The sequence below is a fragment of the Aythya ferina genome (assembly GCF_964211825.1).
Source record: "Aythya ferina genome assembly, chromosome: Z".
In the NCBI taxonomy this organism is placed as follows: Eukaryota; Metazoa; Chordata; class Aves; order Anseriformes; family Anatidae; genus Aythya; species Aythya ferina.
In genome coordinates, this window is record NC_140299.1 from 27,863,858 (window position 1) to 27,985,753 (window position 121,896).

Genomic DNA, 121,896 nt, shown 5'->3' on the forward strand with positions numbered 1-121,896 from the left:
TATTTTCTGAGTTCCTTAATTGGGTGATGTGGGAGTCATTGCAGTGGGAGCTTCTCACAGTTACTCTGGCAGCTTGGTTTGCTCAGCTACAGCAGGCCCTGAGATTTCTAAGGCCTACCCCTGGTTGCTTAAAGCAAGCTTAGATCGAACAATTATGCCAATTCCCAACACCTTCCTTCCTTCCTTCCTTCCTTCCTTCCTTCCTTCCTTCCTTCCTTCCTTCCTTCCTTCCTTCCTTCCTTCCTTCCTTCCTTCCTTCCTTCCTTCCTTCCTTCCTTCCTTCCTTCCTTCCTTCCTTCCTTCCTTCCTTCCTTCCTTCCTTCCTTCCTTCCCTCCCTCCCTCCCTCCCTCCCTCCCTCCTTCCTTCCTTCCTTCCTTCCTTCCTTCCTTCCTTCCTTCCCTCCCTCCCTCCCTCCCTCCCTCCCTCCCTCCTTCCTTCCTTCCTTCCTTCCTTCCTTCCTTCCTTCCTTCCTTCCTTCCTTCCTTCCTTCCTTCCTTCCTTCCTTCCTTCCTTCCTTCCTTCCTTCCTTCCAGAGATGCTTATTTAGCTACCTTCCAGCAGTGATGTTTCTATATGTATGTGATTAAACTGGACTTATAGTTCCCCTTGACTTCTTTGGTTGTCTGGCTTCAGGGCTAAAATCTGTAAGACCCAAAATTAATTTACGGTGTTTTTATTGCCTGAAATCTCATCAGTAAAGGAGTCCGAATAAGACTCCAGAACTGCTGGATATGTCAGCTCTGTTAAATAAACAGCATATGGCTGGAGAGCAAGTATATCTCAAGATTGCAATTTGAGCAGAGGTATCTCAGTGAAGATCTACGTTACCTCAGAATACTGTACAAGCCAAAAAAGAAGTTTACATACTGGGAAGGCATCAGTGACATCAGGGGGTATTGCTCCAAAATTCTTCAGCCTAATTGGAGGTGGTAAATTCTGTCCCTTGATTTAAGTGAAGCAATTCCCATAAGTAAGTGTGGGAACAACAGAAAAACAGAATCTTTGCACATCTACAATAAATGACCATGAGAGTACAAGGTAGTAAGTTTCAGTTTCATCAGCTTAATCTATCATAATCTATCACCATTTGCATGGATTTATTTTAAACACTTGATTTGTGAGCTGGTATTTTAAGCAGTGATGGCAGAATCATTTGATAAGGCTACTGCTGCCCTTCAATGGGAGTTACTAATATAACACTGGAATATAATTATTTTTCTTCATTATTAGAAACAGATTATTGGGGGGGGGGGAGGGAAGGGGGAGAAAAGGAGAGGGATGAAGAAGGTACTACAAAACAGAACAAAACTGTAGTGAAAAGTCTGCTGCCAAAAAGTAAAAAACCAGTAGAGCTTGAAAACATTCCTCCCCAAGCATTCCTCCATGCAGCGCTTGACAAAACAAACCACGCAGTTAGAAATACTGAACTTCCCTCTGTAAAGACCTTATATGGCAAATGATAACAGAAGGGTGGTTTTGGTAGTACCAATGAAGAAAAACTTTGGAAACTTAAAGCATTTTGGGTACTTGCTGAAGTATTGCAGCACTTTTCAATAGTGTTACAAAGCAGAATCTATTCTTTTGGGTGTAGGCTTTTGTTTATTTTCTACAATAGAAGATTTATTACATTCATTTATTGTACTGGTCACTTTCTGAGGCTCTCAGGATTACAGCAGAAAACCCAAAGCCTTCTCAGCTTTTTCTTGGCAAACACAGAGGAATGGGAAACATGAGCAGATGAGGCACAAACGGATTTCTCAGAGCATGTGTGTAGAAGAATATATGGCCACAGAGTCTGACAAGTAACACACACATAAAAACACTCAGTGTTACCAAGCTCATACTTTGGAGGGCATATTTGCCCAAAGGCTTACTGTATAAGCCAGTTATACTCATTTATTAAGGGGACAGGGGTAAATATTTAAACAATAGCCTCAGTAGTGTTAATTGTAGAAAAATATGGGACATATTAGGACATCCATTGAAGGTAAACACCCCACATGATGTTGAAATGAGGTTCACTAAATTGTCACAGTTGTTGAGTTTTCAGAGACTCCAGAAGTACAAATTGCTGTTGCTGGCAGCAGAGAACATCCCCTTGAGAAGAAGCAACATCTTGAACCTGGATGAAGAGGAACCACATCGTGACTGCACAAAGGTCACCCAAAACCTAGAAGAGGTAAGAGCAGACCTTACAGACATAACCCTGTCAACTCCAGATTTGACTCAGAGAAGGGGAGCTGCTTCACAGCTCAGGTTTTTAGAAGTGATGTTACTTATATGAAACATCAGGTATCACCCAACAACTGCGTAACTCTATCACGTATAATCATCAGGGAAAATTGAAAGAATGAAACAGGGCCTGAACCGTGCTGTATCTAAAATTTGTGTAGAAACCAGTCTGACGTGGCCAGATGTCTCACCAGTCACTTCAATGCACAGAAGACAGAGGCCAAACCAGATAGCATTAATGCCAGCTGAGGTACTATTTGGGAGAAATCTGGAGATTCTGAATACTTATGTTGTGGCAAAGACCAGCTTGTTGGAACGGGATAAAAGGTTAACTCGATGCGGTGGAGCTCCAGAAGAAGATAAAACCCTCCCAACACCAAGTTCAGCTACAGCAACCAGTGCTGTCAGAAGGGCAAATACACCTCTGTGAACCAGCAGATTACATGCAGGTGAAAGTACATGAAAGGAAAAGCCAGGTAAGCCCTAGATGGGAAAGCCTCTTTTTTGGTATTAACTTCCTTTTTCTGCAGTACATGTGAAAGGGAAAAACACTTGAATACATCACTCTCACATGACATTTGCCAGAACTGAAGACATGAAGGATCTGTTAAAAATTGGATTGGGAAAAAAAAACAAAAAAAAAAAAACAAAAAAAAAAAAAAAAAAACAAGCATGTTTCAAGGTAAGTGAAATAGACCCAGCATTAATTGTAATACTGTTAAGACTGTATCTACTATTAGAAATGCTATTGATCATTCTTAATTTTTGCTGAGAATTAAAGCAAAGGGAGAGATAAATGCTACTTGTTTATGAAAACAGACAAAAACAAACACAAAAAGAAGCAAAAAAAAATAACAAAGAAAAAATATTTTTCTGTAATCGAGAGCTGGCAAAGCACCATCTAAAATGCTGTTTGGAAATGGGAAATTCGATTCAAAACTGCTTGTAAATCAAGCAATTTTTACAAAACACCACAGCTATATTATCTTTAAGAAATATTCAAACAAGGCCACTGTAATGTTACATTTAGCAATACATTTAACTCTGTTCATTTTAAGAACAGAATTACAACAATGAAAGGGTGAAACTCTCCCTCTCATTTCCCTAATGGAAGAAGGGTCTCATGATGAGGACTAACCTTTAGTAACAACTTTGCAAATCTTCTCTTGGGTCCTGTTTCTTCCTTGGTCATAGAACCTTGTGAGTCATTTTTGCCTGTCCTGGATGAATATATCGGTCCATCCATGGTAATAATGTTCTGCCCCACACTCCACTCTTCACAGGTTTTAAACAGCTTGGCTCCAGGGGCATAGGGATGTTCAAACCTCTGTCCTTTTCAAGGATGGAATTTTTGTTTTCTCTTTCTTCCAGAGTGTCTTCTTGATGCTGAGATACAAGCCTGCTTTGTCCTCACAGCTTCACTTGTGCTGCAAACACTGTGCACTGTCTGGAGGGGAGCACGGTGCACAATGGCAGAGGTGCAAAAAGCCAGATGAGGACTACAGAGGGTCAGCTGAATGGAAACAAATCCCAGGAAACTTCTTAAGAGCTTACAGTGATACAAAACATACGTGATACAAAAGTGGTGCCCAGAGGCAAGCTCTGGCACAAGAGCAAGGCACTCCCCGATAGACATGGGTATGGGCCCTAGCACAAAAACATCAGTGGGATGAAGCAGAAAGCACACTGCACACTTATCCCAAGGCACAAGCACCCAGCTGTGAGTTTTGCTGCAGCTCTTTGGTGACCATTGCTATGGGTGGGAGTGCAACAAGGACAGCAAAAAAAATGCACCCAGGGATATTCTAAACAGCATATTGTTTAAGCAGGTTCCTGTCTATTTGCTTTCCTGATATTCAGCCAGGAAAACCTGAGCTTAAGCAAACTTTTGTAGGCAGCATTTTTCAAACTACTTGTTCATTTGATTATGGAATAAAAATTGGATTTCCATGGAAATGATGTCAGAGCAGACGAAAAGAGGACGTCATTGAGCAGCATACAGGATGCCAAAACTGACAAGTAAATATTAATAATAATAATAAATAATAATAATAAAAAGATCCCATGAGAGATGTCTGCATCTATTTTAGGGTCTTAAATGAGATTAAAACATGAATCAAATGAAGTGTGTGATCAGAATCTTCCACCCTGGGCCCCACTCCTGCTGTTTAAAAGCAGGCAATGGCAAGCAAAAAGCAAGTCCTACCACAAAGAGTTTTTTCTTGTCCCAAGCCTTCCCTGCCAGAGGATGACAGTTGCCTGAGCTCACAGACCCTCACCTGCCAAAGGCCATGTGGCTGCATAGATCTTTGGTGGTAAGGCTCTCCATTTCATTTTTATTAGTCCCAAGAAAATCCCCCTTCATGGTAAAAGATCTGCATATTTCTTCTCTTATTCCCAGTGATGCTGGAGATAAGGCACTACTTACACACACAGAGGTCACTTCAGCACTTAATAAAATGGTTTAGAAAAGTTAGTTTGCCCAGCCAGCAAACAGAAGCCTGACCACATGACACAGAGGTAGGAATGAGCTTGTTCAAACACCTATTGCACTAAGAAACTTTGCAATCAAGAGTTTACAAATCAAGCCTTTAGTGAAGCATGCAAGGTTCACTAGAAGCTGCACAAGAAGGACAAGGATTGGGCATCCCTGAGGTGGGGGAAGGCAGTCCTGTGGTTCATCTGTGGAGTCACTCTGGCCCCAAATGAGACCCAAATGACTGTCACCATTTTCAAGGTTCAGCTTCAAACAGAGCTAATCTTAGTGCAGAGCTTTCTATGAGAGGCAAAGCTGATATTACAAGAGCTGCTGTATCAAGAAAATCAAGATACCTGCAGAGGACAGAAGTAAGGAAACTAGAAATGTTTCCATCTGAGCATATATTACATACAAGTACAGCAAAACACTGCACGCCATAAGTTCTGATACCTCGCACTGGTGGTTAATGCACCTGCTCACGTATTCTTTTAAATCCAGCAAGTCAGTGCCTGTAGAGTGGCTCTCGCTTGTCAGAGACATAGGATGGTGGCAGCTGGTTCTTCTCCTTTCTTTTTAAATATTTTATAATGTTGTGCTAGGTGAACTTCTATCAGCTTCTGCATGCACACAGCTATTGCATGGCAATATTTATAAAAATAAGTGTATATGGTACTGAAATCATCCCAGTTTGAGGTCACCTTGCCCTAGCTCTGAAACCAAGTTTTCATATAAGCAGTAACTTCACTTCTGCAAGCCAGTAACTTACTCAGAAAACCAGCTAATGTCCCCTGCCACAGCCCCTCTGTCCCAATGAAGCCACTGGTGTGTACTCTCAGGGCAGCTTATTAGTGGCAGCAGTGCCTCAAGTCTTCTTGCTCTGCCTGCCAGGCACACCACTTTACCCTGTTTTTGCTCTTGCAAAATGCATCACTAGGTATGTGCCCAGAAAAAGCAAAAAACCTGAGTCAATTTGCATGGAGAATTGCCCCAGGGAAAGAGCAATGTACTGACAAATGTTAATCTTGAGGGTAACGTGCAACTTAGCCTTCATCACTGCTGTATCATGAACCTGTTGTAGAACCAAGCCCTCCTCAGGCCAAGGTCCTTGGGAGGCAGGATACCCTCACCCAGCACGCTGCAGAGATAAAATTCACGGCTTCTGGAGTATGAGAGCCTGTGTGTAATTCTGTCTTATATCCACAGGTGTCAGTGAAAGACCAATACTTCTGAGATGTCTGCAGAAAAAAAATAAGAGAAATGAGTGGAGTTACAGATTAACACAGATAATTCCAAGGTCATAGGCCCATTGCTGAGAAAACATGCAAGATAAGAAGGATTTCAAAAGGCACAGCTCCCTGACAACTCAGGGAAGGCCATTCCTGAAATGTGCAGGGCTGCACACACCAGCAGAGCAGTTCCTTACCACACCAGCTCTGGTGCCACAAAACCCTGTCTGATTTCTCTTTATTCCTCAGGCAAGACACCTCCAGTTTTCCCATCCCGCAGCTCCTTTCAGGCATTAACACAGTGTGTTTTCTCTTCCCTCCACTGGGCCTTGCAGGGAACTAGCCTCCTCCAAGTTCACCTTACCCATCCGTGATGGGTAACTCCTGCCTCACTTGTGCTTTTCCACATCAACCCCACCAAGCTTGTAGCTAGTAACTACAACAACCTCGGGAATGGGCAGGAGGTACTGCTGTCTGCTGCCAGTACCAAAGTGAGCTCTCTGTAGCAATGTGCTATGGCCTGGCATGATTCACCCCAGAGCTATGTGGAAGAAACCTATGGGGCATGCCCAGGGGCAGCTGGTGGTGAGGTAGGTGTGTGGGCTCCCGGGGAAGACCCTGCTCATGTGGACTTATGTACAGCAGGAGAGGGTGTGACCCATGATGAAATATGGTAAGTTTCCAAAGAAAAGTAACGTTTGTGAAATGGCTCCATTTTCCATCAAATGTAAGCAAGGGAAGAATTACACCATGCCAACTGCAGTATGTTTTGAAAACTTTACATCCAACTGCTCAGAACTACTTAGGGAGCCTCTGGAAAAGCCACCAGAGACTCAGCTGACATTACAGTCTGCACTAGTCTGTGCTATTTACTGGTAGTGAAGCTTTGCCATGTTTTGCAATTTACTCGTTACAACTATTTTGCTGGTTAGAACACCTAACTTCATTGAAATCTATACTAATCGGTTTAGTTTACCCAGTGATAAAGGTTTCTTCCGTTTCTGAAACTGGCATAAGCTACAATTATTCTGTGCTGTTCCACTGAGTTGATTTGGTTTGGGGTGATTTTTTTTTTTTTTTTTGAGGGAAAATGTTGTCAAATCTAGCCATACTCCATCAACCTTGCAGACTGGTCCTATCACACGGGAAGAGGTATTTGGTGCTCAGATTTGCATTAAAGACAACGAAACACAATCCCTGTAGCATACATGTGAAGGGGGGAAGACTCATCACCAAAGCCATCTTACTTCCATTCTGTGTCCCAGGCAAACTTTCAGAGGACCTTGAGTGGGTATGCAGTGTGTGACCATGCGTAGGCAGTGGTAGCTCCCATCTGCTTAAGGTTGTTCTTGAGCCAGCCCTGGATTTGTGGGATTTCAGGAAGCTGGTTTAATTTCAAAGGTGTTATTGCTGGAAATTTTACAGCTCCTTTTCTGGTGTGATTGGTTCAGGCACCATTAGGTAAGTATGAGAAAACCCCACACAAAAGTACAGATATTGGAGAAGCACAAAGCCTACTGCTTATGGGTTGTGAAGAGGAGGTAAGGTATGAGAGTATGGGAGGCTGAACACTAGGGAGCTCTCCAGCCTGGAAATTACAGTCACTCTTGCCTGTGTGGCAAATGGCCCTTGTAGTTGCTGGTGCTTGCTGATATTTGGGAAACTCAGTTCCAGCTAAATAATAAGTATTTAAGGAGTTATAATTAGATTTGTTTTACCTCTAGCAAATTTCCTGCATAATGAATCTTGAAGAGAAAACAAGCCTAAGTCATGCAGGAACAGGTAAGTACTGTGCAGCTTCACTCATGGAAAGAGTGAGTGTTGAATTTTCATGTTTTACTTTGAGAGGTTTGCTAAAGGGCTTATGGACTCTGCACTTAATCAGACAAGGTTTCTGATGAAGCGAGGACTGAGTTAGGATTCATGGATTGCCTGTGTTTAGGATAAACAAATAGTAGAGAATCTGTCAGCTACTGCTGGCTCTTGCAATCTGTGAACATATGCCAAGCCCTTAGCAGGGAAAAGTCACCTCTGTGCATGCAAACAAACATGCATGCCAGGAGACATATAAGCAAACTACATTATTTTGCAACAATAGGGTGTGATTTATTTTGCATCCGTGTTTTGGAAAATTACACATGCATGTACCTGAATGAGCTGCACACACTCTCTCACCCAGCATCCACTCTCCATGTATGTGTCATGATATTTGGACTTGAAAGGGTTCCTAGCGCAACCACTGCTAACAGTGCTGCTATTTACAAATCCACCACCAACAAGCTCTGGCAGCTCTCCCAGATGCTTTGGCTGCTGACACGACTGGCAGATGGTGTGCCGAGCTTGCTGATGCCCACCCTCTCCACACCCAGCAGTTGGTGGGCAAGGGGAGCCCCACCATGACCACCTGCCCACTCTGTCTGACACCTACCTTGGGTGTCAGACAGAGGTACCCCAAGGTCACAACTGTACCTTTGGGTACAGTTTGTGATTCATTGGCACATGGGCTGGTTCTTCTCCATTGTGTGTTCCTGTTTGGAAAATAGTGTTTTCTGACTCAGTAGTTCACTGTTGGGTCCATGCCCAGCCAGCAAGAATAACTGACACCACCCGACTCACAAGTTTCTCCAAAACCCCAAGTGAAAACTACCTGCTAATAACATCTCCCTCATGTGTCAGACTCAGCCTGTGAGAAGTGGGTAGGATACAAGCTGGTGATGTTCAGCTGTAGGATCAGCCCCAAAGCTCTGCAGGCAAACAAACACATCCAGCACATGATCTTTACGATATCTCTGCTGTAAGGGTGCAAGTGGAGACTATATTCTACACAGACCTTGAGGGTACACTCTAGGGACATTTACAAGAAGGTCATTATAAATGGCTTGACCCAATGCCTGCTGAGCTGACAAGAGTCTCTCCTTGTGCTTCAGAGATTTTAAAATCAGCATCCTCACACACATCCTAAGCAACCCTGATACAAAGACTCACACACTTGTAATGCACCGCTAACATCTGCCTCATTTCATATGAAGGAATTTTGCCAACAGAGATCCACAGACAGGATCCTTGCTAGCTAAAATATACATGAAGTCAACCAGAGGGGAGAAAAAAATAAAAATTTTTTCTTTGAACCCAAAAGCTTGTTCAGAGACACATTTTATAACAGTCATTTATCAATCACATACAAATAAAGACATTTCTCAGACAACTATGCACAACTTACGTGACCCAAACATCATCTGTCTAATTATTGTGAACTGATGGGAAAGCAAAATAGAGTCCTTTTGTAACCTGGCTTTATTCTTTTGCATATTACATAAACAGCATATGGAATTTCTCTTAATTCTTCTGTTTTTCAAGCTTTTTTCTTTCTTAGTTTCAAAACCAAAGCTAAGGCCAACCTTTGCCTGACTTCATCTTCCTTCCTACCTATCTATGTCCTGTAACTCAAACATGCATTCTCCCTTTCAGCTAATGAGCACAAATGTATCAATATGTGTGTGCAAAAGCTGCATTGCATCTACCAATAATCCATTATCAAAGATTCATTGATTATCAAGGTTAAAATCTTCCTCATAGAGAGCAGAAGAGAATTACAATTTAGCTAGACTGCATATTAGGACTATTGCTTATAACTCTGTTTGTGAAGGTGTTAGCCTCCATTATGTGTTGCACATAGCTAATGTCTTTCATCCTGTATTTAGACAGACATTTCTCTGGTTCAAGAACATTTTCTTTACCTCATGTTTATGCAGTGCCTCACGGCATTCACATGAGGCCAGAGTTGTTACATTGGAAACTGCATGGAGTGAAAAGAGGCTAGCACTGTATGGAAATATGGATTGAGAAAACACAATTTCAGGTTAGTGGGAAAAGTGATTGAAAAATTGCAAGGTAACATATTGTCAAGAACATTGCTTTCAAGTTGCTATTGAAAAGGTGATGATTAGGAAAGAGAGATGAAACTCTTGAAATGGGCATACACTTCTATAAATGACATTAAACAATTTAATTCTCAATTTATTTTGCTCACTGCAGAAGATAAAATACTCTCATGATTATGTTTTTCCAAAGCAATGGCTCTAGGCACACTAAAACAGCCCTTTTTTTTTTTTTCCCTTTGCCTCAACTTGAAACATTTAGATTAATTTCCATCCACCATGTTAAAAAAAATAATCTTAATTAAAACAAGAAATGTGAGGTGGGTGAGGAGGAAGCTTGGTTTAGAAGGCCATATCCTGCATACAGATGAGTAAATAGGCTGCAGCAGATGTGGTTTGCCTTTATCGCTGCAAGATGACTAACTCTCTTCAGATAAATATGCACACATAACACAACAGAGCCTTAACACTAAAGTTGTCATGAGCAGCTCAAGATGTTTTGAGTTACATGAAAGGAAATAGATCTCACAGTGACATCAGAAGTTGCACAGTCCAAAGATTGGATTTGTCATTGCACAGTTGTGAGGGAAAAAATAAAAAAATAAAAAATAAATAAATAAAAAATCATTAAAGTTGCATTACAAGAAAAGAGACAAAAAATAAAAATTTCTCTTCTATTCCATCCTTACCCCAGCTGCCACCCAAGGAAAAAGACTTAAACAGCAACAAACGTTCTTTGAACGAGTATGTTTGTGCTGTACATAGTACTGTGTGAGTGATAGAGCACTAGACTAGGTTGCCCAGAGAGGCTATTCTTCTCCTTGAAGAACTTCAAAACCCATGTGGGCATGGTCTTGGTCCACCTGCTCTGGGTGTCCTGGCTTGGCAGGGGGTTGTAACAGATGGCCTCCAGAGGTCCCTTCCAGCCTCAGCCAATCTGTGATTCTGTGGTTCTGTTTTTTTCAGAGATAAAAATAGAATAGGGTATATCGAAATTAAAATCAAGGTGTGAAGAAGAAGACACATTGGACAGGGGAACCCATGCTATTTATGTACTGCAGTGACCCCATCTCTATTTCTCATGATACATAGCCAGATTGGAGGATGTCAGAGAGACAACCATCTCCCTTTGGCACCACAGAGTTGAGACACAAGGAAGCAACACGCTTGTCAGTGTCATGAAAAGCTGGATAGTCCCTGGTTCTGGTCTGTGCTCACAGATTTACTCTTTACTTGTATCTGGCTGTTTTACTGTGAGATTCAGGCAGGTTGCATGTGGAGCCTCCCTCCAGGCCCTTTGAACCAGTGGACAGAAGGAGGCAGAAATACAGTGATCTCTATGAAAGGTCATGGTTGTCTAAAAAGGCAGAAGAAACTCATAGAAAAGAGGGAGGGAAGAGAATAAAGGCAGAAATGTACGACCAGAAGGAAGGGGGAGGAAGGTAAGAGACAAAAGGCAGTGATATGGGTCTGGAAACAGCAAAGCAGATAAGGAAAAAGGTACCTACTTTCTAAAAGTAGTAACACTTGCACCTAGCTCACTAAATATGTAGCAAACAATCCCAATGCATAGCAAAAGCTATATTTTTAGAAGACTTTCACAGCATTTAATAAAGCAAACTCCAACTGGCTTGCAGTCTTTGGCTGGCACCTTCCAGCATGAGCTGGGATATCTGAGCTGCCTGCAGCGTGGTCTGAATTAGATGGAAGAGGGCATTTGGGTTCAGACTGCAGGTCATTTCCTGCTCTGGATGCTTGGCAGGCTTATCTTGCTTGCTCTGCAGTCTTATTACTCATGAGAAGTGCGGCCAAACCCCAGGTAATGCACTGGTAGCAAGGTTTGTTTTACTCATAGCTAGTAGCAGACTTACAGAAGTGAGTCATGATAATCATCAACATTTTAAAAACGGGGTGCCACTGGCAGAATGCAATATTGTATTAATGGTGAAAAGGCAGTCCTCTGTGTTCTTCCCTTCTCACCAATTCATCTCATCTGCTCATGTCTGTGGCTTCTGGGATCTGCACCCACACCTGTGCTTGAATACTTTGATCCAAGGAGCAGCTTTAGAAAGAGAGGCAACTAGAGACTTGTCACTGTGCTAACTGGTACGGCACTTTGAATCATGGTACGTGTTCAAGATAAGAAATATCTATGGACATCTCTTCCTTCAGTCAGACCTTACACTATTTTCCTTCTAAGTAAAAAAACACATGAACAAGCTTCCATTGTGAAGTGACTTGGAGGATCCAAACCCAGTCCCTATTAGGCAGATTTCAGAAGTTCATCACCAACTGATAATCATCTCAAGTCTGTAGCACAGCCTTCAAAGCTCTGTTATGTCAGCAAGTGGATTGTTATGATCGTGTGAGCACCATCTCCTAAACTAGTGCTTCATGGCTGCCCATTTTACTCAGGCAGTACAGTGATTTGATTTCAGTTCACTTTTCAGTTTTAAAAATAATTCTACCAAAACACAGTATTAGGAACTTCCTGTTTTGAAAATTATGGGGACAGAGGTAAGAGCAAAAATGTAGATGGGTCATGACTCTGTATTTCTTTAATTGCAGAGAAAAGACACCAAGTCAAAAGACTGAAGGTGGAAATATTGAAGTACAACTGGGAAATAAGTTGTATGTTCTTATCAATAGAACAAATAATTATCATGTTTCTTAAAGAAAAGTAAATCAATCATCACTTCAGTTTTCTAAAATTAGGGTAGAATATATGTTTGAGATACATAGTATAGCTTCATCTTTTTCTGTTAGAATCTTAGAATCATAGAGTGGTTTGGGTTGGAAAGGACCTTAAAATCATCTAGCTCCTAACCCCCGCCATAAGCAGGGATGTTACTCAGTAAAACTGCACCAAAGAATAACTGAAGCTAGAAGGTGCCTCCTTGGATCATGTCCCCCATGTCCCCTGCTCAGAGCAGCATCAGCTAGAGCAGTTTGTATAAGACTGTGTCCAGCTGGGTTTTTAACATCTCCACTTATGGAGAATTCACAATATGCTTGGGCAACCTATGTCAGTGACCTCATCTACTCGGTCTTCCTGATCGGAAGGTCTATAGCAGATACCCACAACATCACTGATATTTGTCTGTCTGCTCATTTTGACTTAGAAGCTCTCAACTAGCTCCTCACCACTCCCAAGGCTCTATGCATCCCTGCTCCTAACACACATAAAGGGCAGATCCTTCTCCTCACCTTCCCAGCCTGCCCTTCTGAATGGGTGTCTATCTATCTATTGCAGTTCTCTGACCATATTAGCCACTCCCCGACACCTCTGTTAACCCAGTAAAGTCAGACCCATGTAACTCATACAGATTCCTAATTAATTCCTCCTTCATTCCCTATGCTACATGCATTGGTGTAGAGACACTTCAGAAGGGCACCCAAGTGTGATGACTCCCAGGAAAGGTCATGGGAGTGCTGCCCATAAGGCTGTTCCCTAGGTACTTCCTTCTGTACATGTTTATGCTTGAGGTGATTGTAACGTCCTTTCTGTTTAAATTCTACAGCTTTTTGAATATAGACTATATTGGATTAAATAGATGTTTTCTGGCTTGTTTGGGCTACTTCCAGTTTGTATTTCTATCACATTGATATGCATTTTTGTGTAGTTCATGATGACAATGATCTCCACAACCACATTTTCCAGTTTTATTTTACAAGGGAGCATGAGACATTAAAAAACAAAACAAAACAAAACAAAAACAAAAACAAACAAACAAACAAACAAACAAAAACCAGCTGTTTGGTATGTGCTACAACTTCCTTGAGTTCAGCTCATTCCTCTGAAGAGATCACTAAAAATCTACAAACCACTTGCATCCATCACTGTGGTGCGTGCCTCTGTGAGGAGCTGCACTCGTGCTGGTGCTATTGTGGCTGTGGGTAGCATGGATCAGTGGTGGTGGGAACTTACTTACGCCTGTGTTGCTGCTGAAAAGCTGTTTGTGAAACCAGACCATCACATGTGGCAGCAGAGATGCTTTGCTCTGCCTTTCTAGCTGTTTTTCAGCTGGCTCAGCTTAGCTAGTTAATGTCCTCTATGCATGAATAGGTGTGCTGGCATGCTGGAGAATAGTGGGGTGGGAGGGCAGCAGTGTGCTGCCAGAGGGATGGGAAAGCTGCAACCACTCAGGTTGCTTCTGCAGACACAGACATATGCTGCAATAAGAGTGTACTGCCAAAAAAAAAAAAAAAAAAAAAAAAAAAAAAACCTTCCCAAGTGCTGGCAGAAGTGCAGATTTTTAGTTTTTGTATCCTGTAAGACATTTCACAAATGCTTATGTATCATCAACCCCCACATATGTATACACATTTACATCATAAAAATCTCTGTGTTCAAACATGTTTTTTCATCCTTTGTGCCTCATAGAAGAGGATTTTTTGTACTACTTGCAATGTGAATAACTCATTAAATTGATCAGTATTGTATCACTTTCACTCAGAAGCCTGAAATAGCTCTGAATGGAAAGCTTTCATTTTCAGCTATTTTTTTACTAGAGCTGGGATATTTGTACTGTGGCCATTGTACTGAAATCCGATTAGCATACAATTCTCTAACTTCTTCACATCCTTCACATTCCCAGAAAAAAAAAAAAAAAAAAGAAAAAAGAAAAAAAAAAAAAAAAAAAAAAAAAAAACAGAAACGTAATTTCAAAAACCTCCAAAGTTTATCATTTGTTTGTGAGTATGAAATCTAGGGTATTAGGTGCAGACTTAGTGCTGAGGCTGTGATACATTTTTGACTGCAATGACCAGTAAAGTCTTTTGAAGGGTTTGAGCATTTTTCCTTTTCTCTCTTCTTTACTGCTCATTGTTTTATTCATGTACTTTGCAGAAACTGGAATGCAGCCAGTTTGTTACAGATAGTGCTATATTATTACTCTTCTCACTGTTTCACAAATTATATGGTTTTTTCTTCAGAAAGGAGGGAGGCAGGAGGAGTCTTTCTGGCACACTTTGATTCTAATATTCTTTTTTTTTTTTTCTCCTCCATTTGTGTGGGAAGGACACATGATCCTCAACCTCACAGGCCTTGTGAATCTCACAGTACCTCACTCTGTGGGGAGAAGCATCATATATTACTCTGACTGTACACAAACCAGAACCATTGCAATGCCTATACAAATGTACGCATATCGTGTATAAAATAATTGTTGACAAAAACAGCTGTTAATAGTGGTCTTAAAAAAAATAAAAATGAAAAAGAGAAAATACCATCAATAGAGAGTGGCACTCAGCAAGCATCACAAAGTTGGAAAGTTGGAATAATATAGGCAGCTATCAAACAATCACCCTTCCCCTAGCTTTTTCTGATACGACATAAACCCCAACTACTACTATTTGAGTCATGCATAGCTAAACTTATTCAACATCTTTGACATGTGTTATAAAGGAGGGAACCAAACTGAACACTATTTTTGACAGACTTGAAATTTTATTATTTTCAAAGAGCAATGCATCAGTGATAAAGGAAGAAGTTGATTTTGCAAAGAGAATTGGGTAATAGGGAGGAAAACTTCAGAGATCTGAAAAAAAAAAAAAAAAAAGAAAAAAAGAAAACAAAAGTGGGGGAAAAAAAAGAGAAGCAAGCAAGAATGAGAGGTAGAGAGTAGCAATTATGTCTAAGAAATAATTAAACAAACAAACAAACAAACAAACAAAAACCTTACACATCATTACGCACTGTTTCTCCTGTGGGTTTATATTCAACACATATCCAGCAGCCAAAAAGTAAAGTTCAGCCTTTTTTTCTGCCTCATCTGCACAGATCTAGCTGTTTCTTCATTTGAATCCAGGAGCTGAGCAGCTGAACTACATAAGGGGAAAAAAAGAGAAAAAAGTAGTTCACATTGTGGCCATTTGAACACGATTGCTGCAGCAAATGGGAGGGAGAGGTAGAGGATCTGAGAAGTACACAGGCGGTGATTGTGACCCAGGAGGTACAAATATAATTTCCTGAGGGAGGATTATGAAGTTTATGCTGGCTGAAGAGACATACTATTATCCTGGAAGCCAAGTTCCTTCTGCACAATATTTAAGAGGAGCCAAGGAGTAAACATGCAGGATTTCAATTCCGCTTCTCATCCAAGGTTGTATCATTAACAACTCTGAAGGATACCCAAACCTACAAGTTCGAGGTGCTGAGTTGCAGAACCACAGAATAGTTAGGGCTTGGAATGAGGAACCTCTGGAGGCCATCTGGTCCAAACCCCAGGCCAAGCACAGACACACAGAGCAGGTTGCCCAGGACCATGTCGAGGCAGCTTTTGAAGAATGTGAATGAATGGATTGGGATATGATAGTAAAGGTAACATGTCAGGTGTCAAGGACAACCTACTTAAACGACCTAGGACAGGTCAGATGGATAAAAACTGTTATCAGTTCTGGAGAAGGGTGCTAGCTGGAATTGTCATCTGGGGAGAGGGAACTGGGGACAGAGCTCCCAAGTTAGCTGGGAAAAGGAAGCATTATCTGGGAAGCTCATGGGAAGAGTTATGCAAGTATACAGCTACAGGCCTGTATTTTTCTCAGCAAAAGAGAATGAAAATTCTGACACAATGAGTTGGAAACCAGGTTCACCTTAAACTTTTCAGGTAAAATTCTTCTAATAAAGCTTCTCATCTTCCTGCTTTGGAGGAAACTTGCTGAGAAGGAAAGAGGAAAATGGACATTATTTTTCTCAAAGACAACACTTGTTTTATTTAGAGTACATTATATGAGTTTACAAGACAGTAAACTGTAGTTTGGGTTCATCTATTAATACCAATGAGTGAACTTCCTAATTATTTACACAAACTGTCTTGGGAATACTGGACATGGAAACTAGTCACTGCGGATGAGCATTCCCTCCCTTTTAAGATACTTTAATGACTGTTACTTTTTTTTTCCCGCTTCTGATTGTGAAATTAATATGGGATTTCCCTCGTCTAAGCCTACCCATTTCCAGACTAATTTCTTCCTGTCTATTTTTGTGTATTTTTTTCTTGTGTTTCCATCACTTATAGCTTTATTTGTCCTTTATTCCCCCTTAGTTCTCACTTGATGATGATTAATAGACAGCAATGATGTTGCCTCTCAGCCTTCATTTTGGCAAGTACAATATGTCCAGCACTTCCATTTGCTTCCTGTGCAATGGGCTCTTGAGTCTCCTATTTGTTTAGAAATGCATCTGTGCACCTACTCCAGGCTCAAAGGATACATGACTGGGATAATGTAAGATATAAATGGTATTATAGTTGAGGCCATTATTGCCTTTAAGTACACATGTTAATGCTTTTCTGCCCCTGCAGGAGAGATCTTTCCTGATGCCTCCTACAGTCCTATCTTGTTTGTATTGTGGCTGTACCACCATTCTATGACTATCTTCACCAGTACCCCAGGTTTATTCCCTCCCCTCTGGTGAAGCCATATATATTCTCTTTGAATTGTTTATCTTGTCCTGTATAGAGCTGTTACTTCCTTGAGACAACACATTCAGAAAACTTGAGACAACACATTCAGTACAACACATTCCTTGCCTCTTCTGCTCCCCACTAAAAGCACTTTTTGATACTGTCTGTATTTACTCTTTAGTTCCTTTTAAATCATAAGGTCAAGGTGGAGTCATTGTTGTCTCATCCAGGCATTGCTTTTGATAGAGATTTATTTTCCCATAAAAGCTCCTTTTCCTTAACTCACTCTTTCTTCCCCATTTTCTGTTGCTACTTCTTTCTGTGATTGTGTTCTCAATCAAAAGTAGTGGCTCTCTAACCTTGTTCTTGAGCATCATTGTATCATCCACAAGATCAACACCTTGAAAAAATTCTCCCCTCTTCCTGCCTTCCCCCAAATAAATAAATAAATGAATAAATAAATTGTGTAACACGTTATGGTCTCACTGCTACTGGTTCTACTTTCATCATCACAAAGAGCTCTGATCCTACCCAGGTTTTCTAGTAGTAGGCTCATCAGCTATACTGTTTAAAATCTACAGGAATTTTATCTCCAAAAGAACAATGGTGGAAGAGGAAAGCAGAGGGCTGCTGGACCACAAGCACAGTTGCTACCTGTCTAGAAAGTCATCAAGGTCAAAGAAATAGCAACTGGAGTTAGTGATCCATTTCAACCCTATGACATACCTGCACCTCCATGCTGTTGCATAACAGGTTGTATCTTAGATATGCGTAGATCAGTCTGTACCATCTCCCTTTCCAGAGACAGTATTCACTTGTTATCTAGCTTCTCTCCCACAAGTGATGGAAGAGTTCAGCCAATGCTTACAAAACAGCCCCACCTCTTTCCTGCAGACAATGGTGACCATTTTAACTGACCCCTTTGCATCATACATTATACATGGTGCAAAGTGCTCATTAATCTTCTCTAAGTTAGCATCTGTGGTCTACAAAGGAGGTAGAGTTTGCATGTGAATTCAGTGGCACTGGAGATGTTACTGCATCCTACATATGTGAGAGCATCAAATTATGATAAGTGATGCCAGTATAACATTCTGTATCAGCCTGCAAAGAGAAGGGCAATCCTTCCTGCAGGCATGGGGTTAGCTGGCTTTTGCAGTTGGAGCATCATCCAACATGTGCATCCATCATGTGCATCTGCTTGTGGTGCATTTCAGATCCTGCAGTCAGCTAAGACATTTCTCCTTCAAAATTCAAGAGTATACCAGAACTTGTATTCCATTTTCTCATATAGGAGCCATCACTGTTTATTTTTTTTTATTATTTTATTATTTTTTTTTTTTTCCTTAAGCTCCCCTTCTTTTCATGCTTTCTGAAAAGAACATAGAGCAAACTCTTGCTCTGACTTTTGATAGCATTGATTTCACTAATTGCAAATGTCAGTACACAGATTATCCATTGTGGATTATATGTGAATTCACAGATTATCCTATGAATTATCCATTAACCTGCTCTCAGTCCTTCCTGACAACTCTCTGAGGTAGCAGTCTTGCTTTCACCTGTACCTCCTTCCATTGAAATGGCTTGGATCAAAAGGTTGAGGTTCCCCCACAGCCAGGAAATCTGTATGCATATTTCTCTTCAGCTAGCTTCATGTGGTTTGGAATTTTTCAGTATACTATTCTAGACCACAGATAGAGATAAAGAGCTATTAACAATACCACTTCTTGTTCTTCTTTTGTAGGTGTCTCATCACAAGTCATTCCATTGTGGCTAATATTCTTCATAACCTCTTCAACTAATCAAACCTCCTTCATCTCCAAGCTTGTGGATCTGCAACAATTTTATATTTTCTTGTGATTTTTCACATCTTACATTTGCTTTGTCAAATCAAGGATGCACCAAGTGTTGAAAATCTGCTCCTTCATAAATGACAGACAGTCATTCCTTCCTCAAACTCCTAAGAATCCAATCGATTCAATACAGAGATATCCAATACAGAACCATTTCAAACAAAAGTACACATCAAAACATGGACTGTAGTTATGAAAACAAACATAGATAATTGTCATTTCTGAGACCATGTTCACTCTTGAAAATGATTACTACAAATGTTTTGAAGGTTTTGTACCTAGGACCATTTGCTGTTTTTCTGAAACTCAGAATATTTTCATCATTTCTAGGGCAAGTTAAGATTACTTAAAATTCTAAAAAGTCACAGTTATAACAATTAATTTCTAATGACCTGTTTCTTTCTGACATTAAATTGTAGAGCTTAGCCAATCTGTTTGAATGACGTCAAATGAGGAGGATTTCAGGAGGTTCATGCTAATCACATTGTAATATTTAACCTCATTTGAAAGCAAATAGGAACTCTTGCTTTAATATTAAACTTTCCAGCATAGACAAACAGCTGGTTGTAAGCTCTTTGTGCTTTGTTAGAACAAGAGGTCTCAGCTGTTCCTCTAAAGTTCACTTTTAAATTGCTTTTGATAAAACTGATGAAGTCTTACAGCCAAGCCTGAAGACCTGACTTTGCTCCTGCTGCCAATGACTAGTAAGCATCTGTGGGAACACAATGTGCTTCCCTGTCTTCCTCAGCATAAAATTAAAGATTTAGAAAAAGGTAAATTACACAAGTGAACAGAGTAATCCTCACTTTTACTGAAGGAGTGCAACACCTTTCACACAGACTATGTCATACATCATATGTCTGAGCCTTGTTTTGAAGGACTTGTGTCAAGGCATATGTCTTGCTTTAATTCCTTGCTCAAAATCATATTTAAATCTCAATTTAAAGCAAGGAAGCTTAACCTTAAGAAAGCTGTTTTCTGTGTGAATAAAATTATGTAGTAGGAGTGGAATTTTTTATTTTATTTTTTTTAAATTGAATATAGGCTTTGAAAGGAAAAATAATGCTTTCACTTTTTCTCCCCTAGAACATTTTATCTCTGTGTTGTTTTGAAGTGTCATGAAACAATAATCAGCTAATTATATGTGATAGTACTGCTTTCTTTTCTTACCTGTTGATTACCTATCAATACCTGATTAGAGGTCAGCCATATCTTGTGTATGTAATGATGAATCCTTGAGACAAACCTGTCAGTTGGCATACCATCTCTGGTTTCACCACATGAAGAAGAGGAAGCTTCTCTCCCATGCCATGGATCTTTGTTAAGCAGAGCTGTAAAAGAGTTTCCTACTAAAAAGACATGCAAGTGCTGCCCCCAGGACGCCATGATGTAGCAGAGTTGGTAAAGATCAAAATGGAAATGGTCGCTCTACAAACCCTTTGACTCACACCACACGTTCAGTCACCATTTTACCTGTGGCTGTAGCCCTGAGTTTGGTGAGGTCTTGGTGTTTTATAAGCTTTCCTTTTTAGTGTGCATGTGACAATTTTTAACCCTTAATTCTACAGAAAGAGACATGATATCTCTGGCTTGATAATAGTGTGTATGCTGTTCACAGCTTTCCCAGGCTCTTGGGTATCATGGAAGATGTGATATTTTAAAGACGTGAACATTGGGCAAACACAGCATGCCTGTATTTCCACTGGTACATTCTTTCTTTGTAATTTTTCCTGACAGAAGAACATAAACCTACATATTATCTTTATATATATACTTCTGTATGTATGTGTATATATATATGTATGTATATATTTATTACTTTAACATACTATATATGTATATGGAAGTCGAGTTTTGTGGTTTTTTTTTGGCAGCAATAAATGGAAAAAGAAACCACCACATAGGCTGAGAAGTCCTCTTCTCTTCTCTTCTCTTCTCTTCTCTTCTCTTCTCTTCTCTTCTCTTCTCTTCTCTTCTCTTCTCTTCTCTTCTCTTCTCTTCTCTTCTCTTCTCTTCTCTTCTCTTCTCTTCTCTTCTCTTCTCTTCTCTTCTCTTCTCTTCTCTTCTCTTCTTCTCTTCTCTTCTCTTCTCTTCTCTTCTCTTCTCTTCTCTTCTCTTCTCTTCTCTTCTCTTCTCTTCTCTTCTCTTCTCTTCTCTTCTCTTCTCTTCTCTTCTCTTCTCTTCTCTTCTCTTCTCTTCTCTTCTCTTCTCTTCTCTTCTCTTCTCTTCTCTTCTCTTCTCTTCTTTTTTTTTTAAAGAAATTTTGCTAAATTTATTAACAGTGAGTTAAGGCAGAGATACTTTCACATTATTTAGGAAACTATCTCCTCTTGTGTGTGATCTTCCTGACTAAGCACCCCAAAACAACACTGTAAACTATTAAAATGTTATCACAACTATGTATTGCTTGAAATTTTTGCACCAATTCTTCCACAGGATTTGGAGTCTGGTAAGTAGGTAAGTAATCTCAATTTTCATTCTTTCGGTAAATAATCAAAACAGAATTTCTGACCGTAAAATTTGGGAAGAATATCTGGAAAATCTAAATACATGAGTTACAAGAAAATAACAACAACAAAAAAAATGGAGTATAAGTTAAAACTCAAGATTTCTCGGTGTCTTAAAACTTTGTGTCTAACTTCTGCTTATTAGTCACCCTATTGTTCTGCCCCATTCTGGTGTAGGCTATTTTCAACAGTTTTAGGAAATTTCTCAGTAAAAATCCTGCACTTGCTACTCTCAATCAAATCATTTCATGCCTGCTTCTTTAGATTTTTTGTAGAATAAATTTAACTCAATTACTTCAGTTCAGTCATATGTTCATGATTAACATCTCGATCTCATAAGGCTACAATATCTTCAAAGAAAAAAAGTAGCCCTGATTGGGTTCACAATTCTAGGTTTGCACAGATATCATCAAATTCACAGGCTAGGAACAGGTCTGTGAAATCTGATTTTGACGTTCGAATTGCCTCTGCTCTCATTCACTCTTAAACTTTCATATGTTCTCAAAGCCATTGTAATTAGTTGCAGGTATGATTTGGAAAGGAGACAGCATCTGCAGAGGTTGAAGTCATTTCCCATGCCCTAAAATGTAAATTTTAATCAAAACTAGAACTGATAAATAAAGGTCTATTGGCAAAATTGCACTGAATTACTGATAAGGATGTGCAATGTTCCTTGAGTCATTCCTTACCAATACATCATGTCAGCCAAGGTTAATAGAAGGGGAAGAATAAAACTGGTTTGAATTCTGAGCTTTCACTTCATAAAAAATAACACATTTAAGACTAGAACAAAACTGATAGTTTTGAAGTTTCTGGTAAAATATCACTTTTTACTAGCAGCACTATATGTGACTTGTAATGTGATATTATCTTTGTGCAGAATAGTCAGAGTTGTTAGTGTCACTGATAATCATCAGCCTTGGGCAAAGGGGGAGTTGAGCAGCTTTCTCCTGCTCATCTCTAGAAAGACCTTAGGGTGTCTTCCAAACCAGGCCATTCTATGATTCTATGATTCCACGATTCTAAGATAATGAGCTTAGTGAAGCACATGCTAAACATATGACTATAGTTCTCAACTCTCCACCCAAATCAAGATAAATGCTACACAATGGGAGGGAACAGAAAAGGCTAGGATATAAAGGAAAAGAGGAAAGTGTAGAAACTGTTAGTGTTAGGAAAAGAGAATTAGAAAAAAAGAAGAATGGGGGTTAGAAAGAATAAATTTGAGACCTAGAAGACACAGCCAATGCTCTGTGCTCTTTATCCTCCACCAAGACAGAGATACCTTCTTGGTAAGCTTTGTGCCTTCACTTTTTGGTAAGGAGTACCCAGGACAGCATTTTTCTAGTGTTATTATCATATATCAGCACTATTGTAGTAATGTATTTATTTATCAACAGTAATTTTCAATCTGCTATATCTGTTGCCTTATTAAATACTCACAACTTTGCAAAACTGTCTTAGCAAAAGTCGTTAGCAGGGCTCTGAAAAAGGTAGATGTTTGACTCTGATAAGCCATTTATCATGAAGTATTTTTATCATACAGTATCATTTCATATACAACTGCTTCTGCTGTATTCTACATATTTCAATTAAAATTTCCATATAAGTTTTCCTTTTAAAAATTTCTGTTATAAAGAATGTCCATTTAAGAATATTAATAACAATTATGTTCGTGTTACACAAGTTTTATTAAAATCTGTATGATTTCATAACTTTCTTTTTGAGTAGCACAATTCTAGCAACTGGTTTATGTGAAAACTGCCTTACAGGTTTCAACAGGATACAGGATAAGCATTGACCTTTCAAGTGAAATACTGATTGCAAAACAGACACAGTGGTCAAACCGCCCAGTGGAACATCCATTAAGTTCATTCTCAGTTGGACTTCCTAAGAAATGCTTTTTCTGTGTGTGGACTGCTACCTTTTGACCTTGGTCTTCAGCCAGTTCTACTGTGCAACCTTTATGCTGTGTTAGTTATTCCCTTTTCCCACCTGACCCTCATTAACAGCAACTTTCTTCCTGTTTTGTAAGACAAAAAGGAAATCTGTTCATCCAGCCTGATGCAGCCTAAGGTACTCATTGCCAATAAAACAGCCTAGCTGCAAAACAGTAGGGGAATAGAAAAAGACCAAGAACAACATAGAAGAAAATTTCAAGTGACAGAAAATTAGAAAATATAACAGAACACTGACTATTAAACTTATATGCATAAATTCCAGCCTCTCATCCTCTCTTCCTTCTTCCTTATATGCCTGCTATGTAAGATGCAGTACTTTGGAGTACAGTGTTATGTTCAGGGACAAGATAGCCACAGCTTGCAGACACTGAGTTGACTGATCCCTTGCAGAAACCTCCGAACTTCTACAGCTTGCAAAAATATGAAGACCTGTAAATGTGGAACAACTGGCGGATCTGCAGATTCCCCTGGCCAAGAGCTCCTTTACTACTCCTCCTTTCACTGCTGCTCCAAGTTTATCAAGCAAAGCAGTTCTTCCCCTCTGTGCAATGTGCATAGATTAGCCCCTGCCTTTGGTTCTTTTGGCAGCTATAGAGATTATTTTAACCTTTGTAACTTCTTCATTAGACATCTTTCAGAATATTTCTTCTTGACTCTAGTATAGAAAGGGCATATATCTGAACTCTTAACAGGCTTCATATAGAGCCAGAGTATTACTTCTTGACCAGCTTTTTCTATAGCAATTAACCTAGCTTATGTCCACACAGATAAGATGCTATCGTGCTCAAGTTATAAAATTAAAACATACAGATTAAAAAAAAAAAAAAAAAAAAAAAAAAAGCAAGAAGTAAGGGCTGTTTTCATCAACAGTTATTTCAGTGTGTACTATGTGGAAGATGAAAGAAAGTGTTACAGAAGATATGAATTGCAGTAATTACATAAGCTTTGGATAGCAATCATGAATAGCTAAGTGTTTCTACATGTGGATAGTCTGCAAGATCTGAAATTTCAAAAAACAACAAAAGTAAGGATGATGATTTTGCAAAGTGTGTTTAACACATTGGGAGAAAGTAAAAATTATACTCGAAAAATACCATTGTAAATTCATCTGGATCTGCTAGCCTGTGGGGGAAAACAAATTGAAGGAAGAACATCCATTAGTATTTGGAACAAGGAAGTACGAAGTAAAGGCGGTCCGGGAAATGGCCCTGAGCATGGTTTGGCCCCTCCTGGGCGAGGCGACCTCTGCTTTCATCTGTCACAACTGCTGGAATGCCTTTGGGAGAATTGAGTCTGTACAACCAGTGGCTGAAAAAGAAAGATACAAATGAAGAGCTCTAAAGATGGAGAGCCTAGTTTTTGTCTCCATTACGATGCTGAGCCTTAAGGATGAAGCATTACCTCAATAGTTTCACTAGTGAAGCACAGCAAAGCACCATGACACATATCTATTATGTTTTGAAGGTGTTTAATTGCCTAAATAAGATGTTTAATTAATTAAAGTGTTTAATTAAACAACTGGATTATATAATTAACCTTGCAACAACAAATGGCTCAGTTTCTTTTATAGATGAAAGGTGTCTAGAATCCTAAGCTCCAATTTTATTGAAAATTATGCTCTCATGAGAGAAAATAACTAAAATGAAGATTGAAATGATACAAATTCTTGATTGTTCAGCCTTTTATATACCCTTTCAAAATAGAGGCCACGTCTCTGGAAATTTTTTTAAGGTGGTTTATTAGCTGGGACAGATAACAACACTGATGCAATAGCTTCTATCTTACTGCTTGATATAAAGTACTGCATCCTGAACATGATGTTCATTTCGTGAAGTTTTTACCACATTGCAGTGGAACTTTCTTGTCCTTCCCCACACAGTGTGAACCAACTTTCACAGCCACGAGAGAGTACCTGTGTGATAACTGTGGCTGTGGTGGTGGGCACTGACAGCTCTGCAAGGGAGGCACAGTCTTCTGAAAGCAACTGGAGCAGGGATAAGCTTTCACCTTACAAATCCTAGCCAGATGTGTCTGCAGAAAGACATCAAGTCAGTAGTTCTTGAGTCTTACGTGATGGCAACTCCTGCCTGGGCACATGGCTGAATGTGAAAGGTGCACACATCTGTGCAAGTTATCTAGGCACCACCTCCCAGCTGAGCATGCAGCTGCAAGCAATGCATGCTTGCGTAACCCACCCTTTCCTCCTGGTGTACCAGTTCGAGGAGATGCTCAGACCTGTAGTAGAAACACAGAGCATACAGGTGCTCAGTTAGCTTCTCCATCCCTATGTGCTGTCAGTTTGACAAACCACAGCAACTCCATGACATCCTTCAGTGTCGCCTTGTCTTGATAAGACCAAGGCAGCAAGCAAGGTGATAGCTTCTCTTTGTGTAGCTCCGCAGACAGAACAGAGTGCAGCAGGTGTTGTCTCGGAATGTCCATTTCCCTCTCATGTCAAAGTCTGGATAAATATGGCATGAGTATGTCCAGATATGGATCTGTCACACAACCTCTCTATCATAGAATTAAAGAATGGCTTGGGCTGGAAGGGTCCTTAAAGATAATTTAGTTCCTATCCCCCTGCCATAGGCAGGGACACCTTCCACTAGGCCAGGTTGCTCAGGACCTTGTCCAACATGGTCTTGGGCACCCCCAAGGATGGGGCATCCACAGCTTCTCTGGCAACTTGTTCCAGTGCCTCACCACCTTCTGAGTGAATAATTTCCTCCTAACATCTGATCTAAATCTCCCCTCTTTTAGTTTAAAACCATTCTCCTTTAATATCTTAAGGAGCAAAAAGTTACTGTCTATCTTTTTTATAAGCCCCTTTTAAGTACTGAAAAGCTGCAATGAGGTCACCCCTGAGCCTTCTCTTCTTTAGGCTAGACAGTCCCAACTTTCTCAGCCTTTTTTCACAGGAGAGGTGCTCCAACTTCTGATCATCTTTGTGGCCCTCCTCTGGACCCACTCTAACACCCCACAACCTTCTTGTACTGGGGACCCCAGACCTGGGTGCAGCACTGCAGGTGGGGCCTCACAAGGGCAGAGCAGAGGGGTGCAATTCCCTCCCTCAACCTGCTGGCCACCCCTCCTTTAGTGCAACCCAGGATGCAGCTGGCCTTCTGGGCTGCAAGCACACACTGCTGGCTCATGTCGAGCTTTTCATCCACCAGAACACCCAGGTGCTTCTCCGCAGGGCAGCTCTCAGTGAGTTCTTCTCCCCATCTGTGCTCATGGCTGGGATTGACCCGACCACGGTGCAGCACCTTGCACTTGGCCTTGTTAAACCTCATTAGGTTCACATGGGCCCAGTTATGCAGCTCATCCAGCTACCTTTAGATAGCATCCCTTCCTTCTGTTTTACCAACTGCTCCACTCAGCTTGGTGTCGTCTGTAAACTTGCTGAGGGTGTACATGATCCTATGGTCTATATTGTTGATGAAAATATTAAACAGTAACCGTCCCAGGACAGAACCCTGAGGGACACCACTTGTCACCAGCTTCCACCTCAACAGTCATTGACTGCTACTCTTTGGGTGTGAACCCCCAAGCCAATTCCTTATCCAGCTAATGGCCCACCCATCAAATCCATATCTCCCCAATTTGGAGATCAGGACGTCATTAAAGACCTTGCAGAAGTCCAGGTAGATGACATTGGTTGGTCTTACCTTGACACCTGAAGCAGTCACTCCATCATAGAAGGTTACCAGATTGGTCAGGCACTGTTTACCCACAGTGAAGCCATGCTGGCTGTCTTGGATCACCCCCTTGTCCTGCATGTGCCTTAACATTGCCTCCAGGAGGATTCATTCCATGCCCTTGCCAGGCACAGAGGCAAGGCTCACTGGTCTTTAGTTCTCTGGCTCCTCCTTTCTACACTTTACACTTTTTAAAAATGGGAGTGATATTTCCCTTTTTCCAGTGTTCTCCATGTCTGTCATTACCAGTTCACACTTCTAATCTGTCAGAGGGGGGACACTCTCCTTGGTCCTTCTTTTCTGAGCATTGTACCTATAGAAACCCTTCTTGTTATTCATTGCATCCCTTGCCAAGCTCAGTTCCATCTGTGTATGCCCATCCTAGCTTTGAAAAAACTTTAAGATCAGGCTTGTGAGTTTATCTCCAAGGGCTGCTGGAACACAGCTTCCAGAAACTGTGCCGGCTCACAGCATGGATGGTGAGGGGCTGGGGAGCCTCCCCACAGTGGTGCAGGCAGATGAACAGAGAGTATGTGGAAAATGGAATTACTATTATTATTATTATTACAGAATAGCTCAGCAAGGGCTAGCACACAGTGCAGAACCCCTTAGATGAATGCACAGGCACAGCTCCCCTGTGTATCTATCAGTGTTCTGCTAAAATGCTGCCCCAACACGATGAAGGGCCTTGCTGTGAGCTGTAGGGTGGATCTCTGTCCTTACTGTGTTCCCAGGAACGTGGGATAAGATAGGAAAAGGATAGGATAAGATAATGGATGAGAAAAGATGCAGACTCTACATCCACAGGCGGGGATTTTAGCCATAGCAGGTGCGGATCACTAAGGGCAGGTGGAGGCTGGAGCAAGCTGCCAGTTTTGAAGCAGGATCAGAGCTCCTGACCAGCACGGTGACACAGCCTTGGATCCGGGACAACTGGGTGAGGACAAGTGCATTCCTGGAGAGGCAACAGGATCTTAGTTTGACCTTTCAGGGACATGCCAAGCATGCAGCACTGAGAACCAGGTTGCTATTGCTATACAAAATCTGCTAACCACTTCCCCAGCTGAAAGGAATTACTAGAAACCTGCAGCAGTGGCACTGAATGAAGCACAAGCTTCAGAGAGGGAGCTTTACTGAGCAGTTATCATTTCTATCCATCCATGAGCAGGCAAGACAATTAATTTCCCAAAATACCAGAAGTTTTCTTGCAAGATAACCGAAGCCAGAGAGATAAGCAGACAAACAATATCTGATTCCTGAATTGCATTAAATTAAAATATAAGAAGGAAAGATTTAACATTGTACAGATAGAGATCAGAGGCTCAAGATACCTAGGTGGAACTGTACAACAGTTTTGTGCATTCAAGGCACTCTGGAGATTTGGTGCATTTGAGCACGTCTGTGAATTGCTACTGCATAAGCTGATCCTGAGATATTAGTCTGTGATGTCCTCACACCAGAGATTCGAAAGAGCATTATCAGCCTAATAAATCACTGGAGAAATAATTTCCTTGTCAGCATAATTAAACAGAGAAAACACAGTACATGAAACTATGTGTGGCCATGAGTTTCAGGAAACTATGTGCAAAAATGAGTTTTGAACACCCAGATCATAAAAAAAAAATCAACTGGCAATAGAAAATATATCCAGAAGGACTTGTGAGAAGGCACTGGAGAGTGGGAAGCACTTGGCTCGCTTCACCTGGTTTATCACATCAGCCCCAGGATCGTTGGCACTTGCTCATGCCCTTATTGGCTTTGGAGGAGGCACTGCTCTTTTCCAGAGCTGTGCAGGTGGCTGCAGCACGCTGTCCAGGGTATGGGATTATTTCAGCTTTGGCACAGCTGTGCTCTGAAAGGAAGGCTGCCCCAAGTGACTTTTCACTTTTGTTGTGATTTAAGAGTGGTCCACCCCAGAAAAATCCTGTCCAGTGATGACTTTTTTACAGGGTTCGTTCTTTGTGTTGACCTTTTGATAGACCCTCAAGCTAGAAAGTCTTCACAGACCTTCTGAAAACTAAAGAAACACTGATGGTAGTTGGAGCTCTAATTAATTGCAACTTATCAGAATGCATGGCAGCTTTGCACCAGCTGCTGTTCCTTGTGGTTTGTTGTAAATGACATTTGGACAAAGCTAGGGTAGAAAATTGCAGTGCTAGTAGAGTAGACATGAAATGCCACATGAGATACCGTAGAGCTTTTATGAGAGGTAATGTGAGGCTTCGTGCCATGGTGAGACAAAGATGACCGGGTATTTCCAGAACTCCTGGATGGACAGAAATATCCTCAGAGGCCAGTCTCCTCCTGGCCAGTAGAAGAAAGGGATCTTGAGTGCCCCCCTGGAAGAGCCTGTGAAGAGCTCCCCCACCAGACCTGCAGGAATCTCACCAGCAGCAGGAGCTGGAGCCCTTCTTGTCTTGACAAAATTCTTGTAATTAGCTTTCATTACCCATACATAACCTGTTGCATGGTTTATCATGCAGCAGGTCTTGCATTAAACTCAGTAATACCATAAAGATTTTAGTCTGAGACTATTTTTTTGGACCAGTCCTCTGCTCTGCTTTGCTCACTGACTGCAATAGAGATTTTACTACACAGCTGGGCGTGGTCAGATTAATCTCTCCACCGAGGAAAATATTTATAATTGATAATTGATAATGTTACAAATAAGGTAGCATTAATAGACGAGTGAGGTTCTGATTATGGAGTTTGTTATTTCCTGTCAAAAATTAGTAAGTATACTCTCCAGGGGAGAATCCATGGATTCGGCTAATTCCAAAAACTAATTTTTGTATTGGAGGTAGCAGTACTTAGACCTAAAATCTGTGTTGGCATTTCTGACATATATATATATATATACACACACACACATATACACATATATACATATACATGTATATGTATATATATATATCAGTAAGCATCTCTATGAATTTTAGATGTTTAATTATACTCAGAAAATAAGTCTAGGTGTTTCTGTACAGGTTTAAGAACGGAACATTTTGAAAATCAGTTAGAAAGTCAATAAAAATTGATGGAAGAAAGAAGACAAGCCAATGAAAAGGAATGATCTTATGATTTAAATTACAAACAAAGTATGAGATTTTCTGTATGCCTATGTCATTTTTTTACATTATACAGTCTGTTTTTTCTATTTTCATTTTATATGATAAATTCATTGATGATATCAGGTTGCAAACTAGAAATCTATCCTTTTTTCAAAGGACTGCTAAAAATATCAAGGCAGTTGAATAACCTGTCAAAGACAAAAAAAAAAAAAAAAAAAGATCAAATTCCACTGGGATATGAAAATGCATGATTATGAAAGAAGTATGTTTTCCCTTCAAACTTTTAAGGTGAAGTTATGAGCAGAGTTTTGTGTTGCTTTCTTCTTCATTAGGACAGATGGATACGGAGGTTGTCCTTCATAAGCCAGCAAAGTGTATAAACCACTGCAAATTGTAGCATGTAATGAACGCAGCAGTCCAGTAAGCGCTCCAGAGATAACAGTGGCAAAGAAGTGGTGCTGGAAGTTTCTGTTTCTTTCCTGTTAGTAGGTTTCAGATAACAAATTAATCTCAAAAGAGATTATGAGTATCTTAAAGAGTTAATGAGTATCTTAAAATTGTCTGCTTCTTGTAATTGTCCAAAGGCCAATTGATCCTGAAGTGTATAAAACACTGATGCGTGAAGATGAGAAGCAGAGCTGAGACAGCCAGCAAACAAACAACACACGGGAGCTCAGTGCTGTGTCTGTGGGCAAAGATGAAGTTCGTTTTTTGCTTCATTCGTGTTTCTGTGCTTTTGCTCAGTTTCTCCATCATTTGTCTGGGAGTCCTTTGCATTTACACCAGTTCCTCTGTGTGCAGATGCGGGAACAACAAGCTGGTTGTTTATTTCCTGCTAGCTGTGGGGCTCTTGCTCCTCGTGGCTGGTGTTTTCTGGAGCACAGTCCATGAAGCCATGAAATACAGGGGCCTCAGCAGCATCTTCATGAGAAATCCCAGCCTTAGAGACCTCCGTGTCAGCACCATAGACAGGTATGTGTTACATGTGTTACAATACAAAGTTTTCATCCAAAATAATAATAATTAAAAAAATCCATTGAGGGCAATTTTACTTTGCTTTTTTTTTTTTTTTTTTTTTTTTTTTTAACAGACATCGATCTGTATAATACACACCAGTGCATAATGTAAGGCTTATTTTTGAAAACAGGACAGGTTGCCCAGCATGGTGCAAATCCGTTCATGGGGAGAGCAGGTGCAACTGCATTGACATCTGTGGAGAGCCTGCGGGAGCATCTCTAGTTTCACCCCACGAGACAGCTCAGGATGTGCTGCTGCAGGCTGTGTTCTCACAGTGCTTGTTCCAGCCACATTGCTCCATGGTGTGTGCAACAAGCTCCCCATATGGCCCCAGCTAATGTTTTCTTGCATAACTGTCCCTGCTATTTCTGAGCAGAGTCTGGTGCTCTGAGAGAGAGAGTTTCTTAAACTGGTTGGTGTGAGGCCTGACAAAGTTTTTAACAGGGTCACTGCATACACATTACTTTCCCCAGACTGTTGTGGAAACCACATCAGAAACAGTGGCAATGGGTGCTCTGAAAGCACTCAGGGTACAACATTTGGCACATTTTGGTGAGATAAGCAGGAACACACAATGCATACTTTAAAAGTGTGGAAAACAATGATTATTGTAATAATAAATAAGTTACTAATTTAACCTACTCCAGACAGTGACCTCTTTTTTTTTTTTTTTTTCTATTTTTTTTTTCCAAATCAAGCTTTTCTCTGGCACTTGCTGAAATACTTACGTGTGTAAGAGTCTGTATGCCAGGGGTGGGAACTCGCATGGTGAAGGTTCTTCTTTCTCTAAATTTTGTGCTTTAATAAAAGATTTTGGAGAAGGACATAGGTAATGACCCCAGCTCTTTTGTGCTTACATATTGCACTGATCCAGCCCTGCTTAGGTTTCTACTTACAGCTTAAGCTTCAGCTAAACTCTGGAAATATGGCAGACCTCACCAAGCTCCCTGAGACAAATCGTGTTTCACCTCAGTGTACTTCATGTTGGCTTGCTGTGTTTTCAGGCCGGACTTCTACCCCCCGTCCTATGAGGACAGCACAGATCCTGCAAAGCAGACCTTCCCGTTGCCAGCAGCCCCCACTCCTAAGGAGCAAGAAGTCATCAACATCCCCCCGCCGCTGTACAGCGAGTGCAGTGCAGCATCCTCCAGTGAAAATATCGAGGGAGAGCAGCCCCCACCCTATGAATTGGCTGCTGGCCAGGACTCGAGCCCAGGGAGGGAGCCAAATCCTGGTGCACCAACACAAGAATGTGTTTGCTGACAGCGTGGAAGCTGCCAAGGGACCTTGGAGAGAGCGGGGGAAACCTGGACAGAGCTATGTGTTGGTGCTGCCTGACACCATACCACAAAGCTGCCCCGGAAAAGCGCTGACCATCCATCCTGGTGTTTGGGTGAATTTGGAGGGGTTTCAAAGCAGCAGGAGGGTCTCTGTCCTGCAGGGGTTTGCTGAGTGAGGAGGTGCCTCCTGTCATGGTCATGGTGCTCATTCAGCTGGGAACAGACACCAGAGCATGATGCCCTGTGTGGCCACTCGGCCTGCCTGCAGGACTCAGAGCTGCCACAGCGCTTATAAGAGCAAACAAGCTGTCCACAGCATTCAGAAAACCAGGCAATAAGGTGCACATGAGAGTTGTGTTCACTGTTACTGCACAGCCTGAGGGAAGCCTCTGCTGGGGGCTGCTGCTCCCCTGGTGCATCAAGGAGAGACCCCATCCCTCCCCCTAGGCATGAGGGTTTGCAGCTCTGATGATCTGTGCCTTAAAATGCTGCGTGAAATTGCAGATTCTTTGGGAAGAAATGTAACAGTAAATGGGTCTGAGAGCCAGAGTTTGTCCCTGTAAAGGTCAGTTGGAAATCATCTGTCGGTTTCATAACAGTGCCGTTTTAATAACAGTGCCGTTTTAAAGCTTGATACCAAAGTAGTTCTACCCAAAAGGCACAATGGGCTTTGCTGATGAATCTCTGATGTCTGATATTTTCAGCCTGATACAGAACTATGCATGCAAGACTACTAAACTTACAAAATCAAATGATATACTGTGTTGCTCCATTGAGAATCATACTCAACAGGAAAATAAATAAATACATAAATAAATAAATAAAGATCCCACTGCTTACTATTTTTTTTAAATGGCTAGAAATGAAAAGCCCAACTAGCTATTGCCATTTTCATAAAAAGTCCTAATGTTTTTCTGCCTCTCAAACAACAGAGGTAGTCTTGAGATAGAAACTGTTGCACTGTATCTTAGAAAAGTCAACCTCACAGGTAATACAAGTCATTTCCTATGCTGCTAGGTGGGTGCTAGTGATGGAGCTTTGTGCTGCTATCAATCTTAAAATGTCTTCTGCCTCACAAGGAGTTTTGGCTGAAAGTCCTCATCTGTGTTTTTATAACATTAGCTGACTTGCAAAATGTATTAACTCCTGAGCTTTTGTCTGGAATTTTTAACATTTGCAGTAATTGAGTATTTTTGTAGCATATGTCTTTGAAGCTACTTGTTTTATTTCTAGGTAATAATAGCAGGTATTTTACTACTGAATTCATGAATAAATTTTGTATTTAAAACTAACAATGTCATATATTTGCCTATAAGATACAAGGTGTTCATGGTTCAAGAAAACCACACAGTAGGAAACCTTAGTACACATCCTAACTGCTACAGGGACAACACTCATTACGCCCACAGCTCCTCAAATGGAATGGACAGTTGTGGCAGGAAAATCTGTTCAGGCTCATTCCTCCGAGCTGTCTCTAAACACAGTTGCTTCCACTGCTGCTTACTCAAGAGCTGAGAGAGCTAGAAAGAGGGTCCTGTATCCTGTTTCTGATAAAAGTGGCCTTGTGGTTAGAAAAAGAGTACCGGATAGAGGACAGGCTTGGACTCATCCTTCCTCTGCTACATGGTTCCTTCCTTCCGCAAAATCACAGACAAAAGCTTGCATCCAGTCCGCTGTAGTCTGTAATGCCAGATACAAGAAAAATGTTACAGAGGTTCACCCATTTGGACCTTCAACAGTGACTATAACCAGAGCCTTGTTTTTGGTTGCAAAAGCAGCAAATCAGAAGAGCTTCCAGATGCCCGGATGCCACAAGATAAGAAGTTTAACATTATGTTTGCATTTATATTAGAAATGCAAACCATGTTGGTGGTGGTGATAATGGCTAAGTCCAGAGAAGTGAGGAATTTTTTCTTCCAAAGAACTTCATCTCTTATGGGAAGGGCCTGTAAACCTCCACTTGATGTAAGGAGAAAGGAAATCAGGACAAAATGATGTGGAGAAACTGCAGGGAGAGGAAAATCCATGCAAGGCACGTGGAGGAAAAGGAATGTGTTAAAACAAACAGATATTTTTAAATAGTCTCTGAGATAGATAAAAGCAGACAAAAAATTCTATCATTATGTAGAGACTTTGCAAAGTTACTGAGAAGCTGCACAGCACAGTAAAAGCTAGAACACTGCATGTTATTTCCAAAACATCTGGAGTGAGGGTGTCATGTGTCAAGTGACCTTGATAAAGTCAGTCCAACATTCAGTTTACATCCTATAAAAACTCAGACACTAAAAGGAAGTGCACAAGAGGTGGAAGCAGGGACAGGTAACCACATGGAATAAGAAATGCTGTCTGATCATGGGATGTATGTACTGTGCTGAAAAAGTTGGGCCATGCCTTTACAAGGCCAGTCTTTGTTATCTTTCGGAAGGTTGTGGTGGCTGGGAGAGCTTCCTGAGGACTGGAAGAGATCAAAGGTCACTCCTGCCTTCAGAAATGGACAGGCTGGAGAACTGGCCTGACAGAAACCTCAAGAACTTCCGTGAAGGGAAATTCAAAGTCCTGCCTTTAGCGAAGAATGATCCCTGGCACCAGTACATGCTGGGGCCAGTGGACTGCAATGCAGCTTTACAGACCTGTGGGTCATGATGGACAAGTTGACCACTCATCAGTAATTCACCCTCATAGCAAGGATGACCAATGGCACTCTGAGCAGCATTAGGAAAAGCATCACCAGCAGGTCAAGGTTAGTGACCTTTCCTCTCTGCTCAGCACTGATGAGACACATCCTGGAGTGCTAGATCCAGATGGGCTCCTCAGTGCAATGGAAACATGGACGTACTGGAGTATATCCGGCAAAAAGGCCACAAATATCATTAAGAGATTGGAGCATTTGTCTTATGAAGAGAGACTGAGTGAGCTGGGAGTGTTCAGCCTGGAGAAAGTTTAGGGGGATCTTGTCGATATTTATAAGTACCTGATGGGAGACGAAGAAAATGGAGCTCTTCTCAGTGATGCCTGGTGACAGCATGAAGCAATAGTCACAAATTAAAACACACAGAACTCCATCACAACAGTCAAGAAAGTTTCTGTTTGCCTGTTTTACTGTGGCAGTGGTCAAACACTTGAACAGGTTGCCAAGAGAGGTTGTGGAGTCTCCTCCTTTGGAGACAGTCAACACTGGACTGGACACAGCTCTGGGCAACCTGCTCCTCCTGGCCCTGTGCTGAGCCAAGGGGTGGAGTGGGTGATCCTAGTTCTGATGGACTTGATAGTCCCTACCAACCTCAATGATTCTGTGAGTCTAATGAGCACTGCTGCCATCCAGGTTGTCTCTGAACACCACGTGCTTTTCATCCTGCCACTAACTTTTACATTGCTCCCAAGGGAAAATGCAACAACCATTCAGCCGTGCTAGGTAGTAAATCTGCTTGTATTTTATGACTTAGCTCATACCACATGATGCTGAAGAGCAGATGCTAGTAGTATGTACAGCAAACAGCTACGACCGTGCTCATCCCTTGAAACTGCTCGAAACAATCTGTTGCTTCCAGTCACATGTGCACTACACTCTCCTATTGTTTTCAGTAATTCATTCTTAGCTATTGTGATTTGTAAACTGTTAAAGTTATGTCAGCCACCATTTTATACTGTTCCAAGGTTGGCTTTATTTCCCCCCCCTGTAGACTATTTATCATAGATCATGACAGTAATTACTACAATACACTGTCAATAAATGGATGAGATTACAGACAATTTTCTTTAATATTGTATATTATTATATAATTCTTAAATTATGCTCCCTTGTATCTATTTCCTTTCTCTCTCTTTCCATCCCTCAAGCCCATTGTTGTGCTATTAACATTTTTCATCATCTCTCTGTTTTCAGTGGAATCCAGCAATCTGTGCTTTCTTAGTCCTCTCCTTCTACCTGCTGCCTCTTTATTCATGGGACCCACCCAAGCCCCATCTTGGTTAGCCCTCTACTAATATACCTTGAAATAGTTTTTCTCACTGATGTCTGTGAACTCCTCCCTCTCTATTGTGTTGCCAGTATATCTTCCTATCAATGGATACAGAAAAAATCTTGTTTTTGAAGACTGAATTACTGTACGTCAGTGCTAACACAATCACAGTCAAACAACATGGGAACCTTGCAATTTCCAGACCTGATAAAACTGCTAATTCAATAATAGCAACAGAGGGGTCTAGGTCTCCATCAAAAACCTCAGACACTGTGATAAGGCAGATATTATTAATAATAGTTTTCTTTCTACTAGATTTATACATGTATACGGTTTTAGGAGCCTTGCATCTTTGTATAAACACATGTATGTTGCTCCTTTTCCTCATAACAACATCCAACCATTCATCTCTTACATGAATAAGTAAAAGACCTGAGCAAACACAGCACACTTTGAGATAATGGCTACAGTCCTTCCCCAGAGACATTAAAGATATACACTGTACTTCAGCCTTACAAAGTTTTATGCATCTTCTTGCCCAGAAAAGCAATTTGTTACATTTTATCAACATTGCCAATCATCATTAAAAAGGGGCGGTGAGTGGATTTGGGGTTAGGCTGGTTTTGCTCAACAGTTATTCCAAGTCACACACAGTCTTTTTCTCCATTTCAGTACTGAGGCAAAACTGTTTCAGAACAAAGTCAGTACTGAACTTTTGAAACATACCCTTTGTTCACAAAGGCAGCCTTCACAAAAGCAGACTGCCATCTACTGCAGCTAGTGCTCCAGTAACTTTCTGATAAAAGCATAAGTATGATCAGACCACCATGTGATCAAAAATGATTACATTTTCAGAGAACATGTAAGAGATTTTAGAAGTTCTTGGACTGTCCCTGTCAGAACATCCATCCACACAGCACAGTAATTTGAATTTAAGTGTCATAATCTTGAGTATGTCTATGCTTGACCACCTGTAATACACTACAGTTAGGAACTCACTAGCCCACACCTAGAGGATTTTGATTTATAGGAAAACTGAAAGAATAGTTAAACAATTCTTCTCTAAAGATGACGATTCTTACATTCAAAAGATGTCCAAAGTATGTGAGAATGCCATGGTCTTCTCCAAAAAAAGGTCTGTAGAAAAAGAACTGAAGCCTTACAATTTCTTTTGGCTTATTGGAACACTTAATAGTAAGGTGAGATGCTTTGTGAAAACATGAGTGCCTCATCTGTTTAGAGTCAATTAAGTAGATAGCATATTTGTATTAAAGACAGTTTTATTAGGATGCTTGAAAGTGCAGTGTGTCTTGTTAACAATTGCATATTAAGACAGAAATACAGCATACCTCTTTATTGTGTACTCAGTGTCATAGAAATTTTTTGACAGAAGTGTTGAAAGAAATCAAAACAATTTCATTTGCTGCAATGTCATATAAATTGCACTAAAATTTGACAACCACAATGAATTGAAACACACTGCAAAGAGGCAAGTTGCACAAAGCCACCTTGACAAATGATACAAGTGACCACACTGTTCCCAAGGAAGCAAAGCTTTCAAACAAGTCACATGCATAAAGTGTTTGTGTTCTTATTCAGAGCACAGTACTGTAGCTAGAACTGCCATATCACTTCACAAGCAGAAAAATGCTGATGTCTGTATCCCCAGTGTCCTTCTCAGATTTATGCCAGGTCATCTCTTCTCTCTTTGTGCTCCCCAACATTTTATTTCATAATCCACTGGAACACAGAATCTAACAAAAGCTGAGTCCAGCTGGTGTATCAAACAAGTTATTTCTATTTAATTCATTAGTGTTTGTTTTCATTTCCTCTTCACTACACAATTGACTTACCACTTTGTGGTAAGTAGAATGTCACTGCTCCAAAGACTTAAAAAACTTCCGTAATAACTTCTTCATGAAAAACTGCTGAACTTTCAATGTTTATCTTTCAAAAACAGTAAGCACCAATATCATCTGCTGACATGAGGAATACTGCAAAAGACAGCCAAAATTCCACACCCAACATATTGCTGGAAGGACACAATCAGCTTCCATAGCACAACTGCCTCCCTCTGGAGGTAAAAGAAGAGTCTCAAAATTCAGGAGGATGTAAAGGCACAGGTCACATTGATATGCTTTAAAAGAAGGGTAAAAAAATATATAGGATGACCCTTTCTTTAGGAGCATGTGCAAGTGTGTACACAGCACTGCTGCCAGCGTGTATTTGTGAGCAATGGGAGAGACTGGTGAGGAGAAGTGGTGTCAGGTTAGTAAACACACCCTTTGCAAAGTTTAATATAAAGCTCTTAAGCCCCAGACTTGCTTTGTATGTCTCCATAAAGCAACCATAAGATGACAAGGTTCACAAACAATATTCACCAAACATGTCTGTGCTTTGCAACCTCTCCTCCTGTCTCCTTAACTGAAATTCCCCCAACCTTTACAATAGCATTCAAAAATAAGCAGTTTGTCTTTTCTGTAACATTGCTGGCAACATTTGAGAGTTAAGGCCTTTTCTGTGGTTATATTGCTATCTGAAATAAAGATATTGCAGGTAAAACAAAGAAGTCAATACACGACTGTCTTTGGAGATCGATGCAACTGAATATGCTCAATATCATATTGATTTTTTCTTCCCACCTCCCTCTATCCCCACAAAAAGTTTTAAAATCATACAAGGCACAAACAGCTAAAATGTTTCAGCAAGGTCCCGTCTCTTCCTTGCTGTTCCTCCTTTGGCCCTGGTTTAACAATCCTCTGTGGCTTCAGGTGATGACAGTGGGTCCCTTTCGCCCTGTCCTCTCATGAATCTGAGATATTTTCAGTGCGATTGCTATAAGAGGACTCAGCACAGCCTGAAGAGGAAGAAATGCAATGGATTACATAGAGAAGAAATATCAAGAGACAACTTGTATTTATGCATTCCCCTCTTTACTGTAACATTATATAATAGTAAATTATTAAGTGCAATTATAACAAAAAACCTTATGCATTTACTCTGTGTTGTACTTGATACACCACAATATCATGTCATTTAGTGAAGTGTTACACTGTAAATACCTAAGAGGCGCATAAAAGAGAAACCAGTATATATACCAAAATGGCAATGTCTCAGTGTGACAGGAATCTTGGAGCTCTTCTGAAATCTGCTGTACAAAACAGTTTAGAAATAACATATGTTGAATTATTTCTGTTCTGACGAGTGATGTATTAAACAGGATAAAAGCCACAGAAGCAGCATGAACTCTCAAGTTTCAGGCTACTGACCTTACTAAATGGCTTTATGTATGAAACTGCCCATATGAGTAAGTGCAGATAACAGCTGTGATAGTACAATATGAAAACCAAGTAAAATACAATTTTTCAAATGACAACTGAATCTTCTCTCAGTTAATTATATGGTATGGAAAGTTAAAGAGCTGAGTTTTGGCAGAGCTGAGTTTTGTACAAAAACATATTTTAAGAGAATAATACATTTTATTGCTGAACTAGGATTTTAATTTTCTGACCCTCAAAAATCATTTTTCCCCTGTCTCAAATAAACTACGTTCAGGTTTAAAAATCAAATCAAATCTGTGGCTCTGAAGAGCTTAACAGATATCTTTTTGCAAGCTTAATATAATTAATTCTTTAAATCAGTTTTTCACCTAACAATTTCTGATAGTATGATTTGCTTTATTGATGCAAATGATCAGATGGTTAAATAGTAGTGGGGAGACAAACTAAGTGTGCAGGCAGAGTCATGATACAACACCAACCATGCCATTATCAAGAGAGTTGATGATCAAACTTATTTGTGTACAAGTGTGAGTGGTCTGACGTTATTATTCAACAACCTCCACATTTGTAGATATCTATCAACTGAAAAATTATTAAACAGTATACAAGCCCATTAAACTCAAACTTGCTTAGATAGTTTAACACATGGAGCATGAATTTGCCTCGTGGACAAATCATGCAGAAATAAATAGTAAAATGTGCCAACGTATAGGGTCTGGATCATGTTATTCCTTCTTTCTTGCACCATGAATTAAGGAAAACTGAAAGAATGAAGCATCTGAACACTCTGGCACTCTCCTGAGAACCTTCTTCCATATCTATACTAAAAAGCATGGGAAAATTTAACAAAAAAACCTACTGAACTAGCTTTACTTGACTCTCATGTCTCAATCAACTAATTCACTCTGAAGAAACAAGAAGAAAAACAAAGCTCTACCCAGTGCTTTGAACAAAAAAAAAAAAAAAAATCAAATCAGTTTATGTGACACCCATTTACATAAACATTTTAGCTGCTGTTGTTTTGCCAAGTGGTTCCAATTACCATTAAAATATTCTGTTTCTTATATCACACTTGTCAAAAGAGAAAAGCCTATTTTAGTTTTGTCCTCTCATACTTAATTTAGCTACACTTTCTTCATCCTGCAGATGTTAAAAAAGTGCATTCTTTTTGGAATACCAAAAGCAGAGCAGAACAAGGAAGAAGAGCTGTATATGCCTTTTAAAAACTCCTTATCTCTGCAATGACCAGTTTACATTTCAGTTGCAAAATATAAATCTCAGACAGCAGTCATTTATAGTTAATATTAACCTATAAAGACTTCTTAAAGGTACTATCTTAAAGAGATCTTGATTTTAAAATACTTTCCAAATGCTCATTTTACTTGAGAAGTTCTAAAACCTTTCTGTTATCAGGTCAACTTGCAATTGCAATCACTCTCTAACTTTAGAACATATTTATTCTTTATAAACTATTTGTAAGGTATAAAATGTCATCCTCATGTCATCCTCTATGTAATATTTAAGAAGAGAACTGCAAATTAGCAGAACTAGTGACTTTAATCAGAAAAAAAATAAAAAAAAAAAATAAAAAAATTTTTGTTTTGTAAGAACAAATAGAAGTTATACCTCTTAAAAAAAGTAACTAGGATAATTAAGGATAATTATTCATATGAGAAAATGCTTCAAACATGCAGCTATCTAACGTAAGGCAAAACATTATTCAAAGCATTTTGCATGGGAATAGGCAGCAGCAGGACTGTGTGAGGTGTGTTATTCCTGCTTGGCTGATGCAGTATTTTAGCTCTCTGTGACCTTGTAAAAAAATTCTGTTCAACTACCTTTCTCGTAGTCAAACTAGATAAGATTTGTCCCATGATGCAGCTAGTTTATTAAAAGCTCAGGCAGGGCTGAAGTGTACCTGATTGCATGCTAAAAGGTCAGCAGGTGCCTGGACTTTGGCTTCAGACAAAAAAATTTCTCAGTGTGGTCAAGCATCAAGAAACACCTTGTTAAAACCTTTGTAGCACATGTTACAACTTGCCAACTTTCATCAAAAAATCATGCAGTTCTGATGCCAAATTCATAATCTGTTCAGACTTTGCCTGGAAAGCTCACAAGTCTTTTCTCTCAAGTCTCTTGCTTAGTCTGTGCTGAATTTCAGTCTTGCTAGGGAAAACCACATATAGATGAGTTTTACATAGTCTAGGCATGGACATTTTCCGTAAGGTCTTAAAATCACATTTGTCAATCCACTACAAGTCTCAAAAACAAGTTGCCTGAGCAGTTGTATCAGTTAAAAGAATTCTGCAGAACCTATCTGTGAAAAATAAAGCAGAAAACGCTCAGAGAATGGTAATAATCTCAGCAGGACCCAAAGCATTTTAATGAACACAAGTAACTACAACTCTCTTTGATGGTTCTCAAATTTTTGCCATGTCTTCTCTTCCTGCATTGATCTGCATTTTGCACACAGCATCATGTCTATCAGCATTATTTTGGGCTCTCTCAGCTTTAAACGTACCCAAGCAAATAAGCAAGGTGTAATAATAAAAACATGGGGTAGAGTTATTTGTTTACATATTGGCATTTGTAAAACATGAAGCACTATCCCATTTGTTCCTTATATTCTGGGACCACAGAGAGAGATAATGGAAAGCCACTTGAATTAGCCACTCATTAAAAGAATGCCCTGCTGGAGGCAAAGATCCAGCATCAATCAGCTAATCCTTGTGTGACTATTACATGGTATACATGTATAAGCATTTAGGCACCTGAATTACTAATAACCAAAAGGACACTCTGGACAGTAATTATTTCAAAACAAATGCTCATGCCTTGCTACAGATTTCTAAGCAGAACTGGCACAAAAAGAATTCACTTTCCTGGAACAATTTTTAATGCCTCAAAATTAAAGAGATTTAAACAAGTCAGTACAGTATGAAGTCATCAAAGAAGGGCTATAGTTTAACATTTGGAGCTCTGCCAAGATAGCAGATGTGCCAAGTGTTTTCCATCTTTGCATTCTCCCTTTCTAAAAACTGCTGTCAAATCCAAAATTCTACCTCTTCAGCTGCTTGTCTATCAGATTTGATATCAATTAAAGTAGTTTTCTAATTCCTCAAGGTAGCATTCAGAAAAACATGCTTGCAGATTGTTTTGAAGTCACCAAAAGCTGTTCTTGCTAGGTGTTGCTGTTATTGTTTTATAAATTATGGTAAACCTTGACGCTTCATAGGAATCCTTTTTACTCATAACACTTAAATTCATTCTAAGTCCTTCTCATCATTTACACATTATACAGAAGACAGCTCAGAGATCAGGGTAACTGAAATAGCTCTAAGTCCAAGAACAAGGACACAGAGGAATTATGAAATAACTCCTTCCTTTTTTACCTGTCCCTGCTCCCATGTCATTTCCCTTGTTTCATGTGACTGCTTACAGCTGCTGTTACCCCTTTTCAACCTGGGGCAGCAAAATCAGTCTTACTTGAACTTAGGGAAGAGAAAAAGAAAGGCAGAAGAGAGTGGGGAATCCCCCAAACATGTTTTGATGGCCTTACTTGCCAGAAGGATCTTTTCCTTTGGCTGTAATGTATTTTGAAAATCAAACCAATATGCTTACAAAGCAACACTTAAGTGACGGAAGAGACATATGGAATGGACTAAAACAGCTGCAAAGTGAGCTCAGCATTAGCAAGCACTCAGCACTAACCACATTGCCTGGCACCATATTGTATATCCTGCATATGGGGTAAATACACAGCTCATCTCAGAATGCCTGCCTGGTGGACAGATAGCTGTTGGGTCTTGTATTGCAAAAAAAGCAGAATTATTTGGAAAAGTTTATGCTACAGCCACCATTCTTAGAAGATCTAAGCAATGTGGATAACCTGGTTAATCATGGAACAGGCTGACTGGGTCTCTAACATCCACAGCACTGGTCGTGGTCATCTCATTACAATGAAGCTACATGTGATATGGGAAAAGGGAACTGCCATCTCTAACTAACTACTTCTACTGACTACTAACTACTGCTTGCTAACTCAAATAAAGCAACAGAAAGGGCCAAGAGGCCAGCTGTTCTGCCCCGGGCAGTAGAGGAGGGCATGCATGAGGCATGAAAAAGACAGGAGGAAAACGTATCCTGAGTGGTGCTTGGAAATATGTATGTTTGCAACAGATCGGTTCTTTTCTAGCATATCCAAAGAGCTCAGATTGAAGCTTAGGTTTAATGAACTCATTTCCTTGATTCAGGAAATATTTTATTATTACTATCACATGATTTATTTTTCCAAGATAACATGAAAACAAACTACCCCTTCTAGTTCCAACTTAGAGTGAATGTTGTTCACTCTAAAGCTTCAGGCAGAACTTGACGTTAAATTATTTGAATAGCATACACAAAGAATTTTGATCAAACTGATAGAAATCTCCACTTCCCACATTCCTTCAAAGAAAATCTATGAACAGTAAAAGCAAAACTTTATATGAACTCTTTGACCCATACTGTACATTTAATAGCCAACCAGAGGCATGTTAAAAGACCCAATGCTTCAAAAATAAATGAAGAGGCAATAACTCTCTAGTAAACTGCACTTGTGCAAAGGCGTTGTTAAGAACATTTTGATAGAACCATATAGAAACTTTTCAATTTATCTCTGTTAAATAATATTGAGCAAAAGGGCTTCCACGTTATTGATTCCAGTTCCATGCTCTGAGACAAACTTAGGTTTCTGAGTGATAAACAATCCCTTTATACAATCACCACATATATATAATCATACATAATCCCAATTTTTTTATATAGGTCCTTACAAAGGTCCACCTGAAAATGAGTTTCTGTTTTCCTCTCCTATTTGCTATTCAAAAATTTTTTCAGAAATTCAGTCTTTGATGGTGAAGAAACTTTTTATGTCAATGACTTTTTTAGTTGGCATGTCTTTTTGGACAAAGCACAATGAAACAACTCTTGCTCCAAAATCACTGTGTGGTTGCTGTTAATCTACTGATTCTTTAGGTAACTTGCACCTAATTCAACAGACTCTGGCTATAGTAATTGTAGCATTTGTGATTCACTGTATCCCAGTTAAGGAGTACTTCATATGGACTGAATGGATGTATGACAACACCTATTTATTTCTATTGCAATTCAAGTAATGAATAATAACATACTGTAAACAAAGCTGGTTAGTTAATACATAGAACAATCCAAATTATTCACTACACTCCTTCCGAGACGTTTAGCCTGCAACAACAGCAAAATCATGTTGTTGGAGAGAACACTGTTTTCACGAATAAAACAACTGAAAGCAATTCTGCATAATGAGTCATTTCATTTTTGGTCTTTGTATATGAATCTTCCTGTTTGGATTTTATCCAAGTTCAATAATGTATCCAGGTGGCTAGAAAAAGGACAAGTAGATATTAACCATCTGTTGGGATCCATAAATCGGGAACAACTAGTTGATCTGTAAAGCAAAGCTATAAATGAATTTAAAGGTCAAAAACCTCATATTTTAATTCTTTGTGCCCATTCATCTATTCATCTCTAGATTTTTCATCTGTGTTTGATTTAGCATAGCTATTAACTCTATTAAATTTTTACAAAGAACTATTCCAATGCATAAAGGTCCAAGACTTTACATAAAGAAGTTTGTTGTGTATTATAAAGCAATAAAACTCCAGAAATTGTTAGTTGAATGCCTATTTGACTGATGACAGCCCACGAAATCATCTTTTTTAAGAATATGTTCCAAGGTAGCTAGAAAGCAGCCTTCTAATGTACAGTGATGTAGTGCATCACCAGTGATAAGAAGCAGCAACAGACTGTTATTCCATTTTAAGGTGAGCATTCACATTTTAGAAAAGTGTTGGGCATTGTTTTAAATACTTGGTTTTAGCCCACATAGAACCAGATGCCATCATAATTATAAACTGTGATTTTAAAATGCTGACAGCAAATTGCTTTTAATGTACTTTTGCACAGAACTTGATAGTCATTTACCATTAATCACTCCTGATTTTTATTCCTGTTGATACTGGCTTGTAGGAGGAACTGAACTAGTCATGGAAATGGAGTAACCATTCCTTAATTCCCAGGTGATCATAAAGCTGCTCCTGCCAATTTCCTTGAACTGATCATAGAGCAGGCAGTGACCACAGCTATTCACACTTACCCATGACTTTGGACTTCTAATCACTAGCATGTTTTACTACTTTCCTTTGGACTTTTATGTTGTTGATCAAGCAGTTGGCTATGCTTTATTTGTTCCAAGGTGGAAAGTATTAACCAATTAATTGTATGAAGATGCTACTAAAATAACATTTGGGTGACCCTTACATTCATTAATAGCTACTGTTTGGCCCACACATGAATTGGAACAAAAGGCCCTTATGAGCCTTGCTTCTCTCTAGTTACAAGAATGCTCTTACAGAAGCTCTGAGGGTGGAAAGTAAACACTTACAGGCCATGAGACCTGAAAATCAGCTCTTAGTCTGAGAGTCGTGGAGACATAGATAGAATTGAAGCACAATGAGGTATGAAGAAAGCCTCACTTGAGCACAAGTCATTAAAGTGGCCCCATGGTGCAAAAATTGTGCCAAACAAAAGTCACAACTTCAAGCATCCTAAACAGTACTTCAGAGTATGTCAGGTTTTGAAACCAAACACATTCTGGCACTCTCCAATTAGTTGAATCTTGATGATATCAAGTTGAATCTTGAATCTTGATGATATCATGATGATAAGATTCTTGATATCATCAAGATTCAAGATTCAACTTGATATCATCAAGATACAATACACTTTTTTCAAATTGTATTCCGGACAAGTGTTGCTCATACAGCACCCTTGCTTCTTATGCAGCAATGGCTGCTCCACAAGCAAATGATAGGTACTGCAAATGAGGGAAAAAGAGTCACAGTGGAATGAGAACAAAGACATTCAAGCAATGCTATGACTGGTTAGCTATATACCATGTATATACAAGGTTATGCTAAAACATCACAAGCATTTCTATTTACTGCTGATTCTACACCTAGAACTGAATATTCTAGTCTGTCCAAATTGCAAATTTGTCTACCCAAGAAATCAGATGAAATGTGAGGTAACTAGGTCTGCCCCTTGCCTTCATTCAGAAGATATGAACAAACACACCAAGAAAAGCATATAAAACTTTTTCATGCACAATCTTCTAACATTTCGCACACAGAATCATTATACTTGGCTGAATAAGTAAGGCTACTGAGCTGTCCTAAAAGTTTAACAAGCTTGTTGATTTTATGGCATAAATCATATCCTACTTTCACAATAAGAACTGAGAAAAAGTTCACAGAAGAGGTTTCTTTTTTTTTTTTTTTTTGAGAAGTTTTCCCAAATTCCCATTATTTGACTTTTAAAATTACAAAGAAAAATAAATTCAATTGTAATGGTGCAGATGTACTAAATATGGGTGATTTCATTCACATTTAGAGAAACAATTTATACTAAACATGGGAATGTTTTCAATCACACCCTGTGGATAGCCACCTTGCTTATGAAGGGCATTTCTTACAGAATCACAGAATTTCTAGGTTGGAAGAGACCTCAAGATCATCGAGTCCAACCTCTGACCTAACGCTAGCAGTCCCCACTAAACCATATCCCTAAGCTCTACATCTAAATGTCTTTTGAAGACTTCCAGGGATGGTGACTCCACCACTTCCCTGGGCAGCCTGTTCCAATGCCTCACAACCCTTTCAGTAAAGAAGTTCTTCCTAACATCTAACCTAAAACTCCCCTGGTGCAACTTAAGCCCATTCCCCCTCGTCCTGTCACCAGGCACGTGGGAGAACAGACCAACCCCCACCTCGCTACAGCCTCCCTTGAGGTACCTTTGGAGAGTGATAAGGTCGCCCCTGAGCCTCCTCTTCTCCAGGCTGAACAAGCCCAGCTCCCTCAGCCGCTCCTCGTAGGACTTGTTCTCCAGGCCCCTCACCAGCTTCGTCGCCCTTCTCTGCACCCGCTCAAGCACCTCGATGTCCTTCTTGTAGCGAGGGGCCCAAAACTGAACACAGTACTCGAGGTGCGGCCTCACCAGAGCCGAGTACAGGGGGACGATCACCTCCCTAGCCCTGCTGGTCACACTGTTTCTGATACAAGCCAGGATGCTGTTGGCCTTCTTGGCTACCTGAGCACACTGCTGGCTCATATTCAGCCGACTATCCACCATCACTCCCAGGTCCTTCTCTGCCTGGCAGCTCTCCAACCATTCCTCTCCCAGCCTGTAGCTCTGCTTGGGGTTATTGCGCCCCAGGTGCAGGACCCGGCACTTGGCCTTGTTGAACTTCATGCAGTTGACCTCAGCCCATCGGTGCAGCCTATCCAGATCCTCCTGCAGAGCCTTCCTACCCTCAAGCAGATCGACACACGCACCTAGTTGATTTGTGAAAATCAACTTACAAAAAACAAGAAAAGATTTCTGCTTGAGCTTGCCGGATTTTTGAACAATAATTTTAAGATCAGATATACATGGTAAATTAACACTCAAACATCAGAACCACACAAGGGCAAAACTCATCGATTTCACAGAGGTTTGGTTTTAGTTCAGAGAACCATGTAACTTCTCCATCACCTGGCCAGCAGAGCTGGTCCTAAACACAGTTACTGTGGGCAGATCCCAGAACAGTAAGGCAAACCTGACATTGACTAAAAACCTTGAATTGTCACAAAGCTTGATTTGTTGCCAGATTTCTACCGCATTCTTTAATTTTAAAAATCCCCTCGCTCTTTAATCAGTACAGTGTAATTATAACTAAAAACAATTAAAATAATTAATTGAGAAATACTGCTGATACAGAAAACATTTTTATTTCTTCCCAGCTGATTCAGAATCAAGACTGAGCTTATGTTTGTATTCAACATGTTTAGATTCAGGTGGAAGAAACTCAGACTTGAAAGAAGAGGCCATAAAATGGCACTGTTATTTGAGACAATTAGTTGAAATGCATATGTGTTGCATAGCATGAAACAGATTGTCACATACCCAAAGAACTGCAAACTGTCCTAAAATGAGTTATAGTTTTAATGGGTTATAGTTTTAATGCATGGGTTTTTTATTTTAAGAGAAGTGAGATGATACTCTCCCTGGAACATGAAAATAAAGGTGAGATTCATCTCTCCATAAAATATAGCATCTGTTTTGAGTTACCTCCTTCCACCCCCTCCTAGTGGCAGTGGAGATAAAACCACTTAAAGGGAGCAATTTGTCTCAGTCTAACACAGGGGGCTATGTAAGGTTAGATACTGAAGGATATGTAGAACTGTCTTCTAGAGATGCTTTCACTCACTGGGGACAGAGTACTAAAGACTAAATTAGATGAATACAGTTAACTGAGATTAATCCTACTCTAACAATACAGTATAACAATTTCACAGGAAAGCCTGCTTTTCTTTTGACACTGTCAGTTACTAAAATGTGTTAAATTATTGATCTAAAAAAAGCAAATGTCAAGCTGAAGAGAAACTACTAATTCATACTAAATTATTTGTTGGATATAAAGATTTGTGTATCTTAATTATTGGGCAATAAAAATGCCTAGTTCTTGTAAAAACATATTAAATACTTTTATGTTGCTCTACATCCCACAGCAGGTTTCACCAATTCAAGTTTTGTCAAGTCAGTAGTAAGTGTCCATGTTTGAACATCAGTTTTAGTGGGATCTGAGTACCCTCAGAACAGTTTCACTATACAGACTCACTCTAAGGATAACATATCAGTGAACACTGAATAAGACTTTCACAGATACTTTCTCTTACAGAAAAATACCAGCACTTGGAAGTTGTACTTTTGTTTTTATCTGTAATAGCAACTGAAACTTGGGGGGGGGGGGACAGGTTAGCAACCTGATGTTACAATCCTATTTTTGAAAATTTTGATTAATTTGCTTGTTTGCTGTAGTCAAATGAAAACTGAATAGTATCCCAGGAGTTATGATTATCCAAAGAAGTAGAATCAACTGGAATTTTCAACAGGCAAAAAGGTGATCGAGTGCACCCTCGGTAAGTTTGAAGACAACACCAAGTTAGATGCATGTGTTGATCTGCTTAAGGGTAGGAAGGCTCTGCAGGAGGATCTGGATAGGCTGAACCAATGGGCTGAGGCCAACTGTATGAAGTTCAACAAAGCCAAGTGCCGGGTCCTGCACCTGAGGCACAACAACCCCACACAATGCTGTAGGCTGGGCAAAGAGTCGCTGGAAAGCTGCCTGGCAGAAAGAAACCCAGGGGTATTTGTTGATAGTCAGCTGAACATGAGCCAGCAGTGTGCTCAGGTGGCCAAGAAGGCCAACAGCATCCTGGCTTGTATCAGAAATAGTGTGTCCAGCAGGACTAGAGAAGTGATTGTCCCTCTGTACTTGGCTCTGGTGAGGTCTCACCTTGAGCACTGTGCTCAGTGTTGGGCCCCTCACTACAAGAAGGACATCGAGGTGCTGGAGTATGTCTAAAGAAGAGCAACAAGGCTGGTGAGGGGTCTAGAGAACAGGTCTTATGAGGAGCAGCTGAGGAGCTGAGAGAGCTGGGATTGTTTAGCCTGAAGAAAAAGAGGCTCGGGAGAGACCTTATCATGCTCTACAGTTACCTGAAAGGAGGCTATAGCGAGGTGGGGATCAGTCTCTTCTCCCAAGCACCAAATGATAAGACAAGACGAAATGACCTTAGGTTGCACCAGGGGAGGTTTATGTTGGATATTAGGAAATATTTCTTCACTGAAAGTGTTGTGAAGTATTGGAACAGGCTGCCCACAAAAGTAGTTGAGTCCTTGAGGTCTTCAAAAAACATGTGGATGTACTTGATGACCTTTGGAGGTCCCTTCCAACCTCAACTGTTCTGTGATTCTGTAATAATTCCTTTTAATTTTATGACAAGATGAGATGTAGAGCTTAATGACATGGTTTAATGATGGACTTGGCAGTGCAAGGATAAAGGTTGGACTAGATCATCTTAGATGTCTTTTCGAAACTTAATGATTCTACAGTTCTATGATTCTATATAGCAAATATATTCTATATATTTGCGATTCTATATGCCTGTGGGATACAACCTATGACCCTGAAGTTCATAATGTCCCACTGCTGGCGGCAATGTAACCAGAGGGAAAGGAAAGAGGAGTAGTGGGAACTGTGCTATATACAATAGGAAACTAGATGAAGAATTCATTGCATTAATCAATCTGAAATGACCATCTGTCCCTGCGTTTTGCACATGGCAAGAGATAAGAAGGATGTCTACAAGACTTATTTCTTAAGGCTGTCCGAATGTTAAAACACCTACCTGTCTTCACTGTGCAGTAAAGTTCCTGCAGCAAGTTTCAAGATAATGCCATTTCTTCCCCTGGAATTACCTACACTAGTGAATATCACTATCACAATTACACTAGTGAATATCTTGGATAAACAGACAGAAATATAACAATCAGAAAATCTCTGGCACATGTATATAAAAAGACGTACAGCCTTTTTTCTGTTTCTAGGAGTAACAGACACTTTTGATGTTTTGAAAAAAAGAAGACCAGACTCTAAAATCCCTGAGGACCCTGATAAGGCTTACTGGTCCTGACCGTCTCCCCTGAGGACTTCCCCTGTACCCTTTCCATGGGCACACAAGGCCCATTTCAGCTCACTCCAGTGGTGCTAGTTCCTGCCTGAGCAACTCCATGGATGTGCGCAGCTCCAGACCCATCTCTGGATCTGCAAAATTTCTGGGGAAACTGAAGCACTTTTACAAGTCTGATAGACAATTGTTTAATAACATAAAAATAAACTCACTAAATTTATGGTAGGAATTTGATGAAGAAACAATGTGAAACATTCCCCTAGGGTTCAAAATTATTTCACAACACTTATCATAGAATCATGGAATGGCTTGGGTTGGAAGGAACCTTACAGATCATCTAACTCCAACTTCACTGCCATAAGCAGGGATACACTTCTGTTTGGTGAAATTTGCATTTGCATTCTACTCATGAATACAAAACTACATATACAAAAATACAGGGGGTTTATTTATTACAAACGAAATGCTTATCCATTCTTCCATTGAACATCCTTAGCCCTCTCTTGTTTTATTTCACAACATGTGTTTGAGATGGAAAAACCTTAGAGGTGGATATATAATTTATATTATTAATTGGTTTATCTGTCTTCTGAATTGTACTGTAACTTATTCTCAACCTTCTGTCTTCCTAGGAAAGTGTCTGGTTATGATGTAAGATAATTCTTGGACAGCTGAAAGTCTTTCCCTTACAAGGAATCCCTACACTGTTTAGACTCAGGCATCCATGCTTCCTAAGTTTACTCTCATCACAAAGAATCGCTGGTATACCCTAAGTAAGTGATCACCAGACAACCTGCCTGAAAATTAATTACATTTTTACAATATAGTTTAAAAACTCAGAAAACAACATTTACAAAATCTGAGTGAAAAAAATAAAAAATCTCTTGAAGGACTACAACTTATTCTGCAGCTCTTATCACTCAGACATCTCAGCCCTTGACATTCCTGTTGTGTTAGATATTACATAAACATGTACTAAAACTGCTAGTCCTGCCTCGGAATGTTGTCACACACTTAGGAAAATTATCCACAAGCACAAAAAACAGAGGTTGGAGTGTTGAGTGTTCCTTGTGATTCAGGATGAAAATCTGTGGTGATTGCTATAGTTGGGAAGCGTGTTACATATACACTCACTTCAAATGAATTAAATATATATTTAAAAAAAAAAAAAAAAACATTCCATTAATGCAATGTGTAAAGTTTCTTCTTCCCCATTCCAGCAGTTATGAGCAGAGGGGGACTGTCCTCTCCAGAAGCCTGTCAGAAGGTCATCAGTTTGCTCTGACAGCACCCATGATAAAACTAACCTTCAGCCCGTACTGCAAAGAAGTATCCCTAATGTCCCAATGGATTCAGAGAGCTGCACCTAGGGTAGAATTGGGCATAGATTAATTACCCATATGGCAGGGCTGAAAGAAGACTATGGAAGAGTCAAGCTGGGGGTGACAGAAGGAGATGGAAGCATCGCAAACAAGACAGATACTGTCAGGAGGTTGCAAGGCTGGCTGCTCCCTCAGTGCCAGGGACTGCAACATAGGCTGGCAGGGCAGGGCTAAGGTCCACATTACCCAAGTCAGGCAAGCATGACAGACACAGAAATTGTACCAAGGTTCAACTAACAGTCCAGATCAACAGACAAGCTCATGGCAATGAGACAGGTCCAAGGTCAAACTGGGAATTCAATCCACAAGTCAGGTCCAGTGATTGCCAACAGGACCACAGCAACAAGTTCTAGTTCAAGCCAGGAGGCACTTGGATAGAAGCTTTTCTTGGACAGAAAATCTGTAAATGCTGGATTAACGCTTCTTTATCTGGAAGATGGACCTCACACCAGAGGAGCTACACAGGAAGCAAGGCACATCCAGTTCTACAGGCTGAGGTGATGCATGAAATTGTTTGGAATTGTATGAAAACAAGTAGTTGTCAAGGAAAAAGCTGAGATGCAGAACACATGCCCTCTCCTCTCCAAGAGCCCTGAAACTGCACTCGAGGTACCTGAAGCTTCACTACTATTCCCACCAGCATAAAATGGCTGCATCTAAACCAGTATCCTGTCTGAGAGTGGCACACTGGATACTTAGAGAAAGAGTACAGGAACAGAACGAGTATAAAGCAACCCTTCCACAGCACATATTCAAGTATCTAACAATCACTTGCTAGGAACCGACTTGGCAGTTACATCTGCAGCTCTGCTTCATGTCCCAGTAAATCAGTCTTATTCATCGTCCCAACCTGCTTATTCTTTTTCTTGACCATTTCCAGATGTGAGCAGCCTATCACTGGTTGCAATGCAACTAAGTAGGCCTGCAAAACCTTCCAGAGTAAAAAGGACACCCTCTGTGCTTCTTCCACAGGCCATGAATGAGTGTCTAGTCATGCTAGCACAAGTGACAGTATATAGTAAAAGCCAGGACTAATCCAGGACTCCTTATGAGTCTAGTAAATTCCATAGATGTGAAAAGATAGCGTTAAAAAAACTTGAACAAAGCCAACATACCCTTCAAAGTTAAGGCAATATTTGGTGCTTTAGATGTCACTGTCTTTCTGGCATTCCACTTACACCACTAACATCTGCATTTTATACAAAAAATGGGCTTTCTCTGGGTGTGATATTTTCTAGTGTTGTCTGAACTGATTGACTGAATGCATGAATATTCACATAGTACTTCTTTCCTTTTTACCCTTTGGCTCTCTGCTTCAATGTTCCTCACTGAATTGATGATTTCCAAATTACCTTCTTTGCAAATTATCCTATTTTCAAAATATCCTTTTACACTTTCAATCCACATCATTCTAACTAATGTAAATTCTTCAGCCTCTTATTGTATCCCTGATATTTCCTTTCCAAGATCAAGAAGCAGCTTTCCCTAACCAAGCACAGATCTAGTGATGCTTCCTGAGCACTTTTAGCAGTTTTGGCACGGCGCTCAGGTATTCTACATTTAGCACTTCACAAAACAATACTGATAGTGTATTTCAGGCTAAGAGCATCTGCTGAAATCTGACTTCCAGACAATTACAAATGGCTGATTTTTACAGGTCTTAATACAATGTTATTACATTACCTGTGGTTCCTTATTGTGTTGGCTAGGATCCTTCTCATAACTCTCTGCATAGATCCGGAGAGTAGCTCTCACATGGCTAGAAGCACTCATTCTGAAGATAAGCCTGGAAGCATCTGAAAAAATAATCCGCAGGCCCTATGGGAGAATAATAAGTGGCATATATGTAAGTTGGCAATACCTTTTACAGATGTACTGTGTTTACTTGGCAAGGTTTCAGTAGCAGGGGACTTCTGTGAGAAGAGTCCAGAACATGTTCCATGTTAGATAAGGGTCGGTTTCATCCAGCTCCAAAGGGACCCAGTGCTGGCCAGAACTGAGCCAGTAAGTGATGTTTATGCCTCTGTGAGAGCAGATTTAAGAAAGGGGAAAAAACAAAAAACACTGGGCATTAGCAGCTGGGAGAGAGGAGTGAGAAGCTGCCCTGCAGCCCCCCAGGTGAGTGCAGCAGGAGGGCAGGAGGTGCTCCAGGCAGGCAGCAGCACTTCCCCTGTGGCCTGTGCAGGGAGAGGCCCCTGGTGGAGCAGGCTGTCCCCCTGCAGCCCATGGGTCCCACATGGAGCAGATCTCCACGCTGCAGCCCCCCAATGGGTGGAGGAGCCCCCAGTGGAGCAGGTGGATGTTACTGTGAAGGAGTGACAGAGACAAAGCATTAGGGACACAGCCACCATTCCCCATCCTCCTGTGCCACTTGTCAGGAGGAGGTAGAGAGTGTGGATGGGGGGAAGGTGTTTGAAGTTTGTTTTGTTTCTCACTTCTCCAGCTTGTTTATAATAGGCAGTACATTTCCCTAATCTCCCTGTGCTGAATCTGTTTTGCCCGTGACAAAAAGATTGTTGAGCAATCTCCTCTTGAGCCCTTGTATTGTATTTTCTCCCCCTTTCCCTTTGGGAACAGGAAGTGAGAGAGTGGCTTTGGACAACTCATTTATTACCTTCTTCCCTTCTCAAGACCAGAAATGATCTTGTCTTTTCCCTCCCACTCGTAACAAGGGCTTTTTTTACTGTTGTTTTTAATTTCTTTCAATGATTTGTTCTTGTTCTGTTTGTTAGAGCAAAAAATCAATGGCCTGAGAAATATTTATGAGATCAGCAAAGTGTTAGAAGCAACTACAGAAGCAAAAAAACGTTGTTGGTAGTGAGAACAAAAGACAGCATCAGTTCTCTTATAGACCACACATATAGATTTGATTACAAAGATTTCAACAAGTATGTGAAACAATTCAGGAACTTAATCTATGGAGTTAATTTCAATATACTAATTAACACACAATAAATGCATGTAGAATAAAAATGATTTATTATTATTAAACTGGAATTTGCTTTTTGCCTCCATCTTCATCTCTTTTTCTTTACTCCTTCCTGCTTTCATACTGTATGTATGAACACATTCTTCCACAGACTACAGTCAATGTACCCAGTTCCACAGTCAACAGATTTTCTGTACAGGGAGGCCATAAAGTAAGCAAGAAGGTCAGACAGATAAACTTGCTCCCATTAAAACTAAAGGACTAAATTGAACAGTTAAATAGTTGCAGTGTTTAATACTCTACTAATTCTGCACTAACACACATCCTAGTTCCCTTTCTGTAAATAGCACTCCTAGGCCAAATGCCACCCCTGTTCTACTACTGAACTTTATTTCCCATTTTAGTCCTGCTGTTGAAAAATGCCTAGTGCATAAATTGAGATCCTTGCTAATTTTAATGGGCAGCAAACTATTCAAAAATGAGAGAAGAGAATTAAGGGAGAAGTATTTTATTCTTCCATTTTTATCAGCAGCTTGAGAAGACTCTGTTATTGACACAGTGCTTCAGCATTCTGGAATACAGGTGGAAAACCTTTGTTTTCTCAGGTAGACGTCAAAATATCTTCAGCCCTGAGTAAAGAACTGTCTGGATGATACTATCCATTAACACTAGGAAATACGAAAATATCACACATGGATAAAGGGTTGGATCAGATGGCCTAAGAAATATTATCCATCTCTAACTTTGGTGATAACATGAACCTCTATTTCACTGGTATGAGAGTAATACAAATTAATTTTAACATGCACCAACACTTTGAATGGTAATCAAACATAGGACCAGCATCTCAAAGTATGTAACATTAACGTCAAACAGGTTTAAGAAGGAAGGGAGTATAACATGCACAAAATGAAACCATAACTATCATGAGCATGAGCATGAGCTTGTCTTCCTATTCAATTACAAAGTGGACATTCTGTATGTTCCTGGTAGGCCAAACCACCCCCGCAACGACATGACTAGCAGCACCAACTTGAACACTCTTCTGCATACTCCCTGTTTATCTGTCAATAATAACAATAACACATTGCTACTTCTCCTAGAATATTAGATTCTGAAATCTCATCACTCACTAACTTAAGGTCTTTTGGAACAAAAAAGCCTTATAAACACTCCCCATAACTCTGCCTTCAACTTTATGATGCCAAAATATTCCACCAAACTACAGCATCTGTAGCCACTTTGATGGTTTTATGGTACATGGGATTTTTGTGTAACATACACACACACACAACCAGCATTCAGACAGTTCACTGTACTATTTCTGAGCTTGTTATTTTCTCCATTTCACATTTCTCAGGGACACATGACCAACGGTATTGATTTTTACACAAGAGTGATGACAGCTGATATTTGTCTATAAGACTACAAGTCCTGCCATACAACTTACAATAGTCTGGCAAAAGGGAACTATAGAAACACAGAGGCTGTACTCATTAAAAACAATAATCTCCTAAGTGCCAGGCAGAAATTGTATGGTAGGGAAAAAAAGAAAGAGTAGCACACTGACAAGTACACAGGAGAGAAACTTGCACTTTTAATAAGACAGGGCACACTATTTGTCACAAACATATTTTCTTGTGGGAACTGATAAGTCGTTTTTCCAGGAGAAAGCATATGAGAATGTTCTGTACAGCTCCCACACTGGACATCTGCAGATATTTATGCTAGGCAAATTAGGCCTGCTAATGGATATTAATGAGTTGTGTGGAAACTCTGAAAATTCTGTTCCATGGTTAACTCACTGGCTTGGGAGGTAGTATGACAGACAGAGCTTCACAGGGATTTCTCCCTTCTGCATTATAATCTGGTTAAGCTGCAAATTTACTAGGATCTGTGAAGCACCCAGAAAACTAAACTTAATGCATATTGTACTATGCAAATTTGGTTTCTAGCAGTTTTGTTGTGTGCTTTTTTTTTTTTTTTTTCCAGTTAACATTTTCATATTTAAATGAGTAGGAATTAACCAGCATAGTAAGTTAGGATGAACAAGGCTACGTAGCCAACTTAAAGCAAAATGGCTTAGGATTTTGAAAACCATTATTAAAGTATAGCAGCAGAGTATGCAATACCAGTAGAAAATATAGCCTATCAGTAATATATTAAACAGAGACACGTACATAAATTAAGTACATGTAAAATAGCTACATCTTTCTTCATAATACTGTGGTTATCATAATTTCTATTCATCCCTCTATGGACCCTTGAGTGTCTCCAAGGCATAGCAGACCACTGTTCTGACAGGAAATACCTTATTGCTTGTACAGGATTGAAACAATCGTTCTGAATAGAAAAGAATTTTTGCCTTATCTCTGGAGTTATATGAAAAAACTTTCTTCCAGCTTGTCCAATGCCTTTTTCCTGACTCTTGCTTAAACTAAAAAAAAAAAAGAAACAAAACCAAAAAGCCACCAGACCATATGCAGAGCCTCTTGAATCTTAAATCTAAAAAAAGGAGCAAGAAAACGTTAAAATTTAAATAATAAAGCTCAGGAGTTTTATTCTGTGAATCTCAGAATATGATAGGTCTTACAATGGTCAATTTCTGGTCCTTCTAATTCAAATTCCATAGACAAATGCAAATGGTCCTGTTTCTAGATTGCAGGATCCTCAGGAGCATCACTGTTATGTGCTAATGTTTGTGCAAAAGCTAGCACAATAAGACTTCAGAAATGAAAACAGTCTTCAAGAACAGCAGAATGTTTAATTTTATACCTTATTGCACTGTGATAAACAATATTCATGGGTTTCAATAGTCAGAATAAATTAGAACGTACAGTCTGGGTGTATTGTTATCTGCCTGTTTTGTTGTTGCTGTGTTTGTTTTCTGTTGCTGTGTCTGTTCTTGCTGTTTATTAACACTGATTTGTTAGTATGAGGCCAGCTTCTCATTCATGAGAAGTTGCTTAGTTACTCTGAATGTAAATGTCTATCCACATACTGCTTTGGAACAAAACTTTGAACGGGTTCCTGAAAACATAGCTTGAAAATCTACATGAAACTCATAACAGTCATAATGAGGCATCTGTATTTACACAAGAGAAAGCTACCTGAGGGAAATGGCAGCAGGAACTGTTGTTTCATTTGTCCAGGTTAGTGGCCTTTCTTATTTTATTGTGCTTGGAGAATCCCACTGAGGCTGCAGATACACAGAGATAGGAATGTAACCTTGTATGAAGACAATCTGGTTGAACTGTACTCTCAATAACTGAGTGCTTTTGCCTATGAAAACATATGCTTTCTGGTTTTATGGACTCAGAGTCCATCTAAAAACAGTCCAAGTCATGCTTCTCTATTTGTGTTACATTGTGATTTGATTAGCAATTATGTTCCAATTTAGGACAGGGCTTTGGATGCAAAGTAAGGGAAAGAAAAATACACTAAACATTTACTAGCTATTTTTTAAAAGGACAAGGGCCATAAGCCTGCTGTGCCTGTAATTTTCCAGTGGACTTGGATATGACAATATCCTCGTGTATTGTTTCAACAGCAAAAAGCACAAAGAGAATAGCTCACTGGCAGGTGGGCTGCTTATATTATCTGGATGCAATGATAAATGGAAACTATAAATATGCTGAGCAGAATGGCATGACAATAGTTTTAATGGCTCGTAATATCATTTGTAAGGGTCTGGTCAGGTCAAGTAATTTACAAACCACAGAAACTGGGACAATAAAAATAAACAGCATAAAATCAGAACACATTTAAATATGAACCATAGTTCATATTCAAGATGTTTTAATAAACATTTAACAAGTACATCGTTAGTTTTGAGTACATCATGAAACACTGAAGGCTCAGTTTGAGTTGCAAAACTTGATAGCCAAGGAATCTTACTGACACAGACTACAGTCAGCCGAGAAGGACCAAAGAAGCAGTCTTTTTGGCTAGAGAAGTCAAACATGCCCACATATGGTACAATCTACTTAAGTCTTCTGCATGCTGTTGGCCACAAGAGAATAATGTGCCTTAATAATGCAAATACTGTACACCACTGAAAGCAAGAAAATTTGACCTTTTTTTTCTTTTTTTAAGGTGTAGATTTCAGATAGAAAATAGGAAAAGCAAAGACTCTCTTTCTACAGGACACTTTCCATTGTTCAGGAAAGGGAACCCTCACTATACTTGCATTGCTGTCAACAGGGACTCCATACCTTCCCACATTCCCAGTGACACTACAGCTGGCCTCCATCTATGCACAGCAAGGGCAAGCTAAACCAGAGGTATATTATCTTATCCTGTCTGAGCTAATCTTAAGTAGGAAATGTGGTGTCTATCAGAGCAAAGAAATCACCATCCAATAAATAAATGGTGAGGCTTGTCACCTGAATGTTAGAAACAACATTTTAAGAGACATGTTGAAAGCTCCAAAACATTGCTACTCCATCACTACAGCCATACCTGTCTTTTGGTCACAGTGCCATCCACAGGATCTATGTACTCAAAGCTGTCTGTTCTTTCCACACTGTAGATATTGTTGCCCACAGCAAACTGCTGATGGCTGAATGATTTGTCAGTGATCAAAGCTTCGAGGTCTCTCATTATGAAATACGCTGTTCTGGGCTCCAATGCTTCATAATCAAACCTTTCATATATATAAGAAAAGTAGAAGTAAAAAGTAAGTCCTGAACAGCTTAGGGAAAAATAAATAAATAAATAAATAAGCTCACTATGTGCACAGTTAGCAATTTACTGCTTACTTCAAAAATTAGAGGTGGACCGTTGAAGTACTTCATTGCAAATCGAACTAGCACATACATGCAGTTCTGTGCAACCTGCCCATGATGTGCGAGTACCACAGTTCTACACTGGCCACTTAGCTCTGAGGCAAGAGAAACCCCATTTAGAAAATGCATGGTTTCTAAAGTAATACAGAAAACATAATCAATACACTGACAGCTTTCTGAAATTAAGAACACAATCAGCCCAGTGCTCAAAAGAAACTGAAATAGATGAATTTTTGCTAAAATTTTTGAGGAACAGCTGTGGGCAGAAGATGTTACAGATATGTTAGCTCCTCTGGATTAAGTATATTCTGGGAAAAAAAAAAAAAAAAAAAAAAAAAAAAAAAAAAAAAAAAAAAGAGAGACAGAGACAGAGACTAAGATAAGGTATGTATCATGGAAACACCAGTTAGAATTCACCTTTCCCAGACCTTAATAAAAATGAGTAAACATCTAGATCTTTGGAAGAGTTCTTCTGACTTAAAAGTAGACATAGTCCAAGTTCTCACAAAAACATTTTCATGTGGAAGCACAGACAGAAACAAATACATGAGTAACTTGTGCTGAGATTTTGATTTTTTTCAATACCATGTAGCTTACTACTCCCATGGATTCCACGTGTAAGTGATTTGAATATTTCTGCATTTGATGTCAGAAAAATCAATTATCCATACACTGTAAGTGACATAAACACACTGCTCCTTCAGTAAGTAAGTAAATTCTCAACATAAAAAAACTGCGTGCAGAACAATGGCAATCTGTAGCAGATTTTCATTGTGCAGACATAGCAAACACCCACCTGCAGTAGTAGTGCCGGCCAAATTTTGCCCAATGATCCCTGACAATCTCCTCGACACTTTGCTTTCGAGCTGCTAGGATTGACAGCCAGACTAGCACTGCCCATAATCCATCTTTCTCTCGCAGGTGATCAGACCCTAAGGAGAGATATGTAAAGCACATTATTTGCTATTCCTGCATATCAGAAAACAAGGTAAGGAGGCTGGGCTCATTCAACTTGTACGTCACCTAACAGTAATCTGTAAGGTAGTAATCTCCACAACTATGGTAGCTCCTAGACAGACAAGCAGAACTAATGTTTAAAATGTGATTCATTTACATATGACAAAGTCTGTACTTCTACGGTTAAATAAAAAAGATACTCAAGTACTTGGATAAAAGTAGTAGTAGCAGTAAAACATTTTTAATCATTGCTCCCGCTCACAGCCATGCAGGGTATTTTCACACCTCTGGTACCCTTTCCTAGAACTGGGCCAGATATGCAACCTCTTGGCCATGAAGCAGAATGTTCTGAGTTATACCAGTCAAGTTCAACTGCATCTCCTTATTTGCACAGACGTTCATCCATCAAGCTGTGGAGAAAGAATTTTCCCATTTCATAAAAAAATGAAGATTTCCAGAATGTTCATGACCAAAAAAAAAAAAAAAAAAGAAAAAAAAAAAAAAAACTATGATGAGCATGATAAGTCTGGCGAAAAAAGTAGAAAATAACACTTCACTTTTCCCCTTTCTGCATTTCTCTATACTTCTCAGTGATAAAACTGTTTGAATGTTCATATCTAAGTCCTTTCCTAGCTTTTTATTTATGAAGACAGAAATTGATACAACAGTGGGGACTGAGAACTATTTTGGACTACCCCCAAAGGATTTAGCACATACTCTGAGATGCAGGAGGCACAAGTTCAAGTCTACTGTCTGAATTCAAACAAGCATGGACTTGCATTTCCCATGTCCAAAACCAAAATGCCAACTTGGAGTAATGGCCTGCTCTGCAATAGACATGTAACATATATCATACCTTGACTAGAAACATTTCTATGAAGCTAAACTCTGCCTGTTAAAACAAGAATGCATAAAGTTTCAATAATCAGCATTTTCTAACAAAGGAGTATTTCATAGGAAAGGTCTTGGCCACTTCAGCTAGTGCCCTCTACTTTTGGATAATTTACAGCAAAATTTTGAGGCAATCTGTACTTAATTCAGATGATAAAAATTCATAACAAAGCATGGATTACTGATAATTAATATAAAGCAAGATCTCATACACCTGACGCTCAGTAGATATGGAAGATTACTACTTAAGCTAATAAACTCAAAAAACTTGATAGGTTAAATCTGTGGCCATTATTCTAGCACAATAATACTAGATTTGGCTGAAGTTTGTTAGCTGTACTGTTACCATTTTTTATCTAGTCACAAAATACAGAAACCCTAGGTACAAAATAAATACATTAAATCACAAGTTTTGTTTCCTCCATCAATTACTATCAAATCAGTGGCAACCAGCTGGACTATCCATGCTCCTTGAAATTACTTAGCAAGAATAATCCACAGAGAAATCTAAACATAATTAGCTTCAAAACCTGCTGCCTGACATATCCTCCTTCATCAAACACAAAAACCTTGTTGTGCAGAATAGCCTGAAAGTTCTGTACACTCATTTGTTAAAATGGCTGTGTATTCCTACTGGCAGCAAACGTGGATCCCATAATATAAATCGATACACTGAAGCTATTAATCCTGTGAAAAGTCAACAGAAAATTAAAGACATATAAGGAAAACAGTAAGACCTGCCTGGAGCCACCATGGTTCCTGGGTTCCACTCTTGACAGTCACTGCTGCTGTCTTCAACTTGCAGTCCCTCTTCTTGAGAGACAGCAGCAGTCAGGCTAACAGATGCTATTCTTACAAATTTGCTAAGAGCCCATCATTCTGGGCTTGCCACAACTCTGTCTGCCGCTTAGGCTCCTTTGCTTTCATTCACCCCTGGGGTGTAGACCCTCAGCCCCCTGAATCTAACACACAACAACAACAACAACAACAACAACAAAGACCACAAAGTTAACTACATGTAAATGACTATTTCAGCACAATACTAGAGCTGTATAAAATTATTGAAGAGTTTTTAAGGAAAAATATGTTTCTAGAAAGCATAACAAAAAAGCCATATGAAGATAATGCTTGTGTCTGTGAGTTTGGTAACATAGAAAACAGGGACACTGAATAGCACAGATGGATTTAAAAACTGAGACAGGCAGTAATATTCCTTCATGTTTGCAAAGTAGCTGTCATGATACTGAGAATATGTCTTTTCTCCTCTTTTTATCTGCCTTGGTCTGCAGCCTGTGAGCTCTCTGCAACAAGAACAGTCTCCTAATACAATGCCTAGAGCAATCGGATGGTCCTCGAGCAGCTGCTATAAAAACAGCAAGAGCTTACTGTGTTCCCTGGTTCAGAGCCTCCGGGCGCTATCAAAGTATGGAGTGCCGACTAATCAGAAGAAAAAGGGCAGGGTTATTTATGAGCTCTCAGAGCTTTGCAAATAGCTTCAGATAAAAAAGGAAAACAAATGTCCCTCCACAGGAAATCAGCCCTTCAGATAATCAGGTCCTCAGCTCTTCTACTCCCTTGTTATGATAACACACTAGGTCAGCTGAAGGATGCCTTCCACAGAAACTCCAACATTAAGACCTACAGATAATAAAGTCATCTTTGCTCATATGAAAAGCAGATGGCATGGTCGTGATCATTTTTACTTTAGCCAAGAGTCTGTTCCAGATAATGCTGCCAGTGCAGGTTTCTGCCAGTACCACCAAAAGGGAGATCTGGAAGAGACCTGTCACTTCCCTCCAGTGTCTGCATTCCTTGTCATGTCACCAGCTGTTGGGTCACCACAGGGACTGGGGGCTCCCTGGGGACCAGAAGCAGCTTGTCAGGGCCAATGTCTGGGCAGGACAGGAGCATAGGGAGCTGGAGACCAGCCCTACTGTGGTGTTGCTGGGGCAGGGGCTGATACGGGGTCCTAGGTGTTGGGCAGGGCCGGGGAGCCCTGAGAGGCTGGGCATGGCCCTAGCAGTCGTGAGCATGCCCCACCATGGCTGCTCCTTTCCTTCTTAACCTTCCTGGCTCTTCTTTTAGTCATTCATCCTTAACACTGGAAAAGTCAATTTTGCCTAAAAAATTATCTCTACTGCTGCTATTACCAGTAACTTAAATTGCTTACGTATCTCCACAGATACTAACAACAAGTGGAGACACAGAATTAAACTAAACACCTGGACTATTAGTTCTAATATAAGCAATCATTTATTCTCTGATTGTATAACACTCTGCAGACTACAAGTCATCAAATCATGCAGTGAAAAATAAATTATTCAGTCAGCAAAATGGTCAATATATCAAGACTTCTGTGCAAACGTCTGAAATAAACACCAAAGAAGAGATGCATTTTGATTTAACAAACGGTTTGAGCATGTTTCATTGAACCAAAATGGTCCAGTGAAACATGGAGAGAAGAATTTTTGGAAAGGTCTGTGTCATGCTCCAAGCCTTGTTCTGGCATGACTTAAGCTTATAAATCTCTATGAAGAAGGATGAGTGTACACATGTATCAGATCCATTTAGCAGCTTTGGCATGTGCTGTGTCCCTGTGTGTCCTTCAGAACAACAGACAGACTGATATTTCTCTGGAAAGAGAAAGCGTTGAAAAAAAAGCAACCCAGAGGCAAAAGTCTTGATGGAGAAACCTGGAAACCACACAACAATTCCAGAATTAAAAATCACTGATTAAAAATGCTAGCCTAATGTGGATATAGCAACAATAATCCTGTGTGTCCATGAAACGTCTCAGTTCATTGTTCTTACTAGAAGGAAAATTGGCAACTGGGATTTCTCAGAACTTCTTTATTCCACCTCTTTTATTATACCAGTATATCCATCAGTTGAGCTACTATTTGCACCTATGTGTGAATGTATTGCCTTTATTTCTTTTAGCAGATTAAAATTCACTGCCACAACTCAGACAACTCTGGTTTTCACCTGCTGCACCTTTGTTTGTACATGTCTTTGCTTTTTTCCCTCTTTTATTTCTACCTCTCCACTTACATGTTAGAAAGATTAGGCAGGAAGCTAGTTCTGCCTCAGCTCAGCTAACAGTTTTTTGTTTATATACCCAGTATCTCTTGTGGATTTGCAGAGGCAGAGCTGGTCTGTACAAAGTGATCAAGATGATTCACAACTATGTATTCCTGGAATTACAATACTAACAGTTGTCCTGTCTTGCTGAGGGAATTTATCAATCTCAGGATAATCCTGAGCTATACTTTTTACTGAAAAACCAACACATTAATGAATTCCAGGCCCTGTGTAAGGAGCTGAAGCAGAAAGAACAGTGGAGTCAATAAATATTTTTCCAATTATCCCATTATATCTATTTTGACATTGTTAAGGAAAATTATAAGAACAAGTACTTTCACAGTTTATTTTTTGAGTTAATTTGTCACGTATTTCTCCACATAATAGTAGCAAAAGGTTTTTCTTTTACTACTGTAATAGTTAATTGCTAAGGCCAGACTCAGAGTAAACAATCTGGGAAAAACTGTCAGAGCATGTTCCCATTCAGAAATAAGTACTCAGCTTAGACAGGCTTAAACTGAAGTAAAGACTTGAGAGTCAGTAGCTTGAGAGACAAAGTAAGATCATAGAAAATATGTTCATATTATGATTTTTCTGATGTTGTAAAGCTGTTGGGCATGCAAGCATTTATATGTCTCATCTGTTCTTTATCTGAAATGACTTGCAATTTTGATTGAGAGAGTGAGCCCTGAGGGACATATGCATGAAGACAACATATTTGCTTTTCCCTAGAATAGGTAACTCTGTCTAGCGTATTGTATTTTGTAAATACATTTTCAAAGCAAAAATAAGATTGAGGCAAGTTCACAAACTCATAGTACAACATTTTTTGTTTGCACACAGTTCTAGTCTTACAGACTTATCATCCAGGAATCTGAATTCTGGTGATATTTTAGGCAAATGGAGATTTAGGGACATTCTGATCTGTTCTTTTACTCAAGTTAACAGGATTATTTCAGATTTGTGTTACTGTCATAGATACCACCATATGGGTTTTTTAAGGCTTTCATTATTTCCAACACCAGACCACCTTTATATTCTCCACTAGTTCTTTCACATTATCTTGCAGGATAAGACAGTTGGTGTTAATGGCATCTGAAAATTTGGAGATGAAGCGTGCAAGTTTATGAAAGATGCAGCAATTACTGAAGGGGCTTAAACTGCAGAAAGATAAATCAACCACACAGCTCTCCTAATCCTGATTAATAGTTTGCTGATGAAACTTAGAAACTAATTGCTGCTGCTGACGCCCTTCTCTGAACTGTGTCCTGGGCATTAGTCACAGAACCAGAAAGCTACTAACCTCATCTGACAAGCTCCCCACACTGCTACAAAAATGGAAGAAGTTTTTAAAGCATTGGTTGAGCTCCAAGATCAGCTGCCAAAAAACAAGTCTGGGAAACACAGCCATATGGGATGTTTTCAAAATCTTTTTTCCTTTTATAGCAGAAATTTTTGCTTTTATTTACTTGCCAGTGCAAAATCCCTTATATTATAAAACTAGGGCTCTGTATTGTTTGGAAATTCCAGCTGGGCTGGATTACCTGGGTACACAACCAATCAATCTCCAATGCTGTTCAGTTAGTTTGACAATAGAACAAGGATCTATAAAACTCCATTCTCTTGCACAGAACAACAATTTTACCACTCTGTGATGTAATGTGCTGTATGGCACATTTCTTGAAAAATCCCACACTGAAAGCTAAAAAAGTACTAAGTTTCAGTTCCCTAAATAGGTACGATGGAGGGGAAAGATGTAAAATTGATTCAAATGCCCAATAGTGGCAGAAACTTGTGAAGGTCATGCAGCTTAGGACATTAGCAAAAGGTTCGCAATAAGGTAAATATTTATTGCTAAAAACAGCTCACATCGCTAACGTGTTGGTCATCTACAGACCAGCCTGTGTTTTACAAATAAACCTCCTGGCATATGAGATATTTTCAGACAGCTGCACTGAACTGAAAGATGATAAGAAAACTGAGGCAGGGAATAAAACAAACTTTAGACATCACTGTAAGTGCCCTGTAGGCACTGTCACAATCCATTTACACAGCAACTATCTACACACTGATCCAGTGCTCCAAGTTGTCTGAATGCCCATGGGCTTCAATCCTGACAGTTTATACCAGCATTTAGATGGCATTGTCAAAACTGGAAGGCCAGAAGGCCTTCCAGCACTGCCAGTGAAGTGCTGCAGGTACCAGGAAGCCCATCTGACCAGAATGGCCTGAGATGCATAGGTTGAGTGCTGCTGTAGAGCAGCTCTCCATACTGGCCAGAAATGTGTTGGTCAAGGAATCTTAAAACTCACAAGAGACAGAATTTATCAGAAATGTGAAGAATTAATGACAGGATAGGAGAAACAGATTCAGACAGGAACACAGAGAGTGTTAGGAATGCAGAGCTGGTGTGAGGTTAGGAGATGCAAGCTTCAAAATTAGAAGAGAGGCTGTTGTACAAAACACAATTGTTTTAGTGCCCTACAGCAAAACCCTAGTGAAGGAAAAGAAGTCAGGTGCAGGGATAGAGAGGAATTGTAACTATCTTGCCCACCCTGAAGTACAGGCAAAACCCAAAGGCCCTTTATCTCTGTTAGACAACTGCCCCTCTTTCCCAATCTCAACAAGCAACTGCTAACTCTGGGTAATAAAGAAGTTAGGCCAACACAAAGCATAATGCCCTTAGTGCTTCAGTAGATCAAGCCCTGAAACCACTTCTTCTAATTTCTATAAAAGTGATCTGCAGGCTTGAAGTCCATCAACTCTTCAGAGAGCCTACTTAGGAAGACCTGAACATGGATATAGGCCATGCCTTTTCAAGGTGCCAGGGAAATTTGGTGTTTGGTCTTTTTCACAATGGCTTGTAGTGGGTTTACGTGGCACGATTTTGGTAGCGTGGGGCCATAGGGGTGGCTTCTGAGAGAAGAATCAAGAAGCTGTTCCATGTTAAGGGCCCCACCACTGGCCAGAGCCAAGCTAATAAGTAATGCTGTTTGCACCTCCGTGAGAACAGGTTTAAGAAAGGAAGAAAAAACTTCTGGGGAACAGCAGCTGGGAGAGATGAGTGAGAAGCAGCCCTGAATCCCCCCAGCTGAATGCAGCAGGAGGGCAGGAGGTGCTCCAGGCAGGCAGCAGCACTTCCCCTGTGGCCTGTGCAGGGAGAGGCCCCTGGTGGAGCAGGCTGTCCCCCTGCAGCCCATGGGTCCCACATGGAGCAGATCTCCACGCTGCAGCCCCCCCATGGGTGGAGGAGCCCCCGGTGGAGCAGGTGGATGTGGCCTGGAGGAGGCTGCGGCCCATGGAGAGCCCCTGCAGGAGCAGGCCCCGGGCCGGAGCTGCAGCCCGTGGAGAGGAACCCATGCAGGAGCAGGGGTCTGGGGGGAGCTGCTGCCCACCCATGGGGGACCCGTGCTGGAGCAGTTTGCTCCTGGGGGATGGATGGACCCCATGGGACGGAGCCGTGTGGGAGCAGTGCTTGGAAAGCTGCTGCCTGTGGGCAGCCCCCACAGGATCAGTTCGGGAAGGATGGCATCCCATGGGAGGGACCCCACAGGGAGCAGGGGAAAAGAGTGACTGTGAAGGAGTGGTGGAGACGAAGTGCTGAAGACTGACTGCAGACCCATTTGCCCATTCCCCTGTGCCACTTGGGGAGGGAGGAGGAGGGTAGATGGGGGAAGGTGTTTTTGGTTTCTTTCCTTTGTTTCCCACTTCTCTAGATTATTAGTAATAGGCAATAAATTCCTCTAATCTCCCTATGCTGAGACTGTTTTGCCCGTCATGATAGTTATTGAGCAATCTCCCCATCCTTATCTTAGCCCCTGAGCCCTTTGCATTGTATTTTCTTCCCCTTTTCTTTTGAGGAGGGGCAGTGAAAGAAAGGATGTGATGGAGCTCAGCTGCCCACCTGAATAAAACAATGACACTGAACCATAATTTTTTCCTGACAATTGTCCTTTGAAGCCAGTCTCTATTAAGCAAGCAAAGATTCCTCTCTTCTCCCTGAGAAAAGAAACATCTACAAGAATCATAATCAACACCATTGCCCAGTAAAGACCTCTCATAGGTAAATGGAGATGTGGTCTAAAAGCATATGGCAGCAAATGACAGTACATTCCGAAAAGAACAGGACCTCCCTACTTCTAGAAACACCCTTCTCTCCAAGCTAGAACTGTCACTCAATGACCCTGCAAAAGACCATTAGAAAATATCCATTCAAAAGATACACCCAAGGCAATACAAATCTCTGCTCCTCACAGAAGTTAAGACAAGGCAGCTAGGTTTCCTATCTTGGGACAGTCATTCACATTCAGAACAGAAAGCAAAATACACATTCATTGTTCATTTAATTTCTTTTACTTCCTACAGACAGGCACCCAAAGAAACCTAACATTTTATTATTTTTTTCTCTATCATAATCCAGATACCTACAGGAAAGTTAATGACAGTCTACTGTATAAAGTGACATGTGTATGGCTTAAAGAAGTCTTCATTTTTAAACAAGCAGCATTCTGCTCTAATTAACCTCAACTAATACTAAATACTAGAGTCATCTAAATCAAAGTGACATGAAATTTGTAAACCAAACTTCAGTGCATGACAAATAATTTTCTGTGAAAAGCTGTAGCCAATGAATTACAAACCAAAAAATCAAACTCCATGGAACTCACATCAAAATACAGAAAAAATTAGCCAGGGAATAAGTCAAGTAATTCTGATATGTGATTATTCAAAAACATTTACAACATAACCCTACTAATACGAAGTAGAAAAAAATTATGTGGCAGAATCTAGAAAAGAAAAACCAAACACTGTAAAATGTATTCAGTTTCCCTCATAATCCAAAACTATGTTTGTGTAGATTTACAGAGTAAAGACTCTACTGGTTTGCTCTGACTGAATCCCATCAGTACTGAATTCTTGAGGACTGCTCAGATTTGTCTTGAGTTCTGCACTCTGTTGTTGACTGGTCTTGGGACAGATGAGAGACAAATACTTAGGGAAAACAGGTGCTGACATGCAGCTGAATTTATTCTAGGGATGATTTTATCTTCATCTGACTTTCCAGTAATTGTGATGTTCTAAACATGGGATGTTTGGAACAGGTATGCTAGATATGCCATTAGACATACCGATCTTCATGCTTTGTAGACTCATCCACAAGACCACAAGAACCATGTGCATGCAGGCAACATTCCTCAAAAGGTTGTTGCAGTCTGTGAAAAATACTATTATAGTGTGACCAATGAGATCCTTCCACATATCGTTCAAGTCAGAAGAGTGGCAGACACCTCTGAAAACTGTCTGGGCAGTGATAGGATTGCCTATGGCTTCACAATGTCCATCTTTCACATGTTTCTTACTCCAAAAGCAGATGAACACCAGAGATTGCAAGAAGATGTTCAAGATACAACATCTGACAGTCCTCTGTTCAAGCACAATATCGAGTTAATTTGATGATTTTTTTGGCTTTGACTCATTTAACTTTGAAAAAATATTGTCATTAAAAGTCTGTGGAAATCTTTGATTATGTATTACTTACCGGTGCCAAAGCTTTCCTCTCCACAGAGTGAACAACGTCCAGAATCCATGAGATTGGAAAAATATCTCCATCCTGTTGGTGTTTCATACACAGGAACCTTCATTACTTTTGCCACTCTATAGAAGACAGAATAAAACACCAACAATTAAGACAGTGCTTTGTTTTTTTTTTTTTTTTTTTTTTTTTTCCATATATGGCTTGAGATCACAGAATCACAGAATGGTTTAGGTTGGAAGGGATCTCTGAAGTTCATCTGGTCCAACCCCGCTGCCAAGCAAGATCACCTAGAGCACATTGTGCAGGATGGCATCGAGGAGTGTTTTGAATATCTCCAGAGAAGGAGACTCCACAACCTCTCTTGGCAACTTGTGCCAGTGCTCTGTCACCTTCACAGTAAGGAAGTGTCCTCACATATTCAGCTGGAACCTCCTGTGCATCAGTCTGTGCCCTTTGCCTCTCATCCTCTCACTAGGCACAACTGAAAAGAGACTGGCTCCATCCTCTTGACACTCTCCCCTCAGATATTTATACACATTGATGAGGTCTCTCCTCATTCTTCTCTTTTCCACACTAGACAGGCCCAGCTCTCTCAGCCTGTCCTCGTATGACTGGTGCTCCGGTTCCCTAATCATCTTCATAGCCCTACTCTGAACTCAATCGCTCTATCTCCCTCTTTTAAGAGTGAGCCCAGAAATGGACACAATACTCCAGGTGTGGCCTCACCAGGGCTGAGCAGAGGGGGAGGATCACCTCCTTGACCTGCTGGCAACTTCTTAAGTTGAGGAATACTGTAGGTTTCACTGTCTCCTGACAGTTAGACTATGAAGGAAAATACAACATGGCAGACCAACAGCACCATTCAGAACTGATCCTTGTCTCAGAAACCAGTCTCAGTCAGGACACAAGTATGTTTACACTGTAGTATTTTCATGTATTCTAGGAACAGGTGTTTATTTTTGTATCTATATGTTACACCTTAAAAAGGGTGTTTATAAATGAGATCAAGTAAGAGTTGCTGATGCTTATTTGAAAAGAGCTAGAGAGGTACTTGGAGTAAGAAGAATTATCAGAATGTTTTATCTTAAACTTGGCTTTCATGTCTGCGTAGAGTTAGAGGCAAGTATACCTCTTGTGTTTATACAGCACTAGCTGTATTACTGACCCTTAGATATATCACTGCATAATAGATGTTATACAGTGCAGAGCTGAAAAGGGTTCTAGCTGGCTCTGCAGAAAATAAAAAACATAAAAGGATTTAATCTCTGTGTGACAATAACTGCAGGCTGGGAACGGGACAATCCTGCCAAAAAGTAGAAAACAATCAAACAGAAAACAATGACTAACATGCTGGAAGAGCAAAACTAATACTCTTGAGGTAGCCTAATAATACACCAGGAATATTTCTGTTTGCAGAAATGTTCCAATATCCTGGTACTGTTAATAGAGAAGAAAATCTCTTCCCTTTCACTTTTCTGTATTCCTCTAGTCTGGGGACAAACAGCCTCAGATAGACCTATCTTGATGAGCATGAGAGTCTTCCAGAGACTGTTATGCTTGTTGAAAGTTTTCTGTTTACTAGGCCAGCTCTGAAAAGGCAGATAATGAAATCATTATGGTATTGGGTTTAATTTAGACTATGTCTTTCAAACAAACAAATGTAATATAAATATAAATACATGTGTATAAAGTTTATAGTGAAATATGAGACAGTTTCTAGCAATTATTTTTTGTTTGTTCTTTATTCTCACAGACTTAAACAGAGTAAACAGTTAGACTTTAACAGAGTAAATAGTTAGAAGCAGCAAATTCAGGCCAGCTTTAGGTACTACTGTTCAGTAGTGCTGTAGGGAAGACAGTTACATTATATTATGCAACAAACAAAAGATCTAGTAAATAAGGTACTCAACAATATATGATATTCTAAACCAAAATGATTTCTGCTATAATTTGTGTACAGAGGAGATTCGCTTTCCTCTCTCTGTCTGTTTTCCACATTTAGACTGTCACTTTTTGAGCAAGGACTAGTACTGTTTTCAAAGCTCTGAATAAACAAAAGGCTTCAGTCCCAGCTGAGTAACCCAAACCACAATAACCTTCATAAAAATATTTCTTTGACCTCCAAGCCTCAGAAAAGCAGTACTATTTAATAAACCAACAGTCTGTCTGAATTAACATGCAATTATTATAATATCTGACAAGACTGGCATCTCATCAAAGCAGCACTGCAAAGAGCCCCATCCTCAGTGTAGGGGTGTTACAATGACTAGAGGGTACAAACTGGAAAAATATAAGGCTATTCTTACTGTCCCCAGCCCAAGATTATCCCTGCCTTGCCCATAAATCTGTGCCTATGGTCAGGAATCTGAGGAGAATGTACACTTTAAATATGACAACTTTAAAAAATCAGTATCTACCAGTCACAGTTATTGGCAGCATAGCATAAATATCAGTGAGCAAAGGAAGGACAGATCAATTCAATGAGTTTTCTGTATTTATAAATTCTACACAAAATGCTTAAATTTCCCACCAGTGTTTAGTGACATCACTAAACACTGAAGATGAGAGCTATTAAAAGCACACTAAAAAAATAGAGCGTCATTTTTTCAGTTTACTGAAATAAAGTGGAAGTCCCAATAAATAGAGCATGTGCCTTTGTGCTACCTAGAGACATTTTCAGCCGATGACCACTGTGGAAAATATAGATGATTTTCCACAGGAAGATGAACAAAATTCTCAAAACTGCAGATTAAGAGCAATAATGTATTGTGTCAGATCAAACAAAAAATAACACAAGCTATAGGAAAATAACTCTCAGAAGATGGAAAAAAATATTTTGTAATTGGGAAATTACTAAATCTTCGAAACCATGGAAAATAGAGATTGAATGGTGGTGGAGGAGGAGGGATTTTCAGTACATCTACATCATTTGAAACAAGAAGCAAGACAGGTATCACACGAGTGTTAACAAAATAAAATAAAATAAAATAAAATAAAATAAAATAAAATAAAATAAAATAAAATAAAATAAAATAAAATAAAATAAAATAAAATAAAATAAAATAAAATAAAATAAAATAAAATAAAATAAAATAAAATAAAATAATATATCTTCCATAAACCAAATTTTTTTTCAGCCAAACTGCTTTCTTGTAGACATGACAAAATCAGAGCTTTCAGTCACTGCAAAGCCAGATACATAAAAAAGAAGTGCCATCTGAAAATAAGCATTGCATTTCTTGTGATCCAAAATTTGGCAGTTAGTTTCTACAAACTAATGAAGATTCCAGCACTCTCTCATACAGCATAAGACTTCATGACAAGTTTAAAAAACACTAAGACATTTATTCCACTAGGCAAAAAAAAAGCTTATGATGAAGATTCCTGGAACGTGTAATTCTGCAAGAACAATTGGTCATAGTAATTGTACTCGATCACAGATCCAAAATAACAATCAATCTATGATGTTTTTAGCAATGCACCTTTACAGGACAGTTCAAGCAAGTCTACGTACACGTATATGCAGCTTTTAAAGTTTTTCTTCTTCTTTCTGCATATTTAAACTGGAGTCTGAGTTCTTGAATCCCTAAATTTTGGGGAGTTAGACAGGTGGTTACTAAGTTTTTGCTGTCTACATAAGATCTCATGGTCAGACAGAATACTATTTCTCTCAGAAAATAAGTTTTGGAACTGCTGCTGCAAAGAGATTATAACTTGTAGAGGTCATGGACACACTGTCCCACTCTTCTGAGGAAATTTTGTATGTTATTATTTACATTTGAATGATGAATCATCACCAAGATACTGATGCAGTGGTGCTTCTGTAAGGACAGTACCTAACCCTCTGAGTTCTCTGGGTGTAAGTGTCAACTGTCAAGAGTTCTGACTCAATGGTTGGAATGTATCTCCAGAGCAATTCAAAAGAAAATCTGGAAGAAAACATGCCATATGAATAGGTTTATTTTCCTAGTCTGTTTGAAGCAAAGGCTTTCTATTTATGTCTAACCACACAGTTGATATACCTGTGTTTATATGTTCTGTGAGTATGAACTATGTGGAAGGAATACAGAAAACCCCGGGCATTCTGGTTCTTCTCACCTCAGACATTTAATGGGACTGACTTCAAAGAGTATTCATGCTTGCCTTCTCTCAGCGTAAAAGCTCACTACATCAATGAGATTACGCAGTAAAGTTTCTTGTGTCTGTGTGTCGCACTAAGTAGCTCTAGCTAGACTGGGACATAGGGCATTTACACTTCCACCTATATTGTAAGGCAGTCACTTCAGTTATTCTGCCCATATCAGAGCTAAAGACATTTAGGGTCGCAGTATGCTGAAATACAAAGGAAAAATTCCAAGAAATAGTAGACTGTACTTTTTACAGTTATACATACTATTTAGAACTATGTGTGCTTTGTAAATTAAAAAAAAAAAAAAAAACTGTTTTTACTGTTTTTATAAGGGGAGATAATAAAGTGAGTTACAATAAGAACGTAATTACTGTAAGGCTATGTAGCAACATTTACCCTTCTACTGCACAACTCGATTCTCATTTTTATTTTCAGGATCTATTCCCACACTACCTATACTTGCCATCCATTTTTAATTAAAACATAAAAATGCACACAATTCAACTATAAGAAGTAGCTTGAGTTATTTCATCAATGAAAAGCAGAATTACTGAAAAGTTTAGTACCAACCAAGAACTGTTAAGCCAATTCTTAAGCTCTACAGTACAGCTCACCAAAGAATGACCTGGCTAGTTCGTAAAGAAGGTAATAATGAACATAGTAACAGGCTTCATAAGGAAGATCAGGACTTCTGAAAATTTTCTGTCAGGAAAAAAGAATTAATAGCTAATTGTTCAAATTGCTTCTGAAAGCCTTGAGAAACAAATGTGGAAAATTTGCCTGTTCTGCACCAGGCAAGTGGATAAATCATCTTACAGTTGAACATCTGAATGTCCCAGATCTTCCTTGTACTTCATTAACCATATGCAGATCATCTAACTATGAAAACAGAGGATACAGGACTCTCCATAGTCCAAATCATTTTCCTTGGCACAGCAGTAAAAATGCTATCCTGCTTAAACTGTGTAAAAAGGTACCTCTCCATTGCGAAGAAAATAAATAAATAAATAAACAGATAGATAAATAAATTCTTTTATTTCAAAAAGTTAAAGGAATAACCTTGTGAGACTGTTCTTTCAGTTTCCCATCCAGTGAAGACAATGAACTACTTTTCACAAATGTCCAAACAAGGCAATGTGGTCCTTGAGGGTACCTCTCAGTTACTGTGGTTTTGCACTAACACCACTGGTTTAAGCAGAATTATCCATATGGTCACAAAAGTTAGACGGTTTACTCCAACCTATTCTCTACAATGCCACAGAAAGACCTGATGAACACACATCATTCAGATACAGCAAATGGCCTGGGGCAAGCTGACTTTCTTGTGCATGGTGAAACGTTTATAACTTCTGAGAATAGATCAGTCAATCAAACAAAATTATCCTGCCAGAGTCATAATGTCTGTTCACTGCAAAGATAAAGGTCACAATACTGGAGGAAGGGCTTTCTTTGACAGGCCTCATGAACTGGTCTAAATAACTGGCTAGAGTTTTGCATTGTAGGTTTAATGCTCGCTAGGGTAAATGCTCGCTAGTGTTGCATTCATTCTGTAGTCTTAACCTGGAGGAAGAAAAAAAAAAAAAAAAAAAAAAAGATTTCAATAAAATAATTACTAAAGAAGTAACTATTACATGTCTTCCTCTCATCTTCCAGCACCTACAGGTGTCAGCTGCACATCTGAAGTACGCCCACAGACACTTGGGTGAGCAGACATGAAAATACAGACTTGCATTTCACGGACATATTTTTTTCAAGCCTATTCCCCTCTGTGGAGCCAGTGCTGAGGTAGACAAGGTGCTATAACTTAGGCAGCAAAGAGCCCCATTCTGCAGGAGGGTAAGCACCCTCAAAGCCCTAACAAAGTCAACTGGAATAGAAAGAATCTGAGAGGCAGGCATACGGGTCATTGCAGGGAAGCGTGTGGTAGTGGCATTTCTCAAAGGATACCTGTAAGATCTTCTTTCAGAGTTGCTGGCTAAAAAAGAAGAATGGTTCACAATGAGTCTTCTAAACCTCTATTTTAGCCACTGAAATATACTCTGCATTATCTGATCTCCAGCTGATTAAAAACCTCATTTCATTTAACGCCTAAAGTGTATTTTATTTTAAAGTAAAGACTATGGTTTAACTGAAGCTAAGAAAGATAGTTTTTCTTCCCACTTCTGTAGTCTTTTTTCACACAAAGCACAAAAAATATCTCAGGTAAGGATCTGCATATGATTTATCAAGAAAATCATTTCTCTAGCTGAAATAAAGTCTTCTGGCACAGTCAAACCTTGCTGCACAAATGCTGTATTTTATTTGATATTTTATTTACTCAGATGCTTCAAAATGTTTGTAACTCCCTGGACACTTCTGTGATCATAATAACTGACATGTTTGTCTACATCAATTTTTCTGATCCTTTCTTAGAGATCCTGTTTTACCGTTTTTTAGCCACATCGTACAGCCTTTGCCTTCACAGGCTTACTTAAGTTTCCTTCAACCAGACCTAAAATCTCATTTGTCTGGAGTACTGAGATGACATCCAGAATTGAACTCCTATCATGCTGCCACACTTTCTTCTCCATCCAATTTTTGCATTAGTTAGTTCACTCCCTCTCCAACTTTCTAAATCCCTTTGTTAAGGATTTTTTTTTAAACTTCCTTGAAAATTTAGGCAAAATATTCATTGTGTTTTCAGCCACAGAGTCCCTATTCCATTCTCACTGCATGATGTTTACACGTAAGTGTTCTCTTCTCATTGATGCTGCAGAACTCCTTGCTGCTTTGTTTCTCAACTCTGGAAGTCTAATTCTGCTCGTCTCTGGTCAGCTTCCTCTTCATTATTATTTCTCAAGCTGCTGGAGCCATGAACTAAACAGTTTTAACTTTCTTCTGCAGTCTGATCTGCAAGTCTCCCCCTTTCCTCTTCAGCTCTGAAACTCGTATCAGCCTGTGAGAAATTCACAGCAGTAGCAATGACAGCACCAGCACTGGCACCAACTATAATGTGAAATAGATGTTCTGCTTCTGGATGTTTTCACTCTGTCTGAACCACCTTCCCTTAAAAGGCTTCAACTGCATATTGTGCAAGGAGCAGAACTAAAACAACAGTCACCTCCCTTATACGGTCAAGTATTACAGTGTTACTCCCTCCCAGGCTTTAGTTTATTAAGCAAAAAGCAGTGGAATGCTAAGTGCTCACACACAACACAGATAACCAGGACATGTCACTAAGATAAGATGTAAACTGCTATGGTTGGCAGAGAGGCTGTCAGGAGCACAAGGCAGGGGAAAAAAAAAAAAAAAAAAAAAAAAAAAAGTACTTACAAGACAGCAAATTAATTTTCAAGTTAATTTTCTTTCTGCTTTCAAGTATGCTGCATCTCACAGAGAAAGATTACAGTAACTGAAACTGATAAACAAAAAGCACCTGAAGACACTTTAACTACAAAGGATCTAAAAATGTTTGGCTTTTTTTGTTTTTGCCACCTCCCCACCCCCTTCAAAGTTTTAACTCTAAGATGCTTCTGTGGGTAGACTATAAGTGCACTAAATCAATATCAGGTGTTCAAGGTAGTTTCTGTCTTGAAAATTGGCAACTTCAGGTGATTTTTTTCACCTGGCCACAGTTCTGAGTATGGTTACAAATTGCTGATAACTGCAGAAATCCTATTACTGCTAAATTTTATTCAAGACAGTTTGAATTCCCTTTCTATCAATGGAGTCTCCTGGCACTCGTGCAGCATTAAGCGTGGTGCCAACTCACTGTTCTAATAATCTCTTCTGTTTCTTAGTCTCACATTGGCCTTTCCCTGTGTTTAATTGCTTTCAGCAACACAAACTAAAAATTATCCCAGCTGAAACGGAAAGTCATATAAACACTACCTACTTTCATAGAATCATAGAATCACAGAATCATTATGGTTGGAAAAGATCTCCAAGATCATCTAGTCCAACCATTCCCCTATCACCAATGTCACCCACTAAACCATGTCCCTAAGCACCACGTCCAACCTTTCCTTGAACACCCCCAGGGATGGTGACTCCACCACCTCCCTAGGCAACCCATCCCAATGCCTGACTGCTCCTTCTGAGCAGAAATGTCTCTTCATCTCCAACCTGAACCTTCCCTGGTGCAACTTGAGGCCATTCCCTCTAGTCCTATCACTAGTTACCTGTGAAAAGAGGCTGACCCCCAGCTCCCCACAGCTTCCTTTTAGGCAGTTGTACAGACCAATAATGTCTCCCCTAAGCCTCCTCTTCTCCAGACTAAACAACCCCAGTGCCCTCAGCCGCTCCTCACAGGACTTATGCTCCAAGCCCTTCACCAGCTTCGTAGCCCTTCTCTGGACATGCTCCAGGGCCTCTATGTCCTTCTGGTACTGAGGGGCCCAAAGCTGAACACAGCACTCAAGGTGCGGCCTCACCAGACCTGAGTACAAGGGGACAATCACCTCCCTGGTCCTACTGGATACACTATTCCTGATCCAAGCCAGGATGCCGTTGGCCTTCTTGGCCACCTGGGCACACTGCCAGCTCACATTGAGGTGAGCATCAACCAACTCCCCCAGATCTTTTTCCTCTGCACAGCTTTTCAGCCACTCTGCCCCAGGCCTGTAGCGTTGCATGGGGTTGTTGTGGCCAAAGTACAGGACCCGGCACTTAGCCATGTTGAACCTCATCCCATTGGCTTCTGCCCATCGATACAATCTGCCCAGGTCCCTCTGCAGGGCCTTCCTGCCCTCTGACAGATTGACACTTCCCCTCAACTTGGTGTCATCTGCAAATGTACTGAGGGTGGTCTGAATTCCCTCATCCACGTCATCAATAAAGATATTAAAGAGATTAATTTCCCAACACTGACCCTTGGGGAACACCACTGGTGTCATCTGGATTTAGCTACATTCACCACCCCTCTCTGGGCCTGGCTGTCCAATCACTTTTTAATTTAGGAAAGCATGTGCCTGTCCAAGCCATGGGCTGCCAGCTTCTCCAGGAGAATACTGTGGGAGACATGCCTTGTAACACACAGCAACCATACATACCAGAAACTTATTTGATCTACATGAAACATGTTCATTTTCACCACTATACTGCATGGACATGAAGTATTGCATGCAAGATAAGCACCTTGGCAATAAATTCCTAAAACAAATTATTTAAAAAATTAATATCTCCCCTGGGCCTTTGAAGTTCACTGGATTTTTTATTTTATTTATTTATTTATTTATTTTAAATAAAAAGAAGGACTCTTTGTCAGGGAGCATAGTGATAGGACAAGGAGTAATGTCTTTAAACTTAAAAAAAAAAAAAAATAAAAAAAAAAAAGTAGATTTAGGTAAAGTAGATTTAGGTTATATATTGGAAAGAAATTCTTCACTCGGAGGGTGATGAGGCACTGGAACAGTTTGCCCAGTGAAGCTGTGGATGCCCCATCCCTGGAAGTGCTCTAGGCCAGGCTAGATGTGGCTTTGAGCAGCCTGTTCTGGAGGGAGGTATCCCTGCCCATGGCAGGGGGGTTGGTGAGCTACAATCACTGGCTGATCTTTAAGGTCCGTTCCAACCCAAACCATCCTGTGACTATGATTCCATGACTCCTGTAGGAGCAGACTTGAGGAGAGTTGAGAAGGGAACTCAGGATCAAAAACATGCACACAGTGGGGCCTTGGCATAACTTACTTTGCTTGTTGCCACCTGTGGGCCATGGTGTGAACACACAGTTCAATGTTTCACACTGCCCAGTTTTCTTGCATACATTCTGTAACACCTCAGTCAAATTTTACAAGCCCCTTGTGAAAAATAAATAAATAAATAAAGACAAACAAAAAGACAGAAAGACAGCAATTTCTGAAGTACATGAGACACTTTACAAAACAGTGTTAAACTAATTTGTGTCCCAAGCGCAACAGGCAACTTCGTGATTCAGTCACAGGCGGTAGAAGTAAATTTCTGTGTCAGCTTCATAGCCAGCTGTGGAGCACTGCCAAACTGAAACATGTTTCTAAGCAGGACAGCAGATGCAGAGATGCAGCACAGCTCTACTTGCAAACTCTGCCAAAAGGCTGCAGAAAGCCTCTTCCTCTTCTTCACTTTTCAGGGAGTAAGTGATAAAAGGGAAAATGGCCAGCAGAGCTCCTTATGGTGTATGCTTTTGCCTTCAGAACTGACAGGATACTCCTGTCCACTGTGTAACTACACTTTTTATGGATACCATACTTCAGACCAGCCTCCCTAATTTGCTCTAGAATGAAATGCCATTAACTGGTGACTAGGCACGGTAAATGCACTTTTAATGAATAAAATAGAGAGCATTCAAAGATGAAATTTTTCACCCCACATTTGCATGTGCTGCAACTTCATTATTGTTGTAGCTATTGAGATATGAAATTACTGCCAATGTTAAAACTACCAAACAGTAGTTACATGCATATTATTGCAGTGAGATTGTTACCATCTCCAATTTGTGCCTAAGGGGATTATGAGGCATTAAACTATCTCTTTCCGAGAAGTTAAATCACTTTTAAGAAGTTGCCCTAAGGGAGACCTGATAGGCTTAGGTTTTAAGGCCTTTAAATATAGCTTTGGTTAATAAGTTCCCCTGTAAAGTTTGGATGATATCAAAGCGTCCTAGTAATGAGATTCTATGGGAGACAAAAGTTCTCTGAAGAGTTACGTGTTTAATTCAATTTAACTGAAGTTTGTGCATATGTTATCTACCTAAGTTTCCTTCTTTTCAAGTAAATAGAGCATTAAAGAAATCCTACCAAGTAAAACTGAACTTTGTTAGAAACCCGTCCTTCAGACAGGAAACCAGCCAATGAACCTACAACATCTGTTTCTGCTCATCCAGGCTATCATGGTATGGACAGTGCTGTCAGCAACAAATCAGTGTAGCTCAGAGTACAAAACACACAATTCTTTGCAGTCTCCAGAATCCCTCCCCAAATCTCCTCCATCAGCCTTTTAAAAAAATTCTCAACACTTTGACAAATTTTAGCATGTTCAGAAAAAAATCATAAACAGACACAACTGCTAGATGCTAGACTTTTGCACAATAATACTAAAATAGAACCAGATAAATACTGACTTGGTTGTGTTTTCTACAAGCAGAGTAATTAAGAAGCACTTTCTTGAAACTGCATTTAAAATTAGAATACTCCAATAATAAGCATGTTCAAAGGTCAAGAGAAAAAAAATAATCATCCAATTGTTTAAAATAAAAATTAATTTAAATATAATTATAATTCACTACAAAATAAATATTTTTGCTGTTATTACAGGTGGGGGAACCAGACCTTATGTGAATTCACATCTAACTGCTAGAAATGATTCTCAGATACTTTTTGTTAGGAATTAGATAAATGGAAAATCCTGTTTCCAAACTACTAAGAATTTTACCTGTGTTGGGTTCCTCACATGACCAACTTGTCTTCCATTTCTCTCCCATTGAATGTTACAAGCCAAAATGAATCTACTGTGTTTAAATGCAGACTGACCATCAGCCCTAATGTCTATATCTGCACTGAGTTTGCTAATAGAAAGTGTTGGTCTTAGAATTTATACTGGTGTTCTTTTCTGCTGTGTATGAAAGAAAATATAGTCATGGCTGGACAAGAAACAAGAAAAAAGGACAAGAAATAAGTCTACTGCACTTCTCAGGTTCACCTCCACAAAGCCATCCTGCTCTGAAGGTGCAAGTGATAGATAGTAAAGTATGTCATACTGTGCAACACAGCATGGTTCAGGGATTACTAACCTCACTGTGAAGAAGCTTCTCTGTTAGGCAGGAAGCAGTCTGGTCTCATCAGTAGGGCACTGTTCTTCTGCTGGTTGGTCTCCTGGTGCCTTGCTAGCACAAACATACATGCAGTGGGACTCCCACTAGTGTCTCTGCACTGCTCTGTATTATACCATATAGACATATGGGCTTACTTAGGCTTCCAGAAAAAAAACACTGCACTGAGTGATGTAGGCATGATACAGGCACTCTTCCCTGAGATGGAGAAACTTCACAGATTTTATATGCTTTCAAACTAGAATACTGTCTGTGAACAAGCAACCCAGCTTTCTGAGTTGTGTTCCACACCATTTCCATGTCTTCTTATGTCTTCTCAGCCCTGCTTGAGTGTGCCACCCATGCTGAGATTTATGAAGAGAAGCAATCTGGGAGGCTTATGCTAAGAGAATGCTGACCCGGTCACGGTACAACTGCAGCTTCTACTATACAGAACAACAAGTGTTTTATAGAAAGGCTCAGAGCCAAAAAGTAACAAGGATAGCACATAATAAAATGGAGGAAAAGATAAAAACATTGAAGTCATGGAAAAAAGAGTGCTTTGTGATTTTTTTTTTAATTCTCTATTTTTATTTTTTTTTTAAATAAACTATTAAAAAGGTCTTTCATATTTCCATTCAAATCTCTGGGGTTTCTCACAAGCCTGAAAGTTAAGTGTATGCTTAAGTATTTTGCTGAACTGGTGCCAAAAGGCAAAAGTCAACTATTTTCCTTTATTGAGTATTAAGCACCCACTAAAAATCAAGACTAGTTACTTGCACTGTAAAGCCTGCTTCCAAGAAATCTGCTAACAAATCCAGCACCTTGCAGATAGAAATACTGTTCCTTATGAAGAGAAAAAAAAAAAAAAAAAAAAAATTATGCCAAGGTGGATAGGTCTGTGTAAATAAAGATAAGTTCAAAGGTTTATTATTTTAAGGGGAGGGAAGAGGTACTTTAAATGCACAAAAATGGTTGTGTTCATCCTCTTGCTCCTGATTTCTCCTCATTGTGTACATCTATATAGAAAAACAGGATACTGTGAACACACACCCTATAAGGAACCCCAGCAATTCTTTAGTGTTACTGGAAAGAGTTGAGATATTTGTCTGTGCTGAGACTAGATATTGCATGCGTTCCTCCTGCCTAGACCCTGCAGGTCCCTCATTTTCATGCCTGATACCAATCAGGCATGAACAGACTCCAGAGTTTGAGGGAGGAAGGGCATCTCATCACATCCACATGGGGAAAGAAAACATTCTAGAATGAACACTTAATTAATGTTAATAAGTTATTTTAGTCCTCTCAGTCTCTGCCCACATGGATTTGCCTCACTTATTATAGCTTGGAGCAGTCTCCCAAGTTAAAGGGTGATGTTTAAAAGATCCTAAAGATAGCAGGTTAAATAAAGGGTGTATAAATAAGGGGCTGTCCTTAAATTGGGACATGAGCAATGGGCACAGGAGGAATTAAATAGACCCCTTGCCTATTTTATCTCAGGTATGGAAATACTCTGAGGCATACTGAAGCGTTACAGGGACTCTCAGCCATTCATGATTAACAAACTGTAATGTGCTGAATGATCCTTCTGAAGAATTTCTAAGAAGATACTGCAAGGCTTTCCACAACGTTCTTCAGTACCACAAAGAATGGATCCATCTGGTACGAGTAACAAAATGTTACTCTGAAAACATACGATATGTGGAGCTTGATTCTTCCTGCATTTGATGGTGGCTATAAGAATAGAAAAGGAAGAGTCTGATGGGTTAGTCTAAGCTACAGTTAAACATTGTTATGGTAAGCTCAGCATGACATTCTACCAACACTTCAAGCCAGTGAGTTATAGAAACCTCAGTTCAGTCTCTCTAATTATACTGTCTGAGTGATACCCACTTCAAAGCCAATTTTTGCAAAGCAGAGAAGTAGTCAGATGTAAACTGTATGATGAGCACACAGCTCAAAATGGTAACAAACTCAGTAAGATCCTAGAATTGGCAAAGGCAAGCATGAATCAGGCCTTAAACATTGCTAAATTATGGGAGAAAGAACAAAACAAATTACATTTGTACAGAAGTTTGACAAAAAGAAATTGAGATCTTTTGATGTACCTGACTCATTTGAATAAGAAGCAATGTTACTGTTGCATCAGATCATGGCATGCTTGCCGTGAACTCATAGACTAATATGGTGTTAGACCAAAATTTCTTGTGCTTCTGTAGAACTATCTAAGTAAGATTCAAATAGCAAGGAGGGGTATAGAATTAGCTCTCAGTTCCAGAAGACTCAAGAACCAAGAGCTGGTGTGGACAATCAATGCTGTCTGGCCCACAGGAGAGCAATCCTTAGGATTGCATCATGCCCAATCTTCCCTAAGAAGTCAATATTCACATGGGAAAAAAAAGAGACTGAAAAAATATGACATGGAATTACTGCAGAGGTAAAACAATTCAGCAAACTACCCTAGCACTAATGATCAGCCAGTTTGCAACAGCTGCAAAAGAACACTAATTCTCCAATTTACAAATAGATCTATGACCAAGCTCATTTCACACAACCCAGCAATAAATGTCCAGAGACACTTGCTACATAGGTATTTGGTCACTCCCCAGAATCACAGAAAGATTCTGCAGGCCAGACAAACCGCCTGTGATGTCTGGACATTGACTTCAAGCAAGGAGGCTCTCTGGCATACTACAGGAGACATGTAGCATGCTGTGAGTCTACATCTCTAAAAAACATTAAGAGTTACTGGGGAAAAAAGGTATGGAATGATACCTTTAGTATGCCACCTTGTACCTTGGAGTGTATCTGCAGATACACTCCAAGTGTATCCGTAGAGACTACATTCTGTCAGTTTCAAGGAGGGAGAGGAGAGGATAATTTTACTGTCTAGGGTCACAGTATTTGTAGTGGCAATTTGTGGCAGAAAACACACAAAGTGTGGAGTTGCTCTCTCACTCTTCCTAGCCAAAAAGTACACAGTAGAAGTACACAGTAAAAAGAAAATATGAAAAATGTGAAGAAAATTGAAGCATGGAGTAAAAAACAATTCCTGAAAATCCCATAAAGAATGTGAATTACAATGATTACAGATGTCTCTTAACCTATATTAGCTATAAAGATTAGTTATGTTTATGTCATTTGAGTAAAAGGGCATAGTGGAGTAGCAGGAAGGTACTGATGAACTTTGCTAGTTGGAGAGGGAAATAAATGCCAATTTGATATAAAAGCTTTCTAGAGCACACACAGATGCAGCACAGGCTCTTATGGTACTGTAGTTGTATGCATGCCACATCTGAGATCCACAGTACCAAGCAAAAGAAACAGAATGGAGCAATCCTTAAAGGAAATCTATGGGCTGTGATTTAGTTCACGCTGTAACATCTTGGCAACTTCATGATGTTGTTTTAGTGACAATAAACACTACTGCTACACCAAAACCTTAATAAAAACACCAATATTAATGTGGGTTCATCAACAACAAAGTCCATACTTCTCAGAATATCAAATGAGTAATACAAGCAATATAATGATAAAAACATGAAACTTCGTACTGGTCTCACAGGCAAATCAGCTAGGGTAAACATTATTTATGCATTACAGTAGTCAGCTACATATATAGGAAACTATTCCTCTTTATATATGCATATATATGTATGATGTCTGGGATGAGGCTTAACACAGCTAAGTGCCAGGTCCTGCACTTTGGCCACAACAATCCCATGCAACGCTACAGGCCTGGGGCAGAATGGCTGGAAAGCTGTGTAGAGGAAAGGGATCTGGGGGTCCTGGTTGATGCTCACCCGAACATGAGCCGGCAGTGTGCCCAGGTGGCCAAGAAGGCCAACGGCATCCTGGCTTGGATCAGAAACAGTGTATCCAGCAGGACCAGGGAGGTGATCAGCCCCTGTACTCAGCTCTGGTAAGGCTGCACCCTGAATACCAAGTTCAGCTTTGGGCCCCTCAGTACCAGAAGGACATAGAGGCCCTGGAGCATGTCCAGAGAAGGGCTACGAAGCTGGTGAACTTCCTGAAAGGAAGGTGTGGGGAGCTGAGTGTCGGCCTCTTCTGGCAGATAACCAGTGATAGGACTAGAGGGAAAGGCCTCAAGTTGCGCCAGGGGAGGTTCAGTTGAAATGAGGAGACATTTCTTCTCAGAAACAGTAGTCAGGCCTTGGAACGGTTGCCCAGGGAGGTGGAGGAGTCACCATCCCTGGGAGTCGTTTAAAGGAAAGTTGGACATGTTGCTTAGGGACATGGTTTAGTGGGTGATACTGGTCATAGGGGAATGGTTGGACCAGATGATCTTGGAGGTGTCTTCCAACCTTAATAACTCTATGATTCTACATGAAAATGTCATCATTCTGACATTAAACTGTGCAATATTTCCATGAACTCAAACTTTTGAGTTTGAAAACTTCTGACAAACAGTATTACAGTAACTAATGCTGTTTCTGTCTGTTTCTCTTGGTTACAAATGTATTGGAAAGCTTTTCATATGAAGCAGTCTGTGTAACTCTATTATGGATTTGTTTTCTTCATTGTGTGGGATGCTAACAGGTGTACCCATCATAATGTTCCATACCAGATGCTGTTCTCATGTTGCTTTAGTCATCAGTTTGAGATTCAAATCCAAAATGTGTAACTTCGCACCCTCTTTCATAAATGTTTTAAGAGTCAGCTCCCAAAGGAAGTATAACCTTCAGGACAGAGAGCCTGTGACTCCCTGCCATGTGAAAACTTCATTGTCCCCTTCATACCAACTCTAATAGAATCACTAGAAACAGCTGTTCATATATACAGTATCTAAATACACATATGCTAAAAGCAAGGATAAAGCAAGAGATGAAAGTTGCTCTGGTAAAATCAACTTGCAAATACAAGCATTTGTGTGAGTATATAATAAGAGAGAGATGTGCTTTGGCAGCAACATAAGCTAACAGAATTTTGTCTTTCACATAATAAAACCAGTTTGCACATTGCTCAGAGTCTCTGTGAGGTGAAATTGCTCACACATGTACTGTAGATCCACACAGAATCCGAGGTTTGATGGCAGAGGGTTCATAGTACCGATGACTGAAAAGTCCAACCATCTGGTAAGCATGTGACCACGTTCTCCAGATGTATTGCAGTAATACTTAACGTTATTCATGCCCTTCCTTGCTGAGACACAAAAAATCACTTTTCATTACTATTTCTGCATTCATATGCATATATATGTTTAACATCTATATATGTACATATCTAGTTAAGACATGGAGAAGGCTGAGGTCCTCAACAAGTTCTTTGCATCAGTCTTCACTGCCAGTCAGGCTTCCCACATCTCTCAAGTCCCTCACCCTCTATGCGAGGGCTGGGAGAGCAAAGTCCCTCCAACTATAAGCAAAGAGCACATTTGAGACCACCTGATGAAACTGAACAGGTACAAGCCTATGGGACCCAATGCCATGTATCCCAGGGTCCTGAGGGAACTGGCTGATGGAGATGCCAAGCCTCTCTCCAGCATATTTGAAAAGTCCTGGCACTCAGGTGAAGTCCCCGGTGACTGGGAAAGGGGAAACATCACTCCAATTTTTAAAAAGGGTAGAAAGGAAGTCCCAGAGAACTACAGATCAGTGAGTGTCACCTCTGTGCCTGGCAAGAGCACGGAACAAATCCTCCTGGAAGCAATGTCAAGGCACATGCAGGAAAAGGAGGTGATCCAAGACAGCCAGCATGGTTTTACCAAGGGAAAACAGTGCCTGACCCATCTGGTGACCTTCTATGTTGGAGTGACTGCATCAGTTGTCAAAGCAAGCCTGACCAATGTCATTTACCTGGACTTCTGCAAGGCCTTTGACACAGTCCTACATGATATCCTGATCTCCAAACTGGAGAAAAATAGATTTCAAGGGTGGGCCATTCACTGGATTGAAGGACTGACTTGAAAGCCACACCCAGACAGTGGTGGTCAATGACTGTCCAGGTGGATGCTGGTGATGACTGGCGTCCCTCAAGTCTTGGGACCACTGCTGTTTAATATCTTCAACAGTGATGCAGACAGTGGGACTGAGTGCACCCCTGGCAAGTTTGCAGATGATACGTAGCTGAGTGGTACAGTTAATAGGCCAGAAGGAAAAGATGCCTTCAGAAGGGACCTGGACAAGCATGAGAAGTGGGCCCATGTGAATTGCATGAGGTTCAACAAGTCTAACAGCAAGGTGCTGCACTTGGGTCGAGGCAGTTCCAGACATGAGCACAGACTGGGAGAAGAACTCATTGAGAGCAGCCCTGCAGAGAAGGACTTGGGGGTTCTGGTGGACAAAAAGCTCATCATGAGCCAGCAGTGCACACTTGCAGCCCAAAAGGCCAACTGCATCATGGGCTGCATTGGCGGAGGAGTGGCCAGCAGGTTGAGGGAGGGGATTGTCACCCTCTGCTCTGCCCTTGTGAGGCCCAACCAGGAGTGCTGCCTGCAGGTCTGGGGTTCCCAGTACAGGAAAGATGTGGGGCTGTTAGAGTGGGTCCAGAGGAGGGTTAAGAAATTTATCTGAGGGCTGGAGCACCTCTCCTATGAAGAAAGGCTGAGAGAGCTGGGGATATTCAGCCTGAAGAGAAGGCTCCAAGGTGATGTCATTGCGTCTTTTCAATATTTAAGGAGGGCTTATAAAAAAGACGGAGAGAAACTTTTTGCTAAGGCAGATAATGACAGGACAAGGGAGAATGCTTTTAAACTAAAAGAGGAGAGATTTGGATTAGATGATAAGAGGAAATTCTTCACTCAGGTGGTGGTGAGGCACTGGAACAGGTTGCCCAGAGACGATGTGGATGCCTCATCCCTGGAGGTGTTCAAGGCCCAGCTGGATGAGGCTTTGAGCAGCCCGGTGTCGTGGGAGGTGTCCCTGCCCATGACAGGGGGATTGGAACTAGGTGGTCTTTAATATCAGTACTGGACTTTGCCTATTTAAGGATTTGGCAAGAATTTCATACTGAGTATAAAAATGAAATGTCAATAGGACCCATAAGATATGCATGCTACAGGGAAAGGAAATAAAATTTCGTAGCCTACAGCTTTCTCATGAGAGGCGTAGAGGGGCACATGTCTCACATTATTCTGAAAATCCTTACTGAGGTTGTTGTCCATATGTTCATGCCCGTAGGTGAGTCTCAGTAAGGACATCATTAACAATTGGCAAGACCTGTGACCTTTTACCAAAAAAAAATCAAGAATCCTATGAATCAACTACAGGGAAAAGACTCTTCAGTAATTTGGAGTACACATGTGACCAATGATATTTAGCCTGTTTAGGCCTATTACAGTGAGGTCAGCTGTTAAAAAAGGCACTGTGCCTATGCTCATTAATAAAGATACAAAACAGATATTAATATAACTACAACCTGTGACACCAAACTGTGCTTTGACAGCTATTCAGGATGGAGTTTCAGTACTTTGAATTGTCCAAGTAACAGAGAAACAACAGTCTTAGGTACTTGTCAGAAGTTACTGGCTAATTCCACAGCCTTTTCTTCCTCACTTCCCAACTACTGTAATACTGCACACATCCTCTCAGAGTCAGCAGGATAGCTCAGACAATTATCAGGAGAAAAAAAAAAAAAAAAAAAGAAAAAAAAAAAAGAAAAAAAGGGGAAAAAAGTGCAGCTTCTACAGCTGGCGAATCTCTTTGATTTAAAAGAGAACAAAAAGTGAAAGAAGTGAAACTAAGAAGTTTTCTGTACATCACTTTGCTGATAATCATGTTAACTACCGGACTGCAAGAATGCTGGCAATCTTAACAATCCTGCAGCACCAGAATGTTCCAGCAATGGTTTCTTCATAGGGCCACAGCACAATAAAAAAAAAGTTCAGACTGTAAGGTATCATGGGAGGTCTCTAGTCCAACCTCCTGACCAAGTCAGGGTCAAATATGAGATAAGACTAGGTTGCTCATTATTTTATCCAGATGGGTTTGGAACAACCCCCTTGTTCCAAACTATGTGTTGTCTCTTGTCCTCTAACCATACATAGCTGTGACATGCTCCATCCTGACAACATTTATATAGGTGGATACTACAGGTGGCTGCTATTATGTCTTGACAAACACATCCCTTCTCCAGGCTGAACAAACCCACAGCTCCCAACACTTATTTAAGGGCCTGTGCTCCAACCCCCAGCTGTCTTGGCGACCCTTCACTGAATTCATTCCAGCTTGAGATCTTTCCTGTGTTGGGGATCCCTGGTCCAGACACAGTATGTGGAAGTGTTTTCAAAAGTGCTGAGAATAATTGATTCCAACTGGCTCTGGGCCATGCTCTCATTCATACATCCAAGACTGCTGTTGATTCTGGGATACACAGGTGGCCCTCATCCAGCTCACTGCACACCAGGACCCAAGAGCAGGTCTTCACAGAGCTGCTCTACAGCTCCTCTGCCTGTAGCCTGCATCACTGCAGGGCTCTGCCATTTTAGGGACAGGATTCATCACTTGTCCTTGCAGAACTTCATCAGGTCCATGTCTGTCCTTCCCAGCTGTCCAGGCCCCTCTGATACCTTCTGGCATAACAACAGACCGCTTTCCAATTTGGTATCATCTGCAAACTTGGTTAGAGTGCCCTCCATCCCCTTCTCCTGATCACTGATAAACATATATACAGGACAGGTCACAGGTAGACTCCTGCACTATCCTATTTTTATTTCAGTCTGTACCCACTGCCTCTTGTCCTGTCACTGGGCACCACCGGAAAGAACCCAGCTCTGTCTTCTTTATATTTGGAATACTGGATTTGGATACTGGATTTTCTTTGTATCTGGAATCTGGAATATTCTTATAGTAGAAATTACCAGAGTATTCCAGCACTTTTCATATATTCTGCTTATAGAAAGAATTTAATTAAGTTTTGACTGCAGTGTACTATGTGAAATTAAGTGATTTCTCAGACTCATACTAAAAACAGAGCTTCAATGGTAACTTAGAAGACTATTAAGAAAGGGAACCTCCATTCTCCATTAATACTAGGTTCTCCTAAGAGCACTCTCTCTCACACACACATAACTTTCACCTCCTTATTCTGATTCTGGAAAGATCATAGGCCTCTTTCATTACTCCACAAAAGGAAGCGGAAGACAATGTTTCTGCTCCTCCAAAATAAATCTGACAATTCAAGCGACTAAGTCTTAAAGTAAGATCTGTTCTTACAGGAATCCTGTATTTCTCTGAAGGGTGTAAAGTACCATGGCTCTATCACAGTTCTACAGAGAACTTCTTCCAAACCAACAGAATGTAAAGAACAATTTTCTGTCTTCTTAATTTGTAAACAATCTAATCTATTAATTTACCAGAAGATCACACTTTAAAAAATACTTATAAGAAATAGAATTTTAAACATACTGTTCTGAAATTCTGTGCCAGAAAGGTTTTCTTTGATATCAGCAGGAAGCCTTCTCCATGAAGGTCACCAATTTACAAAAATCCTTTGATGGGAGAGGTCACTCTTGGGCTGATACCAGCTGTGCTGCCTGATACAGATGAAACTTGTTCAGACATGCTAATCCACATGGGAGCCTTTCAAGGTTAAAGCCAAAAATAAGACTACATAAATTCTTGAAAGTAAAAGGGGACTTTATTTTAAACTCTTTTTTAGTAGTCACAAAGTCTTCAAGTGACTTGCTGAGCAATGCCTCAGATTGTTTTAATTAGAATGCTTTTGGACTTTTTTATCAAGACATTTGTATAAATTCTTGTTGCTTATTCATATTTACATACATTTTCAGATATAAGACAGATGTGTCACTAAGAAGACTGGACTTTACTGGGGACTTTACTAGGGCAACTCTGGACTATTTCCCAACATCTGTCCATTGCAAAGTGCAAGACCTGCTCAAAATGATTTGCAAAAAATAGTGTTTTTGCTTCAGGTAGTTTTCAGATGTGGCAGAGGAAGTCCAGACAAAAGTTTGTTTGTTAAGACTCCAGATAAACTTCTTTCTTAATAAATCAGTCACAGTTACAGAATATGTTTATGTCCCACCAAGCACAAAATCTTGTTCTCTCTAAGTTTGGCAGACAAGCTATACAAGTAGACCTAATTTACAGTCATAACTTAAGCTGGAAACAGAGCACAGTAAAGCTTTCAACTCATCTTTTCATCGATAAATGTCGAGAGTTTTCAATACAACTTTCTGCACTCAGTCCTGAAAACTGTTCACTGTACAACCAATGAACCTGTTCGTTCCAGGCTCAGGGCCATAGCTGCCCACTTCAAGCACAGGCCAGAAGGCAACTAACTGCATAACTGCAACCCACCATTCTTAGTAGGGTCGGTTGCCTCAGGGTCAGAATCGGCCAGTGAATCTCTTTCAGGTTCAAAACCTAAACTGTGTGCAAAGTAAAGATGTAAGCCACAGGATCTTTCAGCCATAGAGGACAACACAGGGTTTCCTACAGATATTTCCTAGTACACAGACATGCTTTCTGTACGCTTCTTTCCAAGAAATGAAATGCAGCCACTGAGAAACACAAAAACACAATTCATTCTGTCCCGGAAAGTTCAAAAATACACAATACATTGAGGGTAACAGTTAGATTACAAGTGCATTGTAGAAATGAAACTAAGGCAGAACTAATGAAAGGATTGCAGTGCCTTGTAACAATAATTGCTGTTTTTTCCTCCACAAAGCTTTTGAATCATGGCATATTTATATAAATAAAACATTTAGCTGCATAATGTATTTGAAAGTTAGAAGGGAAAAAACGCTATTCTTTACCAGATACACAAGCACACAAAGGACATATACAGACATTTTTATTGCAGTGTTGTTTAAAAAGTTGCAAATCCTGAACAAATTTCCCATAACACAGTGCTCAACAAATCTGTATTATACTTCTAACATGTTAAATTATATTTATGAAGGTTTTATGCAGTTGTTCTTCTGCAGCGTTCCAGAACAGACCTTAAACTTGTCCTTCTGCTTCGTCTAATTTAAAAACTGCTTATATGTGACATGGATTCAGCTTGACAGAGGTGTTTTAAAAAATCTACAAGCCTATTCCAGATAAGAGAAAGTGAGACTGACTTATCCCACTGAAGGAAGATAAAAAGAGCAGTGTCACAACTGGCAGAACTTAAACAAATCACAGTTACAGCAAGTGAATGCTCCATCAACCAAGTAGAAGGCTGTATTTATAACTTGGAGAAGTCATTATTTTGGAAGAATCCCTTAGAACTCAAGAGTGAAGGACATCCATGTGGGGAAAGGAATGCAGGGTACCTATCCTGCTTCTTTCACAAATTTTGTCATTAAAACAAATCATCAAGAATACAGATGAAAAGCATGTGGTTGCAATGAAACAAGATACTATGTTACAGAAACTTCATAAAAAAGTTACAAAAACTTCAACAAAATTCATACAATATTTGTAAATGAAGAACTCGGGGAAATACAAAGGCACAAGTAGAATTTGGTACGTTGTTCTCCATGGCAACTAAGAGTTGCATGTTTCTTTAATTGCTACTGCCTGATAAACAGCAATAAAAGGCCACATGCATTAGCATCCAAAAATGTGTTGGTTTTTTTTGGTGTTTACGTAGGGAACTTTAACCTTGGTCTATGATTAAAGCACAGGAAACCTTAAGTCTCTGCTTCACGGTAGACTCATCTTAACTTACATACATCATTTAGACTTAATTTTTTCAAACATGGTATATAATTAAAAAAGACTAACAGTCAAATGGCCAAGGTCAAACTTACAATGTAAAAGCTATCAATGGAAACAACCAGTTCTCAGAATCCTTTGAAAGATCAGACAAGGAAAAGAAAAGCTGATAGTCTCCAAGCTGGAGACCACTTTTGAAAAAAACAGCCTTTAATTTCCTGGTCTACAATAACTTATTTATAATGAACTTGTTGGGAGCCTATTTCCTGATTACATAAGCAATTTCTCTCTTCACTTGCTTATTGCAAGACCGTATTTGTCCCTATGAAATCATACAAGAAGGGCTGAGGTTTGATCAATGCCTTTGTGTCTGTGAAGTATTCAAGATCTTCACACTGAAGATGTGAACAGTGTCACTAAACCTGTTTGAGTTATACCTACCTGAGTGTTGATAGGCAGATTGCACAATGGCTTTTAATAGCAAACATGTTGGAATAGATTCTCTTTCAGAGATCAGACACTACAGAAATTCTTTTAGTTAGAAAAGCCTGAAGTTAAACTGCAGATTGAAACCACGTAGTAACAGAGTCAAGGGAATATGCTATAGTCCAATTTTATGAGTAGCTGTAATCATACAGATGGGGCCTTTTTAAGCTTGCTTGAGTAGAGATCCTTCAACTGACTCAGTTAGATTCAGGAGAAGTGGCAGAACTTAGAGAGACCCTCCTCACTCCAGCCTAGTTAAGACTTGTGCATTAGGCACTAGTTGAAGGCCTGAGTCCCTTACTCCTTCAAAATAATTCTTACAGCATAGTGCCTATTTTCACCTATTCAGTCTGTGATCTGCTGCAAATGGTGTCTCAGCTGATTATGCTCTGTACTTAAATCCATTCCTTCATATGTACACTTTTCTGTAAAGACACATACTTAGTGGCTACGCTACTAGATACTATTCAGTCAACAAAGAACGTACCCACAGAGCTATTATCAAAAGCAATCACACTCTCTGGTTGGAAAAGTCAGCTTCTCAACTTTTTCAAGTTTATGAGATTATTTATGTAACTATTTAGAGTTGTCCAGAGATGAAATAACATCTATTTTCAGCAGGCTCTGTGATCTCCTGTATTCCTACTTGCTTTCAGGATTCAGGAACTAACAATGCATGCACTCTGTTGCACACGTACATTAATTGTCCTCAGGAATACTAAATCCTACATATAATGGAATGATTATAGCACAGCAGGAAAGAATACATATGCAGCACAGATTTCTGAGGAAGACACTATTTAAATTTTTATTTGTTTCCCTGACAGTTTCCTGCTGTGTCAGGGAACTGGAGGATGGGAAGCAGGGGACAAGAAGCAGCACAGGCACTTTACAGTGGACAATACTCTCCCACGAAAAATGTACAGAGAGAGTCCAGTGTTTCAAGGGGAAAGTAGGTCTGCATAGGGCTGTATCCTCCAGCTGAGACTTGGGTTTAGAGCACTGCCTCCCAGTAGCTCTGTCCTTGCTGGGAATCACATTCAGGGGAACATTCAGTCCTTCTTTCTTGGCCATCTCATCAGCCTGTATCAATTTTTGTGCATAGGTTGACTCTGACATAACACAGTAAGCACTAAGTCATCATTCAAACTTCATTATGCCTTCGTGGTTTCTTTCTATTACAACTGTTTTCAATGCCAAAGAAAAATGTTCAATATTTGCTAGTGGAAACAACGTTGTAATGTTGGGTGCTTCTGTCCTACAGGAACAAAACAGGCAGAGCCATTTCAGCAAACCTTTTTGCTGAGCTTTGGACAAAACCAATCCCCCTTCAAATCATCGTCAGCACTATGAATTGAAGAGTTTCTTGCTAACAGGAATTGCCTCCTCCTGCACCCAACATAATTTATTCAGAGCCATCACATCTCTACCCCTTGCTGCATGCGGATATTTAAGTCAGAACAGTCACTACCACTGTAGGCCCCCTCAAAACCTGCTTCTAGCCAACCAGCCAGTAAACGGACAATCAGCATACAGAAAACTAAGGTGTCAGAACTGCATTAAAAGATGGACTATCAGATGTACAGCAGACACTGAGGTGACTAGTTCTGTTCAGGATAAATATAATTTGAGCAACTAAATGTTGTTATATGGACCTGGCCATAGAAACAAGGTGTTAGATAATGTTAGCCATAAAAGAACTCTCTAAACAATCCTCTCTTCCTGTACCAACTTGATTGTTATTTTCCACACCCACCCAACTTCATAATTCCTACAGAAACAACTTTTGCTCACTCTTGTGATTCCCATTTTGTAGACCATTAGCTAACATCTCAGTATTCCATTTCCTTTTCTGTTAAGCAGACATCAGATAAACCAGAATACAAGGATATGAAAAAGAATAGTTTCTTCAACAGTGTACACAGCTTCACATTCCCCACAAGAAAAAGAATACCAGCCTAAGGTTATGTATTGCCAGAGAATTGAAGTCTGGCGACCGACCGCCACAATCCTGTTGATGTTGGAGCATATTAAAGCAGATGTTTCCTGTCAAATGCTATACTCTTCCTACAGTACATACAAGTATACCCCAGCAGTCACTTCAAGGAAACACATGTAAATGTTAGACATCTCAAGTGAATTCTCTTGTAATCCACTGCTTCATCTGCTATTGGTGTATTCCTAAGCAACATTTAAGTCCTCTAGATTATTGTTTCCATTAAATGCACACTGAAAAACTATTAAACAACACATCATCATACATAAAAATGAACAAACTACTAGATTTTATATATATTTTCTTTCAAGTACTATGCATGGCATTTTTAATAGCTGAAGTTATTAAAAGCTCTAATATAATTTTAGTCTATACAATGACCACATAATATGGATGCACCATAAGAAGACGTGTTTTTTCTTTGCTTTACAGATAAGATTCCAGGTAAGAGAGGTCCCATGACCTCATAAGACAGTAGTTCTATTGAGCCAATTCTCTCCTGTGAGAGAACCACTGTTAGCACTGAGATCCAGAAGCAAGCCCAAAAAGACAGTTGGGTTACACAACAATAAACTAATTCATTTTGTAGACACAGATCAAATCATACCTTTCAGTCATTAGTGGGGCTCTGAAAACCTAAGTGCTCTTTCAGAGACATAGTTACACCATCAAATACATGATACATCAAATATATCAAATACATCAAAAGCATGCCTAGCAGAATCCATCTGTGTCTCATAAAAAAAAAAAATAATAATAATGTTCACATCCTTCTGACCATCATTAGCTCCCATTTTCTTACTTGTAACATCAACTGGGAAAACATTTCCATGTGTTTTATTTTTTTATGGAGTAGTGACTGCATTTTTAAATCCCACATAGATACGCTTGCAGTTAGCATTTCCTAACTTCTTCAGGAAGACTGAGACATAGCAAGTAGGAAACGAGTTTTGCTTCATTTCTATGTGCTATTTCTTCTAACCTACTGCACATAGCATTAAAAATACTGCCATTTCCTTTTCAGTAATATTTTTTAACATTGTTTCTCATTTTTTAGTATCAGAATGTCAAAATATAAAAAAACAGGAATATCAGCATTCAACATCACAGTAGAAGTGTTTTCTAAGTACTCAGTTTATTAACTGTGCTCTTCCTCCTTCGTTAATGAAGTCATATTCTTATTCTCCTCAAGAAAATGAAATCGGTAACTTTATGACTTTTATGACTTTATGACAGCATAGGCTGCTGTACATACTATCACGTTGTAGATTACAGTTGGCCCTGATTTTCCTTTTCCTTTATTTGTTTCTTCTAATTTAGTAACAAAAAAAGACTTTTGAAAGTATTTTTAAATACATGCATTCAAAGACATGCATTCAAAGCCAAATTATGACTAATTCAAGTTATCAAACTTCAAGATTAAATCTAGCAAGGTGAGACGTCTAAGCAACTTATTAAACTGGTATGAATAGGAAAAAAATTTACTACTTAATCTTTGTCTATAACATCTGCTCTAGGTTCAACTATTTCAAATGGAATACATGCAAACTTGAATGAATAACAGTCTAGATGTGAGTGAAATATTTAGGCGTTTAAGGGATTTGTTTTAGTGGTTACACTGGGTGTAGCCATGCAGGTGTTGGCAGCAAGAGCATGGGTCCTCACGCTGGACCCAGATAGTTTCAAACAGCTCCAAAAAGGACAAAGCACAGGGCACAGCTAAGACCAGCAGGTGGTGGCAATTCAGATGAAACAAACATTTGAAAGCGTAAAATGCTGCCCAGCAATGAGGGCTTGGGAATATAAAGCCCAAAAAACAACTCTACAAACACCAAGGTCTGTGAAGAAGGACTGGGAGGAGATTCCCCCACAGACCACAGAGAAAACAACAGTGAAGGAATATCCATAGTGCATGCTGTGGGTAACCCCGTGCCATAAACCAGTGGATATTCCCTGACAAGGACTGCCATGTGTGGAGAGCCCACACGGGACAAACTTTTTCCTGAAGGACTACAGCCCATATGGAGACCCCATGCTACTTTAGGGCAGAAGTGTAAGAAAAAAGGAGTGCCAGAAATGAGCTGCCATGAACTGACTGCAATCTCTACTCCCCATCCCCTTGTGCTGCTTGAGAGAAAAAGGTCAAAGAGTTGAGAACAAAGGAGTAAAGTTAAGCCTCCAAAAAAAGTGGGATGTAGGAGGAAGGTATTGTTTTAATATTTGTGGGTTTTTTGTTTCTCACTACCCGAATCTGTTTTGATTGGCAATAAATTTCCCCAAGTCAAGTGTGTTTTGCCCATAATTGGTAAGAGATCTCCCTGTCTTTAGTTTGACCCATGAGCTCTTTCATCCTATTTTCTCTGCCCATTCTGTTGAGGATAGGGAGAAAGCAGCTGTATGAGCGTTTATTAGCTGCCAAGGTCAAGACCCACCATAAAAAATTTGATGCATATTTTGATGTCCATTTTAGAAACAAACAAAATATTTAGTACTAGCATAACAGCAAATAGTTAATAGCTAGAAGAAAGGCAAAAGCCAAGCAGTTTTGGAAAGTTAGGCAAACAAGACAGATTACAGCTAACATCAGACGAAGAACTGTGACATTCAAAACTTTTACAGTTTTCATTAAAATCATTATTTGGAAGTTTATTAGGATTTAATTCAGCAAGTCCATTTTAACCAATACTTCAGTTAAAGCTTTATCTGTCAGACCTTTCACTCACCTTAACAATTCACACTTTCTACTGTAACTCTAACTATGTAACACAAGAGCCTTTTTCTAAGGACAAATATAAGATGAGGGATGAGTGAAAAATTCTTAAGCAAGGAATACTTTCCTTCAGTAGAGGGGAAGCACAACAGGGAACATTTAAACAAGACATGCACAAGTACATGAGACCTCAGATCCTGAGAGAGCCAGCCAATGTCATTGACAGGCTACTCTCAGTTATATTCAAAAGGTCATGGCAACTGGGGGAGCCTTTGGTGGACAGAAAGCAAGCAAATATCAATCCTAGGTTCAAGAGGGACAACAAAAATGATCTAGAGAAGTACAGACCAGTCAGCCTCACCTTAATCCCTGGAAGGTAGATGGAGTACCTAGTCTGGAAATCACTTCCAAACCTATGAAGGACAAGAAGGTGACTGCAAGTAATCAACACAAATTTATAAAGAGGAAATCATGCCTAACCAATCAGTTAGCCTTCTACAGTTAGGTGACTAGCTCACTGGATGAGGGAAGAATAGCAGATTTTGTCTGTATAGACTTCAGCAACGCTTTCAACTCTCTCTCCCTTAATATCTTCGTAGACAAAATGATGAAACACACAGAAGATAACTTGACAGTGAAGCAGATTGAAAACTGGCAGGAAAAAAAAAGCTCAAGCAGATGTGATCAGCAGCACAAATTCCATCTGAAGACCTAGGGGTGTCCCCCAGGGGTCTATATCATGGCTTTATTTATGACCTGGACAACTGGGTAGAGTGTACCCTCCACAAGTCTGCAGATGATACAACACTCAAAGGAGTGGATAATATACCAGGTGGCTATGCAGCCACTCCAAGGGACCTTAACAGGCTTGAGATACTGGCAAACAGGAACCCCATAAGGGTCAACACAGGGCAATGCCAAACCCTGTACAAGGGCAGGAATAATCCCAGGCACTCCAGTACATACTGGGGGCCAAAGAGCTGAAAAGCAACTCTGCAGAAAAGGACCTGGGGTCCTATTGGATGATGACTTGACCACATACCAGCAATAAGCCTTTGTGTCAAAGAAGACCAATAACATGCTAGGCAGCATTAGAAAAAGCACTGCCAGCAGATCAAGTGAGTCTTCCTCACTACTTAGTACTGGTGCAGCAGGATTTGTGATCCTGTCTCCACTTCTGGGCTCTCCAGGACAAGAAAAATACAGACGTACTAGAGTAGTTCTAGCAAAGGGCCACAAAGAAGTCTATGGAATTGGAGCTTTTGTCATACTATGAGAGGCTGAGAGAAATGGAATTTTTAAACCTTGAGGAGAGAAGGTTCAGGAGGGAACCTTACCAATGTGCATAAACACCTGATGAAAGGGAGGAATGAAGATGGAGACAGACTCTTCTAGTGGTGCCCTGTGACAGGCCAGGAGTCAACGGGCACAAACGGAAATACAGGAAATTTTGTTTCAGTACAAAAAATAAACGTTTAATGTGAGAGTGGTGAGACACAGGAAGAGGTTGTCCAGAAAGGCTGAAGAGTCTCTTATTCTCAGGGGCACTCAAAGCCCAGTGGACATGGCTCTTAGCAACACACTCTAGTTGATCCTGATTTGAACGGGGGTATTAAACTAAAGGATGTCCAGGCATCCTTTTCAGCCTCAACTATGCCATGATTACTTCCTTCTTTTCTGTCAGGATTAATATTCACAGTACACTTAATTTTCAGTGGTTTCTTTCCAGTCCATGGTTGCAGCATGAGCTGTATGGGCAGATATAGAATGGACTTCTATGACAATTGTCCCTGGAGCACAGAAGACAGTCTTATCAAAAAGGAATAAAAAGGATCAAGAAACAAAAAAGACAATAGATTAAAAGCATGCACAAGTAAGTAGCAACTTGAAACCTACTCCAGAATTTAAAGAAGCAGTGTTATATTTTCTTTTCTGAATGTTCTACTGAGAACACAAAATATTTTCCACATTGACTTAATTATATCAGAGATGAGATACACAGCAGAAAACAGAGATGGTAGTGTCACTCACACTAAACAACATGCTGTCTGTTATCAGCTGTCATAATCTTGAAGATAAAAGATTTGCCTTTCCTTTGTGGAGCGTCCAGGTTTCTAATACTAAACACTATACTAGTGTGCTAATTCTACATGGAACTGCTTGGTCTTGCTTTTTTCTTTTTGCCTCAGTGCAGTGGGAACATATTCTTGTCCTTCAAAAGTACAACTCACAAAATATACATTTATTTATTTTTTCTTGTAAGTTAGCTTTTTAGTCCATGAGAATGGAATCATAAATGCTTTAAGCATTTTATTTTATATCCAGTATCCCATACAAAGATTTCACTGGCACCAGTAAAACTGTCCCTTATGTATAGAGATATATGAAATCAGAATCCAATTCAACATGAAACTCCTTTAGACAATATACTGGATTTCAGACAATGACATTCTACAATTTTTTGGGAAAATAGCTCTTATAGACAACAATTTTTCCTGGATGTTAAGCAGTTCCCTAAGGTGGGCTCCAATAGGAATCCTGGAAGGCATGGTGGTTCAATAATTCTTCTAGCTGACCTTTGAGGAAGGTATTTATAATATTGCTTATTGTATGTCAATACATGTAGCCAGCCCATATATAGAAAAAGTGACTTGCTTAAGATTATCTACTGTGTGTGATTTCATGACTAAGCTGGGCTGCTGGGCTCTTCAAGGGCTGAGTTCAGCACTGGCACATGGAAGTTAAGCAACTTACAGAATTTTGGCCACCAAAGCATGTGAATATCTGGATATCATTATGGCATTATTAAAGAAACTTCAGAATTCAGGTATTTTGGATTGTCATGAATCTAAATGAAGAGTCACAAAACAAAAGTAACCATCTTTGAAAAGATGCAGCTTTTAGATCCTCAGGAAAATACAGACAACCTCAAAACAAATGAGAAAAGAAAAAACAAAAGTGTCCTGGATACAAGCAGCAAACATCATTATAATATAATAAATATTTCTAAGAATGACTAGGACAATATTTACATCCTCCCATCATTATCAATTGCTCAGTTTTATTTAATAATAAGACTTAGTTCCATCGAACTAAAAAAGGCAGTAATGACTAGGAGACAATCTGTACTCCAGAAGGTCAAATAAACATTGTCAAGAACATATGTCAAGTAGTCACAGTGTTATTGAAGGGGACTTCAGTACATTCATACTTTCTGACGTATTTACCAGCTTTAAGAAAGACAAACATATTTAAAAGTCACAGAGTCTTCAAGTCTTCCAAGAATGTACATACTCTGGGTTGTAGAACCAAAATGAACCTCTATTTATTTCATGTAGTATCTTAATATAATAGTAGCTTTCACTTAAAAAATGATATTTTCAGATTGCTAAATGGATAAGGTAAAATACAGCAAACCCCATCCTAATGGTATTTTCTTAAAACAGACCATCTACCTACAAGTAAGGAATATTTCCTTGAAGATTCAGACAATCATTATATGAAGCCTTATATGAACCTTTCAATTTAGTAAATTTTCAAAATTTTCCAAATAGGGAAGCACCCTAATATTCTTGCTTTTCAAACAACAGTGATCAATCTCTTCATGTAAGTTACATATCATTTTAAAATGACTGTTTCCTGATTAGACAAATTTAATAGGAGCAACAGATCATTCTGTTAGTAAAGCTATGCAGCCAGATTAATACTGAGACACAATTATCACTGTGAACACTTTACACACGGAAAATCTAAGGCAATAACATTTAGCTTAATCCTCTAAGGAGGAGATTTATAGAAAATTTAGGCCTGGATGAGACTTGTTTAAAATCGAGCTGCTAACATAGGATACACCTTCAGCAGGTTTTTTTTGGAGCAGATTGGCCTTACCAGAAATAGCTTAAGTATACTTTCAACTGGCCTTGATTAGGCTGTAAACCATTATTTATTATGAAAAACAGTGAAGTTATTTGGAAAATGAATTACTACTCAGTGTTCATACTTTCAGAAAGATTTTACCGACTTATTTCCTTTTCACATTGTATTAAACTTTCTTCATTCAAGTAAAGGTAATATTAATCTAGGTAAGATCAAGACATCCTTGAAACTAGTTAAAACAATCAAGCACATCGAGGTTGTGAAAATTAGAAGCTCTAATCAAAAGAGTTAATAATTTTGGTATTGCTATATAATACAAAACAGAGAGATAACTAATGAAATGACCAAGGTGATAGAGATAGATGTTTTGTCTTACTTGTCCAGGGCTGTGCTGGTGGGCATGCTCCTACCAAATCCTCGGACACCCATCTGACAGAAGTATGGAATGCAAGACAGATTGGCAGCAATAATTGCCAACGAATCAGATGCGTTAACAAAGAAACCATTTTGGCCAAGAATCATGTAGCGGTCCTGAAGAAGACAAGAGATACAAAAGAGTGTCTTAAATCTTACGTTTTGGGGAAAGATAATTTCTTCTCTTAGATCCACTGTAGATACAGTAAAAAAGGAACAGGGTTTGGGTTACCTGGACCCCTGTTTGGGCAGAATAATTTATTGGCATTGTCCTGAAAGCTTTATAATTTCACTATCACACCATAATTCTCTCAAGCCCTACAAACAAAAGTTCCAAATCAGTCCCTAGCATCAGCCTCCTACACGATACTTTAGTAGATCTGTTCCTGCCAGGGAATGCTTGTGTAGGAGAATCTTTCTGCCAATGTCATGCACTATACAGGGAGTAGGAGGAGATTTTGTGTATAAGGACAACAAATAACAGCTTCTGTTCTTCACAGCCTTTTCATCATTCCCACATCCTGTCAGGTCAGAAAGCTGTTTCTGTAACACTTTGTTGGTAGGCTGATTATATGACATAAAAAAAAAAAAATAAAAATAAAAATAAAAAGATTAGGATTAAGTGCTTTATTTAGCTAAAAAATCTTCAGTTTGCAATGTTAACCAAAACTGACTTCATTTAGTTACTTAGTTACTACTTAACTGTGACTAGTCAATATTATCTGTATATGCTGCCTTTTCTCACCTGAGGAAGTTTTACACTAATACAGAAAAAAAAATAAAATAAAAAATAAATAAAGAATTCTCATTCTGGACTCACATCCTGTTCAGTTTGCAAACATCTGCAGGGCCAAATTACCCCATATGTGTCTGATTTATGAGTACAAATACTATAATCTTTGCTTTTAGGTATCATCACTCCATTTTGAGGACTTACTGAAAAGCAAATAAATTACACTTACATGTCCCATATCTGACCCCAGATAAAACAACAACTTCAGTGAAACCTCCAAATGGATTAAAATACTTACTCCATCAGCATCAAAAGCAGCTCCAAATCCATACTCTCCACCTCTCATAGCCTCCAGCAAGGCAGTTGCATATGTTAAATTGGGATCAGGACGCTGTCCACCAAAATCCTCCAGAGGAACACAGTTTATGGCAGAATTTGCAGGAGCTCCTAATTCATCACACAGGATTCTTCTCACATACGGTCCCATAACTGTAAAAACAGAAATCTGCCATGCAATCGCAAGCGCATATGCTTGACATTTAAATTTTTCACAGTACCGTGGAGACTTCATACAAAACATACTTTCAGAAACTCTATACATCTTACCAACAGAAGTTTGTCTTACCAACAGAAGACAAACTATTATTTCATATAAAAGTATGTGATCATCCCCACAGTAAATGATCAATTGGCAAGTCAGCATCAAAAACACACTGCCCCACTAGTGAAAGTGAGAAAGTAACCTACTGAAGAGTGAAAGATCAAAGTTTTATTTAGCTATTATTAGGGAAAGAAATTATCATATACATTTAGGGGCATTCCTTACTAAAATAAAAATGAGATGCTATTTTGGGTGTCCCAGAATGCAAGTAACAAATTAACAAACATACTAGCAAAGAAAGCAAACAATAGGGGAATACAAATGGGGAATAAGCTCCTCAAAGGTTTCTAATTCTAATTGAAATTACAACAGATTTGTCCACCAATGAATTCTACCACATTTTTTCTACTCTCATGTAGATAATAAATGAAAGTTTTCTTTCAACTAACTTCAAAATAACTCCTCTATTTTTACTATATAGCCAAATAAGACCCCAGTTCATGAGATTATATCATAATTAGTATATGTAATACTGTGGACTATCCAAAAGCAACACCGAGTTTCATTTTGGAACAGCTTTTTATTTCTCCTACATTCCACATTAAAATCTCATGTCTTTTCTTAATTCCCTAGTAGGACTTACCCATCCTAATTTTACTTACTGAACAAAACCATATAAATTTACATTCTTCAACCCATGAGTCTTCATCTTAAATAACTAGAAGGAATATTTTATAACCTTTAATAGTAAATGTCTATCATTTCAGCCCAGAAATAAAAGGAACCTAAACACACATGCACCTTGAAATGCAGTCATTATCAAATTGTATGAAATATTAGTCCATCCCACAATTAAATCTTTTCTTCTGTGGAGAAACTGTAATGTTAGTTGTGTCTGAAATCTACACTAGAGCATTCAATGGCTGAACAGACACCAACAACTGATTGAGCTCTCTGCATTCCTGGTGCAAGTGTGAACAGGTCACACAGGTCACACAGAGGTAAAAAAAAACACAAGCGACTGCTTGCTCACTTGCTCTTGCTTCCTCTTTCTCCACACATGACACACATTATTGCAAGAAATTTGTGTTCAAGAAAATTTAGATGCCAGTTCCATAAACATACTATAAATGATGATGATTCAGGTTCTTATCAAGAGTAGACTCATGATAGATTATTCTTTTCTATGCCAATGTTAAACTACCAATCTCTACATGCATAAAAGCATATTCCAGAGTTGAAGAGCTAGTTTGTAACTAGCTTTTAGTTTGTAACTAGCTTTTAGTTTGTAACTAGCTTTTAGTTTGTAACTAACTCTTTTATAGTTTGTAACTCTATTATGGTTGGTGTTTCACTTTTGGCTAATGCACTTCATGCAGGAAGGAGTATTGATGGGTTGCCACCAAAAATGACAAATCCCAACTCCTTTGATTCCAGTGATTAACCACCATAACCCACAAACATGTGTGCTACATTTCAAATTGAATTTGTTTGGCCTCAGATTTCTACTGCTGATTCTTCTTGGTATTTGGAAAGAGTCATGATTTTGCTGAACAAAAATGAGAAAAAAAAAATTTCTGTTGCACAAACTTCTTGTATATGCTACCGCATGTGTACGGTGTATTTATATTATGGCTACTTCTCCAACACAATACAAAGTCATAAGTTCTTATTACCTTACAACCTTGTAAACAAAGTGAACAAACCTCGTCCTTTATATTTCTTATGATTAATCAGTTTTTCTAACCCTTAGCCAGATCATGCATCTTTTTGGACACCATTTCCATTTTTCAGTACTCTATAATAGATGTGGGCATCAGAGCTCTACAAACTATTTCAATAACATTCTCTCCAAAAATGTATATGACACGAAGCATTCCATTCTTTATTGCTCATCCAACTCTTTGAGGACTCTTGGGTTCAATTTGTTCATGTTTAAATAATTTTATACCATTTACGTGCAGGACAGTAGAGACTGTCCTGCAACATCCTTGGTAACTATACACTGCAAATACTTCATCACCCTTTCATAGCAAGATTAGCTCATCCTGCTTGTTTCCAAATGCAGAGAGAAAAGAAAAAAAAATAAAATTAAAAAAAAAAATATATATATATACATATATATTATACATATATATATATATATTATTGGATACATATGCCTTTAATTCTTATCAAGAAATATCTACCTCCTCACCTAGTAAGGAGCCTAACCAGTTGCTAAGATTGCCTTTGTCACTAGCCTAATGCTCAAATCCTGTCTTATTACTTCAAGTTGTTTTTCTAAAAAGACTGACTATTATACACTGTACCTTTATTGGCAAACCACTGCAGTGTACTCACAGTTTTGTCGTGACAGTAACTTAAATTCATACCTCCATTCATGGCATCAATCCTTATTTTAATCTGGTTGGGTCCAGTCAGCAAATTTCTGATTGCATTGAAGTCAAATATATTTCGGAGGAGATTGAGGTAGATATCCACAGAATCAACAATTTCCACTGGAAAAAATAAGGTTAAAAAACTGTACAATTCACATATGGGAACACATCTCCCAGAACAGTTTCACAACCCATGCACCTGAACAACAATTGGAGCGTGCAACCTCTAATATTATATAGATTTGCTCTGAAGTCCACAGAGGCAAAGAAAAAGATTTCTACTGATTTCAGTGTGGCTTCCATCAGGCTTTAAGCCTTGCACAGGTTAGCAGCTTTACCTGCTAAAGGACTGCAGAAGATGGAAGATGTCTGTGTGGATATAAAGTCACAGTTTCTATTGTCTGACAGCAGTATCTGTATCACCCTATCAGGAGAGACATACAGACTGTTCTTCTCATTTTTTTGGCACCTAGAAAATCTATCTCCAAATTGTTGTCAATTCACTACTATACTTTTGCATTTTATATCTTACTGATTCGGGAAAGTTAGGTTCAAACACAACATCTGTTTTTTTGCTAAGGTCTTGCTAATCTGAATTGTGAATTCATAAAGGCACAGAGATACAATTTTTCTAGTTCTGTCAGATGTAAAACAGATCAAACTAAAATGAATTAATGAAAGTAAGTCTGTCATAATCAAAGCAGTTATCAAGCACCTGTCAAAAGCCATGCTTTTCAGTCATCTTGGAACATATTACTTTTCCTAATTAAATTAAAAAGCATATGTTATACAAATGCCTTTTTATCTGGTTAAATGAGTATCTTGAAATAATTTAGTTACAAGTTAAATTATTACTTAGAATATCAGCCAGTTTTCCTCAGAAACACTGACCTCACCCCACTGCTCTTCTTCAGCGTAACATGAAAATGACACAGATATTTTTGTGCCTAAGAAAAAAGCTTAGAATAGATTAGGAAAATACACTTGAACTGAGAAACGAACCAAAAAAAAAAAAAAAAAAAAAAAAAAGTTCCCAAGGCTGAAAAGTAATCTGTAAAGCCTATTTGAAAAAGAGTCAATTCTGTGGTATAAAGTTACATTCTCAAAAATTCACTAAAAGACAGTTTTGTATACCTTCTTAGCCCTGCTCCTAATAAAGCATATGTAGGATCTAAGCTTCCCACAAATGAACAAATGCCTCAAATTCATGGAACTGCTTACACATATTAAGGTAAAGTGCATGTAAGTTTAAAATCTAAAAATTATTTTCATTCCTGCCGAATCCAACTGACTTATTCTCAGTTGTTTCAACACCTCTGTAGCCTTGATTTGCAGGAGTTAGTTCATACAACTGAGTAATGAGAAGTTCGAAATACATCAGATAAAATCTTAAAATACTTCTTAAATTATTTTCATTCTTTCTGCAATTTGATTTTGCATTCAGACCTGTGTAAATTATATTTATTCATGTACCTGTAGGCCAATTGCAGGAGGGTTCTCTGGCAGCTATATTGTCCCAGAATGATGCATTCTGGGGAGAGATGATTGGGAAACAATTTTTCCTCAGAAGAAAATTCAATAAAATTAAAGTTATTTTTAATCTATTTTTATGCTACTTGTCATGTATTTTGTAGTGTGTTTCTTTTAATTTTCATTTTGAAAAATACAATTTGGAGAGACTAAAATACTGGAAAGTCAAAATTTAGCAATCTAATATGACTCTAGAGTGGTGTTAAGAGATGAATTTTCTTTGCTTTTTGTTTGCCATAGAAGCCAAAAAGAACATGTTATTTTAAAGGACAACAGAAACAAACAAAAAAAAAATAAAATTTGTATTTAAATCACAAACTTCATCTATCAAAATGTACTTTCCCTCTGAAAATGTTTTCTGGAAAAGCAAGTGGCTTTAATTCTAGACCATCAAGAATGAGGAATAGTTCCCAAGGCCACACAGAAGTTTTACGCTATTTGGAATATTCCTCTTCTGGAGTTCTTCCTTTGCTTTTGACTCCTTCAGAACAAAATGGCAGTGTTATCTCATTTTAAATTAAACATAGGCGTAAAATTATTAATATGCTTAAAATTAAACATGTGCTTCATGTTACTTCACATTTTAAGTTACTCCTTCTGCATCTCACAACTTTTCAGAAAGGAAGCATGAGCAAAGAATGAGTAAAGGTTCTCATGAACTGTTCTGCCAATAAGATTTACATGAGCAAATTATTCCTAGCCCAAAAATGTGCTTTGTGTTTAACCACTAGTTAGCTAGTTTAACCATTAGCGCATATATTCCGCAAAGGTATTTGACTAAATGGTAAGTCCCAACGCACTTGCAGTCCATGCCTCAACTCCCTTGTGTGCAAAATAAATGCAACACTTACCTGTACTGCTTAATATTTTGAGAACTGCTAGTAGTAAAGCATTCTGAAGAAATTAAGATTTGTTTAAATAGTTACCAATAAGCATTCTGCAGCAACTGCAGTATCTAGAATAAACAAATGTAGTATGCATAAAAGCCTATGCCTATACCTCGGAAAGGTTTGAATTTGTTCTCCAGATCAAACTCCTGTCTTCCTAAGCGAGATAAATCAACTCTGAGATCAGGACAAATGGTATATTCCTCCAAGGTTTTGCTGATTTGATAAATTTTGTCTGAAACTGCATCTGGAGCAGGTCCTGTAAGAAAAGAAAATGTGTTATTTTTTATTTTTTTTTTCAAATCTTAAGATTTACCAAAAAAAAATGTACTACATTAAAAATAAATTCAATATTGTATCAGCATTATTGAAGAATAAGCCCCAAAAAAGAACATTGCAGTAAGATACGGTCTTCTCTTACACTGTAACACATTTAACACATCTTAAAAAAAAAAAAAAAAAAAAAAAAAGGAAATACAGTATAATCTCACTCAATACATTAATAAAACTTACTTAAGTCAATAATTACCCAGGGAAAAACAATTACAGCAATTACAGCCAACTTCCCTTGGCTTTATTGCTCAAAGATTTTGACATTTTTTCTTCTACAACAAATCTCAACATATACATTAATGGACAAACTGCCAGAAGCAGTTTCTGGTATTTTGTAGGGCTTTTTGTAAATGCACACCTGTGAAGCTAAGGTAGTTTCATGTTACACTTCACAGAATCACAGAATTGTAGGGGTTGGAACAGACCTCCAGAGATGATCGGGTACAACCCCGCTGCCAAGGTATGTTCCCTAGAGCAGGTTGCACAGGTAGGCATCCAGATGGCTCTTGAATATCTCCAGAGAAGGAGACTCCACTTAATTTCATTAGGCATAGATTATCATTAATGAATACTTTACCAGATTAACAGTGTTATTCTCTTGCAGCTTTCCTCCAATGGCTTAATGAAATATACATGTATCTTTGTTAGAATTCAAAATAACTTAATCGCTTGACAAGCAATTCTGACCTGCTACAGGTAGGTAATTGAAAAAGAGAAATCACATCTTACTCGTGAAGCACTTTTATTACCAAATCCTGAAGATTGACTGTATTTTACAAAATTTACTGACAATCTGATAAAAATTACAGGTTTGAAAAATTTATTACCATATAAATGGTAATAAAAAAAATCTTGCATGTAATGCAAGATTTCAGTCAAAGTTACAACAAAAGACCATTCTGGCTTATCTGACTCTTCTTCTCCTACACTTCCACTGTGAAAATGACTTCCTATACTCTCTTTTATGTTCACTCTCTCCTGATCCAATGTCTCAGTCTTTTCACCACTAAATTCCCACCTCCTCTAGCAATGCTGCTGTATTCAATGCAGTTTTGCCACATGAATTGCCTTGCCACATCTCAGATCCAGTACATCAGACAGTCCAGGGCAATACAAGTAACAGTCACTTAACTCTTTACTTGGCTTAGAAAATGATTTCTTATTGGTCTATTCCAAACCTACCCATAGGGTTTAATTCACTCTAGATCATTCTCAATGAATGGATATTTCATCTAGTAATATTTCCAGCTAAGGCAATCCCATAGTATCGCTCTGCATTCTCTCCTACAACTACAGAAATAAGCCTGTTTGCCTAGCCAGGATCTGCAAAATAGACTGCATGAGAACACTGAGCAACAGTAGCCTCCCCTAGGAGCTTGTTGTGGTGCTCAGCTATTCTCTGAGACAAAAAGTCTTGCCTGGTGCTTAACTCACATTTTCTCAATGGCAACTTAAACCAACTACTTTTCATTTTGTCCTCACAGATTATCATAAATAATTGAACCCTGTGACCTGTGCTTGAGGTATATATACAGGTATATATATTTATATACTTATAAAAGTTTACATTTAAAGTTTAATAGCCTGTTTGAATTTTCTTTAAAAAGGCAAAATACACCACAAAAAAATGCCCCACCAACTTCTACTTACTTATCAAACAGATTTTAGGTGGTACATGGTATTTTGAAGTTCACAGAGTGCTAAAGCATTTAACAGTTTGGTTCTGGTGTGTTCATGCTCTGCCCCTGGCTTTCTCACTGCCTGCCCTTACATAGTCCCTTTAATCTCTCTAGGATTCAAGCCTGTTCTGTTTATAAAATCCCACTGGTTTAACTATGCATGTTTTTCAGTCAAACAACATACAAGGGAGAAGTATCCCCTTGTCAAGTCTTCCCAGCTTCAAAATAGGCAAGAAAACACTATTTTAAGGGCACTTTGAGATTTTCAAAAGGAACGCACTCTATGTTTATGAATTATACATGATATCAGCAATTGTCACTGTGGTGCTTTATGCGTGTGCACAGATCTACAACATAAAACATATACAATGTGTAACATAACTACATGTGTCAACTTGTGGATTTCAGAAAATGAGACATCAGTTGTATATACAAATTAAATTATTCAAGAGTGAAATTTTAACTATTTAACAATAGTGTTAAACAATAGTTAACTAAAGTGGTACAACTCTCCTTTGATAAATGCAGTTATTTTCTGGGTAAACATGAGAAGTTCTTTCTTCTATATAAGACATTAAGTTTTGCTGCTTACAGCACTTCTGAAATTAAAAGTTTTAAAGTAAATGCCAAGACAAGCAATACAGAAATACAAGCAAAACAAAGTTCCTTCAAAGGCATCTTTATAAAAGGAAGAAAATTGTTACAATGGTCTGGCAGACTAAGCAAAATGTAATAAAAATATGACAGTAAACCTCCATTGTAGAAATCTTACCAATATTGCAACGACTTTAATGAATGCTTAATACTTATTGTACATACACATGCTAACAAAGACACTCCTACCCATGAGGAAAAAAAATAAAATATATAGTGTTCCTTATAGTTCTAACAGAATAACCAAAAGCACTCACAGTTAAAATCAGTTGGACTCTAGTTTCATCAAACTGAGATGCAATGTGGTAAACACATTAATAAAAGAAGACCCACCTCCATTAGCAACCTCAAACTTGACTCCAAATTCTCCTCCAGGTCCCCCAGGACTGTGGCTAGCTGTTAGAATAATACCTCCAGCTGCTTTGATCTTTCGAATAATACATGAAACAGCAGGTGTGGATAAGATACCATTCTGCCCAATAACCAATCTGCCAATCTAGGTGAAAAAAGAAGTTAAAATATTCTGAATGGTACTAAATTCTTGAACATTAATAAGCAAACACAAACACACACAATATACACACACAGTATAGATGTATACACTGGCTAAGATGGAAATTTAAATTCCTGCTATGGAACCTATTCTCTTGCAGAAAAAAACACATACACGGGTTGGTTGGATGCTACTCTGGAGTGTGAACAAACACTGTATCTTGTAGCCCCAGTGCAGCAAGCATGAGCATAGGCACAACAGTGATTTGCAAAGCTTCCAAGCACAGTACCAGGGCACAATCCTGCTATCAGACTTTTCAAGATACCCCTATGAATCAGCAAAGACCTTCAAATATCATTATAGTTTAGGGCTGACTGTGTGGATACAGTGTGTACAGGGCTGGAGCTTCAACAAGCTAAGAGAGAACAGCAAGCAACTTGCCTTTCATGGAGGAGCCTTTCAGTGCAATCACAAACACTGAACATACTAAAGCTTGTAATCTCTAAATCACATCTCTGTAATCCAAATACCCTTAGATGTCCTGCCCCATAGAAAATACGATTTCTTCTTCAGTCATTATTTACTCTTTCCAGATGAACAGGCTGCATTTCCCAGGGCAGAGCTGAGCAGAAGTTCTCACCATTCTTAAACTAAAAAAAAAAATGCTTTCAGGTGGTGTTATTAAACACTGACTCAATGTGTTTGGTATTATGTGCAGCCCTACTGTGTGGTTCCAATTTCAAAACCTTGCCTTCATCACCTACACATACTGCAGTTTCAACTCAACATAAATAAACTAGGAGCCGACCAGAAATTTACTTACAAAGAAATACGGAAAGGTTCTAGTTCCTGTGAAACAGGCAAGTAAAAAAAAACATTGATGAGAGGGGAAGGTTAATATTAAAGATGAGAACTGAGGCAGCTCTATATAGAGCTTAAGAAGATACTGCAAAATATTTTAATAGCCTTACCAAAACAAAACAAAACAAAACAAACAAACAAACAAACAAAAACTATTCTGTAACAGTTCAGGAAGGTTAAAAACAGAAAGGGGGGAAAGAAGGAGGGAAAGAGGGAGAATTCCAAATACTTCACACTCACTACCTAAAAACAGGGAGTTCAACCTCAGATTTCTTGTTCTACTTTAAGGGAGATTTGATGGCTTTACAGTCTGTGTGGAAAAGCAACGGCACATGAGATGTCACTACCTGACTCCTCTGTAGAAAGATCTGTTCCCTACATAGATGATCTTCTTCTGGGTCCAGCATTTGTTTGAGACCTTTAACAGTTATTTACAGGTGGGATTCCAAATAATTTCAGGAAAGCAAAGGATAGACAATTTATTAAGCCTGTTACTGTTAACCATTTTAATAATTAAGAAAGACTTCCAAATTGAAACAATCAGCTTCTAAATGAAAAATAAGTTGTTGTTTTTTCTAACTCTCACAAAACACAGAACTACGGTTAGCTATTTCTCTTCAACTGAGAATGACAAGACCTGTTTTCAAATATGAAAAAATATTAACTGAGATTTCTATCTCAAGCTCTGATGTTAGGATGATGTGTTTATCCACCCTGATCTCTTTTCACAGTTTTTGCAGATAATGTTGATGCTTTTGGATCTTTTTGCTAGAAAACAGGAAAGCTATCTAAATCATAAGTAAAGTTAATTGAAAACCTTCAGGGTTCATTTGATTCACTGTTGCTACTACTAGGAAAATGTTTTGTCTCACTGCCTTTTTTTATCCCCAGTAGGGGCAATTATGAAGGAAACGATAAGAAATAAATGTAAGAAACCAAAAAATATGGTTTCTCATTATCCTACTTTAATTACAATATTTTTCAGGGAAACATGTATGCTGTGGGGGAAAAATTATCCAAATAACAAAATCCACATTTTGTGTTTCAAGAGATATTTTTTTCTAATTCATTATTCCATAGCCATGGTCAATTGGTCAGGGTGGAGCATACACATGGTTAACACATGTACCAGATGGCTGAACCTCATTTTTGCTCAGTTCAGTGGTATTGAACAATCTTATTTCTTATTCAAGACTCATAATATGGTTTCATTAGCCTAAGATTGAATGATTAAGAACAATACTGTCTTCCTATTTGCAGAACCTGAGGCCAACATATGATTATTCGTGGAAAAAGAACAAAACACAGTAGTGATTAGCTTTCCCTGGAGAACAGACTAAATGTTATGCTAGTGCACGGTGACAGCATTTGCTCCTGGCAGACTCGGTATTGCTTTCTGGCTCTCTGGCTCTCCGGCCTTCCCACTCATGCTTCTCCCTGCAGGTAAAACTAAACAGCAATTTACAGTACATGTATTTGTCAATCTCTCAATTTATCACAATTTACAGATCTTAGGAGCAACAATAAAGGTATCTTTCTTCTGCTTCTATCCCCAGGCTTAGTGAAGTGGCTGATTAAACGTTATTTCACTGATTACAGAACAAAACTGGTATCTCTCTTACTGATTAGACAACATAGCATGCATGTAATGTTATTACCATCTCTTACAACTACTTTAAATCTCCCAATGTTACATTTGCATTTCCTTTGTTCAACTGTTTTGAATACTGAACTACTTCTAAAATACTTTCTATACAATGCTACTTGTTACTGCAGAAATGTTGTGGAACGAGGAAGACTCTTTTTTGTAAAGCAGAAGTGTTTCTAGTTGTTGTGGGCTGACTTTGATGAGTCAGCCTCAGAAAACACATAGGGTAAAACACCTTCAAAACTCCTCCAGGAGGGGCACTGAAATAACTAGCAGCTCAAGCACATGCCTTGAGGCACTTTCAAAATAAAGCTCAAGACAGAAAACTTTCAGTTAGCCACATTACTTACTGTTTTATTTATACCAGTGCCATGTAAGTAATTTGAAAGAGAAATACAGATTTTTTTCAAATTACTTTGAATTTGAAAGTGTCCTTTTATGGGTTCTTTTTCAGTCTATGAAGCAGCTTTTGGACAAGATGTCATTTCTTGCAAGATTGCTGTGTTAGTACTGTCATTTAACCATTATTGCCAATTGTACCAAAGCTTTGGAAAAAACACAGAACGTTAGTTAACAGGCTTTAACAAACATTCTTCCAGACTATACCAGTACATTTATTATGAGAAGGAAAGCATAATGAAAATAAATATTGAAAGAAAAAAAATGTTTTGAACATTTTCTGTCCCTTTTTTAAACCATGAAGCATGTAGAACACTAGAGCAATGACTCAATCTTCCAAATACAGCTGTCAGAAATGGGTGCCAACTCTTAGAACAGAATTGTATATGGGTAAGCAAAAGGACAAGAATTATATTTTGAAAAATGTTTGAAAACAACAGAGCTGAATCCATGTTGAGGTATTCAAGTACAAATGCATTTATATTTGAAAATAGGGTATATCATGAATTGTTCTGTACTTCTAGGCAAGGTTTAGATTTGTGCTTTCAAGCACACAGAAACTACTGTTTTGAAGTACGCAAAATATGTAGAGTATTCAGAATGCACAAATTACCTGGCACTCTCTCTTCACTGTATCTCCATTTTTTCCTGTTCAACAGAAACTATCTTTCTCATTTTTCTGGATGCCACAAATTAATATGAACAGGACTACTTTGCTTTTCCTTCAGCATTTGTCACAATGTTATTGTGCGTATTCTAATTAGAAATGTTATTCATTAGACTGAATTCCATACTGTAAAAATACTGTAATATTTAGGATTGTAATTTAAAGATGAAAGTGAAATTATATGTTATAGTACACAGATTTTTTTTTTTTTGTGGTGACTGTTGCAAAGAGCTTCAGTCTATATGAATGTCTTCAGTGTTTCTGTGAAATTCCCTGAAGACACTCCTTCTAAGTGTACACATCTTCCTCTCTTCTCTTCATTTTGGTGGCAGGAATGCACAGCCTCATCCACTCTTGGCCCAGTTGCTGTTCATTTTGTCTCTGAATCAAATATTAAACTGACATCTAATTAATTTTAAGTAATGGACTCAGATTTACAGACTTCACACAAGCTGGGCTAGAACAGAAATAAAATAGTGTCTGTATACTGACTCACAATTAAAGTTCCAGTAATATCCTTCTGAAAATCTTGGACAGTTTCATAGCAGGGAAATACTATCTTTGGAATTCAAAAACTTGCATGGCTACAAGATCACAGGCATGTAATGGCTCTTCTAATACTGTGCCCCACGCCACATTCTATTTTGTCACTCTGCTTTTAGTGGCAACAGCAGCAACAAAGACTATGATCCTCAGCAAACTCAAATGGCCACAAGAATAGTCACCCTAACAAGTACTTTACAGGAACATTTTTATGCAATATCACCACGTGCAGCTGTGCATTTGCAGACAATTCAGTAGATCAACATGGAGTCACTTAATGCTTTTTTATTATTTCTTTTTCCAGTAATCTCTCCCTCACATGCCGCAGTCAATTAAACTTGAAATAATATAAGAGAGTAGATTATATCCTGAACAGCATGGGGCAATGCTGTCCTATCTTTCAGTATAATATCTCAGTGATAACTGACTGCCAGGCTCAACAAAGAAGCAAATATGTCAGTCATACAGGTGCAGGGAGGAAAGGCAAGATTTGCACAGAAGACCATGGGAAATACAAACAACATGATATTATAAAGACAACTGGAAAATTCTTTGCCACTTCAAACCTTCACAGAGTTATTAGCAGTACTCTGTGATTTCTCTGCGATGTTGCTATGACTTTCCATAGACAAATTATGATCATCAGTTCATCTGCTTCTGATCAGACCCTGATATAATTGTTTTGCATTTAAATTTATCCTAAGTTTTGCACCAAAAATAAAGTGCACATGCAGTTGATGGGTCTAATGGAATATTTGCATTGAATTTGTAGTGGAACTGTGTTACATGTCATGGAGTTTTCTGCCTCAGTTCTTTCTGATAAGACACACAGATACTGCTACTGTCAGGACACGGGTAAAAAGGAAGAAAGAACCTCAGATATTCTCCTACAATCTCACTTTGCAAAAGTGGCTACTGCAGCCTGGAATAAGACAGGACCTATCTGGCTTTCTTTATACTCCCCCACGCTCCTGTGACATGCAGTCCCTTACCTAAATGAGTTTGCTGCAAACCCATCCGTGCACTCCATCAACGGGCGACCGCTTCCAGCTAGTCTATACCCATTTTTCTGAACAGAAAGATGCGGTGAACTGTGTGCAGACTACAGTTGCATGGCACAGACCACCCTGTAGCTGTTGCCAACAAGCTGCAGCTGTGGAGTGTATACCTGCAACCCCAACTTGGAGGGTGTGAGCGCGAGGGCCCACCGATGACAGGGAGGCAGGGCAAGCAGTGGCAGCTGACTGGGCAGGGGGCCTCAGCTCATTCCTTGTCCTGGGGCCGATGCCAACTGTGCTCGGCTGCTAACACAGGGAGAATGCGGGGTGAGTCACCGAATTAGAACAAGGGGAACCTAGTGACTCTAAAGGGCAATACATTTACAGTTGATAATAGAAAATCCCCTTTATTTTTATACTCAGCAGGCACAACTAACCATACATCTCAGTACATGTCTTGCAGGACAGAGACTCAGGTTCAGTTTCTGAGCACTATTTGGCCATCACTCTGCTGGAATTCTGCTGCAGGTAAAGGTTTTAAGCACAGCTTCAAGGCTTCCACACATTTCATATCATCCTGTCTATGCCAGCTCACTTTGTTTCCCCCTGTGATATTGGCCACACTCCTTTTAGTGACATTTCACCTCACCCAAAGGGAAAGATATTTGCCCTCAGGAGTATTCCCTCTCTCTCCCTCCCGTTATACAGCACAGCACTGAACAATACGTTTAAGGGAGGTTCAGATAATTTCCCAGCTGTCACATTTTAACAGTCAAAGAATAAAATGTGCAATTAGTATTCACTGAGGAAAAGAAATTTAAAACAGAAAAGAAAAAAAAAAAGAAAAAAAAAAAAAAAAAAAAAGAGGCTTATGCACTTACAGTGTGCTGTAGAGACAAGGAAGAGGGTGCACAAGGTGGGGTTGGCAGAGAGGGGATGGAGCACACAGAAACAGGAAGACTTTTCAATGTCAGTGTCACCCCACCAACCAGCCTCCTGAATCTCTAAGGACTGTATCATTAGTAAGAGTATCATGCTTTAATTCACATATTGTGGGAACTGTTTGAGCACAAAAACTTTGTTTCTTGGCTTCAGAAAACAGTCAGGAGAAACTGTTTCCAAGAAAGTTGCAGTAACTTAAGAAAAGAGGAAGTACTATTACAGCAAAGTGCCAGCGATCTGTCAAACTGGAAACCTCCTGAGGTCAAAAAGGCTTAATCTGCAGGGGAATGGGGAATGTGACAGAAGTCGGAAGGAGGCAAGCTGACAGGAAAATTAGCCAGGAAGGAGTCTGGAATACAGCACAGTCTGGCTGAGAACCCCCTGCTCTCCTAAGCCCTCAACTTCTTGCCTCCCTCAGCACTTCAGTCCTTGTGGTCACCTTGCAGCCCTAACTCACACTGTCCGCACAAGGGACACGCACGACCTCAGGACCAGCAAAGCAGCTCTCACTGTAGGGCTGCCACTTTAGCTTTCACTGCGCTTTACCCTGCCCTGTCAGCAGACACTTCCAGCGGCTTCCCTCGCTGAGCCAGCTGGGAGAGGGGCCAGGGGAAAGGGCTCCTCTGGGCCTCCCAGCATCAAGCTGCAACACCCTGCTGCTCCCCACAGCCGGTGCTCACTCCCTGTGCCACATACCGCGGCGAGTGCCCTGAGAGCCTTCCTCACGCCCGGTGCCACTGAGGCTCTGTCCCGTGCCAAGCCCTGCGTGAACAGCAAGCTTACAAAGGCACCTGATACGCAAGGCAGCCAGGCTCCCTGGAACCTCAGGTGCTGCTCAGCATGTGTTTGGCAGCATTGCACTGGCGAGACCATGATTTAGGGATAAATTAAAAGTGTTCTTTGTTTGTACTGGGCTGGCTACACCACACAGCTCGCACTTGACAGTAATGAGAAGGGAAAATTCAGACACCTGGAAATTTGATGTTGGAAGACCTTCTGGTTGTGAAACTGGACTGAAGTAAAGACCTCTGGGGTAATTAAAAAAATAAAAATAAAAATCAATTCACTAAAAAAAAATGCAATAGCATTATATTTCTTCTTTTTCCTGACCTGAAGAATCAAATTGGCCATCCTAACAAAGAGACAGCAGTTTAACTCTGCTTTGAAGTGAAAACTTGGAGCCTATGTTAGCTGATATTTCCAGCTAGAAAGCTGGAAATAAGTACAAATACATACAAATTGAGTGTGTGCTATCAGAAGATATCAGTTCTCTTACTTATTTTCAAAACTGAACCAAAAAAGCTGTAACCCATCAGATTACAATTATCTGCCACTGTTGTCTTCTCGCATTTCGTGATTTGTTCAGTAGGTGAACAGTGAAGAACATTTTTTGCTAAAATGCACCCAAGGTGCTGAATTTCTCCCGTTTCGGCAACATTTTCCCGCTATGTCTCTAGAAGACCGCGAGCACACGCCTGACACCTCCGTTTCCCACACAAGTATATTTCTAATCCCGCCGCATTTCCCTGCCGCGGGGTCAAACGCGTTCTCCTGCTCCCGTGCGGGGCGAGGCGTCAAGCGGGGCCGGCCGCCCCCCGGGGCTCTCAGGGACCCCTCGGCTACACCCGGGGGCACCGCAGCCTTAGGGGCCGGCACAGCCCGGGGCTGAACGGCGCCGAGCCCGAGCCCTCCGCGCAGAGAGAGGCTCGCTGTTCTTACCCCGTTGGCCGCCGCCATCTGGACGACGATCTCGATGGCCGCCCGGCTGAAGTACCTGCCGTCGCTGCCCACCACCATGGTGCAGCCCTGGCGGTCGCGGAGGTCGACGGAGGAGAGGAGGCTCTGCACGAAGTTGGGCAGGTAGTTGCGCTGGCTCTCGAACAGCCCCGTGGGGCGCCGCAGCCCCCCGCCGCCCGTCGGCCGCTGGTCCTCGTAGGGCGCCGTCTGCACGGTCAGCACCGGGATCGGGGTCCTCTCCATGCCGGCGCCCCGCCGCCGCCGCCGCCCGCCCGGCTGTGGCTCGGCTGGCGAGCGGCAGCCTCTGGCGGCCGGGCTGGTGCCGCTCCCCCGGGCGGCCGCGGGGTCGGGCTCCCTCACGGCCGGCCCCCCGGGGCGGAGGCGGGCTCGGGGCCCCCGCGGCACCTCTGCCGCCGGCCAAAAATAGCCCTGCAAGGCGCCGCCGCCTCCTGCCAGGGCTGTAACTGGAGGCTGGGGGGGCAGAGGGGCGGCCAGCGCGGCACACTTGCGCGGGGGGATCACGCTCTGTCAGCGCCGCAGCCGGCCCCGGCAGGCACGGGTAGCCCCGGGAGGCACCCCCGGCAGCCGGCCCGGGGGAGCACAGCCCGCTGCGGGTGCCAGGAGCACCTGCATCTGAGCCCCAGCCCGCTGGAGGTGGTGGTGCCCCGTTTTGCGGGCGAGAGAAGAGAGGAGCAAGGAGGAATTAACGCATGAAAACCTTCTGTCTCTGCAGCGCCTGAAGTGAGAAGAAGGGATTTTTTCCCCCGTGTTACTCACGAACAAGTTTTTTGTGTAATAAGAAAGTTCAC

The 121,896-nt window shown here is 39.7% G+C and overlaps 2 protein-coding genes across 2 annotated transcripts; one reads left to right on the top strand and one right to left on the bottom strand.

Annotated features, from left to right (window-relative positions):
- The first annotated feature begins 30,117 nt into the window (after positions 1-30,117).
- TMEM252 (transmembrane protein 252) lies at positions 30,118-38,582 on the top strand. Its single transcript, XM_084503995.1, has 2 exons — positions 30,118-31,281; positions 32,331-38,582. Exons 1-2 carry the CDS (start codon positions 30,935-30,937, stop codon positions 32,587-32,589), a joined length of 606 nt encoding a protein of 201 aa, XP_084360121.1. The 5' UTR covers positions 30,118-30,934; the 3' UTR covers positions 32,590-38,582.
- On the bottom strand, positions 37,828-121,452 carry PGM5 (phosphoglucomutase 5). Its single transcript, XM_084503994.1, has 11 exons — positions 121,070-121,452; positions 113,133-113,295; positions 110,246-110,392; positions 107,711-107,836; positions 105,033-105,223; positions 103,964-104,118; positions 71,005-71,120; positions 61,333-61,468; positions 60,211-60,394; positions 54,504-54,638; positions 37,828-39,422 (listed from the first exon to the last, which is right to left on the bottom strand). Exons 1-11 carry the CDS (start codon positions 121,328-121,330, stop codon positions 39,333-39,335), a joined length of 1,704 nt encoding a protein of 567 aa, XP_084360120.1. The 5' UTR covers positions 121,331-121,452; the 3' UTR covers positions 37,828-39,332.
- Positions 121,453-121,896: the final 444 nt, after the last annotated feature.

Coding starts and splice junctions, on each gene's coding strand:
- TMEM252 (XM_084503995.1), top strand. CDS start 30,935: ATGAGAAGCAGAGCTGAGACAGCCAGCAAACAAACAACACACGGGAGC. Junction 31,282..32,330: donor CGTGTCAGCACCATAGACAG/GTATGTGTTACA, acceptor CTGTGTTTTCAG/GCCGGACTTCTACCCCCCGT.
- PGM5 (XM_084503994.1), bottom strand. CDS start 121,330: ATGGAGAGGACCCCGATCCCGGTGCTGACCGTGCAGACGGCGCCCTAC. Junction 110,393..113,132: donor GTTTGAGGTTGCTAATGGAG/GTGGGTCTTCTT, acceptor CTTTTCTTACAG/GACCTGCTCCAGATGCAGTT. Junction 104,119..105,032: donor CTGCTTTTGATGCTGATGGA/GTAAGTATTTTA, acceptor TGTCTTCTTCAG/GACCGCTACATGATTCTTGG.